Source organism: Hevea brasiliensis, chromosome 18 (assembly GCF_030052815.1).
Source record: "Hevea brasiliensis isolate MT/VB/25A 57/8 chromosome 18, ASM3005281v1, whole genome shotgun sequence".
Lineage (NCBI taxonomy): Eukaryota > Viridiplantae > Streptophyta > Magnoliopsida > Malpighiales > Euphorbiaceae > Hevea > Hevea brasiliensis.
This window is the reverse complement of record NC_079510.1, coordinates 6,777,950-6,922,128: the sequence shown is the minus strand read 5'-3', so window position 1 is coordinate 6,922,128 and position 144,179 is coordinate 6,777,950. Positions and strand designations below refer to the sequence as shown.

The 144,179-nt window shown below is 31.2% G+C and overlaps 6 protein-coding genes and 2 pseudogenes across 14 annotated transcripts; 5 read left to right on the top strand and 3 right to left on the bottom strand.

Moving 5' to 3' along the window:
- Positions 1-9,082: 9,082 nt before the first annotated feature.
- On the top strand, positions 9,083-12,103 carry LOC110640204 (bifunctional pinoresinol-lariciresinol reductase 2). Its single transcript, XM_021791424.2, has 3 exons — positions 9,083-9,491; positions 10,488-10,932; positions 11,790-12,103. The coding sequence occupies exons 1-3, from the start codon at positions 9,162-9,164 to the stop codon at positions 11,951-11,953; spliced, it is 939 nt and encodes a 312-aa protein (XP_021647116.2). The 5' UTR covers positions 9,083-9,161; the 3' UTR covers positions 11,954-12,103.
- Positions 12,104-47,995: 35,892 nt separating this feature from the next.
- LOC110640212 (xanthohumol 4-O-methyltransferase-like) lies at positions 47,996-48,960 on the bottom strand. Its single transcript, XM_021791429.2, has 3 exons — positions 48,935-48,960; positions 48,492-48,615; positions 47,996-48,379 (listed from the first exon to the last, which is right to left on the bottom strand). Exons 1-3 carry the CDS (start codon positions 48,958-48,960, stop codon positions 48,086-48,088), a joined length of 444 nt encoding a protein of 147 aa, XP_021647121.2. The 3' UTR covers positions 47,996-48,085.
- A 7,229-nt stretch (positions 48,961-56,189) lies between these two features.
- LOC110640205 ((R,S)-reticuline 7-O-methyltransferase-like) lies at positions 56,190-57,789 on the bottom strand (annotated as a pseudogene).
- Positions 57,790-79,773: 21,984 nt separating this feature from the next.
- Positions 79,774-80,295, top strand: LOC110640210 (uncharacterized mitochondrial protein AtMg00810-like). Its single transcript, XM_058140486.1, has 2 exons — positions 79,774-80,115; positions 80,251-80,295. The coding sequence occupies exons 1-2, from the start codon at positions 79,774-79,776 to the stop codon at positions 80,293-80,295; spliced, it is 387 nt and encodes a 128-aa protein (XP_057996469.1).
- A 1,009-nt stretch (positions 80,296-81,304) lies between these two features.
- On the top strand, positions 81,305-87,279 carry LOC110640208 (bifunctional pinoresinol-lariciresinol reductase 2-like; annotated as a pseudogene).
- A 3,034-nt stretch (positions 87,280-90,313) lies between these two features.
- Positions 90,314-97,971, top strand: LOC110640214 (protein LPA3). Of its 9 annotated transcripts, none has more exons than XR_009146062.1 (12): positions 90,336-90,422; positions 90,499-90,636; positions 91,404-91,451; positions 91,548-91,587; positions 92,146-92,246; positions 95,066-95,258; positions 95,333-95,431; positions 95,885-96,002; positions 96,661-96,788; positions 97,305-97,340; positions 97,415-97,458; positions 97,658-97,971. XR_009146062.1 is itself a non-coding variant. In XM_058140824.1 (11 exons), the coding sequence occupies exons 1-9, from the start codon at positions 90,354-90,356 to the stop codon at positions 96,779-96,781; spliced, it is 927 nt and encodes a 308-aa protein (XP_057996807.1). In that variant the 5' UTR covers positions 90,336-90,353; the 3' UTR covers positions 96,782-96,788; positions 97,305-97,340; positions 97,415-97,971. The 9 variants fall into 9 exon arrangements, 2 of the variants coding, with proteins under 2 accessions (XP_057996807.1, XP_021647135.2); XR_009146061.1 differs by having other exon boundaries at positions 97,415-97,467; XR_009146066.1 differs by lacking the exon at positions 97,305-97,340.
- A 9,660-nt stretch (positions 97,972-107,631) lies between these two features.
- On the top strand, positions 107,632-109,392 carry LOC110640218 (UDP-glycosyltransferase 73C3). The gene has a single exon (XM_021791447.2). The coding sequence runs from the start codon at positions 107,836-107,838 to the stop codon at positions 109,309-109,311; it is 1,476 nt and encodes a 491-aa protein (XP_021647139.2). The 5' UTR covers positions 107,632-107,835; the 3' UTR covers positions 109,312-109,392.
- A 722-nt stretch (positions 109,393-110,114) lies between these two features.
- Positions 110,115-132,325, bottom strand: LOC110640217 (protein ENHANCED DISEASE RESISTANCE 2). Its single transcript, XM_021791446.2, has 22 exons — positions 131,526-132,325; positions 131,258-131,332; positions 126,338-126,391; positions 125,874-125,939; positions 125,372-125,475; positions 125,040-125,107; positions 124,844-124,960; positions 124,657-124,697; positions 124,457-124,557; positions 121,584-121,679; positions 120,716-120,780; positions 120,564-120,635; positions 120,318-120,473; positions 114,078-114,310; positions 113,945-113,984; positions 113,708-113,862; positions 113,502-113,603; positions 111,910-111,954; positions 111,691-111,831; positions 111,349-111,444; positions 111,151-111,252; positions 110,115-110,630 (listed from the first exon to the last, which is right to left on the bottom strand). The coding sequence occupies exons 1-22, from the start codon at positions 131,661-131,663 to the stop codon at positions 110,523-110,525; spliced, it is 2,175 nt and encodes a 724-aa protein (XP_021647138.2). The 5' UTR covers positions 131,664-132,325; the 3' UTR covers positions 110,115-110,522.
- Positions 132,326-144,179: the final 11,854 nt, after the last annotated feature.

Here is a 144,179-nt window from a genome sequence, read left to right as displayed (position 1 = left end):
CAGCTTCTAAAGCTTTTCTAATTAATTAGAAAATCAAGTTTTGCCTTTTGAGAGATTACAGATGTAAACAGGACAGTAGAAACAATTTTTAGTATTTTTAATTCAAGAGATTGTTGGCAAATCTCTTTGAATTGATGAGAGATGAAGAAGATGAGAGGGAGAGCAAGGCAAGGGTGGCGGCACCTTTGGATGAATGAGCATATTGCATTTTTTTATTTCATCCTTTCCCTTATATAGCTAGGTCACCACTTAAAACCCTTGCCACATGTCACCTTCTGATTGGCTCTAGGTTTAATTGACCCAATCACATTGTGCTAAGTGTCAAACCTATATTTAATCTTGACTTTGATTATCTTACGTGATTAAAAGACATATGGCAAGCTTATATGTAGTGTCATGTGTCACCATCTCATGGTGCCACATGTCACCCTGTGAAATGACCAAAATATCCTTGTGTTTTAATTTTGAGTTCTCAACCCAAAATAATTATTTCTCTTCTTCTAATCAATTTATATCAAATATAAATTAATTAATTAATCTTTATTAATTAATTTCCAATTAATTAAATTCATATTTAAACACTTTAAATATAAATTTAACTTATACTATACATCCAATAACCTAGATTTGGTTTCAAGCCATGCTAGGGACTTTGTAATTTAATTACAAATCAAACCTATTTAATTAATCAATTAAACTCTGTAATTAATTAATTAAATCATATTTAATTTGGTGATTACTTGTGTATATGTGTGACATACTAGGCTCATCACCAATTGGCAATGAGACATGATATCAACTCTTAATATCATTAGAACTCTTTCTTACCATAAATGATTTCTCTAAATCATTTTGTGCACCTCATAGACCATGGTTAACACCTAGCATAGCATGCCATGGCCACCCAATTAGTAATAAAGTTTACCTTAAATGAACCTATAATCATATGTTACCATGCACTAGAATCTCTCTGTTACAAAATTTCAATTCGATATGGAGTCATGGTTTATGTCAAACCCCATTTGCTATGAATATTATGTTCTCTTTTAATTCCAGTTCTTGATTAAAAAGATTTTCTCATCAGAAACTCTTTTTTGATTAAATCTATCTGTCCTAGCCAGGAACTTGAAACATCAAGAACAATTAAATGAACATAGAATTTTATCCCCATTTACTTAGGGTAACAGATTCCATTTTGATCAACACCTACCTCCATATATAACTAGTAGGAGCCAACACATACCCATATACTCATACACAGTACAAGTATGAAAGTAGTATCAAACTCAAATCACTTATATACAAGATAACTGTGCTATCTCAGGTCTAAAGATTATATGCACTGATATGATTTATGATAATACATTGACAAGAGTAAACTCCATGTACTTGTCATAAATGTCACTGGTTCGACCTACTTATCATGTATAAGTGCCTATCATGTTTATTATATGGCATGAGACTCACCATTCCATCTTTTTTACATCTCATATAAATAACTTGGGAACAAACATGATTACAATCTTTCTGGATAAGTCATGTCCTTATTGTGAAATATCCTCGATTGTGAACCTATTTATGATACTTTGTGCGAGAAATACTGTCACTCATATTCTTAACAACTTAAGAATAGAATTTCTAAGAAAATATCAATGGACATTTTCTATCACACATAAATATATTATGTAAACGGAAAAGTGAAAATGCCTTTTATTAATAAAAACATGTACAAGATACATACTAAATGATATGCTCTAGGGCATACTACTAACACTCTGTTCATATCTTTCTCACTTTTGACTTTAAAAGGTGAAGCTATGAGGGTGGCTTTGTGGTGTTCAAACTAGAGCTCTTTAAGGGGTGGATGAACGGACTGAATCCATTCATTCTTTGAGGTTTACCAGGAAGGCATTATTTTCAGAAGCATAAATCTCAAACCAGTCAAAAAAATAAATATGTGTTTGATGCTCATGTATGAATGCATAAAATTTTTCTTGGATCTCTTGTCTTTGATACAAGAAATGTTTAAAAAACCAGAGTTTTTTATATGATTATGGGGAGCATAAAAATCCTTTTGAAGATATGTTTTGTCAACTTGAAATTCTTTTTGAAGAAAATTTATTTCAGAATCTATATTCTCAGTCACAGAGGAGAAAGTTGGAGATATAGGTCTTGGCTGTTCTTCAGGAGTTGAATAAACAGGTTTTGGTATTGCAATAGTGTAGTCAGCTCTTTGTAATGAAGTTATCGGCATGTCAGAAGTTGAATATCTGGGTAAGTTTGGAATTTGGTTAAAATGCTCTTGAGTGGTTGGGAAGTTAACAACAGAAGGTGTTCGAGTAATAGGTAAGTTTATTACAAAGGGTAAGTTTGAAACCCTTCCTTGTTCAATGGTTTCAGAAGATGAGGCAGCATGATAAGAGCGTCTTGAGCTTGTGTATTTTCTAGTAAAAGATAACTTTACTTTTCCATCTGGGCACTGGGCAATTTGTTTAAGCTGTGTGTTTGGGCTTGGAGGGGACATTGTTTTGGGTTTTGAGGCTACTTCTAAGATCCATTTTTCTAGAAGAGATACTTCATTCCATTTAATAGACCTGGGAATGATAGTATTGGCTTTAGTAATTTCAGTTTGGAGGAGGGTTTCTCCTTTTTTGCTGTAAATAAGAGCTTTGGAAGTAGAAAGCAGTCATCATGGCTTTGTAAAAAACTTTATAAATTAAAGCAAGAACGATAAATCCAGGAAGCATTTTATAGTTATGAGTTTTTATTTGCAAAACAAGACTATTAAGCAAATTTTATTATTCAAAGATATAATTAAATTTGGATAGCACTAAAAAGAAATTGGAGCAGTGCATAAACTAGACTCAACAAAACTAAGCAAAGAATCTTGAAAATCATATGATCGTGCATTTCTCAGGATAGTTAAAATTGAAGTGTTCAAACCTTCTTTAGTTAAAGGCTTTATACCTACTTGAACTAATCCTATGTGAACATAATTGTATCCTTTGACTTTATGCTTGTTCAAAGAAGTCTGCGTTAAAAGCTTTATGGTTTCAAAGGGCTTTGACTTTTCAAAATTTTCAATAATTAATTCTTCACTATTTATTATCTTCTCTCGTGTTCTAGAGGTAGAAGAGCTGAAAACAGATTGATTCCTGCAAAATATGTTCATGATTTAAATTCATGAAGCATAGAATTATTAATAATATTAATTGCACATGCAAACAAACAACAGATTACTAATCTAATTTGCGTGTTGGCGTCTATTATTCTAAATAAAGCGTTTAAGATGAGTGAATTAAATAGTACTAGATTTTTAATTTCAACTCTTATTTGAAGCTATTTGAAAAAAATTAGATTAAATATTAATTTTTATGTGTGTGTTTAAGTGGCATAAAAGTATAAGACTTAAATGAAAAAAGTGCAGTACCACAATTTTTTGTTAATTAAAAATGAAGGCATCGTTTAATTCATGGAAACAAAATTTAGAAAATAGAAAATAACTTAATTTTCTTTTTATTGGAAAAATATTTTTTATTGACCCTTTTTTTTTTGAATGCTCTAAATATTAGAAAATAAATAAAAATTAAAAAATATATATTTTCTATGAAACAAATAGAACCTGTATGATAGTATTTTAATCAAAACACTTTAAAGAACTATAAGTTAACTGGATCTTCCACTAAACGAGCATATAGAAACTTCCTAACAATCAAACAAACATTACATATATATCTTAATAATCAACTAAAAGTACTGAAATTAGAAGGAATAGGAATGGGAGAAGCAAACAAAAGGATTTATAGTGGTTCGGTACTCATTGTCTACATCTATTAATTCCTTTAAGTATCCTTTTAAGAGTTTCTCTCCGCTAATCAACTATTTTCAAGTTCAATAGTTGAACCTTTTACATCAACAAGCTTCTCAGTTCTCAATGGTGTTTATCTAACCATTTACAAGTGTTCTTATACTCAGTAATACTTTCTTCAAGCTTCATAAGGTAATTGACAACCTTCCCACCAATTTTAATCTCTTAAACTTTTAATTACAACTAGAAACTTCAATAAAGATAAGAGAAAAGAGTTGCTAAGAAAGCACAGTATGCTTAGATTTTTAACAAAGATGAAAGCTCTCCTTTAAAATCCTTGGCTTTCATGAAGGCAAAATAGGCAAAATAATGTTTATATAGGGTTTTGAAATAGCGTAGCTAACACAAAGATTAGAAGAAACGATCCTTGAAAATTTGTGAAAAATTAGTCACTATTTTATTTTATTTTATTTTTTATGAAGATATTAGTTAATTAAATTTTTTTTTCTGTAATAATTAAAATTAAAATAATGCGACATATACAGATAAACGATTAGTCAATACTAAACCAAATTGAAATTAATAGTTAATATTATAACAATTAAATTGTCTTAAATTTGTTATATATATATATATATATATATATATATATATATATATATATATATATATATATATATATATATATAATGACTTAATAAATAACTCAAATAAACATATACTATATGTAAAATGATTCCATCTAAACTTAAATCAAATTAAAAATAAAAATTCAAATTCAAAATAATCAAAATTTACTTGCCTAGCCTAATCAGGTGTAGCCTGATTGGTATTCATTCACTTTTAAAGTGCAAAGAGTGGGAAGGTCTCAAATTCAAGTTTTTCTAATTATATATTCTAAGATAATTCACATTCACGATGAGAAAGAAAATTACTATATCTTGTTATATAATCCATTGTTATTTAATTTATTGAACCTCATGAATAAAGAGTTTAATAAATAAAATTTTAAAAATAAAGAAATTTAAATAACTTTTTTTTTAATTGAGATTCGAATTTAAAATTTTACAGTCTTGATGATAATTAATTCCCATTAAGCTAAAGTTGATTGATAAATTAAAAATTAACTATAAATAATAAGTGAAAGTACCCTATCAATTTTTTTAATATAAAATATACATTATAATCAATTGCCAATATACATGGTACTTGACTATATGTATACCTATGTCAAATTACACTTTCAATGGCGTGATAAACACTAGTGGAAGAAACCAAAAGCAATGTAATTGTCTAATGTGGCGGCTGTGAGCTTTTGACGATATATGAAAATCGTTCGTGAAGACGTCCCTTTCACTTGTGCTCAAATAGAAAAATCGTCACCACACTTTTGTCATAGGCGTAGCTTTAAGGTTATTGAATTCACCTTAAAGTTTTGTCAAAAAAATATATTAACATAAAACGTCATTAGGGAAGTTCATTAATTGTTCGCCTGAAAAATACTTAAACCCCACCCCACCCCACACCCCCCCCCCCCCCCCCCAACACACACACATATATATTCTTTAAATAATTAAATTTTAATTTGATGTCAAACTTAAAATCTTACGATGATCAATATTTGTGGTGATGGTGACAATCAAGAAAATTTCAAAAAATCGATAACTTGGACGAAATATCAGCCCCTAAATCAAACAGTATACTTGATGTTCCCATATTCAAATTATATATGTATATATATGCACTCTTTTATTATATTTGCAAAATGATAAATATAATCACTAATTAATAAAATAATATTAAAACTGATACTAGCCTTTCTTAAAAAGTATCACATTTGAGCTTTTTATCAAACCATAAATATTTGATTAACCAAATACATTTTACTCTACTATCTATAATTTTAAATGAAGCCTTATATGCTTTTTAAAGTCTACCAAAATTGTAAAATTTTGCGAATTCTGTAATTTTTTATGATAAAAATAATTTTTTATTAAATAAAATTAAAAATACATAGAATTAATCATTTTCAATAAATTTTATTTTTTAGTTCATTTAACACTAAAAATGGATTAGCAATCGATCAAAATAGTTGATAATTTATTAAAAGCGGTTACCAATCAATTTAACAACCATTTTAATCGTAGCAATATGGCTAGTAATTAAATTAATTAACAATCAACTAATAATAGCAACCAAAAATTGCTATAAGTAGCAATCGAAAACTGAATCAATTGATAAAATAATCAAATTTAAAAAAATTATTAAAAAGTAAAAAAAAATCAATGTTTTTAGTGTGGCAATTTTGCAACCGCTTTGAAAATCAATTGCTAATTACAATCGATTTAGCAACTAATTTATCGGTTGCTAATTTAAAAAAAAAAATTTAAATAACAAATAAAAATGCTCATAAATAAATTATTCTAAAAATTATTAAAATAATAATAATTTATTAATGAAAATTAGTACAAAATTAATAAAAATATAATTATAAGATGGATTAGTAAAAAATTGATATATATATATATATATATATATATATATATATATATATATATATTATAAAAAAATTAAGAAAAAATTAATTAGTACTAAAAGTTAGTACTATAAATAATTTACTAATAAAAAATATATTAAAAAAATAAATTATAATAAAAAATAAATTAAATAAAAAAGATAAAAAAGAAAAAGAAGATGAAGAAGAAATTAGATGAGAAAGAAAAAGATGATAAAAAAATGATTAGAAATGAAAAGATGATAAAAAAAATAAATAAGAAATAGAAAAAGATGATGAATAAAATGAACGAAAAGGGAAAAAAAGAGAAAAAAAAATGAATAGTGAGGAAAAAAAAATAGTTTATATAAATAAATTAACAACCGATTGTCAGCTACTAATTTTTTAAAAAATTAACAGAAATCTTTGGAAAAAAAATTTTACAATAAATTTACAATCGTTTACAAAAATTGATCTTCTATCAGTTATCGTTAGCAATTGATTTTTACATTTAACTTAAATTTTAGAGCCAATTAAAATAACTCTTTAATTTAATAATTAATTTAGTAATTAATTATAAATCGATTGCAAATAGCAACTAATTCTTTAATTGACTGTTAAATTTTTAAAAAATTAATTATTTTATTAAAAAAATAAAAATTACAAATAGATTATAAAATCGGTTATTAATAGCAACTAATTTCAATCGATTGTAAAACTGATAGTTTTTTTTTTTTAGTGTAGAATGTTAACTTATTAGATTGACTTTATTTTTTATTAATTTTTTTAGAAAAATTGAGTTAAATATTTTAGGTCATATATCAATACAATTTTTTTATGAAACTTATATATAATGTTTACAAGGAAATGCACAGGATGTTAGGTTTCTTTTTTATTTTTTCTTTCTTTTTCACATTCTTTAATTAATTGTATCAATCCTTGAATTTTATTTATATTATTTGATGATATATTTTAATCCTAGGCATAGCAATGATTTGTGCACAAGACATTAGTACATTGCTTAAGAGTAATCTAACTATCGTTATATATATATATATATATATATATATTGTTATGTGGCTCAAGCAACCAATTAAAAAATTCATGAAGTATATAAATTATTAATAATATTAATTGCCCATAACAGATGGTGGGTTTTTGGTGTCTGCTATTCTAAAGAAAGTGTTTAAGAGGAGTGAATTAAATAATAATAGATTTTAAATTTCTACTCTTATTTGAAGCTCTTTGAAAAATTTAGATTAAATATTTTTATGTGTGTTTAAATGGCGAAAAGTATAATATATCCTTTTGACAAAAAAAGCGCAGAATCACTTTAAGACTATATTTTTTTTATGTTAATTAAAAATTAAGGCTATATGTGGTTTTTGAAAAATTATTTGTCTATGAAAATAATATTTTATTATTTAATTGTAATATTAAATTAATAGTATATGTTTATATTATATAAGTATTTTTATATTTTAATAAGATTATCGAAGTTTATAAAATGAAAAATGATTTTTTTTTAAATAACTTAATTTTTTTTTAATTAGAAAAATATTTTCTGTTAATCTATTTTTTTAGTACTCCAAACGCTAAAAAATATAAAAATATATTTTTTAAAAAAATATATTTTTTTAAAAAAAATATTTTTTATAAAACAAACACTAGAAAATATTTCAACCGCTTAACAAGCATATAGAAACTTCCTAACAATCAAGCAAACGTTGCTTATATATATCATAATAGTCAATTTAATGTGCTGAAATTAGAAGGAATGGAGATGGGGAAGCAAACAAAAGGATTTATGTTGGTTGGATGCTCATTATCTATATCTATTAATTTCTTAAAGTATCCCTTTTAGAGTTTCCCTCCACTAATCAACTCTTTTCAAGTGCAATAGTTAAACCTTTTACATCAACAAGCTTCTTAGTGGTATTTATCCAACCATTCACCAATTTTCCTGTACTCTGTATTACTTTCTTCAAGTTTCATAAGGTGCTTGAAAACTTTTCACATGCTTTAATTTTAGTGCTTGCGAATTAAAATGCAAGTTTCTTTTTTAATATCTCTCAAATTTTCAATTAAAATTAAAAACTTTAATAAAGACGAGAAAAAGATTTTCCAAGGAAGCACAGTACTTCGGTTATAATAAAGATGAAAGCTCTCAAATGTGTATAGAAAATCCTTGGTTTTCATGAAGTAAAACCAAATTAAAATAATGCGACATGTACAAATAAGCGATTATTCAATACTAATCCAAATTAAAATTAATAGTTAATATTATGACCAACTAAGAAATTCTACTACTCTGTGCATAACATATATTATTAATTAATGCAAATAATTTTGAAAATTAAAATATTGAAAAAAAAATTCAAATATATCAGTGATGCAATATCAGAAACTATAATGACAATTATATGGTGGGATACAATAAAAATTTGGATTTTTTTTTTATCTAAATCCATTCTGTCATGAACTTAAAATTATAATGAAACTCATCTATTAAATATATGGATTCCATTTATATATGTGTCTTGAATATAAGAGGAATCAGATCCAGGCAAGAACTTTCCAGAAAATTTTAATATCATAAGAGAGTTGTTGAATAGTTACAACTCATTTATACATATGTAGAAGTGAAGCATATAAGGAAGTAAAGCAATGCTTTGTTTGAATCCAAAGCAAAATCAAACCTAATTCAACACCTAAAAAAGAACAAAGAAAGGGTAAAAAAAACTATATAAAGCCACAATAGTTGGTGAAGTGAAGATATCTTCAAATCTCTAGCACAAGAGTGAGGGAGAGAAAGAGAGAGAGAGAGAGAGAGAGAGAGAGAGAGAGAGAGAGAGAGAGATGGAGAAAAGCAAGATTTTGATCGTAGGAGGAACTGGTTACCTGGGAAAGAGATTGGTGAAGGCAAGTTTAGCATTAGGCCATGAAACATACATTCTCCAAAGGGAAGAGATTGGTGTTGACATTGAGAAGGTACAAATGTTATTGTCATTTAAAGAACAGGGAGCTCATCTTGTGCAAGGTTCTTTTGATGATCAACAAAGCCTTGTAGAAGCTGTGAAATTAGTTGATGTTGTTATTTGTGCAATTTCTGGTGTTCATATTAGAAGCCACCAAATCCTCCTCCAACTCAGGCTTGTTGATGCTATCAAACAAGCTCCAAACGTTAAGGTATATATATTATTTAACTCATGACTCTGCAGAAAATTATATATATATATATATATATATATATATATATATATATATAAATTTCCAAACTCAGGAATGCTTTTCAATCTTGAATGATGCCTAAATTGATTGGGTGGCTAGATCTGAGGAAAATGATGGTGGTTGATTGAGTTTTTGTTATTTGAATTTGAGTGCATTGATTTGATAGAGTTAGGTACCCTGATTTCCTTACCTAATTAAAAAAAAAAATCAAAGTGTACAGATTTATAAAACGAATAATTAATATATTATTTAGAATTATAATAAATCATATTATATATATGTATATATATTATTTAGAAAAATTTTATTTCCCATTATAAAAGGCAATTTTATTACAGAAATAATTATAAAAGAAAACTTAACAAGACTAGCCCAAGTTTGATTGATCTATCCGTCATATCCATTATTTTTTTTTTATTATTATATCTGTTAATTTTTTATGTTATTATTAATAAATATAACTTATTCAATTTAATAATATATAATTAAAAGCTTAATGTATTATAATGTGAAAATGAAAAGATATATTAACTAATATATTTAATTATTTTTTATATATATTAATTTAAAAATTATATATTTGTTAATTTAAAAATAATAATTGAATGGTGTAGTACATTAAAAAAATAAAATTATCACGTAATTATTCATTAAATTAAAATATTTAATGTAACTTTTTATATATATATATATATATATATATATATATTTATTTATTTATTTATTTATTTATTGTGTTACTAAAATTCGCCACCTGAATTGAATTAAATTCTTATACAATTATATAACTTTGAGCTTAATTTATATTTTTTAAAATTAATTTTTTTGAAATTAAGAAAATTGATTTCTTTATCCATTATATTTTTAAATATGAGAATTAAAAAAAAATCATTTAACTTGATTTTTTTATAAATTTTTAGTTTTCAAACGCGCTAATACTACAACAAATGACAGAGATTTGTGCCGTCAGAATTCGGAACAGATCCAGCAAGAATGGAGAAAGCAATGGAACCTGGAAGAATCACATTTGATGACAAAATGGTGGTGAGAAATGCAATTGAAGAAGCTGGAATTCAATTCACTTACATTTCTGCCAATTGTTTTGCTGGGTATTTTCTTGGAGGACTCTGTCAACCTGGTCACATCATTCCTTCAAGAGATCATGTCTCCTTGCTTGGACATGCCAATCAGAAAGCAATCTATGTTGATGAAGATGATATTTCTATCTACACTATTAAAACCATAGACGACCCTCGTACCCTCAATAAGACAGTTTATATTAGACCTCCCAAGAATATTTTGTCTCAGAGAGAAGTGGTTGAAATTTGGGAGAATTTGATTGGCAAACAACTTCACAAGTCCACCATTTCCAAGGAAGAGTTCCTACATTTTATTAAAGGTAATAATTTATTATTTAAATTTTTCTTTTGAGAAAAATTTATCTAAACTTTGATCACCATAAACTCATGACATGAATGTATAACAAAAATTTTGCTCTAATTTAATTTAATTTATAGTTAATTTCTTTAGATTAATCAATATATGGGTTATAAGATTTCAAACCAAAATGTTAATTTTTTTTAAATTAATTCTTATTAATTTATTTATCCGTTAAATTACAGGTTAATAATATGATATTAAAATCAATATACAACTCATAAGTCATTTGAATAATAAATATTAAAATTTTTTTATAAATATTAATTTTATTAATTTATTTTTATATTAAAATTAGAATTTGAGCTTAACTTTAAGCAAATGAATCATTTGGTTGACCCTGAATGAAATCTCAATTTTCAAAATATCTTTAATTTGAGTCATTATATTTCATATTAGTTAAAATAAATCGTGGGTCCGTTTGAGTCGGAGCTTGTTCGAATGGATCAAAATTTGCCACATATATACTTTAATTATATTTTTTAAAATTAAAAGTAATTGAGACTCATGTAGTATTTATTTGGCATTTAAATTTTTTAGCAAAAAAAAAAAAACCTCATTTTAGATGCTAAAAAAATTAATTTAAAAAAAATTAATTTGTTGTTTTAGTATTTTTACGATTAAAATTTATTAAATTTAATTTTAAATTTTTTTTAATACCCTCTAAATAATATATTTAAAAAAATATTTTTCTCAATAATAATTCAAATAATAATACCAAACAGCTCCGTAATTTTTGGCTAAAGACACTAATTATAAACTCAAGAAATGCAATTTTAACTTTCATTCTTTTTTTTTTCTCAATGTCCATGAAAAAAGAGCAAGATTATGCAGAGCAAGTTGGATTAGCACATTACTACCATGTTTGTTACGAGGGATGTCTTGCAAACTTTGAGACAGGTGAACAAGCAGAGGAAGCTACTCAGCTTTACCCAGAAGTCAACTACACCACTGTGGAACGGTACTTGAGACGCTATTTATAACTGTAAAATAGCAAAATTATAAATTGAATTGGCACGATCTCTGCAAATGTAGCCTAAATGTTTTTTCTGACACGTGTGTAATAATGTTGTGAAAATAAATGGTTTGCGTTTTGCTGCCGGTATATACTTACAAGCCTTTTAAGTTTCCAACTCTTGTGCTTGAAATTCTTAAGGAAACGAGTTGGGTTTAACTCAATTCAACTCAATTCAATTAGCATCACTCCTACCTTTTCTCTAATACTCTCGTTATGGATTTTATCTAGTCTAGTATGGCCATACATCCACCTTAACATTCTCATATCTGCAACTCTTATCTTAGACACATACGACTCCTTCAGTGCCCAACACTCACTACCATATAACATAGCCGGTCGTATGGCTGTACGGTAAAATTTTCCTTTCAATTTATTGGGAATCTTGCGATCACATAAAACTCTCGTGGCACGTCTCCACTTCAACCATCCGACTTTAATCCTATGACTAACATCCTCCTCACATCCCCCATCTATTTGAAGGACTGAGCCAAGATATTTAAAGTGATTACTTTGAAACAATACAACTCCGTCCAAACTAACTCCTTCCGTATCACCAATTTGGCCTTCACTGAACTTGCAATGCATGTATTTTGTCTTCTTCTACTTAACTTAAAGCCCTTTCACTCTAGAGTACTTCTCCAAAGCTCTAGCTTTCTTTTGATTCATTCTCGCGTCTCATCTATCAAAATAATATTATCCGCAAATATCATGCACCAAAGAATACTTTCTTGTATATGTTTCGTCAGATTAATGTGGGAATTAACACACCCCGCACAGAATTAAATACCTAAAAAGTGAAATACTTGTATATGGAGGCCTAAGATACCATCTTAACAAAATGAACCGGACTTAATTCACCTCCAAAAGATAGTTCAAAGGGAGAGGAGTGCCTAAGGCCTACCCCTATCCCAAACCAATGTGAAAAGTTAACAGAAATATTATTATGAGACTGGTGCTTTATTAGCTCTGGTGTTGTTTTATGTCTGAAAGATATTTAATTTATAGTTTATACATTGCATTTATATGTTCCAATATGTAAATTTCACATTAAATTTTGAATAAGATATTATTATGTATTGTTTGTGAAAAGTAAAGACATATTATGAACTTCGATGTCTTAAATATATTTAAATCCTGGTGTCGATCTAGCCCGAAATTAGATTGTGATATTGCATATCACTAATAACTTTTTCCATGGCAAAATTAAATGAAAAATTTTGAAATTTATTTTTCTTTTAAAGAATTTTTAATTGTTAATATCTATCATTTTACCTATGCTTATCATTATAATAAATGTCCATAACAATTACAACTCTATATACATAAACAACTATTCAATGGCAAACACATTTATTCTTTGATCAAACCATGTATTATCACTTATTGTATATCTAAAACAAATTCAAGCCAAGGAACTACGGTTTAGCTATCACTCATATAGCTTGTAATTTATAATATTTATAAAAATGCAAATAACAAAGGATATATATATATATATATATATAGACACGGCGTGTAGAGTAGAAAATGATCAATACATAATCAAACCCTTAAAAATAAGCAAAATCCAATCCATGACCTTAAGATAAACAATATTCAATCCATAATATTCAATCCATAATCTAAGGATAATGCTGTACATCACAAAAGCGTGTAAACTTAAAAAAATAAAGTAAACACATAAAATACCAATATTTTCGTGGTTCACCCTTTCTACATAGGGTTACATTCATGAGCATGCTATCTTTCACTATCAATAAATTAATCAATCATTACAAGTTTAAACTATACTATCCATCATCTTAATTACACTCAAGAGAACCCTCACAGTAAACTGCTTATAATAAATACATTAGTTAGTCCCTCTCATTCTCCTCTTACATAACCCAATATATTTATTACTTTAACTATATTATAAATCACAAAGGGTATCTTCAACTACAATAAGCAACAATCCCTTCCTCTTGGATGATAAACCCAATATATTTACTACATCCAAGAGAACGCTCACAGTAGACTACTTATAATAAATATATTAGTTGGTCCATCTCATTCTCTTCTAGATATAACTCAATATATTTACTACTTTAATTACATTACAAGCCATAAATGGTGCCTTCAACTACAATAAACAATAATCCATTCCTCTTAGATTATGCCCTTTCTCTACTTTAGGTTGAAACCTCTTTCCCTCCATGGGATAGCGCTGGATAATAGTCTCTTCCTCTTAGACTTTGTCCTTCTCCACCTCAAGCCGAAATCTATTTCCCTTAATGAGACTACAATGGATAGGAGTCTTTCATTAATAGGCAAAGTCACTCCTCGACAATTGATAAAGCCACTCTTCTTAATGGGCAAAAGCCCCTCTCTGCAATGGGCAAAGTCTCTTATTCCTTAAAAGCCACTCCTTAGCAGTGGGCAAAATTGAATAACCTTTTTCATCATACTCCTATTTATAATGTTAATCGCTTCAATCCTAATTTAAATAGAAATCTCAATCAATTTAGGAATAATACGAAACTAGGAATTCTACCCTATATATAAAAATATTACTCTATCCTATTGAAAAATATATTTCCCACTCAATTTAGAAAAAGGGTTTCCAAATCACACAAAAATTTTAAGTCACAAATCTAACAATTTCCACCTTGACACAAAATCAATCAACTATTGCATGCCTAAAATTTATTGGATGTATTCAATCATCAAATCTCTATGCTTGAGTTTGAATCCTTCGATTCTTTATTTTGGGTGTAACTTGCTTCTTTCTTCAAAAAAAAATCTCATGTAATCAATTTTCTTAATTTTGCATCAAGAGCTCCCAGGAGAGGCTTTAATAAGTCAACATCAGTTAGTGGGCTTGGATGTCAAGTTTAGAAACAATTCAAGTAAGGTTAGAAGAAATAGTGTAGCTCGAACAAAGTGGTGGGAGTTCAAAGGAGTAAAGCAAGTGAAGTTCAAAAATGAGTTTCTCGAGTCTGAAGCATGAAAGCTGGATACGGAGGCCAATGATATGTGAATACATATGGCATCAAAGATTAGAGAAGTAGCTAGAAAAGTACTCAGAGAGTCTAAAGGACATGGACCACCCTCAAAAGAGAGATGGTGGTGGAATGAGGAAGTACAAAAGGCAGTGAAGAGAAAAAAGGAATGGTATAAGAAATTATCTAAATGTGATAATAATGAGGCATATGAACAGTACAAGATAGCAAAGAAATAGGCAAAAAAGGCAGTTAGTCAAGCAAGAGCACAGGCCTCTGAAAAGTTATATGAGAAACTTGGAACTAAAGAAGGGGAGAAAGATATTTATAGATTAGCAAGGAGGAGAGAAAGGAAATGTCAAGATCTCAATCAAGTTAGGTGCATTAAGGATAAAGAAGGAAAAGTGTTGGTAAAAGATGAGGACATTAAAGAAAGATGGAGAAATTATTTTAATGATCTCTTTAATAATAGTCAAAATGGTAATAGCGTGAATATAGACTATAAAACAATAGAAAAGAATGTGAATTATACTAGAAGGATTAGATCTTTAAAAGTAAAGGAAGCACTTAAGAGAATGAAAATGGGTAAAGCCTGTGGACCCGATGGAATACCAATTGAAGTGTGGAAGTGTATGGGAGATATGGAAGTGGCATAGTTAACTAAATTATTTAATAAGATTCTAAACTCAAAGAAAATGCCTGATGAATGGAGGAGGAGTATTTTAGTACTTATTTTTAAAAATAAGAGAGACATACAAAGTTGCTCAAACTATAGGGAATTAAACTCATGAGCCATACTATGAAGTTGCAGGAGAGAGTTGTGGAGCATCGACTATGTCATGATACTTCTATCTCTCTCAATCAATTTGGCTTCATGCCTGGTCGTTCAACTATGGAAGCGATCTTTCTCATTAGAAGCTTGATGGAGAAATATAGAGATGTGAAGAAAGATCTACACATGTTTTTTATTGATTTGGAGAAGGCTTATGATAGTGTTCCAAGAGATGTCTTATGGAGTGTGTTAGAATAAAAGAGGGTATTTATTAGATACATACAAGTGTTGAAAGATATGTATGAAGGAGCAACTACTATTGTACGCACAGTGGGAGGGGACACAAGAGATTTTTCGATCTCAATTGGATTACACCAAGGATTAGCTATAAGCCCTTACCTTTTTACATTAGTTTTAGATGAATTGATGAAACATATACAAGAGAGTATTCCTTAGTGCATGATGTTTGCGGATGATATTGTTCTGATAGATGAGACGCGAAAAGAAGTCAATAGAAAGCTAGAGCTTTGGAGAAGTACTCTACAGTCAAAGGGTTTTAAGTTAAGTAGAACGAAGATAGAATACATGCATTGCAAGTTCAGTGAAGGCTAAACTGGTGATAGGGAAGGAGTTAGTTTGGATAGAGTAGTATTGTCCCAAAGTAATCAATTTAAATATCTCGGCTTAGTCCTTCAAGTAGATGGGGGATGTGAGGAGGATATTAGTTATAGGATTAAAGCCGAGTGATTGAAGTGGAGACGTGCCACGGGAGTTTTATGTGATTGCAAGCTTTCCATAAGTTAAAAGGAAAATTTTACCGTACAGCCATACGACTGGCTATGTTATATGGTAGTGAGTGTTGGGCACTGAAGGAGTCGTATGCGTCTAAGATAAGAGTTGCGGAGATGAGAATATTAAGATAGATGAGTTGTCATACTAGACTAGATAAAGTCCGTAATGAGAGTATTAGAGAAAAGGTAGGAGTGGTGCCAATTGAGGATAAGTTGAGAGAAGGGAGATTAAGGTAGTTTGGTCATGTGAAGCGTAGATATACGGAGGCTCCAGTTAGACAAATAGAGCACATTAGGTTAGATGATAGAAAGAAAAAAAGGGGTAGACCTAAATTGACTTGGAGGAGACTAGTACAACATGACCTAGAAGCATTATACATTTCTGAGGATTTAACCCAAAATTATTTAGAGTGGAGAAAGCGAATCTATATAGCTGACCCTAAATTTTTGGGATAAAGGCTTAATTGAGTTGAGTTGAGTTACATCAAGAGCTCCACCTCATTTCAACTTTCTGCTACCTTAAGCTTGCATCTTCCATGTTTTATTTGTGACTTCTACATTTCACAATAGTTTCACCTTTAACCAAACTCACCAAGATCGTCTCCAAGCTCTAATACCAATTGTTATGCACTATGGAAGCATGTCAATTACTAAAAAATAAAACAAACACACAAAATACTAATATTTATGTGGTTCCACTACAACAATATAGGTCTATGCCGACGGAATTTTCCCGACACAAAATATAAGCGTGGGCAAATTATGTGAACATAAAATATTCTCCACGAAATTTATAAGCATTTGAAAATTTTAATCAATAGACCCACGCTTATAAATTTGTGTTGCTATATGTTAATGATAATAGTAATTTACCGAAGTTTTTTTTAATCATCCTTAAAACGTGTCTTTATAGAAAAATATTTTAACTAAAAAAATAATGTGGAATAAACAAAAAGGGTAGTCTGACTTAGGCAAAAGTTTCACAGAAATAACCCAAAATTTTTTCATGCTTAATTAGTCTTTTTTAGAACCCAAAATTATCTAATCCCAAATTTCTCCTCTCAAAGATTTTGTCCAACTTGCGCCCCTGTCTCTAGCATCACTGTCGTTCCGGCTCCCTCCACCATCACTGTTGTTGAGTCACTACTTTCCTTTGCCACTTCAAATGCCACTCTCATACTTTTGGTAAGGTAGCCATGTTTTCCATCTTTGATTTACTTTGGCTTTTCAATTAAATTTAGGATTTCGATTAAAAACTAGAGACTCGAGTAAATGAATAAATTAGTTGTAGCATTTGAAAGGAGTGAATACATAGTACCCAACAACTACAAAAGGTTTACCCAACAACTACAAAAGGTTTTGTTTCTTCATGATAAGGGTTGTTTGTGGCAAGACCACCTTTTAATTCATATGAATGACTTTTGATTAAGTGGTCTGATCTTGAAAGAGGTCCTAACCCTAATTTCATAACCATTTTCATTTTTCCTGGAATTGAAGAAAAGGGAAGAGATCCCACAACCCTAATTTCATAAACCATTTTTGTTGGCCTATAAATTTTTATTTCCCTTGTTTTGTTATGAGCTTACCAAACAGTATACAAGCTAAATGTGGCAAAAGCTAGAAATAACTTGGCCATAGTTGGAAGACGATCATGTCGGTTTGGTCCAAGGCCTAAATAACTTGGCCGTAACTAACAAACAATATATAATCTGAAAACTAATGCATAATTAAGCTACTCAATTAATTCCCTAAATTTGCTGATGCTGAAGGGATCACTAGCCATATCTTTTAATGGGAACAAATAACCAGCTGCATATTATTTTTAATTTGGTGAGAAAATATAAGGGCTTGATAAGTTTGAATTTTATGAGTTTTTTTTTTTTTGGAAAATTAGAACTTGAACTCAGGATGCTTTAAATTTTCGTTTGTAAGAAAATCAAATGCGTTGATAAGTTTGAGTTTTATGACTTTTCTTGTTTTTATTTCTAGATTAAGGAAATTGGATTAATTTCTACGAGTTGGTGGTGGGTTCAAGAAAGTGATTGAAATTTGAATTTTTTAACTTGTATTTATATGATGTCTATTTTCGTCGTAAACTAGTGAAAATTGATCTTTTATGTGAGTTGTTTTGATTGTTCTACGTAGGATCAAAATAGGTGACATTACCCATTGAATTTGAAAACATTAAAAAGTCATGGAGATTTCATCACAGGACTTTGTTTCTAATGATGGACAGAGTCTAGCAATAGGTATTAGGCTTACTATTTATTTTTCAAAGCAAACTTTGGGTTTATTTCATTTTTAATTTGATAACAAAGTTATTTGAAGAGAGGTGCGATTGGATATTTGAATTAACATTAAAGGATATGAATGTATACTTTAAAAATCTAAACCATACAATCTAATATTTTTTTTGCGTCTATTTGATATATCTGTGTAGATGTTGGGAAAAAGATTTTATTCGAGGAAAACTCTGAGTCATGAACCCATAATGATTGTATTAATATTAAAGTGAACCCATAATGATTGTATAACAACATGACCTCTTAATGAATTATCTATCATTGAGAAAAGAAATATTAACTACAAAATGGTTCAAAGTTAGGAACAAGTTTAATTTTCCCTTTGAAAAGCCCAACGTGGATTTTAGATTTGGTTGATTTTGGAACCGAGTTGTTTGTTGTTAATTTTGGCAACCGATTCAATGAGTATTTTAGTAATCAGTTTGATGGTTGTTAATTTTTTTAAAAAATTCAATGGAAATTTTTAGATGAAAAATTTTACGATCGATTCGTAATCGGTTACAAAATTGATTGTTAATATATTAACCAATTTCAAATGGCTGTAAAAATTAGTTGTTATTAGTAATCAATTTGCAAATTGATTGCAAATCAAAACAAAAAATTAGACGAAAATTTTTAGGGGAAAATTTTACAACTGATTGCAAAATCGGTTGCTAATAGCAATTGATTTTATTCGTTTGCAAAAATGGGTTATTATTAGCAAACGATTTACAAATTGATTGCAAATAAAAAAAATTAGGGGAAATTTTTGAAAAGAAAATTTAGCAACTGATTATCAGTTGCTATTGGTAACTAATTCAGATTGGTTGCAAAAGTCGGTTGTTAATGGCAACCAATTTACCAATTGACTACTAAATTTATAACCTTTTTTAAAGACTTCAAATTTGCAACCAATTATTTATAGCAACTGATTTTAGCAAACGGCTTAAATTAGTTCCTAATTATATATTAATTTTAAAATTGATTGCTAATCATATATTTAAGATTTCTAATATTAATTAGCAATCGATTTAGCAATTAATTATAAATCGATTGTTAAATTTTAAAAATTAATTATTTTATTAAAAAAATTCTAAATCACAAATCAGTTGCTAATAACAACTTACTTCAGTTAGTTGTAAAATTAATTTTTTTAAGTATTTATAATTCATATAAAATATTCATATTATGAAACAATAGTCAAAATTTGAAAATAACATATAAATTTAATTTTTTTTAAAAAAAATATTTGACCTTTTAAGATTATAGCAGAAACACTACAACAAAAGAAGGGAGCTATTAGGACATTTTTTCAATAAACATCAGAATATCATAAATATTCTCAATACTAATTAAAAAGTATCAATTATTTATGACGTCAATAAAAAAGTGTCATCCTATTAAAAAAATTTCTGAACATTAATAACAAAGTGTTGATATATTATAAATATTATCAATATTAATGTAAAATGGCAACATATTAAAGATTTTTTTGACATTAATAAATAAGCATCAATTTTTTGAAAATATTTTCGACTTTAAATCATCAATTATTAGATAAATGACAAGTTGCGTGGCTTTCAAGAGCATTGATTACGAATTTAATTTGCATGTAACTTTGGAAATTATGATGCATTTCCAGACTAAGCGTTGAGGAATGTTAATGGTATTGGAGCTTGTTTGGGACCTAAATTTTCATACCATTGATGTTGAGATAATTCATAATATAGCAATTTGCACATCTATCCGGCATAAGGGTGAAACAGATTTGAGTTATTATAATGATTTTAGTATATGATGAATGATTTTTCTTAATAAATTTCTAGCAATTTTTAGGTGAATATTTATTAATTGTACGTGTTTAATCACATATGAAAGTTTTTAGACGGTAATTGGTTAGAAAAAATTTTCTAAAAATATATTAATTATAATTTAGTCACTTTAATGGCACTACTAGAAATTTTAAAAATAGTTACGAAAATTACCGACCACAGAATTTCATTAATAATTTACTAACAATTTACCGGTATTTTACAGATGAAAAAGAGAAATAAAATTTAAACCAATTTGTATCGATGAAATTACTGACTGATTACCAATGAACCCTTTACCGACAATGTAATTTTGTAGGTAAAAGTGGTGCCGAATATTGTGGCAAAATTAGCGACCAAATAAAAAAAATACCGATGAAATTTTTCATTGGTAATTACCGACTAACTCATATTTAGTCGGTAATATTAAAAAGAAAATTAAAAAAATTAAAAAAACTTAAAAAATTTTACCTGCGAAAAGTTTTTATCGGTAAGTAACAACAAAATCGTTTTTCGTAAGTAATATTAAGAAAAAATAAAAAATAAAATTTTAAAATAAATACCTGCAAAAATATTTTATTGGTAATTACCAACGAACCATATTCAGTTGGTAATATTAAGCAGAAAATAGAAAAGAAGAATTTTAAAAAGTTTAAAAAAGTTTGCCTATGAAAAGTTTCCGTTGGTAATTACCAACGAAATCACTTTTCGTAAGTAATATTAAGAAAAAAATAAAAAATAAAATTTTAAAATAAATACCTATGAAAATTTTTTATCGGTAATTACCAACGAATCATATTTAGTCAGTAATACTAAGCAGAAAATAGAAAAGAAAATTTTTGAAAAGCTTAAAAAATTTTACCTACTAAAAGTTTTCGTCGGTGCTTACCAACGAAATCGCTTTCTGTATGTAATATTAAGAAGAAAATAAAAAATAAAATTTTAAAATAAATACCTACGAAAATTTTCCGTCTGTAATTACAAATGAACCGTATTTAGTCATTAATACTAAAAAGAAAGTAAAAAAAAAAATTTTAAAAACTTAAAAAATTTTACCTATGAAAAGTTTTCGTTGGTAATTACCAATGAAATCGCTAGAAGAAAATAAAAAATAAAATTTTTAAATAAATACTCACAAAAATTTTAGTAAGTCAGTAATTACCAACGAACCATATTTAGTTGGTAATACTAAGAAGAAAATAGAAAAGAAAAATTTTAAAAAGCTTAAAAAATTTTACCTACAAAAATTTTCGTTGGTAATTACCAACTTTTCGTAGGTAATATTAAGAAGAAAATAAAAAATAAAATTTTAAAATAAATACCTATGAAAATTTTTCATATGTAATTACCAACGAACCATATTTAGTGGTTAATAATAAGAAGAAAATAGAAAAAAAACTTTAAAAAGCTTAAAAAATTTTACATATGAAAAGTTTTCATTGGTAATTACCAATGAAATCGCTAGAAGAAAATAAAAAATAAAATTTTAAAATAAATACTCACAAAAATTTTAGTAAGTCGGTAATTACCAAAGAACCATATTTAGTCAGTAATACTAAGAAGAAAATAGAAAAGAAAAATTTTAAAAAGCTTAAAAAATTTTACCTACAAAAATTTTCGTTGATAATTACCAACGAAATAGCTTTTCGTATGTAATATTAAGAAGAAAATAAAATATAAAATTTTAAAATAAATACCTATGAAAATTTTTCGTCAGTAATTACTAACGAACCATATTTAGTCATTAATACTAAGAAAAAAATAGAAAAAAAATTTTAAAAGGCTTAAAAAATTTTACCTATGAAAAGTTTTCGCTGTAATTATCAATGAAATCGCTAGAAGAAAATAAAAAATAAAATTTTAAAATAAATACTCATGAAAATTTTAGTAAGTCGGTAATTATCAACGAACCATATTTAGTCGATAATACTAAGAACAAAATAGAAAAGAAAAATTTTAAAAAGCTTAAAAAATTTTACCTACAAAAATTTTCGTTGGTAATTACAAACGAAATAGCTTTTAGTAGGTAATATTAAGAAGAAAATAAAAAATAAAATTTTAAAATAAATACCTATGAAAATTTTTCATCAGTAATTACCAACGAATCATATTTAGTTAGTAATTTGTCTGTAAATCACAAAAAATGTGAAATTCCCATATCGTTTGTGAAGAGATAGAAGGAGAGAAAGTTTCTCTATAAAAGTAAAGTCACTCCCCAACATAGGGCAATTGTGGCATTGCCACTATGTGGGGCCTACTTTGGGCCTACTAGTAATTTTTTTTGAAGTCAATTAAATCTAAAAAAATTAAAATTAATTTTACATTTAAATTAAAATAATTAATATTTAATATTTAATTTAAAAATAATAAAAAATCTTAAAAATTAAAAATTAAATTAAATTTAAAAGTTAATTTAAATTAAAAATTAAATTAAAAAGTAAAAAATTAAATTAAAAAATATTGAATAAAAATTAGCTACGAAAAGTTATCATTGGTAAGTATCTATGGAAATTTGTTATCGTAGATAATTACCAATGAAGAATATTGTCGATAAATAGTCAGTAATTTATACGAATAAAATCTCCCACAAAATTACCTACAAAAAAAATTCTAATTTACCTATGAAATAATTCATCGGTAAATTTAGCAACAATATTTTTTTATTGATAAAAATTACCTATGCTAGTATTTGTGGACGAAAAAATTTTATCAGTAATTCGTCGATAATTATTGATTATCAACGAAATATATGCATTTTTTTATCGATAATTTTCATAGCTATTTTTTTAATTTCTTGTGGTGTGGGTTGTGGTCCTAGCCAAAATAATTGATGAAATAAGCTTAATCTTCATATCAAAACATAATAATTTAAATTTCATGTGAACTCACTAAATTGTTTATTAAGCATCACATTAAAGCAATGCTCCTTTTATTTCACGAAATATATTTTTTTTTAAAAATATTTTTTTGAAGTAAATAGAGTCTAAAATATAAAAATATTTATAATATATAACATGAATACATATTATTAGTTTAATATTGTAATCAAATTACAAAAAAAAAAAAATTATAAAAAATATTTTCTTATTTTTCATGAAAAATATTTTATATATAAATTCTTTTTTATGAAACAAACAAGAGTCTAAATAATTTAATTATATTATAACGGTAAATTATTTGTTTATGATCTTTAAGTTGAACTCTCATTCAATGGGAATTTAATTATATATCAGCATCTTAAAGTTGCCCACCTACCTTCTCATATAAGTTTAATGCCTAGTTCCTCAACTAATTTATATAGAGTGTATACTATTTCTCTATGTAACGCCAGACTCCAACCACTTGAGAAATTGTCCGCTTTGGCCCATCTTATTCTGAGCCTCACAGTTTTGTCTAATAGGTAGAATGGAGAACTTCTCACGAGGTCACCCATCCTAGGATTTCTCTCAAGTGAGCACGCTTAATCCCAGAGTTCTTCAAATTCTCCAGGCCATTCTATCAAAAGGCGCTTCTAGTGATTAGTTTCACTCATTTCAATGTATGATTCGATTCATTCTTGGCCTCCCATTTGGTCAAGGTGTCAAGCGAGGCCCCGCCTCTACCTGCAGATTATTTTCCCTTGCCGCACGGAATGTTACAAGCCTACCAGCTTCCTCCTAATTCGTCTCCGAACCATACATCTACTAGAGGAGGTCCAGCTCTGATACTATCTGTAACACCCGACTCCAGCTACTAGAGGAATTGTCTGCTTTGGCCCATCTCATTCTGAACCTCACGGTTTTGTCCCATAGTGGAATGGAGAACTTCCCAGGAGGTCACCCATCCTATAATTTCTCTAAAGCGAGCACGCTTAATCCTGGAGTTATTCCAACTCTCCAAGCCATTCCACAAAAAGGCGCTTCTAATGATTAGTTTCCCCCATTTCAATGTATAATTTGGTTCATTCTTGCCCACCATTTGGTCAAGGTCTCAAGTGAGGCCCTGCCTCCAACCGCATATTATTTCCCTTGCCGCATGTGATGTTACACTCTAAGTATATGAAAATGTAAAAATATAGATAAGGTTGTACTTTCATTTGAGACTAAATAAGTTTAAAATTAAGTTTTTGTCAAATAAGGATATAATTTTTTAATTAAGGTTAAATAAATTTTTTATAAAAAAAATTATTTTTCTATTTTATTTAATAATTATATTTTTATGCAGAAATCATTTCTCAACTATATTTTTATATAGGTATAGAATTTCAAAGATAAATAATAAATATGATTATAAATACAAGTAAAGTTGATTGAAAAAATAAGTTACAGTATCAAAATTATGGTTATAGCTTTGTAAAATTTATTAAATTAATAGAAATAATGATATACATATATTATATATTTGTATAATAGTTTAACTTTTATGCAATTTTTATATTTTATATAATAAATTTATGTAAAGCGGCAACAATTTTTATAAAAATTTTTTTACAAAAAATATATCATATTAATAGAAAATTATTTTTAATACCTTGCAAAAATATAAAGATATAGCATTTTTGAAAATAATATAATAAAATATTATTTTAATTAATAATAATGTTATACATTTTTATTATTATTAAATTTAAATAATTCCATTCATTGTTATTATTTTAAAATAATTTTTTCTTATATGATAAAATATCAAAATTTTATAATGTTTAAATTATTTTTGTGAAAAAAGTAATCATCATATTTTAAACAAAGTAATCATAGAAATTATAATCAATTTAAATAAGATATTTTAATTAACTATACCATAAATTAATTAAAAAATTATTATCATAATAGGTGAAAATTTATTAAATTAAATTAAAAAAAGAAATAAATTTAAATAAAAATTAATTTAATAATAATAATAATTATTATTATTATTTAAATAATAATTAAAATTTTAAATTATATATTAACTCATATAGCATGGGCATTTTGCTAGTTATATTATAAAGATAAATTATTTATATATAATCTTTAGGATGAACTCTCATTCAATGAGAATTTAATTACATATCAGCGTCTTAAAGTTGCCCACCTACTGTCTCATATAAGTTTAATGCCTATTTCCTCAACTAATTTATATAGAGTATATATTATTTCTCTAAGCATATGTAACTGTAAAAAAAATCAGATAAGCCTGTACTTTCATTTGAGACTACACATCAAATAAGGATATAATTTTTTTAATTAAAGTTAAATAAAATTTTTTATGAAAAAACTATTTTTTTATTTTTTAATAATAAAATATTAAAAATAATAATTTTAATACTAAATAATTTTTGTTCATATGTTTTCAATTTCTTTTTTTTTTAATTTTATTGTCATTAAAATAATAAATAATTTTTAATATTTAAAATTAGGAAAAGTTAATATTTTATTATTAGAAAAATAATATTTTATTAGGTGATTACTTATTTGATTTTAATTACAAAGTGTATAGACTTATTTAGTCATCAACTAAAAGTATAAGGGTTTTTTATTTTTTATTTTTTTCATATATAGCCCAATCAACTTCTTGTGTAAAAATCTACATCACGGCGAAGACAATTATAGTTCTGTGTAGGGTAGATTGTGGAAGAAGATATTACATTAGAGGTGTGCAAATGGTCGGTTCGGTTTCGAACCGAACGAACTGATAAAACCGAAAATTAAAAATTAAAAATTTTAAAAACCGAATCGAACCGATTGAGAAGAGAAAATCGAACCGAATCGAATCGATAAATTTTAGTTCGATTCGGTTTTAAACCGATCAAATCGAAATTTATAAAATTTCATACTTTTAACATTAAATCTAAATAATAACACATAAAAACAAAAAAAATTAGAAATCAAAACTCAAAAATCTAAAGGTTCGGTTAGGTTTTTGTTGATTTCGGTTCGGTTCGATTCAATTTGATTCGATTTTTTTTATTTCCTATATATATTTAATAATTTCGGTTCGGTTCGATTTTTTTGATTTTTTTATGAAAATAACCGAACAGAACCGATTAACTGAAATTATCAAAATTATAAATCGAACCGAACCGATTAAATTTTAAAACCGAACCGATTGAACCGAATTAGTCGGTTCGATTTGATTTTTCGGTTTAAACCGAAAACTGCTCTCCCCTAATTACCATATGGCATTCTCAAAGCAAATTTTTCTTTGGAAAATGCTTTCTCAATTTTCTTTTTAAATATTAAATGATGTTAGGATTGAAATGTTTGAGATTGATTAATTAATTCAGTTTCAGAAATATACTAAAATACTAAATTATCAATTTTGTTAATTAAATCTTTAAATGAATGATAATTTATTTAATAATCAATATTTGAAATAAAACCCCAAAAAAATGAGAACAATACAAAATTAGAGAAGCTAATTTACGTAACAAAATTAGCTAAAAAAATAAATAAATTGACACAATTAATTTAGATTTTCAAAATTTAAATTTTAATAACTCCGAAAACTATATTCATTTAAAATAAATTTTGAGTATATTTCTTCATAGCTATTATTTTTATAAATTTTAAGTGTATAAATATTCTAATTTATTACTATAATTAATAGAGTTATGGTCTGTTTTTGTTGCTTTTGTTGATGAAATATTTTATTTTTTAGAAATTTAAATTTAACGATCGATTCGTAATCGGTTACAAAATTGATTGTTAATATATTAACCAATTTCAAATGGCTGTAAAAATTAGTTGTTATTAGTAATCAATTTGCAAATTGATTGCAAATCAAAACAAAAAATTAGACGAAAATTTTTAGGGGAAAATTTTACAACTGATTGCAAAATCGGTTGCTAATAGCAATTGATTTTATTCGTTTGCAAAAATGGGTTATTATTAGCAAACGATTTACAAATTGATTGCAAATAAAAAAAATTAGGGGAAATTTTTGAAAAGAAAATTTAGCAACTGATTATCAGTTGCTATTGGTAACTAATTCAGATTGGTTGCAAAAGTCGGTTGTTAATGGCAACCAATTTACCAATTGACTACTAAATTTATAACCTTTTTTAAAGACTTCAAATTTGCAACCAATTATTTATAGCAACTGATTTTAGCAAACGGCTTAAATTAGTTCCTAATTATATATTAATTTTAAAATTGATTGCTAATCATATATTTAAGATTTCTAATATTAATTAGCAATCGATTTAGCAATTAATTATAAATCGATTGTTAAATTTTAAAAATTAATTATTTTATTAAAAAAATTCTAAATCACAAATCAGTTGCTAATAACAACTTACTTGATTAGTTGTAAAATTAATTTTTTTAAGTATTTATAATTCATATAAAATATTCATATTATGAAACAATAGTCAAAATTTGAAAATAACATATAAATTTAATTTTTTTTAAAAAAAATATTTGACCTTTTAAGATTATAGCAGAAACACTACAACAAAAGAAGGGAGCTATTAGGACATTTTTTCAATAAACATCAGAATATCATAAATATTCTCAATACTAATTAAAAAGTATCAATTATTTATGACGTCAATAAAAAAGTGTCATCCTATTAAAAAAATTTCTGAACATTAATAACAAAGTGTTGATATATTATAAATATTATCAATATTAATGTAAAATGGCAACATATTAAAGATTTTTTTGACATTAATAAATAAGCATCAATTTTTTGAAAATATTTTCGACTTTAAATCATCAATTAATAGATAAATGACAAGTTGCGTGGCTTTCAAGAGCATTGATTACGAATTTAATTTGCATGTAACTTTGGAAATTATGATGCGTTTCCAGACTAAGCGTTGAGGAATGTTAATGGTATTGGAGCTTGTTTGGGACCTAAATTTTCATACCATTGATGTTGAGATAATTCATAATATAGCAATTTGCACATCTATCCGGCATAAGGGTGAAACAGATTTGAGTTATTATAATGATTTTAGTATATGATGAATGATTTTTCTTAATAAATTTCTAGCAATTTTTAGGTGAATATTTATTAATTGTACGTGTTTAATCACATATGAAAGTTTTTAGATGGTAATTAGTTAGAGAAAATTTTCTAAAAATATATTAATTATAATTTAGTCACTTTAATGGCACTACTAGAAATTTTAAAAATAGTTACGAAAATTATCGACCACAAAATTTCATTGTTAATTTACCAACGATTTACCAATATTTTACAGACGAAAAAAGATAAATAAAATTTAAACCAATTTGTATCGATGAAATTACCGACTGATTACCAATGAACCCTTTACCGACTACGTAATTTCGTAGGTAAAAGTGGTGCCTAATATTGCGGCAAAATTAGCAACCAAATAAAAAAAATACCAACGAAATTTTTCGTTGGTAATTACCGACTAACTCATATTTAGTCGGTAATATTAAAAAGAAAATTAAAAAAATTAAAAAAGCTTAAAAAAATTTACCTATGAAAAGTTTTCATCAGTAATTAACAACAAAATCGCTTTTCGTAGGTAATATTAAGAAAAAAAATAAAAAATAAAATTTTAAAATAAATACCTACGAAAATTTTTCATCGGTAATTACCAACGAACCATATTCAGTTGGTAATACTAAGCAAAAAATAGAAAAGAAGAATTTTAAAAAGTTTAAAAAAGTTTACCTACGAAAAGTTTCCATTGGTAATTACCAATGAAATCGCTTTTCGTAATTAATATTAAGAAAAAAATAAAAAATAAAATTTTAAAATAAATACCTATAAAAATTTTTCATCGATAATTATCAATAAATCATATTTAGTCAGTAATACTAAGTAGAAAATAGAAAAGAAATATTTTGAAAAGCTTAAAAAATTTTACCAACAAAATCGCTTTTCATAGGTAATATTAAGAAGAAAATAAAAAATAAAATTTTAAAATAAATACCTACGAAAATTTTTCGTCTGTAATTACTAACGAACCATATTTAGTTGTTAATACTAAGAAGAAAATAGAAAAAAAAATTTAAAAAGCTTAAAAAATTTTACCTATGAAAAGTTTTCGTTGGTAATTACCAATGAAATCACTAGAAGAAAATAAAAAATAAAATTTTAAAATAAATACTCACGAAAATTTTAGTAAGTCGGTAATTACCAATGAACTATATTTAGTCGATAATACTAAGAAGAAAATAGAAAAGAAAAATTTTAAAAAGCTTAAAAAATTTTACCTACAAAAATTTTTGTTGGTAATTATCAACGAAATAGCTTTTCATAGGTAATATTAAGAAGAAAATAAAAAATAAAATTTTAAAATAAATATCTACAAAAAATTTTCGTCTGTAATTACCAACGAACCATATTTAGTTGGTAATTTGTCGTAAATCACAAAAAGTGTGAAATTCCCATATCGTTTGTGAAGAGATAAAAGGAGAGAAAGTTTCTCTATAAAAGTAAAGCCACTCCCCAACATAGGGCAATTGTGGTATAGCCACTATGTGGGATCTACTTTGAGCCCCACTAGTCATTTTTTTTGAAGTCAATTAAATCTAAAAAAATTAAAATTAATTTTACATTTAAATTAAAATAATTAATATTTAATATTTAATTTAAAAATAATAAAAAATATTAGAAATTAAATTTAAATTAAATTAAAATTAAAATTTAATTTAATTTTAAATTAAATAAAATTGAAAAATTAAACTAAATTTAAAAATTAAATTAAATTTAAAAGTTAATTTAAATTAAAAATTAAATTAAAAAAATAAATTAAATTAAAAAGTAAAAAATTAAATTAAAAAATATTGAATAAAAATTAGCTACAAAATATTATCATTGGTAAGTACCTATGAAAATTTGTTGTCGTAGATAATTACCAATGAAAAATATGGGCAATAAATAGTCAGTAATTTATAAGAATAAAATCTCCCACAAAATTACTTACAAAAAAAATTCTAATTTACCTATAAAATAATTCATCGGTAAATTTAGCAACAATATTTTTTTCATTGATAAAAATTACCTATGCTAGTACTTGTGAATAAAAAAATTTTATCAGTAATTCGTCAATAATTATTGATTACTGTAACACCCCAAAATTTTTTTTATTTATGAGTATTTTTGGTATTTTAATTTTATTTAAATTTTAGGAATTTTTTTGAGATTTTTCGGATTTTAAAAATCGGGTTCGATTTTCCGAAAATATAAACTTTGAGGATTTTTAAAAATTAATTTAAAGACCACGTGGCAAAACTAAAAATATATTTGGAGTCTACGTATTTTTCTGAGTTTTATGAAATTTTTTCGGAATTTTTGGACCTCGTTTTCGGTCCCGAGGCAGAGTAAAAATTCAAAATTTTGTATCCTGAATCGAACCGGCCGAATCGAACCGGACCGGATCGGACCGGTCGAATCGGACCGGCCCTTTTCCTTCTTCCTTTTCTTCTCCCGCGCGCGATGGCTCTCTCCCTTCTCTCCCTCGTTTCTCTCTCCGCTTCTAGCCGCGCCACCAGCCCGGCCCAAGACGAGCTCGCCGCCAGCCAATGGCCGCCCGAACGGCCGAAAAAACGCGCGTGAAAACGCCCCTGCGCGCGCGCGCGCCGCTCCAGCTTCCCCGGCCAAATCCGGCCGATCCGGCCACCGATTGGACCGGGTCTTGTGTCCAAAATCATCTACTCGGCGAGAGCTTTCCATAGACACCAAGAACGCCGAAATCCATTGAGCGGATTGTCCGATTTTTGCTCGGGAAGATTTTAGCCCATTTCGACTTTTGGGCTAGATTTCTCGAAAACCGTGAATCCCACGAGAAAACCGAGGCCACCAGCACGCTCCATTCGTCGAGAGCTTCGCAACGACATAAATTTCGAATTTTTCCGACACCGTTTTTCGGTGGGTCCCACGGAGAGACGCAGTAATTTTTCGAGCATTTAATGAGCTTAGAAAATACTTAAAAATTTATGTACTAACCCTCGTGTTATGGGCTTCGTGTAGGTAGCATCGATTCGCGGAAATTCGACGCTGACCTGCGCAAATTTCGGCCGCATGCACTGCACGGAAAAGTCTCGAAGTGGACCGAGGTTTTGGCTAGCCCCATTGTCGACGTCGAGCGCTCTCAAGTCGGAATCGGCAAAGGTAAACCCGAACCTTACTTTTTCGTAATGTTCTAGTGCTTAAATAGGATTAAAAAACAATAAAATATTCGTGGTAGCTTAGAAAATTACGATTCTTTTTGCAATAGCTTAGTAATATTGCTAAGGACCGCGGGGCAAAGTTTTATAATTTTTAGAGCTTGTTTGGGCAGTTTTTGCAAAAATGATCAGTAATAAGGACTAAATTGAAATTTTGAGTATTGTGATGGATGATTGATTTGATGGGCCCAGGAGGGGCTGTGTGATATGATTGAACTGTTGATATATGGATTGTGAATATAGAAGTGCGTTTTTTAGCCCTTTTGCAGGTTGGGTAGGTCCTAGGTATAGGGGAGACTCTGCCGGATTTTCGGCACGACTTAGGACGTACTTGATCTTTTTCTTTGTTTGTATTGAGTCAAATTTATTAAATAGATGTAATGTAATTGTCGGGTGGCCAGGAATGACCTTCTTCCTCCGCCCGGCCGCCACGATGTCGTCAAGTTTGTGAGTAAAATATTAATTTTAATTGTAATTTCGATATTATTATATGTTCAGTATGCCCATGCATCACTTATATGCATATATTTATGTAGTTAAACTCTAGGCACGAATTATGTTGCATTCATAACTGTTAATGTGCCATGAGTGTTATTGTGGTAATTTGGAGCAGTGTGCGTGCATTGGCGTGCGTGTGATGTGGTGTGGACTATGGATAGGACGGGGTAGTCACAGCTTGAGTTCTTCGCTGGGACCCGTTCCTTCGAGGGGTAGTCACGGCTTGAGTTCTTCGCTGGGACCCTCGATTTGGTTTATTAAGCGAAAGTCCGGCTTGAGTTCTTCGCTGGCACCAGGTTGGATTTAAGAGAGCTGTATAGGGGATCAGCTCCCAATATATTATGATTGATGCTACAGGGTGTGTGAGTGCTCCAAATTACCTTTTTGATGCTATGATGTGAATATGATGTTGATGTTGCATTTCACTCTACAGGGTGCATTAGTTACAGATAGTTATAGAGATTATGGTTAAAATTGATATTTTACTCTCTGAGTCGAACGCTCACTCCTGTTCAAAAATTTTTTACAGGCCACAGGAGGATATTTTGTTCTGGGTTAACCTGCTTTTCTACCTCGCAGGTTATTTATCAATATTTGTGTAATTTTAATTACTCCTAGAATTTCCGCATGTGTTAGCAGTAATTATTTGAAATTGGTCTGTAATATTATATTCATGTTGGACCTGTAAACTTAATATTTTAAGTCTGTTTTGATGGATTGGATGAGGGAGCTGAGCTCCCATTTGTTATTATGTTGATGAGTATGTGGAGGGTGAGCTGAGCTCCCCAATGGATTGTTTATTGTGTTTACAGGTCGGGTGAGTCGAAAACTCCCCGTTGGTAAGTCCATTTTATGGCCGGACTTTGTCCGTTTGTTTTCTTGAAATTGGGCCCAAATGGGCCTTAGAATTGGGTAAATGAACAGTTAGGCTTACTACGGGCCTCGGGGGCTTTAGGCTGGCCCAGGTCCTAGTGCCGGTCCGGCCCATGGGTTGGGTCGTGACAATTACCAACGAAATATAGGCATTTTTTTATCGATAATTTTCATAGCTATTTTTTTAATTTCTTGTGGTGTGGGTTGTGGTCCTAGCCAAAATAATTGATGAAATAAGCTTAATCTTCATATCAAAACATAATAATTTAAATTTCATGTGAACTCACTAAATTGTTTATTAAGAATCACATTAAAGCAATGCTCCGTTTATTTCACAAAATATATTTTTTTAAAAAAATATTTTTTTAAAGTAAATAGAGTCTAAAATATAAAAATATTTATAATATATAACATGAATACATATTATTAGTTTAATATTGTAATCAAATTACAAAAAATATTTTTATAAAAAATATTTTCTTATTTTTCATGAAAAATATTTTATATATAAATTCTTTTTTATGAAACAAACAAGAGTCTAAATAATTTAATTATATTATAATGGTAAATTATTTGTATATGATCTTTGAGATGAACTCTCATTCAATGGGAATTTAATTATATATCAGCATCTTAAAGTTGCCCACCTACCTTCTCATATAAGTTTAATGCCTAGTTCCTCAACTAATTTATATAAAGTGTATACTATTTCTCTATGTAACGCCAGACTCCAACCACTTGAGGAATTATCCGCTTTGGCCCATCTCATTTTGAGCCTCACAGTTTTGTCCCATAGGTAGAATAGAGAACTTCTCAGGAGGTCACTCATCTTAGGATTTCTCTCAAGCGAGCACGCTTAACCCTAAAGTTCTTCAAACTCTCCAGGCCATTCTACCAAAAGGCGCTTCTAGTTATTAGTTTCACTCATTTCAATGTATGATTCGGTTTATTCTTGGCCCCCCATTTGGTCAAGGTCTCAAGCGAGGCCCCGCCTCTACCCGCAGATTATTTTCCCTTGCCGCACGGAATGTTACAAGCCTACCAGCTTCCTCCTGATTCGTCCCCGAACCATACATCTACTAGAGGGGGTCTAGCTCTAATACCATCTGTAATGCCCAACTCCAGCCACTAGAGGAATTGTCTGCTTTGGCCCATCCCATTCTGAGCCTCACGGTTTTGTCCCATAGGTGGAATGGAGAACTTCCCAGGAGTCACCCATCCTATGATTTCTCTCAAGCGAGCACGCTTAATCCCGGAGTTCTTCAAACTCTCCAAGCTATTCCACAAAAAGGCGCCTCTAATGATTAATTTCCCCCATTTCAATATATGATTCGGTTCATTCTTGCCCACCATTTGGTCAAGGTCTCAAGTGAGGCCTTGCCTCCAGCCGCAGATTATTTCTCCTTGCCGTACAGGATATTACACTCTAAGTATATGAAACTGTAAAAATATAGATAAGGTTGTACTTTCATTTGAGACTAAATAAGTTTAAAATTAAGTTTTTGTCAAATAAGGATATAATTTTTTAATTAAGGTTAAATAAATTTTTTATAAAAAAAATTATTTTTCTATTTTATTTAATAATTATATTTTTATGCAGAAATCATTTCTCAACTATATTTTTATATAGGTATAGAATTTCAAAGATAAATAATAAATATGATTATAAATACAAATAAAGTTGATTGAAAAAATAAGTTACAGTATCAAAATTATGGGTATAGCTTTGTAAAATTTATTAAATTAATAGAAATAATGATATACATATATTATATATTTGTATAATAGTTTAACTTTTATGCAATTTTTATATTTTATATAATAAATTTATGTAAAGCGGTAACAATTTTTATAAAAAAATTTTTACAAAAAATATATCATATTAATAGAAAATTAGTTTTAATACCTTGCAAAAATATAAAGATATAGCATTTTTGAAAATAATATAATAAAATATTATTTTAATTAATAATAATGTTATACATTTTTATTATTATTAAATTTAAATAATTCCATTCATTGTTATTATTTTAAAATAATTTTTCTTATATGATAAAATATCAAAATTTTATAATGTTTAAATTATTTTTGTGAAAAAAGTAATCATCATATTTTAAACAAAGTAATCATAGAAATTATAATTAATTTATATATATAAAGAATTAAATAAGATATTTTAATTAATTATACCATAAATTAATTAAAAAATTATTATCATAATAGGTGAAAATTTATTAAATTAAATTAAAAAAAGAAATAAATTTAAATAAAAATTAATTTAATAATAATTATTATTATTATTATTTAAATAATAATTAAAATTTTAAATTATATATTAACTCATAGGCATTTTGCTAGTTATATTATAAAGATAAATTATTTGTATATAATCTTTAAGATGAACTCTCATTCAATGAGAATTTAATTATATATCAGCGTCTTAAAGTTGCCCACCTACCTTCTCATATAAGTTTAATGCCTATTTCCTCAACTAATTTATATAGAGTATATATTATTTCTCTAAGCATATGTAACTGTAAAAAAAAATCAGATAAGCCTGTACTTTCATTTGAGACTACACATCAAATAAGGATATAATTTTTTAATTAAAGTTAAATAAATTTTTTTTATGAAAAAACTATTTTTTCATTTTTTAATAATAAAATATTAAAAATAATAATCTTCATACTAAAAAATTTTTGTTCATATGTTTTCAATTTCTTTTTTTTTTAATTTTATTGTAATTAAAATAATAAATAATTTTTAATATTTAAAATTAGGAAAAGTTAATATTTTATTATTAGAAAAATAATATTTTATTAGGTGATGACTTATTTGATTTTAATTACAAAATGTATAGACTTATTTAGTCATCAACTAAAAGTATAGGGTTTTATTTTTTTATTTTTTGTTTTTTATTTTTTTCATATATAGCCCAATCAACTTCTTGTGTAAAAATCTACATCACGCCGAAGACAATTATAGTTCTGTGTAGGGGGTGAGCAATCGGTTCAAACCGAACCGAACCGAACCGAATTAAATTATAAAAACTAAACCGTCAATTTTAGAAACAGAACCAAACCGAAATTGGTGAAAAATCGAATCAAACCGAACCGTTTTATTCGGTTCGGTTTGATTTTTGATTGATTTTTTAATTTAGACTTGATTTTCAAGTTATTTGGTCTAATTTTAACTTTGGTTTGAACCTAATAACCATTAGTCAATGAAATTAAACAATTAATATATATATAATTAAATATAATTAATAAATTTTCCATAAAAATAAATTAATTCAAAAATCGATTCAGTTCGATTTGACTATATAAATCACCATTCGGTTCGGTTCGGTTTAACCGATTTTTTTCTCTTTAAAACCGAATCGAACCAAAATAACCGAAATTTTTATAAATTAAAATCGAACCGAACCGATTAAATTTTAAAACCGAACCGATTGAACCAAATTAACTCGGTTCGGTTCGATTTTTTTGTTTGAACCGAATTCTGCTCAGCCCTCGTTCTATGTAGGGTAGATTGTGGAAGAAGATACTACCATATGGCATTCTCAAAGAAAATTTTTCTTTGGAAAATGCTTTCTTAATTTTCTTTTTAAATATTAAATGACGTTAGGATTGAAATGTTTGAGATTGATTAATTAATTCAGTTTCAGAAAACACACTAAAATACTAAATTATCAATTTTGTTAATTAAATCTTTAAATGAATGATAATTTATTTAATAATCAATATTTGAAATAAAACCCCAAAAAAATGATAACAATACAAAATTAGAGAAGCTAATTTACGTGTAATACCCCAAATTTTTAAATTTATTATTTTATGAGTAATATTAATATTTTTATTTTTATTTAAATTTTAGGAAATTATTTGAAATTTTTCCGATTTTTAAAATCAGGTTTGATTTCCTGAAAATATAAAACTTTGATATTTTTTAAAAATTAATTTAAAGACCACGTGGTAAAACTAAAAATATATTTGGAGTCTATGAATTTTTCTGAGTTTTCTAGAATTTTTTCAGAATTTTTGGGCAACGTTTTCGGTCCCAAGGCAGGGTAAAAATTTAAAATTTTATATCTTGAATCGGACTGGCCGAATCGAACCAGACCAGATCGGACCGATCAAATTGGACTGGCCCTTTTCTTTTTCTTCTTTCTTCTCCCTCGCGCACTCGACCTCTCCTCCTTTCCTTCCCGTTTTCTCCCTCCTCCCTCAGCCCCAGGCCGCGCCGCCGCCACTCAGCCTTCCCCACCTCGCCGGTGCACCGCCCCACCACCTCCCCACGGCCGGCCGACACTCCAGGCAGTCGGAAAAAGCATGCGAAGACCACCAGACGCGCGCGCACTTTTTTTGGCTTCCCGGTTGAAATCCGGTCGATCCGGCCTCCAATTGGGCCAGGTCTTATGTCAAACACCATCTATACCTCGAGAGCTTTCTATAGACACCAAGAACACCAAAACCCATAGAGTGATTTGTCTAATTTTTGTCCGAAAAGTTTTAGCCCATTTTGACTTTTGGGCTAGATTTCTCACAAATCGTGAACCCCACGAGGAAACCGAGAGTACCAGAGCGCTCCACTCGTCGAGAGCTTCGCGGCAATATAAATTTTAAAATTTTCTGACATCATTTTTCGGTGGGTCCCATGAAACTTCGCAGTATTTTTTCGAGTATTAAATGAGCTTAGAAAGTTCCGTAAAAATTTTATACTAATCCCGTTTTGTGGGCTTCGTGTAGGTACCTTCAATTCGCAGAAATTCAAAAGTTGTCCGGGTCTATGAATTTCCGGTTAGACAGACCGGCTACCAAAAAAGTCTTAGAATTGGATCGAGATTTTGGCTACCCCACCATTGTCAAATGCCCCGAGCGCATTCCTGAGATCGGAATCAGCATAGGTAAACCCGAACCTTGCTTTTTCGTAATTTTCTAGTGCTTAAATGGAATTAAAAATCCATAAAATATTCATGTTAGCTCAGAAAATTATGATTCTTTTTGCATTAGCTTAGTAATATTGCTAAGGACCGCAGGGCAAAGTTTTAGAATTTTTAGAGTTTATTTGGATAGTTTGTGCAAAAAGGGTCAATTATAAGGACTAAACTGTAATTTTACATTTTGTGATTGATGACGGTTTCGATGGGCCCAGGAGGGGCTGTGTGATATGATTGAGTTATGGGTGTATGGTTGGTAGATACAGAAGTGTGTTTTAAACCCATTTGCAGGTTGGGTAGGTCCTAGGTTTAGGAGAGACTCTGTCGGATTTTCGGCATGACTTAGGACGTATTTGGTCTTTTTCTTAGTTTGTATTGAGTCAAATTTATTAAATGATTATAATAAAATTGTCAGGTGAGCCAGGATAGCCTTCTTCCTCCGCCCAGCCACCACAGTGACTGCTGTCAAGTCTGTGAGTAAAATATTAATTTTATTTATAATTTCGATATTATTATATGTTCAAGCATGCCCATGCATCACTTATATGTAAATATCTATGTAGTTAAACTCTAGGCACATTTTATGTTGCATTCATAACTGTTAAGTGCCATGAATGTTGTTGTGGTAATTTGGAGCAGTATGCGTGTGTTGGCGTGCGTGTGGTGTGGTGTTGGATATGAACAGGATGGGTAGACACGGCTTGAGATCTTCGCTGGGACCCGGTCCTTTGGGGTAGACACGGCTTGAGTTCTTTGCTGGGACTCCGATTTAATTTATTAAGTAGAAGTCCGAGCTTGAGTTCTTCGCTGGCACAGTTTGGATTAAGAGAGCTATATAGGGGATCAGCTCCCATATATGTATTGTTTGACATTATCGGGTGTGTGAGTGCTCCAAATTACCTTTTTGCTGTTATGATGTGAAAATATTACTGATGTTGCATTTCACTCTACAGGGTGCATTAGCTTTAGATAGTTATAGAAATTATGGTTAAAATTGATATTTTACTCTCTGAGTCGAACGCTCACTCCTGTTCATTATTTTTCAGGCTACAGGAAGATTTTTGTTATAGTTAACCTGCTTTTCTCCTTCGCAGGTTGTTTATTAATGTTTGTGTAATTCTATTAACTCCTAGAATTTCCGCATGTATTAGAAATATTTATTTGTTTTGGGGACTATAGTATAATTGTCATGTTGGGCCTGTAAACTTATTATTATATGTATGTTTGTTGGACTAGATGAAGGAGCTGAGCTCCCATTTATTTTTATGACATTTGAGTAAGTAGAGGGTGAGCTGAGCTCCCCAATTGATTATATATTGTGTTTACAGGTCTGGTGAGTCAAAAACTCCCCGTTGAAATGTCCACTTTATGGCCAGACTTTGGCCGGTTGAATTATTGAAATTGGGCCCAAATGGGCCTTAGAGTTGGGTTAAGGAATAGTTAGGCTTACTACGGGCCTCGGAGACTTACTACGGGCCTCGGGGGCTTTAGTCCGGCCCAGGTCCTAGTGCCGGTCCGGCCCATAGGTTGGGTCATGACATTACGTAACAAAATTAGCTAAAAAAATAAATAAATTGACACAATTAATTTAGATTTTCAAAATTTTAATTTTAATAACTCCGAAATATATATTCATTTAAAATAAAATTTGAGTATATTTCTTCATAGCTATTATTTTTATAAATTTTAAGTGAATAAATATTGTAATTCATTATTATAATTAATAGAGTTATGGTCTGTTTTTGTTACTTTTGTTGTTGAAATATTTTATTTTTAGAAATTTAAATTTAAATTTTTTTTTTTACTAGAAAAGAGATTCATGAAGATACAGAGTACATCCTATCGGTAACCAATAGATTAGCTAACTGGGCAAGAGGATTCGAAAGCCAACTCAAAGGTAAAGAGCCAATCCTCACTTTGCCAGCAACCCAGTGGACATATCCATTAGCTGTTCTAAGGAAGAACTTGACGGACGCAAATGAAAGACTTTTAATATCATGAAATATTGTCTCTATCTCTCAAGGAATAGGATGTAAAGGAAAAGTTAGACAAGCTGTCAACTGGAGACAATCTGATTCAAAAGAAATATGATATATCTAATCAAACAATTGAAATTAAAATAAAGTACTAGATATTCATTTGAAATAAGAAAAATCCTATAAGAATGATGAGAAATTATTTAAAACCAAAATAGAATCTTTATTAAAAGAGGAAACGGTGCAATAATTAACAAGGAACTGACAATAAAAAGGGATAGAGACAGAACTATTCATTGCATACGGCCACTAACTGAGCTGAGGAGACTTGTCTTTGTCGGCAGACCTTTACCTTGTGCAAGTGCATCTAAGAATTGGCCACACCCATAGTAATCTGCGGTTCCAATATTTGTCAAAGTGTTAATACTTATGGACAATTATGTTTATGTTTATGTTATGAATCTTTGCTCATTAGATTGCACATCAATTAAAAAGTTTTATCATAATTATTTAACCTTATAAGAATTTAAAGAAAAACAAAGAGAAATATAAAATAAAAACTCAAATCAAAATATATTTTACTATTAAAATTAAAATTTAAAACCTCACGATTCTAAAAATATATTAATTATAATTTAGTCACTTTAATGGCACTACTAGAAATTTTAAAAATAGTTACGAAAATTACCGACCACAGAATTTCATTAATAATTTACTAACAATTTACCGGTATTTTCTGGATGAAAAGAGAAATAAAATTTAAACCAATTTGTATCGATGAAATTACTGACTGATTACCAATGAACCCTTTACCGACAATGTAATTTTGTAGGTAAAAGTGGTGCCGAATATTGTGGCAAAATTAGCGACCAAATAAAAAAAAATACCGATGAAATTTTTCATTGGTAATTACCGACTAACTCATATTTAGTCGGTAATATTAAAAAGAAAATTAAAAAAATTAAAAAAACTTAAAAAATTTTACCTGCGAAAAGTTTTTATCGGTAAGTAACAACAAAATCGTTTTTCGTAAGTAATATTAAGAAAAAATAAAAAATAAAATTTTAAAATAAATACCTGCAAAAATATTTTATTGGTAATTACCAACGAACCATATTCAGTTGGTAATATTAAGCAGAAAATAGAAAAGAAGAATTTTAAAAAGTTTAAAAAAGTTTGCCTATGAAAAGTTTCCGTTGGTAATTACCAACGAAATCACTTTTCGTAAGTAATATTAAGAAAAAAATAAAAAATAAAATTTTAAAATAAATACCTATGAAAATTTTTTATCGGTAATTACCAACGAATCATATTTAGTCAGTAATATTAAGCAGAAAATAGAAAAGAAAATTTTTGAAAAGCTTAAAAAATTTTACCTACTAAAAGTTTTCGTCGGTGCTTACCAACGAAATCGCTTTCTGTATGTAATATTAAGAAGAAAATAAAAAATAAAATTTTAAAATAAATACCTACGAAAATTTTCCGTCTGTAATTACAAATGAACCGTATTTAGTCATTAATACTAAAAAGAAAGTAAAAAAAAAAATTTAAAAACTTAAAAAATTTTACCTATGAAAAGTTTTCGTTGGTAATTACCAATGAAATCGCTAGAAGAAAATAAAAAATAAAATTTTTAAATAAATACTCACAAAAATTTTAGTAAGTCGGTAATTACCAACGAACCATATTTAGTTGGTAATACTAAGAAGAAAATAGAAAAGAAAAATTTTAAAAAGCTTAAAAAATTTTACCTACAAAAATTTTCGTTGGTAATTACCAACTTTTCGTAGGTAATATTAAGAAGAAAATAAAAAATAAAATTTTAAAATAAATACCTATGAAAATTTTTCATATGTAATTACCAACGAACCATATTTAGTGGTTAATAATAAGAAGAAAATAGAAAAAAAACTTTAAAAAGCTTAAAAAATTTTACATATGAAAAGTTTTCATTGGTAATTACCAATGAAATCGCTAGAAGAAAATAAAAAATAAAATTTTAAAATAAATACTCACAAAAATTTTAGTAAGTCGGTAATTACCAAAGAACCATATTTAGTCAGTAATACTAAGAAGAAAATAGAAAAGAAAAATTTTAAAAAGCTTAAAAAATTTTACCTACAAAAATTTTCGTTGATAATTACCAACGAAATAGCTTTTCGTATGTAATATTAAGAAGAAAATAAAATATAAAATTTTAAAATAAATACCTATGAAAATTTTTCGTCAGTAATTACTAACGAACCATATTTAGTCATTAATACTAAGAAAAAAATAGAAAAAAAATTTTAAAAGGCTTAAAAAATTTTACCTATGAAAAGTTTTCGCTGTAATTATCAATGAAATCGCTAGAAGAAAATAAAAAATAAAATTTTAAAATAAATACTCATGAAAATTTTAGTAAGTCGGTAATTATCAACGAACCATATTTAGTCGATAATACTAAGAACAAAATAGAAAAGAAAAATTTTAAAAAGCTTAAAAAATTTTACCTTGTAAAATTTTCGTTGGTAATTACAAACGAAATAGCTTTTAGTAGGTAATATTAAGAAGAAAATAAAAAATAAAATTTTAAAATAAATACCTATGAAAATTTTTCATCAGTAATTACCAACGAATCATATTTAGTTAGTAATTTGTCTGTAAATCACAAAAAAATGTGAAATTCCCATATCGTTTGTGAAGAGATAGAAGGAGAGAAAGTTTCTCTATAAAAGTAAAGTCACTCCCCAACATAGGGCAATTGTGGCATTGCCACTATGTGGGGCCTACTTTGGGCCTACTAGTAATTTTTTTTTAAGTCAATTAAATCTAAAAAAATTAAAATTAATTTTACATTTAAATTAAAATAATTAATATTTAATAATTAATTTAAAAATAATAAAAAATCTTAAAAATTAAAAATTAAATTAAATTTAAAAGTTAATTTAAATTAAAAATTAAATTAAAAAGTAAAAAATTAAATTAAAAAATATTGAATAAAAATTAGCTACGAAAAGTTATCATTGGTAAGTATCTATGGAAATTTGTTATCGTAGATAATTACCAATGAAGAATATTGTCGATAAATAGTCAGTAATTTATACGAATAAAATCTCCCACAAAATTACCTACAAAAAAAATTCTAATTTACCTATGAAATAATTCATCGGTAAATTTAGCAACAATATTTTTTTATTGATAAAAATTACCTATGCTAGTATTTGTGGACGAAAAAATTTTATCGATGAATTAAATCGATAATTATTGATTATCAACGAAATATATGCATTTTTTTATTGATAATTTTCATAGCTATTTTTTTAATTTCTTGTGGTGCGGGTTGTGGTCCTAGCCAAAATAATTGATGAAATAAGCTTAATCTTCATATCAAAACATAATAATTTAAATTTCATGTGAACTCACTAAATTGTTTATTAAGCATCACATTAAAGCAATGCTCCTTTTATTTCACGAAATATATTTTTTTTAAAAAATATTTTTTTGAAGTAAATAGAGTCTAAAATATAAAAATATTTATAATATATAACATGAATACATATTATTAGTTTAATATTGTAATCAAATTACAAAAAAAAAAAATTTATAAAAAATATTTTCTTATTTTTCATGAAAAATATTTTATATATAAATTCTTTTTTATGAAACAAACAAGAGTCTAAATAATTTAATTATATTATAACGGTAAATTATTTGTTTATGATCTTTAAGTTGAACTCTCATTCAATGGGAATTTAATTATATATCAGCATCTTAAAGTTGCCCACCTACCTTCTCATATAAGTTTAATGCCTAGTTCCTCAACTAATTTATATAGAGTGTATACTATTTCTCTATGTAACGCCAGACTCCAACCACTTGAGAAATTGTCCGCTTTGGCCCATCTTATTCTGAGCCTCACAGTTTTGTCTAATAGGTAGAATGGAGAACTTCTCACGAGGTCACCCATCCTAGGACTTCTCTCAAGTGAGCACGCTTAATCCCAGAGTTCTTCAAATTCTCCAGGCCATTCTATCAAAAGGCGTTCTAGTGATTAGTTTCACTCATTTCAATGTATGATTCGAATCATTCTTGGCCTCCCATTTGGTCAAGGTGTCAAGCGAGGCCCCGCCTCTACCTGCAGATTATTTTCCCTTGCCGCACGGAATGTTACAAGCCTACCAGCTTCCTCCTAATTCGTCTCCGAACCATACATCTACTAGAGGAGGTCCAGCTCTGATACTATCTGTAACACCCGACTCCAGCTACTAGAGGAATTGTCTGCTTTGGCCCATCTCATTCTGAACCTCACGGTTTTGTCCCATAGTGGAATGGAGAACTTCCCAGGAGGTCACCCATCCTATAATTTCTCTAAAGCGAGCACGCTTAATCCTGGAGTTATTCCAACTCTCCAAGCCATTCCACAAAAAGGCGCTTCTAATGATTAGTTTCCCCCATTTCAATGTATAATTTGGTTCATTCTTGCCCACCATTTGGTCAAGGTCTCAAGTGAGGCCCTGCCTCCAACCGCATATTATTTCCCCTTGCCGTACAGGATGTTACACTCTAAGTATATGAAAATGTAAAAATATAGATAAGGTTGTACTTTCATTTGAGACTAAATAAGTTTAAAATTAAGTTTTTGTCAAATAAGGATATAATTTTTTAATTAAGGTTAAATAAATTTTTTATAAAAAAAATTATTTTTCTATTTTATTTAATAATTATATTTTTATGCAGAAATCATTTCTCAACTATATTTTTATATAGGTATAGAATTTCAAAGATAAATAATAAATATGATTATAAATACAAGTAAAGTTGATTGAAAAAATAAGTTACAGTATCAAAATTATGGTTATAGCTTTGTAAAATTTATTAAATTAATAGAAATAATGATATACATATATTATATATTTGTATAATAGTTTAACTTTTATGCAATTTTTATATTTTATATAATAAATTTATGTAAAGCGGCAACAATTTTTATAAAAATTTTTTTACAAAAAATATATCATATTAATAGAAAATTATTTTTAATACCTTGCAAAAATATAAAGATATAGCATTTTTGAAAATAATATAATAAAATATTATTTTAATTAATAATAATGTTATACATTTTTATTATTATTAAATTTAAATAATTCCATTCATTGTTATTATTTTAAAATAATTTTTTCTTATATGATAAAATATCAAAATTTTATAATGTTTAAATTATTTTTGTGAAAAAAGTAATCATCATATTTTAAACAAAGTAATCATAGAAATTATAATCAATTTAAATAAGATATTTTAATTAACTATACCATAAATTAATTAAAAAATTATTATCATAATAGGTGAAAATTTATTAAATTAAATTAAAAAAAGAAATAAATTTAAATAAAAATTAATTTAATAATAATAATAATTATTATTATTATTTAAATAATAATTAAAATTTTAAATTATATATTAACTCATATAGCATGGGCATTTTGCTAGTTATATTATAAAGATAAATTATTTATATATAATCTTTAGGATGAACTCTCATTCAATGAGAATTTAATTACATATCAGCGTCTTAAAGTTGCCCACCTACTGTCTCATATAAGTTTAATGCCTATTTCCTCAACTAATTTATATAGAGTATATATTATTTCTCTAAGCATATGTAACTGTAAAAAAAATCAGATAAGCCTGTACTTTCATTTGAGACTACACATCAAATAAGGATATAATTTTTTTAATTAAAGTTAAATAAAATTTTTTATGAAAAAACTATTTTTTTATTTTTTAATAATAAAATATTAAAAATAATAATTTTAATACTAAATAATTTTTGTTCATATGTTTTCAATTTCTTTTTTTTTTAATTTTATTGTCATTAAAATAATAAATAATTTTTAATATTTAAAATTAGGAAAAGTTAATATTTTATTATTAGAAAAATAATATTTTATTAGGTGATTACTTATTTGATTTTAATTACAAAGTGTATAGACTTATTTAGTCATCAACTAAAAGTATAAGGGTTTTTTATTTTTTATTTTTTTCATATATAGCCCAATCAACTTCTTGTGTAAAAATCTACATCACGGCGAAGACAATTATAGTTCTGTGTAGGGTAGATTGTGGAAGAAGATATTACATTAGAGGTGTGCAAATGGTCGGTTCGGTTTCGAACCGAACGAACTGATAAAACCGAAAATTAAAAATTAAAAATTTTAAAAACCGAATCGAACCGATTGAGAAGAGAAAATCGAACCGAATCGAATCGATAAATTTTAGTTCGATTCGGTTTTAAACCGATCAAATCGAAATTTATAAAATTTCATACTTTTAACATTAAATCTAAATAATAACACATAAAAACAAAAAAAATTAGAAATCAAAACTCAAAAATCTAAAGGTTCGGTTAGGTTTTTGTTGATTTCGGTTCGGTTCGATTCGGTTCGATTCAATTTGATTCGATTTTTTTTATTTCCTATATATATTTAATAATTTCGGTTCGGTTCGATTTTTTTGATTTTTTTATGAAAATAACCGAACAGAACCGATTAACTGAAATTATCAAAATTATAAATCGAACCGAACCGATTAAATTTTAAAACCGAACCGATTGAACCGAATTAGTCGGTTCGATTTGATTTTTCGGTTTAAACCGAAAACTGCTCTCCCCTAATTACCATATGGCATTCTCAAAGCAAATTTTTCTTTGGAAAATGCTTTCTCAATTTTCTTTTTAAATATTAAATGATGTTAGGATTGAAATGTTTGAGATTGATTAATTAATTCAGTTTCAGAAATATACTAAAATACTAAATTATCAATTTTGTTAATTAAATCTTTAAATGAATGATAATTTATTTAATAATCAATATTTGAAATAAAACCCCAAAAAAATGAGAACAATACAAAATTAGAGAAGCTAATTTACGTAACAAAATTAGCTAAAAAAATAAATAAATTGACACAATTAATTTAGATTTTCAAAATTTAAATTTTAATAACTCCGAAAACTATATTCATTTAAAATAAATTTTGAGTATATTTCTTCATAGCTATTATTTTTATAAATTTTAAGTGTATAAATATTCTAATTTATTACTATAATTAATAGAGTTATGGTCTGTTTTTGTTGCTTTTGTTGATGAAATATTTTATTTTTTAGAAATTTAAATTTAAAATTTTTTTTTACTATTTTTTTTTTACTAGAAAAGAGATATTCACGAAGATACAGAGTACATCCTATCAGTAACCAATAGATTAGCTAACTGGGCAAGAGGATTCGAAAGCCAACTCAAAGGTAAAGAGCCAATCCTCACTTTGCCAGCAACCCAGTGGACACATCCATTAGCTGTTCTAAGGAAGAACTTGACGGACGCAAATAAAAGACTTTTAATATCATGAACTATTGTCTCTATCTCTCAAGGGATTGGATGTAAAGCAAAAGTTAGACAAGCTGTCAACTGGAGACAATCTGATTCAAAAGAAATATGATATATCTAATTAAACAATTGAAATTAAAATAAAGTACTAGATATTCATTTGAAATAAGAAAAATCCAATAAGAATGATGAGAAATTATTTAAAACCAAAATAGAATCTTTATTAAAAGAGGAAACGGTGCAATAATTAACAAGGAACTGACAATAAAAAGGGATAGAGACAGAACTATTCATTGCATACGGCCACTAACTGAGCTGAGGAGACTTGTCTTTGTCGGCAGACCTTTACCTTTGTGCAAGTGCATCTAAGAATTGGCCACACCCATAGTAATCTGCGGTTCCAATATTTGTCAAAGTGTTAATACTTATGGACAATTATGTTTATGTTTATGTTATGAATCTTTGCTCATTAGATTGCACATCAATTAAAAAGTTTTATCATAATTATTTAACCTTATAAGAATTTAAAGAAAAACAAAGAGAAATATAAAATAAAAACTCAATCAAAATATATTTTACTATTAAAATTAAAATTTAAAACCTTACGATTCTAAAGACGTCAATCTCATCGAAAACATGCAATGTTAATATGCTATTATTTCCAGGGACACAACCCAAGGAGGAAAATAGCTAGCGTGCACGTTAGGGATAAGCCTCAGTGATTGATGGCATTGCTGGAATGGTGATAATCTTGTGGCTGGCAAAGCCCCCTTCCTCCAACACTATTTTCCATTCTGCTTCACTCCTTTCCTTTCCTTGGACATGAACCATCATTGCCAGATCACATATCAATCGCATATAGTCAAACCATTCATTTCCTTGTGAATTTAAGGCTGCATCCACCATTATAAGCTTTCCAGTTTTCTTCGGCAATGCTTTTCGACAATTTTTCAAGATTTTGATGCAATATTCGTCATTCCAATCATGCAATATCCACTACATTATTTCAAGGACAACAATATTAATTTTAATATATACTGATTCAACTAGAATATTACTCGTTTAAATGGCACGGGAAATTACTGGTAGTATGTTAAGTCTTCGTTACCTTCAAGAGAAAGGCATCAGCTGGAGGAATGCTTGCAAACATATCGCCAACTACATGTGTGACGCCCTCGCACTCTGGTGCCATAGCCAACACATGTGCTAGATCGAAGTTGATATAAAAAATTCTTAATAGATCATAATAATTATAAACATAATGTAAATAATATAAAATTTAACCATCACCCTAATAATGGTTCTTGAATAAATAAATTCTCATTCATTTAGAAAGCATACCTGATTCAAAATAAATAAATTCAACTATCACATTCAACTCTTTTCTTGCTCCTCATCCCATTCAAAATTCTCCTTCTTCAAACATTCAATAATAGGTGCAGCGATGCTACCAAAATGCTTAATAAACCTCCTATAAAAGGTTGCAAGACCATGAAAACTCCTCACTTCACTCACCATTTTAGGGGTAGGCCACTCTCTAATAGCTCTTACCTTCTCTCCATCCACTTTAATCCCATCCTTACTCACCACAAATCCCAAAAATAACAAGCTACTAGTCATGAAAATACACTTCTTCAAATTAGCGTATAGTTTGTTTTTCCTTAACACCTTAAGTACCTCTCTAATATACCACATATGCTCATCAAGTGTCACGACCCAGGGATGGGGTTGGGACGTGCTTGTTCAACCAGCTACGCACTGGGGTGGAAACTTCGTGTCCCACATCAGAAACGGAAAGAAAAGATTTGAGCCATATATGTGGGAGCCTTCCTCACCTGGTCAGCGCGCTTTTGGGAATGAAACCTCCCAAGGGACAAATCCGTGAGGCCCATGGGCCAAAGCGGACAATACTAACTGGAGAAGGATGCACCAGGCGAGGATTTGGTATCAAAGCTGGACTCCCTCTAGTACGGTGTGTGGTGCGAGGATGCACCAGGCGGAAGCTGGTGGGCTTGTCACGACCCAGGGATGGGGTTGGGACGTGCTTGTTCAACCAGCTACGCACTGGGGTGGAAAATTTGTCATGACCCAAAATGGGGTTGGGACGTGCTTGTTCAACCAGCTACGCACTGGGGTGGAAACTTCGTGTCCCACATCGAAAACGGGAAGAAAAGATTTGGGCCATATATGTGGGAGCCTTCCTCACCTGGTCAGCGCATTTTTGGGAATGAAACCTCCCAAGGGACAAATCCGTGAGGCCCATAGGCCAAAGCGAACAATACTAACTGGAGAAGGATCGGGTTGTTACAATTTGATATCAAAGCTGGACTCCCTCTAGTACGGTGTGTGGTGCGAGGACGCACCAAGCGAAAGCTGGTGGGCTTGTCACGACCCAGGAATGGGGTTGGGATGTGCTTGTTCAACCAGCTACGCACTGGGGTGGAAACTTCGTGTCCCACATCGGAAATGGGAAGAAAAGATTTGGGCCATATATGTGGGAGCATTTCTCACCTGGTCAGCGCGCTTTTGGGAATGAAACCTCCCAAGGGACAAATCCGTGAGGCCCATGGGCCAAAGCGAACAATACTAACTGGAGAAGGATCGGGCTGTTACAATTAATTGTAACACCCTAGGAAAATCCCACATCAGCAAAACACAGAAGAGATGCTGGGTTTATAAGGAGTTCCTAACTCCTAGTGACGCATTTTAAAACCGTGAGGGCTTCAGCCCAGAGCGGACAATATCACTAGTGGGTCGGGCCATTACATTTGTGGTATCAAAGCTGCTCCGCGTGCAACCTTGGGCGATGGTGGGGCAAACCTCAGCGAGGACGCTGAGTCCCATAAGGGGGGTGGATTGTAACACCCTAGGCAAATCCCACATCGGCAAAACACGGGAGAGATGCTGGGTTTATAAGTTAGTGGTTCCTAACTCCTAGTGACGCGTTTTAAAACCGTGAGGGCTTCAGCCCAGAGCGGACAATATCACTAGTGGGCCGGGCCATTACATTTGAACTTTGTCACGACCCAAAATTCTGAACCGTGACTGGCGCATAATTTAAGTATTCTTAAATCATGCAAGCCTTATCAGAGTATCTTGAACGAATATATTGTCAATTACTAATCCCAAAAATAGACAAAATCCAAATAAACAAAATGCTGAATAAATATCATAAATATCCCATAGGTAAACTGCGGAGTCTCTACAGATTTCAAATAAAAACTTAAACTGTTCAACAAACTAAACCAATTATTAGCCCGAGAAAACATGAATTCGGGCATACCATGAGAACAAATCAAAGTTGTCCCTCTCCAGAAAATGGACTGAATATTTGGATCACCAGAATTCTACCGATCCAAAACAGATAATGCATGAGAAAATGTGGTTTGAGCTAGATGCTCAGTGAATGATAATTATAGCACACAACGGAATAGGAACAGGCAGACGCTTGATTAATTTCACAATAAATTTTCTATTCAATAAAATTATGCTCATGCTGTCAAAATCATTAATAAAATAATTTCATAAAACATATATATATAATAAATTCATTCAATAAAAATTTTATGGTACAGTGCACCAGGGTGATGATACCCCACATCACCAAAGGCCAGATGGTAAGCGCGCTACCAGATATTAGATACCTTCCTCCTCCTTCACAGATATCAATGCATATGATACTAATGCAAACCATAAACTGCAATGATGCATGACTCGACAATGCAATCTAATACCGTGATAGTCCACACGGCAGGGCCAGATAACAGAAACAGATACTGGGCACAGGTACCAATTCAAAATAGAAAATCAATTTGTACAAATCAATCAAATTCAATAAAAAATTTCAGATAGCAAATAATAACTGATAGTGCAATTTCAATAGTGTATTTCAATAGTTTCAGAGAGTCAATAAAATCAAATCAATCTCATATCAATTCAGTAACACATCAGTAAATTTTATAGTCAAATATCAATCAATATAAATATATTAAAGGCCTGTTCCCGGAATCCTAATGGGTCTAATGTAGAGATAGTTACCAAAATCAATTATTTAATCAAAATCAAAATAAAATTCAATAGTAAAATAAAACTCTAGAAAATCACATATAAAATATTTGTTAAAATATTGATTCAAAATTTCATTTAATAACAAACTTAATGCTAAGAAATTTTAAAAGGGACTAAAACGGTGCCATGTACTATAATTACCACTCACCTGGAACCTCCAAGACAATAGTTATTTTCAATGGAAGGGAGACAATTTCAATTGACTGATTGAATATTCAAATCTCCTACACACCCAAAATATTAAAAAAAATATCAAAAAATAATAAAATAAAATAACATATATATATATATATATATATATATATATATATATATATATATATATATACACATGGGACGGGACGGGAGGATTTGCGGTGGATGAACATGGGACTTGCGGATTTGCAGGACGGGACGGGAGGATTTGCGGTGGATGAACATGAGACTTGCGGATTTGCAGGGGGCAGTTATACTTTTATATATATATATATATATAATAATTAATTATTGTCCAACAGTAATTATAATCAACCCAATTCAATACTAATGATCAAAGAAAAAAAAATAGAAAAAAATAAATAATTTTCTAGGGTAGTTGTAACAAATCAATGAAAGAAAATAAAATCAAATTCACCTATTATTGAATAAAGAATGAGAATTTTTACCTTGAAAACAGAATCGAATGTGATGAATAGAGAAGTAAAAATTTAGGGATTCTCTGTTGAGAGTATTTGATAGAAAAATGAGGTGACAAACAAGTTTTGAGAGCAAAGTTTAGCAGAAGAGATGATTAGGGTATATATATATTTCAAGAGTTCTATTAGGTGTAGAATGGAAATACAGTTATTATTGAACTGGGTTATTCAGATTGCAGATATATATTTAATTTCAAAAATAATATATATATCTAAAAATAAATAAGCAGACCATCCAATAAAATATATATATTTTTTATAAATATATTAAATTATTATTAGCTAATTAAAATAAAATAATAATAAATAATAAATATATATATATATATGGGTTCCCACATCAAGGGACTTAGTAAAGATAAGAATATCATCAAAATACACTACTACAAATTTACCAATGAAAGTTCCAAGTACCTGGTTCATTAGCCTCATGAATGTGCTTGGTGCATTGGTTAGCCTAAGGGGCATGACTAACCATTCATACAATCAGTCCCTTGTCTTGAACGTCGTCTTCCACTCGTCTCCAGGATGAATTCTGATTTGATAATAACCACTCCTTAGATCAATCTTGGTGAAGATGACTGATCCCTCCAATTGATCAAGCATGTCTTCCAACCGAGGGATTGGGAATTTGTATTCAATAGTAATTTTGTTAATAGCTTGGCTGTTAATGCACATCCTCTAACTCCCATCCTTCTTTAGTGTTAGTAATGCCAGCACTGCACAAGGACTCATGCTAGCTTGGATGTGTCCCTTTTGCAATAGCTCCTCTACCTTCTCCCTTTGGATCTCACTTTCTTTAGGACTTAATCTGTAATGAGGTAGATTTGGTAAGCTTGCACCAGGCACCAAATTAGTATGGTGTTGTATATCCCTTATGGGTGGCAACTCATTGTGTAATTCATCAAGAATCACATTATGAAATTCCTCCAATAGGCTTTTCACCTCCACTGGCTATTGCCTTGGCTCCTCCTCTTTCTTTACTTCCTCGCCCTTTATCGCCAAAAGATGCATCTGTTTAGTCTCCTTGCACTCGTCTGCAAATTTAAAAGGCTTATTGTTAATTGAGAGAAAATCCCTTTCCTCCACTTTAGAAGATTTGGTAGGTTTCTTTTCTCCAATTGGTACAAGAGAGTAAATTTTCCCTTCCCTCTCCAGCTGGTATGTATTTTTCTGACCAGAGTGCTTTACATCAACATCAAACTGCCAAGGTCTTCATAACAAAATATGGCAAGCATCCATGTCAACAATATCACAATAAGTTTCATTAATATACTTACTAATAGAGAAAGGAACTTTGTAGTGCTCATTCACTTGAATTCCTCCAACTTTCTTGATCCATCCTATAGTGCAAGGATGTTGATGTGCCTCGAGTGTCAAAGAGAGTTTTTGGATAGCTCTTCAACTGATGATGATCTCTTGACTCCCACCATCAATGATCAAATCAAAAATTTTCCTATTCACTGTGCATCTGGTGCAAAGGAGTTTGTGTCTTTATGTATTGTCTTCTACTTTAGATGAAAGCGCCAATTTTCTCACCACATAAACTCCTTTCTCTTGCTTATATTCTTTCTCAATATCATCCCCATCAGGTTCACAAAATTCTTCTTCCTCATCTTCAAGCTCCCTTTCCACTATATTAACTAATTTCCTCTTAGGACATTCATTGGAGCGATTCCCAATCTTATTGCACCTATAGCACTTAATAGCAGCAGGTTATGCATAAGGATCAAAAGCTTTAGATACATTAGAATTGGTATCTTTGCCACGTGTAACTATTGATACTTTGTTGTTACTCTTCTCTACATTGGTGCCACATGAACTAGAGGCTCCCTATGTTGTTTTCCCTTTCTCCTTTTTAGTTGCAAATTTATTATCTCCATACCTTCTAAAAGGCTCTTGCTTTATCATCATCTCAACTTTCAAGGCCAAGTTTCTAGCCTCTTGAACACTAATCACAATCTGGATGTCAATTTTATCACGTATTGAAGGCTTTAAACCCCTCAAATACCTTACAGCTTGTTGACTATCACTCTTAGCTAAGTGATTCCTTACTGCTAACCTCGAAAATTCTGCAGTATACTCATTGACACTGCAGGTTCCTTATGAGCAATTTTGGTAAGATTCAAAGAGGTATTGCTCATAATCAGGAGGTAGGAACCTTCCCCTCAACAATTGTTGCATTCTCCTCCATGAAGTGATTGGATTGCACCCTTCTCATTGTCTAGTTTCCTTCAATCAATCCCACCATATGGAAACTCTACTCTTCAGTCGATAGGCCACTAGTTTGACCTTTGGTTCCTCCGAAATTTTAGCATATTCGGAGAAATGATCTACTTCAGTTAACCAATCAAGAAAACCTTCAATATCAAGATCTCCATTAAAGGTAAGGATATCCATATTTAATTTGAACTCATTATCACTCCTATAGTTTTGTTAGAGATTTCAACCAGCTCTCCTTTGTCCTTGTCGTGCACCATACCCCAAGTCCATCTCCTCATCATTGCTTGTATCATCATCCATCATGGCTCTTCTCCTTGAATTGACAAGATCAAGATCAAATTCAGCTCTACCAGGGTTAGCTCTATTGGCTTGAATAGATTCTTGATATTTATTTTCACAAACATTCACCCTAGTGCGCAATTGCGCTTGGATCTCTTGTAATTGTCGCATAATTTCTGTTATAGAGTTTATCTGCTCTTCAATGCTCTCCAAACAACTGGTAACCTTGATCACCATCACAATGTTGATTGCCACCACCATCAACAATATTGGCCATAATAATGAGAGTAAAATCTCTGCTCTAATACCACATGACGCAGCATGTAGTATATAAAAATTGTCACAAGAACAAATCTCCAAAGAACAATAAAGTTTTAATCCAAAACTTTAAAAATAAAGAGATAAAAATAAGCAAAGAAGTTTTATTGAAAATTGAAAAAATAAACAAAATTATAAAATCTAAATATAATAAGGGGGTATTTATAAAGTTTAATAGTTCTAAATTAATTAGAATAAGATAACTCTTATTTAAAAATTTTAGATAAACATAAATATACGGGTCTCGGGTTCGAGTCTCGCCCCTGCGTAAAAAACAGCTCTGCGCTAAGAGTGGGCCTGGCAAATCCAGAGTCTGCGCAAGTGGAGTCGTGGTGGGCTTGGGCCCTGGCCGTGTGCGGCCCATGGAGACTGAGAACTTATGAGGAATTTGGTGCGCTACCCGGACAGGATATCCTTTTCGGGCTAAGTGGTATCAGAGCCTCGTAACGTTCCGGGGGTCTCGGGTTCGAGTCTCGCCCCTGCGTAAAAAACAGCTCTGCGCTAAGAGTGGGCCTGGCAAATCCAGAGTCTGCGCAAGTGGAGTCGTAGTGAGCTTGGGCCCTGGCCGTGTGCGGCCCATGGAGACTGAGAACTTATGAGGAATTTGGTGCGCTACCCGGACAGGATATCCTTTTCGGGCTAAGAAAAAATTTAAATAGAATAAAAAAATAATTAATTTTAATTAAAATTAAATAATTAATAAATATTTTTATTAAAATAAAATTAAATTAAACATCTATAATGCTCTGCATCAATCTTTATTAAAAGAGGAAACGATGCAATAATTAATAGAGAACTGACAATGAAAAGGACTAGAGACAGAACTATTAATTGCATAGGACTGCTAGCAGAGCCGAGAAGACTTGTCTTCATCGCCAGACCTTTGCCTTGTGCAGGTGCATCTAAGAATTGGCTACGCTCACAGTAACTTGCGGTTCCGATATGCTTCAAAGTGTTAATATGTTACGTACAATAATGTTTATGTTATGAATCTTTACTCGTTTGATTGCACATCAATTAAAGAGTTCTACTATAATTATTCAATCTTATAAGAATTTTTAAAAAATAAGATAAATATAAATTAGAAACTCAATCAAAATATATTTTATTATTAAATTTAAAATTTAAAACCTTATAATTTTAAAGACGATCAATCTCATCGAAAACATACAATATTAATATGCTATGTTGCTTTCCAAGTATCTTAAAGAAGTTTTCTATCATTTCAAATAGCTGTAAAAAAATGTGTTTGTTTATTATGAACAATTATGCTTATGTTATGAATCGTTATTTATTTAAAATCTTAAGAGACGATCCTAATGAGCTAAAGCTCATTCATGGAAAACATACAATATTAATATGCTATTATTTCCAGGAACACAACTCAAGGAGGAAACTAGCTAGCGTGCATGTTAGGGATAAGCCTCAATGATTGATGCCATTGCTGGAATGTTGATATTCTTGTAGCTGGCAAAACCCCCTTCCTCCAACAATATTTTCCATTCTGCTTCACTCCTTTCCTTTCCTTGGACATGAACCGTTATTGCCAGATCAAATATCAATCGCATATAGTCAAACAATTCATTTCCGTGTGAATTTAAAACTGCATCCACGATTATAAGCTTTCCAGTTTTCTTCGGCAATGCTTCTCGACAATTTTTCATGAATTTGATGCAATCTTCGTCATTCCAATCATGCAATATCCACTACATTGTTTCAAGAACAACAATATTAATTGTAATATATACTAATTCAACTAGAATATTACTCGTTTAAATGGTACGGGAAATTACTGGTAGTATGTTAAGTCTTCGTTACCTTCAGGAGAATGGCATCAGCCGGAGGAATGCTTGTAAACATATCGCCGACTACATGTGTGACGCCCTCATACTCTGGTGCCATAGCCAACACATGTGCTAGATCGAAGTTGATTCCTTTTATATGGGGATGTGCCTTCACAATCTCACCAACCATGGCACCAGTCCCGCCCCCAACATCCACAAGCGATCCTAATCCATTGAACCCATCTTTATAGCTGGTCTTCACTGCTTCCACCATGATCTTTGATGCCCCTTCCATAGCCTCGTTAAATAAGGTGTTGAATTCAGGATTTGTTGATGCAAAATCAAATAACTCTAAACCATGACACTTAGCAAACCCACTACCACCTTCCTTCACGATATCACTAAGGTGATGCCAATTTGATAGCATCCATGTATGGTTCTGCATCAGCAAGCAGGGTACAATACTCGTCTTCGAATCACGGATTAGAAATTTGGAGCGGTTGGTGAGGCCTTAGAGTAGTAGCAGCAGCTTTGTGCTCCCCTTCTGGGCTTGCAGAATTATTTGAAGCGAAGATTCCTTTGTGAACTAACAGTGTCATGACCCGTGAGAGGCGATCAGTGTCCAGGGAAGGATGGTTGATGCTTTTAGCAATGGAAGACAAGGAGAGAGGACACCCATGAGAGTTTATTATATCAGGAATGCCTAGCTCAACTACACACTTGAGTGCCATGCCGCTCACGAAGCCAAAAATGCAATCCCATATTGCAGCTTGACCTCTGAGCATTCCCTCTGGATCTTCTGCTTCTTGCCTTTCCATTTCTCTCTTCCTTAATCTCGAACCTGAGAAGATTGAGATGGTATGAGAATGGTGATCAGTAGCAGTTACTAAATTGGGAGAAAATTAGCTCTCATTTCATTGAATTGAAGTATGCAAATGTTCATTGAAGCAGGTCCCATGTATTATTATGGGAGAGAGAGAGTACAGCAACACTCAATAATCTCTTATTTACTTACGAGATCGAAACAGCAGCCAAGGCTTCCTAGGTAAGGTAGATGAGCCATGCGAGTTATTCTCTCTTATTTTCCTCTTTATTGATAGTTCAAAAGGCTCAAAAAAGCAGATATAAATTAAGTCATTAATATCATTATTAGAGTATTTTGTTGTAGTGATACTAATGATATTATATTATTATAGTTTTGTGGAGTAAAAAATTTTAGTAATACAAATTATAAAATTTTATTAATAATATAATTGTCGTCCCTACTTAATTGGGGGTTCAAGAATACTGAATCGGACAACTTTCAGTTTTTCGACTCTTATCTCGACTTAATAAACTTTTCCTAAGACTAGTTTGAGATGCATGTTTTATTTACTTGTTGTAGATACCTATAATTTATATTTTTTTATATAACTTTTTATTACTTTTTTATATAATAATAATAATAATAATAATAATAATAATATATTATTATTATTATTATTATTATATAACATAATGTAATATAATATAATAATTTTTCGTTTTTCATAACTTATATTTTTTACATTCATTCTATCATTTTTTATATTTAAGTTAATAAAAATAAAATTATATTAATAAAAACAATAAATTATTGTAAGTGAATATGATAAGAGGTAGATTTTATTAGGAAAATTTATTATTATAATATAATTGTACAATGGTAAGTATTTTATAAATATATAAATTTAATTATTTATTATTTTATTAATTTATATATTTTCATGCTAAATTTTTTCAATAATGAAATGTTGAATTTATCAAAGACTAATTAGTTTTTAAGTATTTTATAATTTTTATAAAATATATATATATAATAAATGTGAAAATTTTAAATTTTTTTCAATGCTATTTAATAACAATGAAATAAATTCAATTTGGTGTAATTTTATATAATATTATTCTTTTTTTAATTTTAATTATTTTCGATTCGATCTTTTAATTTTATTTAATAGAATTAAGCATGCAAACCTATATTATGCAAACCTATATTTAATAGAATTAAACATAAGTAGAAGTGAAGCATAAAAAGAATTAAAGCAAAGTTTTGTTTGTATGTTGAAATTCCTTGGGTTTTCATTAAGTAAAAATAGATAATAATGTAGGATTTTGAAATAGTCGTTGGACAAAAAGATAAGAAGAAACGACCCTTTAAAAATAAGAAAAACTAGTCACTATTCTCAAAGTTGTTGGATCATGAATTGGCTAGCTATTTTTTAAAATTAGTTAATTAAATTTGTTTCTCTACAATAATTAAAATTAAAATAATTAAACATGTACAAATAAGTGATTACCAAATACTAAACCAGAATTAATAGTTAATTTTATAACCAACTAAGAAATTCTACTACTCCTCGCATAATAATTAAAATAATTTTGAAAAATAAATTTTTAAATAAAAAACAAATATTTCACCAACAAGTGTTGGGTGTAGTGGTTAGGGGTGTGCAAACGGTCGATTCGGTTCCGAGCTGAATTGAACCGAAAAAATCGAAAACCAAAAATAAAAAATTTTAAAAACCGAACCAAACCGATTAATAAGAGAAAATCAAACCGAACTAAATCGATAAATATCGGTTCAATTCGGTTTTAAACCAATCAAACTGAATTTTATAAAATTTCATATTTTCAACATTAAATCTAAATAACAAAAACATAAAAACAAAATAAATTAGAAATCAAAACTCAAAAATCTTAAGGTTCGGTTCGGTTCGGTTTTCTTTGATTTTCCTTGATATATATATATATATATATATATATATATATATATATTAATAATTTCGGCTCGGTTCAGTTTTTTTATTTTTTGTGAAAATAACCAAACCGAACTGATTAACCGAAATTTTCAAAAATTATAAATCGAACCAAACCGAAATTATTTTAAAACCAAACCGATTGAATTAAATTGACTCGGTTCGGTTCAGTTTTTCAGTTTAAACCGAATTCTGCTCTCTCCTAGTAGTAGTAAGACTTGTAAAGGATCACATATTTGTTATATATTTGGTAATTATTGATTTTGTTGTTATACTCAATATTTTCCAGATCATGTAAATATTTTTCAGCTCATGATTAGCTAGAGCTATTGTAACAGTAGCTCTCATTCCTCTTGTATAAATATTTTTGGCTATCAGCCTATCAATATATATATACAATTTCCTCTAAGTTTCTATATGATATCAGAGCCATTTTCAGCAAAATGACAGCATCTTCTCCTTCCACAAACCCTTCAACCACCTCTCACCATACCTTTTCCATCAAACTTACCAACAAAAATTACTTAGCATGGAAAACTCAATTCTTACCACTCCTTAATTATCAAAATCTAACTAGTTTCGTTGATGGATCGAACCCTCCTCCACCAAAATTCAAAACCAATCCCAATAAACCTGATGAAACCATTCCCAACCCCAAATACCAAACTTGGCTTGTGAAGGATCAAATGCTTCTTTGTTGGCTTCTCTCTTCTCTATCCGAGGAGGTCTTTCCTTATGTCATTGGCATGACATCTTCTTATGAAGTTTGGTCTCCCTAGCCAATAGCTTTGGCTCTATTTCACACAATAGGCAACTACAACTCCATATGAAATTACAAGAACTAAAGAAAAATGATATGTCAGTTTCTCAATACCTTCAACGAGCTAAATCTCTATCTGATGAATTAGCTTCTGCTGGTCATACCATGACCAATGCTGAGTTCAATGCCATTTGTATCATAACATAGGAAGTGAATATCATAGCATCATCACTGCTCTCAATTTAAGGCCAGAACCTGCATCGTATAATGAACTTCATAGTCATTCGCTTGCTCATGAAATTCTCTTTAAGAGTTTCTCTGAACCTCCTGTGGCAAACTTCACCCAAAAGACTAAACTCACTAATCCATCTTCTACAACCACTATCGCACAGCAAAACTCCAATTCCAATCACCCACCTCGCCTCAACCGTGGCCCTTACCAAATCTGTAAATTAAAAAATCATACAGCTGATCATTGTCATCCCCGCTATGTACCCTGTAGCAATAACTATGGAGCTCAAGCTAATCTCGTGTAAGTATAACACCCCCATACTAAGTAGTCTATACATTCTACTATTTCGGTGACTAATGTCTGTCCGGACAGTTAGGATGTTTAGAACTATATATATATCATTTAGAAAAGTCACAAATAAAAATTAATAGAAATCACATGAAGGTGAAATGAAAATATGAAAAACAAAGCATAATCAGTTAAATGAGCCAAGGTTCAGACAATGGGTGACCGAATCGGGAAGCAACTGCGAGCTCAGTTGCTACCATAAATTTGTGTAGGACCCTATGACACCCTAGGCCAAGGCTTCCTAGGTAAGGTAGATGAGCCATGCGAGTTATTCTCTCTTATTTTCCTCTTTATTGATAGTTCAAAAGGCTCAAAAAAGCAGATATAAATTAAGTCATTAATATCATTATTAGAGTATTTTGTTGTAGTGATACTAATGATATTATATTATTATAGTTTTGTGGAGTAAAAAATTTTAGTAATAAATTTATACAAATTATAAAATTTTATTAATAATATAATTGTCGTCCCTACTTAATTGGGGGTTCAAGAATACTGAATCGGACAACTTTCAGTTTTTCGACTCTTATCTCGACTTAATAAACTTTTCCTAAGACTAGTTTGAGATGCATGTTTTATTTACTTGTTGTAGATACCTATAATTTATATTTTTTTATATAACTTTTTATTACTTTTTTATATAATAATAATAATAATAATAATAATAATAATAATAATAATATATTATTATATAACATAATGTAATATAATATAATAATTTTTCGTTTTTCATAACTTATATTTTTTACATTCATTCTATCATTTTTTATATTTAAGTTAATAAAAATAAAATTATATTAATAAAACAATAAATTATTGTAAGTGAATATGATAAGAGGTAGATTTTATTAGGAAAATTTATTATTATAATATAATTGTACAATGGTAAATATTTTATAAATATATAAATTTAATTATTTATTATTTTATTAATTTATATATTTTCATGCTAAATTTTTTCAATAATGAAATGTTGAATTTATCAAAGACTAATTAGTTTTTAAGTATTTTATAATTTTTATAAAATATATATATATATATATATATATATATATATATATATATATATATATATATATAATAAATGTGAAAATTTTAAATTTTTTTCAATGCTATTTAATAACAATGAAATAAATTCAATTTGGTGTAATTTTATATAATATTATTCTTTTTTTAATTTTAATTATTTTCGATTCCATCTTTTAATTTTATTTAATAGAATTAAGCATGCAAACCTATATTATGCAAACCTATATTTAATAGAATTAAACATAAGTAGAAGTGAAGCATAAAAAGAATTAAAGCAAAGTTTTGTTTGTATGTTGAAATTCCTTGGGTTTTCATTAAGTAAAAATAGATAATAATGTAGGATTTTGAAATAGTCGTTGGACAAAAAGATCAGAAGAAACGACCCTTTAAAAATAAGAAAACTAGTCACTATTCTCAAAGTTGTTGGATCATGAATTGGCTAGCTATTTTTTAAAATTAGTTAATTAAATTTGTTTCTCTACAATAATTAAAATTAAAATAATTAAACATGTACAAATAAGTGATTACCAAATACTAAACCAGAATTAATAGTTAATTTTATAACCAACTAAGAAATTCTACTACTCTTCGCATAATAATTAAAATAATTTTGAAAAATAAATTTTTAAATAAAAAACAAATATTTCACAAACAAGTGTTGGGTGTAGTGGTTAGGGGTGTGCAAACGGTCGATTCGATTCCGAACTGAATTGAACTGAAAAAATCGAAAACCAAAAATAAAAAATTTTAAAAACCGAACCAAACCGATTAATAAGAGAAAATCAAACCGAACCAAATCGATAAATATCGGTTCAATTCGGTTTTAAACCAATCAAACCGAATTTTATAAAATTTCATATTTTCAACATTAAATCTAAATAACAAAAACATAAAAACAAAATAAATTAGAAATCAAAACTCAAAAATCTTAAGGTTCGGTTCGGTTTGGTTTTCTTTGATTTTCCTTGATATATATATATATATATATATATAATTTCGGCTCAGTTCAGTTTTTTTATTTTTTGTGAAAATAACCAAACCGAACTGATTAACCGAAATTTTCAAAAATTATAAATCGAACCAAACCGAAATTATTTTAAAACCAAACTGATTGAACCGAATTGACTCGGTTCGGTTCAGTTTTTCAGTTTAAACCGAATTCTGCTCTCCCCTAGTAGTAGTAAGACCTGTAAAGGATCACATATTTGTTATATATTTGGTAATTATTGATTTTGTTGTTATACTCAATATTTTCCAGATCATGTAAATATTTTTCAGCTCATGATTAGCTAGAGCTATTGTAACAGTAGCTCTCATTCCTCTTGTATAAATATTTTTGGCTATCAGCCTATCAATATATATATACAATTTCCTCTAAATTTCTATATGATATCAGAGCCATTTTCAGCAAAATGACAACATCTTCTCCTTCCACAAACCCTTCAACCACCTCTCACATACCTTTTCCATCAAACTTACCAACAAAAATTACTTAGCATGGAAAACTCAATTCTTACCACTCCTTAATTATCAAAATCTAACTAGTTTCGTTGATGGATCAAACCCTCCTCCACCAAAATTCAAAACCGATCCCAATAAACCTGATGAAACCATTCCCAACCCCAAATACCAAACTTGGCTTGTGAAGGATCAAATGCTTCTTTGTTGGCTTCTCTCTTCTCTATCCGAGGAGGTCTTTCCTTATGTCATTGGCATGACATCTTCTTATGAAGTTTGGTCTCCCTAGCCAATAGCTTTGGCTCTATTTCACACAATAGGCAACTACAACTCCATATGAAATTACAAGAACTAAAGAAAAATGATATGTCAGTTTCTCAATACCTTCAACGAGCTAAATCTCTATCTGATGAATTAGCTTATGCTGGTCATACCATGACCGATGCTGAGTTCAATGCCATTGTGTATCATAACATAGGAAGTGAATATCATAGCATCATCACTGCTCTCAATTTAAGGCCAGAACCTGCATCGTATAATGAACTTCATAGTCATTTGCTTGCTCATGAAATTCTCTTTAAGAGTTTCTCTGAACCTCCTGTGGCAAACTTCACCCAAAAGACTAAACTCACTAATCCATCTTCTACAACCACTATCGCACGGCAAAACTCCAATTCCAATCACCCACCTCGCCGCAACCGTGGCCCTTACCAAATCTGTAAATTAAAAAAATCATACAGCTAATCGTTGTCATCGATGCTATGTACCCTGTAGCAATAACTATGGAGCTCAAGCTAATCTCGTGTAAGTATAACACCCCCATACTAAGTAGTCTATACATTCTACTATTCCGGTGATTAATGTCTGTCTGGGCAGTTAGGATGTTTAGAACTATATATATATCATTTAGAAAAGTCACAAATAAAAATTAATAGAAATCACATGAAGGTGAAATGAAAATATGAAAAACAAAGCATAATCAGTTAAATGAGCCAAGGTTCAGACAATGGGTGACCGAACCAGGAAGCAACTGCGAGCTCAGTTGCTACCATAAATTTGTGTAGGACCCTATGACACCCTAGGCCAAGGGATAATTGCAAAACTAATGGTGATGTGAAAACCATAGAAAAGAATAGAGAACAAGTTATGTCATGACCCAACCTATAGGCCGGACTGATACTAAGACCTGGGCTGGCATAAAGCCCCCGAGGCCCATAGTAAGCCTTACTGTTCTCAAACCCATGACCAGGCCTACAATTTAGGCCCAATATGCATGTAAAATAAATTAAATTAAACTATTATAATTTTATTTCGAGCCAATTTAACCAGTAATTATCAGAAACTAAAATTAGGGGAGTCCAGCTCAACCCTGTTATATCATTTACAAACTATTTAAAACTCATACAAAATTTTCATTTGTTAATACAAAAACTTAAATTCATGCAGTCCCTGATAGGATTAATGCTATTACTAGTATATGCGGAGTTCTAAATTACAAATTTAGATAATAATAATACAGTTAAATATTTTTTTCATAACCTGCGAGGAAAGGAACAGGTTATTCTAAAAAAAAGTCTCCTTCTGTAGCCTGAAAAAATATGGTGAACAGGAGTGAGCATTCGACTCAGAGAGTAAAATACTAATTTTAACCACCATTTCTATAGCTAACTAAAGTTAATGCATCCTAAGGAATAGAATGCAACATCATCATAATTTTCATATAAACCACATCATAGTAGTAAAAAGGCAATTTGGAGCACTCACCCACCCAATACTGTTCAAACAGTACATATATGGGAGCTGATCCCCTATACAGCTCTCTTAATCCAACCTCTGCCAGCGAGTGTCTCTCTAGCCGGACTTTCGCTTAATAAACCAAATGCGGGGTCCCAGCGAGTGTCTCTCAAGCCGTGTCTACCTGTCCTATCCATATCCAATAACATACCACACGCACGCCAACGCATGCACACTACTCCAAATTACCACAAACAATATCGATGGCGATTCATCAATTAAGAATGCAATATAAAACGTGCCTAGTGTTTAACTACATAGATACTTATTTACAAGTGATGCATGGGCATGCTTGAACATATAATAATATCGAAATTATAATTAAAATTAATATTTTACTCACAGTACACCGATAACTATTGTGGCTGCTAGATGGTGAAAAATAGTTGACCTCAATCACCTAAATAATTATATTATAAATTTATTAGTATTAAGTCAAAATAAAACTCTAAAAAGACAATAAACAACCTAATTCATGCCGAAAATCCAGCAGAGTTTCCCTTATACCTAGGACTTACCCAACCTGCACAAAGATTCAAATAACACTTTTAAATTCTTAATTTCCACAATCACATCTCATCAACATCATATGGCCCCTCCTGGGCCCTCCAAATCAGACAATAGTCATAAACTTGAAAAATTACATTTTAGTCCCTATAATTGATATTTCATAAAAATTTACTCTGACAAGCTCTAAAAATTATAAAATTTTGCCCCGCGGTCCTTAGCAATATTATAGAGCTAACGCAAAAGGAATTACAATTTTCTAATCACCCATGAATATTCTATGAATTTTATTCTAACCCAATACAAGGCAAAAATTGAGCAATGTAGAGTTCGGGTTTATCTATGCCCAATATGACACCTGAAACGTGTCCAAAACGTTTGAAAATGCTAGGATTGACTATAATATCAACCACATTCTGAGACAGGCTGCCAGGCAGTCGGATCTGGCTGAAAATGCGGTCCCGATGTCAGTGAGCTATCATCGATCCGATTGTACCTAAATTAAGTCCAAATTTTGTTAATAATTATTATAAAATTATTTTTAAATTTTTGGAATTGAAAAAGTTCAAAAATCTCACCAAGCGATCTGGACCGTCCGATTATCGCCTTTTTCAAACGGTGTCCGATCGAAGAGGGACTAGTCCTATCTCGAAGATTTCATCACCCTGAGTCCATCGGTGGTCTCAGATTTCTGATCCAATGGTTGGATCGCCAGAAAAGTGGCCAGAAACTGGCAAAACCCATTTCATTTTCTCTCAACTTTTCCTTACCGGATCTGCTCTCTTCGGCCACCATTGGAGGCAAGGTTGGTCGGGTTTTGAAGCTTGCTGTGCCAGGAGTTGAATGGGCCCTGCCTTGTCGGAAACAACTGCCGGATGACGTTGGGGAGAAGCTTGGAAGTCGTGGCCTCGCACAAGCTCCCACCTCTCTCTTCCTCCTTTCTCGCGGTGGTGGAAGGCTATGCCGGTGTTCATAACAAATGGGGAAGGGTTGGTCGGTGCTATAGCAGCTAAGGGAGGCAGTTGGAACCTTGGCCAGTGATAGTTGACGTGAGTGGTGGCCAAAAATGAAGGAAAAAGGGAGGGATAAAGAGGGAGTTTGGGAGAGAGAGAAGGAGAGCTGGGGGAGGGGGGGGTCCTGCGCAGCGTTTTTGGGTCTTTTTTATTTTTTTAACTTCTAATTATACTATTAGTCCTTCAACTTCTTAGAGGTTTATAATTAGGTCCAAAATTATTTTATTATGTTAAAGTTTAATAAAACTCTAGTAATGATAAAAATAAATATAATCTAGAAAAATTTAATTATTTTATTCTCATTTAATAAATTAACTTTAATAAAATTATTTATTATTAATTTATTTATTATTATTATCTTCCTTTATTTTAAAATCAATTCAAATAAATCCTATAATATTAATAACATAATATTTCCTTTTCATTTTATTTATAATTTAAAAATTTTGGGTTGTTACATTCTTTCCCCTTAAGAAAAATTCGTCCTCGAATTTTCGAATAAATAAGGGATAAGAAAAAGAAGATTATTAGAACAAGTACAATCATTACTCCTCCAGCTATGCGGAGATTGGTAAAACATTTATTCTTCAAACTCTTCATATATTATAGATGACATTCTACTGCTCTCTGATTCTACTATAGTGTCCTAACTGTCATCATCTCTTCCTAGAGATGCTCTTATCTCTTCGCTATTCATTGACCATTTTTCTGATATCTCAAGTATTCATTATACCTCTCTGTACTTGACTTGATGTCTCATAACTTCAATTAACCTTGGCGCTTACCCCTCAACCTTCTGCTTTCCGGGGACACAACTTATGTTTCTTATCCTACAATATTCTATAAGATATTTTCTGTAGCACCTATAATAGGCATCTTTATTCTAAATCTTTACTTGTCCTTTGACCTTAATGGTTAGTACCAATGCATCTTCTCACTTTCATGATACTTCAAATTTCTAATCTATTTATGTCATTACTAAAGTACTTAGACTAAACTCTGTCCATCTTATGTAACTAGTCAGGTAGAGTTCCCTCCAAAGGCCAAGTGTATCATTTATCAACATTATAAAGTGAACTGGGTCTCTCCTTCTAGGTGACAAAAGTGTTTATGTTCCCTGACAACCTAATTAGTGCAACTTTATCGTTTCCCACTCCTTCTCTGGAATGGAAATATCTAGACTTATTCCTAAAGCTTCTTAGTATGTGGCCTACTTTTGACACATTGGCACTTAGATTGAGGCTCCACTACTCCTTTAGTCTATCATCTCATGATAATTTGTTTCAAACATCTCTTAGTGTATTCCTAGCATACCTATTCCTTTTTATCCTCATCATTATAACTAGCTCTACCGAGCTTTCTTCCTATCCTTTGGATCTTATCCACTTCCTTCTCCTATTTCTGCTATTGTTGATATCTTTTCAACCTGCTGTACTTATTTCTTAATCTTAGTCCTGTCTCACCCTTACACCTTTTCCTTCAAAGATGTCTATCCCATCATCAACTTTAACTTTCTTTTTATTTCTTAGTCTTATCTTGATTACTAGTTCCATTACTTCAAGAATTTTAGCCTTACGATTGACTCCTACCAGCATATTCTTCACATTATGTAACACTTGGAATTAGCCATAGAAAATTGAATTAGCCATAGAAAATTCTTTTTGTATCCCCTTTTCAAACTTTAACTATCAGAACATTATCATTCCCTACCAGCCTTAGTAGGAAATTGCTCATCCTGGATGGATAGGAGCCCCATAAACTATAAGTTCCATCTAAACTAACACGGCTGTGGGAAATGTGTGCCATGCCTTAATTCCAAATAAGATACTTCACGTGTTCATTCTCCTTAATATAATCACATATACTGCCCATAGCTTTCCAAACTTCAGCCTCAACTTTTGGCCAACAAGAATGGGAGAAGGGGCTTACCCAAAATCATAGGAGTGGTAGCCCAACGGCTGACAAGCAAGAAAGGGCACTCCCTTTAGCAACAATTTCGTTCATTGTAACTCATTAGCAAATAGCACTTCCTCCAGCTTATAGTTCAAAAGGGTTGTAAGCCCTGCTAACTAGCTCGATTTAACTCTTGTCACCTCTCTGATCATTCTTTCATACTTAACATTAGGTACACCATTATCGTCATTTTCGCCTCAAAAGATTGGATATGTACTAATGCCCATCAAATTTTCTATTAATTGGGTCACTTTGAAACGATCTCTCTTCTTAACATAATCTCCTAGAATCGAAACACGAGCTAATTTGGAAAAAAGGAGAAATATTCTCCCACCATTTATGGTATACCATTGTTTGATAAACAAGATTTAGCTCATACCCTTTAACCCTCCTTTTTGTTTCATTATTTCTTTGTAATTATTGTGCTTTATTACAAGATATTAGTTGTATCTACCATTTGTTATACTGTTGTCCTGCCTGACATATCATCTTAAAATTTACTATTTCCTTTTTACTCCTTATACTTGGTTATATTCTAGAAGATAAAAGCACTCATAGATTCTTTCAGATCTACTCCAATCTTACCAACAATCACTCCTCTAATCCATGTACTTCTCAATATCTTATAATTATACCTATACCTATCTTGTCCTATTCTGACCTTTACTAGCGTTCTGCTACATATTATCATACTATTATTTATTTATTTATTTATTATTACTCTTTTTTTATCCTATCAATCACACTGAAAATATCTGTCTAACTCTAATTTTAGACTTTAGGTCTCACCACTCTAAATTTTAACATCAAGCCTCTGTGACATTATCCCTCATCTTGCATATTTAAATCCCTTATATTGACTTTTATCCAACCTACTCCTATTGATCTTGCTTCTTTATCTGACAATACAATTCAAGTTACCACAGCAGGCTCAACAACTAATACCTACTTTAGTCGCACACCTCACCTAATTTCCATTATATTATCAACAACTAAAAGGGTTCTTATGTCATTGCCCCATTATCCTACCTTGGGGGTATGTAGGAGGGGGGGCGTGAGGCGAAATATCATCAATTAGAATTATATAAAATGCACCAAGTAATGCTCAGGAAAGATGGTGGAGTCACAATGGTCTCACTTAAGTACTACCTCCTTAGACAGTATTTCCTAGACATGCACTTCATACAATCCTAATAGAATCAAACCACTGGTAAGTACCGTCTTCCCATAACACTACCACGGTACTAAGGATTTATGCCACGAAGGCATAGATAGACAGGAGTGACCACTCGGGTAATAACCGGGACATATTCAGTGTTTCTTCCGAGGGTCATTGATGGCAACTTACTCCTTGCAGAGTTTCCACAACCGTCATTAGCATAGCCCAATGTCTAGGTTCAGGATAGTGGGTACATAAGGGGAAGGTATTAGGCACCCCTTACGCCTAGTCTAACCTCGTTAATTCGAGTTCCAGTCCTCTACTAATATTTCTAAAAGTCTTGTTTATCATTCCTTTATTAAACTTTATCCTAAAAAATACAATTCTAATCCTACACACTCAAGTAATTCACAAAAGGGTTGTTGTTTACACACAATTTTTATGCACAAGTAATTCCTATCTATGGGGTTGCTAATTATTTAAATGATATTTACCAGATGACTAAAATTAATTTATTATTGAGAATTTAATTTACAAATAAATTCAATTTCAAATAATCCTACATTTCTATTTAACCTAATTAATTAATTTTCACAAAGTTACCCTAAGGATAATTGAACTAAGTTAATTATGTACATGTGTAATTTATTCTAATATCACATAAGGCCTAAACAATCACAACCTAATAAAGATTTCCATCATGCAAATTTATTTTACAATTACCAAGTGTTAAATTAAATTTATTTTACATGCCAATGTTAGTTTAATTTACAAACACGATTAATTTTAATTTACAAGGTATTTATTTAAATTAATTACATACAAAAGTCAGTTAAATTGAAAACAAAGTTAATTTTAATTTACCAAATAAAAGTTATATTATTACTACAATTTCATGTCAATGGTTATTCGAGAAGTCTAGAGCTACTTACCTGTTGGTAAATGCAGTTGCCATTAGGGCAAGCTACCCTTAAAAAACGGTCTTCTCTTCTAGTACGGCAATGATATCCCTGGCTTACTCCCGTTTAGCTCCATATAAGCTCCACGCAAATGCCCTCTTTGGTACTTAATTTAGGGCTACTTACCAATTTTGTTTGTAATAAAAAATAAAGAAACTAAAGAAAATAAAAGAAATAAATAAAATATTAATAACAATTTACATTGGATTCTAACTCTAGTCTCCTAAAGGGTTAAGATTCCTAATTAGTTACAACTACCTAGTGGTCTAAGTCTTCGAACATGATCCAAACACTTCATAACACTTCTTGAATTAAAAGAACACAGAAAAATAGATCAAATATCAATTAAAACCTAAGAAAATACAAGAACATGCATAAATATACAATTTCTAAAAGATTAATAGTAGCAAGAAATCTAATTTTTTAAAAATAGTTAGACATGCCTAAAAATCATAAAAAAATTACAAAAGATAGCTCAAATATCATACAAGATCATAAAATTTATAAATCAAACAAAAGCCCTAGCCGAATGGTCTACATAAATCATAACTTTTCTAAGTAACAAAATCGCACTACTTTTTTGTAAAATTCATAACTCATTAATCACAGTAGATATGAATGCAAAACCAATTGAAAAAGATTCATAAGATTCTGAAGTTAATTTTAGACACTAGATTTACACAAAAATATTAATGAACAAGGGAGATATGGGCTCCACAAGTCGGATATCCTGCAAATCAGATTTTACAGGAACCCTAAATTCAAACAGCCATAACATACAAAATATTAAAGCTTTTTTAGTGATTCTTGAGCCTAAAATTAATGAAATTTCATGTAGAATATGAATATAATTTTTAAAAATTTTTTATAGATTCAGAAAATAAAGAAAAATAATAAAAATATGAGAGACAGAAACTAAATATGTGCAGAGTTGTGTATCCCCTCAAATTAAACATGATTACATGATCTATATGAACATATAAAATAAATTGAAGACAAAGAGCATAGAATTAAAATATTGTGTGGCATAGATCTTGAAAAGAAAATAATAAAAACTGACCTTCCAGAAATCTTGTATGAAAATCTTTTTGAAGAAAAGAAAAATAAGGAAGAACTCAAAGAGTCTTGAATATCTCTAAATTTCCTATAGCTCTGAGTTTTCTCTTCCTCTTTCCTCCCATCCCCCCTTTCTTCCCTTCTCTAGTAGGGTATTTATAGGGTTTTGGGAGAGAGTTGTGATAGGGTTTGGAGTTTTAGGGTGATAAAGTTTAGATGACTTAAACAACTACGATTGCAGAATAAGAATAAGACTGGGATATGGGTGAGGTGTTTCAACCAATAGGAAGACAGGAAAAAATGGAAGGCACCAATAGGGAGTGAGGAAGAGGTGTGGTAGGATTTGGAGTCCTAGTATGATAAAGTTTAGATAACTTAAATGACTAGGATTGATGAATTTGGATGAGACTGGAATATGGGTGAGGTGTTCCAACCAATAGAAAGAGAGGGAAAGGGGGTGACACCAATAGGGAGTGAGGAAGAGAGTGGGGCCAACGAGGAGAGAGATATTTTGTTATTTTAATTTTCAGAAAATAATTAAATGGGTCCCATTTAAAATTCCTAACTAGGCTTTCTTAGGCCCATGGAGCCCAATTAAACTTAGATCCATTTAAGAACTACCCATATTAAATTTAAACAAAATAAAATTTTATTTAAATTTAATTAAATTAATTTCCCCAAAACTTTATTATTATTATTATTATTATTATTATTATTATTATTATTATTATTATTATTATTATTATTATTATTATTATTATTATTATTATTATTATTTCAAGATCATGCCATGGAATTAATAATTCAGCTCCATGCCTCCAATTACATCTTACAGTCATATAATTTTTCATCATCGGATTTCCCACAGCCTCAATGCACATACTTATCACAAAATAAGGGTCTACAGGGTAGAAAATAGATAAGGTCTAATCCTGATCCTATAACTCTAAGCTCTAGGTTCAGGCTCCTAACACTACATCAATTATGACCTGCTCTAAGTTCTGTACTTCTGGGTTCCATAACTTGATAATGTCCTTCCTAATGCCATCCTTTTCTACGCTCTCTATCCTTACTTTTTTGTTTATCTCGTATACCCTTCCTAGAACCACATTCACCTCCTTGGTATCTTGGCTTTATTCATCCTAATCTTATCCTAATATGTTTTTCCAGTTTATTCTTCAGCCAACTCTTTTTATCCTATCCAAATCCGAACTTTCACTCTTCCATTCTTTAGCTCTATCTTTTTTTTTTCTTTTTAACCTGATTGTCATATCAGAAACTTATACCTTTCCACTATCCCTACCACGTCATATATACCTCAATGTTACTCAGAATTGATCCTCTAACTACCCTAGCTAGACTTCTACTGGCATTCAAGCTATCTCTTCTACTGCATTTGAACCACACTCCATATATATATATATATATATATATATATATATATATATATATATATATATATATATACATATTCTATGATTTATCGATGCTAACTTTTGTCCTTTTTCTTTTACTTTATTTGGAGTATACTTTTGTCTTAAGCATTAAGAAGCTAAGGATGAACTTAGGGAATAGCAATTATACTTCTCCTATGTGATCTCTGTTCTTACCCTTTTCAACTACATACTACCCCCTACTACTTTAGGGAGGGAATCTGTAGCAACTCTAATTTCTCATATCCATTTAATTAGCTGAAACTTAAAATACTAGGTATCCAAACCCGTCATTCAATTTAAAGGCTTACATACATCTTGATCTTATATCTTATGATTTCTATATGAAACTTGTACCCTCTCTAGAATACCTGAGCTAACAACTCTCTATCTCACGCAACAGTCCCATCTGGGACATTATTCTATAAGTCATCATTATCAGTAATAACTTTCTATCCCTTCTGAAAAGATAGGACTATACCCTAACTTACTGCAACAAAAGTACTACATCTACCACCTTGCCAAAACCATGTCAAATTAATGACTCTCTTATCATATCATAGCTCCGTAAATCATCAATTCATAGTTCTGACCTTCTCTAGGTAGTAGGGTTGTACTTTACATCTTGCTGATACACACAAGGTATACTATTCTCGCTAAGCTCTAGGCAAAACGTCTATCGTACTGCAAAAACCATTAAAAAATTCCATACCGAAGACCACATGGTCTCACTCAATAGATGTCACCTTTACTTTGCAACTAATCCGCAACCTCTGATCTGATAGCAACTCTTGATGTAACTCTAGCTCATGCTAAGGTAACTGAGTCACTGACTCTAGTTACCACCCAACTGTGACCTTTTGATATTCTTGCTCTAGATCCCTAACTAGGAGTTCCCAACTCCTCTGCAGATATAGAACTCTGTTCTGGCATAACTGTACCAAAATAGAGGCCATCTGTAAACACCCTCATTATGAAGTACCACAGGGATGCACGTAGCTCTATACAATAATCTTATATCGTTACTATAATTTGCAGCATACAGAGCGGACATTGAGAATATTGTATAGTTACTACGATACATCCTGATAGACTAAGTCTCCCAATCTCTTATCTCTCTTGAATCTACTGATATCATAAACTTACTCTGACTGGGTCATCCACTGACACCTGCTAGCAGTGGTATCCTCACCCTTATCTAGGGTAACTGTACCATCAAAACTCACCTTTCTATACTCGTGCCTAGCACCAGTAGGCACAACACTTAGACCCATACTGATAGGAACATAGCATTTCTTGAAGTATATATTTCCATGATAGACCTAAACACATATGTTAAATCTATTTCACATCTCTATGTACTCTACAAAAATCAAGATACTAACTAAAGCACTCTTATATTACCCAGGGTATAACGCAAAAGCTAGAAACAAGGAGTTACAGAAAAAAAATGAAATAGAATCCTATACTCCGCATGTGAACTCCTAATTGGACTCTTCTTAAAGCTTTAGACATGTACTTCCCATGAATCTAGAGCCTAAGCTCTGATACCAACTTTGTCACGACCCAACCTATGGGCCGGACCGGCACTAGGACCTAGGCCGGCATAAAGCCCCCGAGGCCCATAGTAAGCCTTACTGTTCTCAAACCCATGACCAAGCCCACAATTTAGGCCTAATATGCATATAAAATAATTTAAATTAAACTATTATAATTTTATTTCGAGTCAACTTAACCCAGTAATTATCAGAAACTAAAATTAGGAGAGCCCAGCTCAATCCTGTTACATCATTTACAAACTATTTAAAACTCATACAAATTTTTCATTTATTAATACAAAAACTTAAATTCATGAAATCCCTGACAGGATTAATGCTACTACTAGTACATACGGAGTTCTAAATTACAAATTTTGATAATAATAATACAGTTAAATAATTTTTTCATAACCTGTGAGGAAAGAAACAGGTTATTTTGGAAAAAGTCTCCTCCTATAGCCTGGAAAAATATGGTGAACAGGAGTGAGCGTTCGACTCAGAGAGTAAAATATTAATTTTAACCACAATTTCTATAGCTAACTAAAGTTAATGCATCCTAAAGAATGGAATGCAACATCATCATAATTTTCATACAAACCACATCATAGCAGTAAAAAGGCAATTTGGAGCACTCACCCACCCAACACTGTTCAAACAGTACATATATGGGAACTGATCCCCTATACATCTCTCTTAATCTAACCTCTGCCAGCGAGTGTCTCTTAAGCCAGACTTTTGCTTAATAAACCAAATGCGAGGTCTCAGCGAGTGTCTTTCAAGCCGTGTCTACCCCGACTTATCCATAAAGGACCAAGTCCCAGCGAGTGTCTCTCAAGCCGTGTCTATCCTTCCTGTCCATATCCAATACCATACCACACGCACACCAACGCACACACACTGCTCCAAATTACCACAAACAATATCCATGGAGATTCATCAATTAAGAATGCAATATAAAACGTGCCTAGTGTTTAACTACATAGATACATATTTATAAGTGATGCAAGGGCATGCTTGAATATATAATAATATCAAAATTATAATTAAAATTAATATTTTACTCACAGTACACCGAGGACTATTGTGGTTGTTGGATGGAGGAAAATAGTTGACCTCGATCACCTAAATAATTATATCATAAATTTATTAGTACTAAGTCAAAATAAAACTATAAAGAGACAACAGACAACCTAATTCATGCCGGAAATCCGGCAGAGTTTCCCTTATACCTAGGACCTACCCAACCTGCACAAAGATTCAAATAACACTTCTAAATTCTCAATTTCTACAATCACATCTCATTAACATCATATGGCCCCTCCTAGGCCCTCCAAATTAGACAATAGTCATAAACTTTAAAAATTACATTTTAGTCCCTATAATTGATATTTCATAAAAATTCACTCCGAAAAGCTCTAAAAATTTTAAAATTTTGCCCCATGGTCATTACCAATATTATAGAGCTAAAGTAAAAGGAATTACAATTTTCTAATTACCCATGAATATTTTATGAATTTTATTCTAACCCAGTACAAGGCAAAAATTGAGCAATGTAGAGTTTGGGTTTACCTATGCCAAATCTGACACCTGAAACGTGTCCAGAATGTCTGAAAATGCTAGGATTGACTATAATATCGACCACATTCTGAGACAGGCTGCCGGGCAGCCAGATCTGGTTGAAAATGCGATCCCGACACCAGTGAGCTATCCTCTATCCGATTGCACCTAAATTAAGTCCAAATTTTGTTAATAATTATTATAAAATTATTTTTAAATTTTCAAAATCGAAAAAGTATGAAAATCTCATCAAGCGATCTGGACTGTCCGATTATCGCCTTTTTCAAACAGTGTCCGATCAGAGCAGGACCAGTCCTATCTCAAAGATTTCATCACCCTGAGTCCATCGGTGGTCTCGGATTTTTGATCCAATGGTTGGATCTCCAGAAAAGTTGCCAGAAACCGATGAAACCCATTCATTTTTTCTCAACTTTTCCTCGCCGAATCTCCTCTCTCCAGCCATCATTGGAGGTAAGGCTAGTGGGGTTTTGAAGCTTGCTGTGCCAGGAGTTGAATGGGCCCTGTCTTGTCGGAAATAACCGTTGGACGACGTCGGGGCGAAGCTCCCACCTCTTTCTTCCTCCTTTCTCGGCGTGGTGGAAGGCTATGTCGGTATTCATAACAGATGGGGAAGGATCGGTCGATGCTGGAGCGGCTGAGGGAGGCAATTGGATCCTTGGCTGGTGATGGTTGACATGAGTGGTGGCTGGAAATGAAGGAAAAAGGGAGGGAGAAAGAGGGAGTCGGGGAGAGAGAGAGAGAAGGAGAGCTGGGGGGAGGTCCCGCATGTTGTTGTGGGTCTTTTTTTTTTACTTCTAATTATACTATTAGTCCCTCAACTTCTTAGAGGTTTACAATTAGGTCCAAAATTATTTTATTATGTTAAAGTTTAATAAAACTCTAGTAATGATAAAAATAAATATAATCTAGTAAAATTTAATTATTTTATTCTCATTTAATAAATTAACTTTAATAAAATTATTTATTATTAATTTATTTATTATTATTATCTTCCTTTATTTTAAAATCAATTCAAATAAATCCTATAATATTAATAACATAATATTTCCTTTTCATTTTATTTATAATTTAAAAATTTTGGGTTGTTACAAGTTCAAATAATTGAATCAGAGTTCAGGAAGTAACCTAGTACTATTAGAAAAATTGATCAGACTCGATAAGGGGTATTTTGGTCAATTCACTCTTAGGATGACTTTTGACCTAAATATCCATTAAAATGTAGGAAATTAAAATTATGAAAAAGAATTAAAAACATAAAGAAGTGTATGGAAGAAAAGAAAAAGGAAATAGAAATTCAAATTTTTAAGGGAATTATGACATAAGTGTGAGGTAAGCATGACCTAATTAATTTATAATTTTAATTTATGAAAATTTAAGGATAAATATATATACATAAAGACAAAATTAAAAAGAAAAAAATTCACTTTCTTCCTCCCATGTCCAGCCGTCCCTCTCTCTCTCACCATTTCTCTCAAAATCCTATATTGATGCATAATTGAATCTCATAAAATCCTAAATTTTCTTCGTAATTCTCATAATTCCCAACACCAATTCTTCAAATTAGACCTTGGTTAAGAATTTAGAAGTAAAGAAAGGAAGAAAAAGTGAAGAGATTGAAGTTAGGAAAAGCTTCATCAAAGGTAAGTTGTCTTTCTAACATAACTAAGTATATATGCATGAAATTAAGCTTAGATGTGGGAATTGAACTTAAGGAAACATAAAAATTATGCATGTATGAAGGGATAAAAATTCAGTGAGCTATAGGTATGCTAAGGTTTGATGGTGTTTGTTTGAATTGAACATGAGTTTGAGCTTGTTTGGAGTAGTAGACATGATTGAGATGTTGAGAATTGCATGAATTGTGAAATTTGGGAGAACTAGGGTTTATGGTGGCTTGGGTTTTGGAAGAAATTATGGATTTTTGAAAATTATTGACCAATTATTGTTTGTGATGCTTAATTATGGTCATTTAGTATGCTTAGAATTGAGAATTGATGAATGGACTTGAGGAAATTGAGGATTGTTGAATTGTTGAATTCTGGACCAATAAGTCCAGCATGGGTAAATGGCCATAAGTAGAGTTGTGTTGCTCCAATAAGTGTGAGGCCAATTGGAGATGAAATTAGGGTCATAATGCCACATTTTTCATGTAGAAACATTGCCCAAAAACTGACCATAAGTTAGTCTAAAATTGGCTAGAATCTGGGTGACCTAATACTGGACCTGGAAAAAAAATGACCAAATAAATAGTACATATTCAAATGGCCATAACTCACTCTAGGAAGGTCAGAATGACCTGATTCTTGAACCATTGGAAAGGTTAGATATAGGAGCACATTTTTCATGATGATCATGAACCCAAATTCTGACTCTAACCAAATCAAATTGCTAGAAAAGTTAGGTCAATCAATCTACCAGAACCAGACTTGACCCAGAAATTCTGGACTTAGACCTATTAGACCAATTTTGGCAAAAATGTCATAGCTTGATCCAAAAAATTGTAAATACAGTGAAACCAAAGCCAAAATTTCTATAAGACCTAGAACTACAACTTTGATGTTTTGACTAGAACCCAAAACCAAATGCAACTTAGAGAAATTTCTAGCACAAGTTAGGGATTCCAATTCTGAAAATTCCTACACCTGGTCAGATTGACCACTTGATACCCGAATGGTAAATTGACTATAACTAGAGCGAAAAAAACTCCAAATAGAGTGATTCAAATTGGGAAATAAAACTAAGACATAGAGGCACAATTTTCATGAAGAACACTTCATCAAATTTATGATAAAAACTAAGTTGAAATTGAGTTCCAAAGACAGGGTATAAATATGTCCAGAATCCAAACCTTTAGAAATTGCTTAACTGATTTAGGTATTCATTAGGCATTTAATTAATTAACAATTAGTGGTAATTGAATTAAGTATTAAGACATCTCCATTGTGTATTTTCAGTGGAGAAAGATATATCAAAGGACAAGAAGAGGTTGAATTAAGCAAGAAGAGAATAAGAGGTTTGTGCACAACTACTACTACTTTTTTTTTTTCAAATTGATTTAGTTTGGCAAATTGTGATTTATATTGATGTGTTAATTTTTTTTTTTTTTTTAAGTTATGCACCACTGAGTTTTTGGCTCAGCGATAGCTTGTTTATACTGTCGTAGGTAAGGAGATAGATAAAGCAGCAAGTGAGCTACTTATAGCGCTACTGAAGCATTGTTTTATATTTGTTACTGGGTATATTGATCATACCCTTTGTAAATTTTCTTTTGATGTATATGCACATGTATGTATGTATGTATGTAAAGGACTTGAGCAGTTGTATAAAGTGTTGAAATTTTATTTTTGGTTTATGTAAATTTTATAATGTAAACTTATTTATTCTGATTAATGCAATATTTAAGCTTCTTCTAAAATTTTCAATTAATGAATTGCTTCTCGCTTGATTGAGTTGATGAGATTGGACGGTGTTGGTTCTTCCACTACTGCAATTCAACAATTTATTCAAGCATTGCATCGACAATTTCCAATTAAGGATCTCGGTCTCCTCTCTTATTTTCTCAGAATAGAAGTTCTTCACTCTCCTAAAGGAATTCTTTTAAGCCAGCAAAAGTACATTTCTAATTTGCTTGAACAAACTGGCATGACGGATGCAAAGGACTGTAGTACTCCCATTGCTGTCAAACCAATCTTGAATAAAATCGATGGTACTCTTCTTGAAGATGGCACTCAATTTTGGCAAACAGTTAGTACTCTTCAATATGCAACCATGACCCGTCCAGACATTTCTTTTGCAGTAAATAAATTACGTCAATACATGCATGCCCCAACTGATATTCATTAGAAAGCTGTAAAAAAACTTCTTCGTTATCTTGCTTCCACCAGCCCTCATGGTATTTTTCTTACTTCTGATTCAAATTGTTAACTTCAGTGTTTTACTGATAGTGATTGGAGCAGGTGCAATGATGATCGATGATCTACGAGTGGTTATGTTGTGTATTTAGGTTCTAATCTTGTGTCTGGGGTTGCTAAGAAATAGCCTACGATTGCTCGTTCATCCATAGAGAGTGAGTATAAATCCATTGCTAATGGTACTGCAGAGGTTATATGGCTTTAATCAATACTCAGAGAACTTGGAATCTCAACTTCTCATCCACTTATCCTTTGGTGTGACAATATGGGAGCAATTTATCTTTCTTCCAATCCCCTTTTTCATGCTCAAACAAAACATATCGAGCTTGATTACCATTTTGTTCGTGAGAGAGTTGCTATGGATCAATTGCAAATCAAGTTCATTTCCACTGCTGATCAAATTGGAGATATTTTTACCAAGCCTCTGCCTACTGATAGGTTCTTGTTCTTTCGCAGCAAGCTTCGCCTCCTTCCACGATCGGCATTGGCTTGTGGGGGCGTGTAGAGGATCACGTATTTGTTATATGTTTGGTAATTATTGATTATGTTGTTATGCTCAATATTTTCTAGATCATGTAAATATTTTCCAGCTCATGATTAGCTAGAGTTGTTGTTGTAGCTCTCATTCCTCTTGTATAAATATTTTTGGCTATCAGCCTATCAATATATATACAATTTTCTCTAAGTTTCTACAAGACCTACTACGCTCCTAAGGAAATAACTTAGCTTCAATCCTTAGAGGATGCAGGCAGCCATAAATCCCAAAAAGTTTAGTCTTCTATGATCATAAAACGGACCTAAAATATACTCATGTAAAAATAATATATATATATATATATATATATATATATATATATATATATATATAAAAGAAACTACAATGACAATTATATGATGGGTTTGATTTCTGGAAAAAAAAAATGTTTAGACCCAAAGGAACAAATTGAAATCAAACCTAATTAAAAAAAAAAAAACTATGTAAAGCCACAAAAGTTGGTGAAATGAAGATATCTTCAAATCTCCATAGAGAGAGAGAGAGAGAGAGAGAGAGAGAGAGAGAGAGAGAGAGAGAGATGGAGAGAAGCAAGGTTTTGATAGTAGGAGGAACTGGGTACCTGTTGGTGAAGGTAAGTTTAGCCTTAGGGCATGAAACATACATTGTCCAAAGGCACGAGATTTGTGTGGAGATTGAGAAAGTGCAAATATTATTGTCATTTAAGGAACAAGGAGCTCATCTGGTGCAATGTTGTTTATCAAGATTACCAAAGCCTTGTAGAAGCTGTAAAATTAGTTGATGTTGTTATTTGTGCAATTTATGGTGGTCATATTATTAGGAGCCACCAAATCCTTCTCCAACTCAAGCTTGTTAATGCTATCAAACAAGCTCCAAATGTTAAGGTATATATGTGTTTTTCTCTTCCTACCTTTGAAATTATTTAACTCACTCTTCAGAAAATTATAACAAAAATATATCCATTTTATGCATATATGTAATCACTTTGTGGTTAGATAATGGTTGATTGAGTTGTTTTTTATCTTAATTCGAGTACATTAATTCTACAGAGTCAAGTTCGAGTCTTCGATCTCTTAATCTCTTTTCCAGTGACAATATATATATATATATATATATATATATATATATATATATATATATATATATATATATCAATTAGGTGTAAATATTTACTAAATTAATTATAACACCCTCACCCGTCTATAGTGTAGCTGAGCAAAGAATGCACATTCGGTGCCGGAGCACCCTATCTTATGCTGTCCTGTTTACTGTTAATTTTAAAACTTTATTTGTTGAAAAATGGTTTAGGCACTAACGTTATTTATTAAAGTCTGACTAATGTGGTAAATACCATATGGTCTCAATAATCATAATCACAGTCTCAATAATCATAATCACAGTCTCATTCATAATCACACTCAGCTCTTATATCGAAATTCTTAATTTCATCAATATACATAATTTGCAACTAATTGCATAAAATCACAGTCTATATGTTATATAGTTTAATTAAATCACAGACTTAATTAATGCAATTTCTTAGTTTGAATTACAATATAAGAAATAATTAAAATATACAAAATACGTTATATGCTTAATGTGAGCCCTATCTACATGCATTGCTAAGAATGTGACAACCTTGAACTCTTCTGACACTTCTACAGATCTGGACTCCAAAAATCTCAGTCAATTGTCTACTGGTTTTACCTTCAATACCTGCGCGAGGAAACAATTCCATCGTGCTAAGTATTTCTGCTTAGTGGTGCAATAATATAATAATAAAATAATATATACAAATAAAGAAAGAAATAGATCATAATTCGAATACTCATGAATCAATTTTATTTGGTATGGTATTTCTAGTATTAACTATCTTACATACTAGTTTGTTCCTCTTTGGAAGTGCTAAGTTTATAACCTTTTAGTTAATAATACCCAGTATATAAATTATTCTAACTGTATTGTATTTTAAGTCTCTAGGGTTCTGCAAATTGTATTTTTGTTATGTTTCTATTGCTAATCTCTTTTACTCATTTCATTTAATACTTAATTTAATTGTAGTGAAATTTTATTATACTTAACTTAACTTAACTGCCTAAATGAAATAATGTTTTAATTGACTGCTTATGTAGCCTATACACTGACCAGACTGGATAAACGGATAAAATAGTACTGGGTACCTAGCACCTCGGGCCATCACACCATTGGTCACAAAATATCTCCCAGTGTACAAACTATGGATGAAATAGCACTGGGTACCTAGTACCTCGGGCTGTCACACCATCGATCACAAAGTATCTCCCAGTGTGCAAACAGTGGGGCTAAGAAGCCATATAATCAATCAAGCAATAAGCCAAGTATAATAACACAATCCATATAGCCATAGGTTATTAAAATCATAGTGCGGCATAATAAGCCATAAAACACAATATGGCACTATGCCATTTACAATACAGCTGTTAGAACCCTATTGGCATGGCAACTTATTCAAACTAGTCAACTAGGCAAACTAGAGCATATTATAAGATTACATATTTAATTCTTTATTTTTAGAGTTTATATGTCATTATGCCTTTCACTGGTCAACGAACATGTTGACCTTTTTATACATCATGGATAAGTTGATTCTAGTATCAACATGTCACAATTTGCATTTCAATATGATGCCAATATAGTACATTGTACATTTCTCACAAGTTGGCATTTATTGCCAATTTATTTCAAGGCCTTATTGTATAGTATTATCAATTTTTTAGTTTTGGTATGTTAGACTGATCTAGCTAAATGTCCTTTTTTCCTTGATTTTTAGATTCTGGTCAAAGAAGCAAATTTATAGTTCTATGTCTTATTGAACCTTTGGCACTGATTTCAGGTCATTCTGAGTTGTATAGACCAAGATATGATCAATTTACTAAAGCTGGACAGATTGCATTTTTAATACAAAGTTAGGTCATTTTTAGGTCAAACTCAATTCTAGCAGATTTGGTACCCTAACTTAGGCAAGCAAATTGACTTGGTTCTAGTTATTTTTGGGCTTTGGTGTCTTCATGTTATAGCTCTATGTCTAAGCTTTCCATTGATATAAATTTCAGGTCATTTGGACTTGTTTACAGTGAGTTATGGCTAAATGAGTGGCTACTGTTCATATGGTCAAATTCTGGGTTGCAATGGTTCTGGACAGTTTTGATACCTCAAGTTGTGCAAGTAATTTGACTCAGTTAATGGCATTTTTGGGTTCTATGATCTTCACCAAAGTTGTAGCCCTATGTCTAAGCTTTCCATCGGTATAAATTTTAGGTCATTTAGACATGTTTTGAGTGAGTTATGGTCAATTGAATGGCTACTGTTCATATGGTCAGATTTTAGGTTTTACACACTACCAAATCCGGATTAGGTCAAATAGATGGTCACTTTCTGGACAGAATTTTGGCAACATTTCCCCATGAAAGTTAGCCTATTTTATATCTAGTTTTACCTTCAATTAGCCTCATACCAATTGGGGTCACAAATTTGCACTTATGGCTCAATTTAGCTACTGCCAACAACAAACACAACCTGCACAAGAAAATACACTTCCAATTGATATTCCTCTTCCTCCCAAAACTAAAATTCGCATACATAGCACTTCTATTGGCATCATTCACATCTTAATTTGGTCAAGTGTCCAGCAACAACTCAATTCATTAAATCAAATGTCCAATAACAATTCAATTCAACTAAATATTCAGCATCACTCAATTCAGTTAAATCAATGTCCAACAACAATTCAATTCTCCAAACCCTAATTCAATTTATCCAAACCAATAATGTACATTCTATTAATCATTAATCAACATCAATATATATGAAATTAAGGCTTTTTTAAGTACATCAAGGCTGCCAATTTGTACATATGTTCCCACTTCCATATTCATTTCACCACCTTACTTCAAATATCCAATTCAAGCATGCATATGACAATTAAACTCTAGTACCTATAAGCCCTCTAATCAACCTCTCAATTCACCATATATGTGAAGAAATAAATCATAACCCCATGGAAATGAAGGTTGCCACATTTAAGCTCAATTGTCCAAAGTCTTTAACACTTATTCAAACCCCTAATTCAATTATCATTTCAAACATAGACATGCCCATAAACTCTAATTCATTTATTTACTTAAATCAACATGTCTACCCATCAATTACAAGTAGAATTAATCAACTTCCCATGGACTTCCATGGCTGCCGAATTTGGATCCCCACAAATGCTCATCTATTTTTTTCAATTTCTCCACAATTCAACTCATCACAACATCAACTCAAAGTTTAGTTAAGCAAGAGAGGAAAAATAAGCACTAACCTTATTTTGAGCTTTATAAAACCTCACCCAAAGTTCTTCTTTTTGCTGCCTTTGTGTTGCCCATGATGTATAGAGCAACTTTAATGAAGGAAATTATTAAAATCTAGACTTGAAGATGGGTAGATAAAGGCTTACATGAAACGGCCATGGGATGATAGCTTGGAAGAACATTCGGCCATGGGAGAGAAGCTTGATGAAAATGATGAAGTGAGTGGGACAATTCTGCTCCTTAGGTGTCCTTATGTGTCTTTATATAGTGTCACTTAATGTCCACTAACTTAGATTAAATATTTTAATAATCCAAAGTTTCATAATTCAATTTAATCCTCCCATATTTTCCCTAATTTTCATTACATATTTAATTTTCTTTTTCATGGGGTTCCCAAAATTTAATACTACTTATTTTTAATGGACATTTAGGTCAAAAGCCAACTCTAGGTGTCAAATGACCAAAATGCCCATCTTCAAGTTGTATTTCTGATTTTTCGGTACTACCGATTTTTGTTGGTTTCTTGATTTTTCATTTTTCTTTGTACTAAATGATTAATTTTTCTTTGACATTTCCAATATCAATTACACCTCAGTAGACCTTTAATTTCATCCCGAAAATATTTTTTAGGATTCCCCGTGGTTCAGGGCTAGTTAACGGTCATCGCCGTAACTTCCTGATGCGATCACCCATCGCTATGGTTTCTAGCTCGTTTAACCAAATTGTATTTTATTTCTTTTATTTTCTCTTAATTTTTCTTGTATTTTCTTACTATGTATTCCATCATTTTATATCTCCTCACTATCCTTTAAGTGTAGTTCCAGATATCCTAACTGTCCAGATAAACATTAGTCGTCAGAACACTAGAACGTACAGACTACCGATGGTGAGGGTGTTACATTAATCATTAATATATTATTTAAAATTGTAATGAATCATATTTATTAATTTTTATTTATAAAATATATAAATTAAATTATATATTTAAAAATTTTCTCCATTTGATTACAAAGTTCTATACCACACAAATAGCCATATTTATTTTATTAATATACTAATTTGAATTATTTTTATTTTATAATTTATAATTAATATTTTTTTTAATAATGGACATTACAATCAATGATTAAAATTATATATCTTATGTTTTTTACTTTCATTTTGTAAATAAAATGAACTTAATTTGGCATACAACATATAACAGCAATGGAATGAAATGTTCATTATTTATTTATATATTAAAAAGGATATATATTTCATTAAATAAATTCTATTTCTTTTAAAATTAATTCTTTTTCTGAATTAAAATAATTAAATTATTTTGCCTATTATATTTTGAATGGTTTAAAACTCAATTGCACTCATGTACTTATTAGAAAAGTTCAATTTTACTCATTTTCAACTTTTTATCTAATTTAACTTAAAATTTTTAATATAAACTTAATTTTAGCCCAAAAATTAAAAAAAAAAATTAATCTTTTTTATTTTTAGGTTTAAATAAAGAAATCAAGAAATTTAGCCTCAAAATTAAAAAAATGAAACTGCTTATTTTTTTATTTAAATTAAGAAATTTAGCTTATAAATTTTAATTTTTAGGTTAAATTGAGTTAAATTGAAACTTTAACTAATTTAGAAAAAAAAGTTAAAAATTGGTTAAATTAATACAGTTAAATTGAACATTTTTCCTATTTTAATTGAATTCTTCAAATTTCTAGCTTTCACGTATGCTGATAATGAAACACATGGCAGAGATTTGTGCCTTCAGAATTCGGAATATATCCGACAAGAATGGAAAAAGCAAAGGAACCTGGAAGAATCATATGTGATGACAAATTTGTGGTGAGAAAGGCAATTGAAGAAGCTGGAATTCCATTCACTTAACATTTCTGCTAATTGTTTTGCTGAATATTTTCTAGGAGGACTCTGTCAACCTTGTCCCGTAATTCCTTCTAGGGATCATGTCTCCTGTCTTGGAGATGTCAATCAAAAAGCAATCTATGTTGATGAAGATGATACTTCTATCTACACTATTAAAACCATCGATGACCCTTGTGCCCTCAATAAGAATGTTTATATTAGACCTCCCAAAAATATTTTGTCTCAGACAGAAGTTGAAATTTGGGAGGATGTGATCGGCAAACATCTTCACAAATCCTCCATTTCCAAGGAAGAGTTCCTGCATTTCATCAAAGGTAATAATTAATTACTTCAATTTCACTCACTACTCTTAAACTAGCATATATTATAAACTTTAAATATAAATACGTGAGTCTCACCTATTAATATATACGTTTTACCATGTATACACGAGGAAATTTCTTATCTAGATCAGGTGTATATGAATCTAAGATACAGTCACGTGAAACCCATGTATTTAATAAATAGGTGTCACTATACATCTTATGTCTTAAATTTATTACAGACCAGTCTAAGAAAAAAAAAATCAGTATGAATAGAGCCATGTATTGGATAATGGGATCAATTGACCCACTCAATTTTTTTTAAATAAAATTTTTAGATATATTATTATACAAAATTATTTATATAACTCATTAAAATAATTTTCGACCCTATAAAATATTTTAAATATTATTATATTTAATAAATTTAAATACGTTGAACACTTCACTTTGAATATTTATTATTTTAATATTTTAAAATAAATAATAAATCTAAAAATTTTAAAATTTATTGACTAAGACATAATTTTTCCTTTCTAACTCTTTATTTTTTATTTTTTATTTTTTTCTCTTCTCATATAATATTTACAGAATTACAATTTTTTTCCCTCTCTCATTCCTTTATTTTTTTTATTATTTTCTTTCATTAGCTAACATTGACTTTGCCTTTTTTTTTATATCAACAAAACTAGTGGATAAATTTAATTTTATAAGGTAAATTTTACTTTTTATTTTATAGTTCAAATTTATTATTCTATTGAAAGGATATTTTGTAAAGGCACAATTACAAAATTAAATGATTTTTTCATTATATATATTGAAAAAGATTTTTTTAAGATAAAAAAAGATCTTTTTGATAACATTAATAAAATCATGCAGTATTTTCAAAAGGTACAAACTCATCGAGTATAATTATAAATTTAATATTATAATAAAAACTAATTATTCTATAAAATTATTTTATTTTTCGACTCTATTATTGTTATATATTAAAATTAGGATTTAATAATCAGCTTAACTTTGAATTGAATCATATGAATCATTTGATTAACCCTCAATTAAAATCTCAAAATTTAATAATAAATTTTATATATATATATATATATATATATATATAAACTGTATTCATAAATGTCTCCTAAATAATTTTCGACGCGTGCAACAATATTGTGAAAATAAGTGGCTTGTGCTTTGCCGCCGCTGTATGCTCACGGGCCTTGTATATTGTCAACTCTTGTGTTTTAAATATTGGTACGAGAATTGTGCTTTACCACCTATTTTCTTTGCCATATTTAAATCTTTTATGATAATTAAAAAATAATTAAATAAATTTATTTTTATAAAAAATATTAAAAATTGATTAAATTTTCTTTATTTCACTTTGAAAATTGTATAAATATTTATGATAGCATTTAATAAAAATAAAGAGCAAAAGTAGAAAAATAATAATGAATAATCTATTTTTTTAAATATAATAAATAATTTTAAATAAAAAAATTTAAATACAAAAAATAAAATTGGCTAGAGTAATATAATGTTGTTAAATGCTGAAAAGATATTTAGTTTGTACTAGCATTATTAGCACGTGCATTGCATGTGTGTAAGTAAATCTATATAATTTGTCAATATAATTATTTTTATTTTTTATATAATATTTATAATCTAATTATATATATGACTCATAAAATGATAAAAAAAATTAAGTAAAAAATTCAAACTAATATTATTAATAAAATTATTAATAATTTTGATAATATAAATAAATTTTTTATTTTTCACTTATTAATTTCTTATTTTAATTAATTACTTCTTATAAAATTTTATATTAATACGAAGTTAATTATAAGTGTGATTAAGAATTTTAAATTTATATGAATTATAAAATTAAATATTTTAAATTTATATGAATATTAAAATTAATTTAAATAATAAAAATATAATTATAATTAATTTAAAAAATGAATGACATTTTTGACAAAGCTAATGTCTTTTCCTACTCACATTTATATATAGTATAGATTGTATAAATCTATACTTATTCACACTTTAGTCTCAACAAACATAAATTTGAGTGGTTTCTATAATTTTAAAATCTATTAATTTTTTATTAAGATTTAATATTTTATTAATTTAATTTTCTATTAGCAAAAAAAAACCAAAATTAAATATCAAAATCGCCCATACTAATGTCTTTCCTCCTCTTTCATTCCTGTCCCATTTATTTTTTTTTTCAATATAATTAATTTAGTTAAAAATAGTAAAAAAAATATTTTATTATTTGAAAAAAAAATTATTTATATTTTTTAAAATATAAGTATTTATTTTTTAATATTATTAAAGATAAATTTTATATTTTTAAAAATTTTATTTATTTACAAAAATAAGGAAAAAAGAGAATGCATTTAAAAATAAATCAAAATTGGAAATTTAATTTTTTAATTTAAAAAAAAATTAAAAATAAAAAAGGATAATTGAATGCGTAGGAAGACAAATGGAAGATGGATAAAGAGATTTTTTATTTTTCAAAAATAAAATAAAAAAATATTTATTTTTTTATTAAAAATTATTTTTTAATTTATTTATTTTAATAAAATTAATTATTTTATATTTTTATTTTAAAAAATATATTAATTAATTATGCATTTTTTTTATTTATTATTGAATTCCTCTTATCATTTAATTTAAAAAATATAATTATATGGTCAAATTTTTTTTAAACATTAATTTATTTACTCTCATAATGATAAATTTTTTCTCATTTAAATATATTAATTAAAAAAAACTTAATTTAAATTGAATAAAAGAAATTAATTAATAAATGAAAAAAATATAAAAATAATTAATATATTTTTAAAAATGAAAGATTAAATATTTAATTTTATTAAAATAAAGATATTAAATAATAATTTCTTAAAAAAATTTTAAGAAGTTAATATTTTTTATAATTTTTAATTATTAAAAAATAAATTAATTTTTATTTATTTAAAGTATGAAATTATTTTTAAATTTAAAAAAAAAAAAAAAAAAAAAAAAAAAAAAAAACACTTCTTCAGCTGACAAAAATGGCTATCATGTTTCTTTGTGAGTGGTTCAAAACATGGCATTATCCAACAGCACAGTCGCCTCCTCTGCTCCGCTGGCAATCCCTTCCCTCCCAAATTCAAAGGTAAAGCTGAATTATCAATTACTCTGTTTTTCAATCTTCCTTTATACACTCAATTGCTTCTTTTTTTCTTTTAAAGAATATTGAAAGAATTGATTCACTACTCGGACCTTCAAGAGCTCCCAAATTCATCGCTCGCTCTATTTCAAGAAATGGCTCTTCCTTTCTTCAATCTGATTTGCCATTTCCCCGTGATTATGATGAGCTTCTTCAACAAGTAAAGCTTTTACATTCCATATGTTTTCTTCTTTGCACTCGTTCTTATTAATTTTTTCAAGTACATAATATGTCATTTCGTCTGCAATTGTTGTTGAAAAATTAAAATGTTAGGCTTTTCATGAGGCTGTGCTTTAATATTTACTGCTTACAAACTCTAAAATTCAATGGGTACAGGATTGCTGTTGAAACTAAGCTTAGAAAATTATTTTAAAATTGTAAGTGGGTATTATAAATTATTAAATATGTTAGTTATAGGGTATTTAAAATTATTTTTAAAATAAATTTGATATGTTTTTGTCATTATTATTAAATATGCTAGTTATAGTGTATTCAAAATAGTTTTCAAAACACCAAGTGATTGGTTATCTCCAGCGGACTTTACTGCAAGGTCGAGGGTTTGAATCCTGGAGCCCTCGCTTTACCTGAATACCACTCTCGGCCGAGCGTGGGAATACTTTTGTACTTAAATCAAAAAAATTGTTTTCAAAATAATTTTGATATGTTTTAGTCATAATAACTAAACCGATATTTCAAGTTCTTTGAAAAATACTTTCTTTTTTTTTTACTTCCTATCCCAATTCCAAATGCAACATATGTATGTTTGCAGGAAATTCTTGCATGAACCCAGTTCACCATGTAGAATATGGATTAACTGCTTACAGAATGTCGCTTATTAAACCTTCCATAACAGTTTTCTATTTCCCTGAATTTTGTGCTTATTACAGTTGAAAAACTGTTTATTTTCAGCTTTGTTACTGTTAACAGGCCAAAAAAGCAACTGAATTGGCTTTGGTGGATGGCAAAAAGTTAATGGTTAGTACTCTCCAATTTAAATATTGAGAATTAGATTTTAATGTGCAGAACTTTAGGATTACTAACAAGTCTCTGACTGAAAAATGTCTATTACAGGAGATTGAATTCCCAACATCTGGACTTGAATCTGTTCCAGGTTCTCTTCACTTGCCTTTTGATAATCTTTATATATGTTTATTGAACAGATTTATGAATGGAGAAAGAAACTGGTAGAAGAAGAGATATTGTTCTCCATTATATTAGAATCCCAGTCGCTAAAGGACTGCTATATACACGTGAAGAGAACAAAAATTAACTACCTGAGAGCTAAGCATAACCAATTAACTTGCAGTTCTCCTAACTTTCTGACAATTGAAGCTGCAGCTGATCAAATACTGAGCTCAGCTGCCAAGCAACTAAAACTACTTCTAACTAATAACTTATAATATTTTTGCAACTATGATACAAATTATTATTGTATCTTAACTGGAAATTTGGAAATGAGAGGGAAGAGAAAACTTTTGAAAGGAAGAGGGAGAAAAGAGTACTTAAGAATGAATAAGTAACTGAAACCTTTTATTCTTGACTAATATTCTCAGTTATACCAACAGCTACTATAGGCTACAGTTCTTGCTTACATCAGCTATTTAACGGCTAAAAATTATGACAATATAACCGTCACATTTCTTCCATATATCATATTGCTTCTTATCAGGTGATGCTGAAGGGGGCATAGAAATGACTGCGAGCATGCAGCTGATTCGTGAATTTTGTGACTGCTTCGTAAGTCCTGAGAAAGCTACAAGAACCAGAATAGTAAGTACTTAATTGTTATTTGGTTTTATTCTGGTTATTGTTTGATTTATAAGAATAAGATTTCTATGTTGCTTAGAGGGAGGGTTTGTTATGGATCCTTTCTTACAAATAAATGACAAACATAACATAGAGATTTCACATAGCCTAATTTTGCTGCTTTTCACAATGCAAAAATCTAGGACTGTTCCAAAGTGCTTATATTTTACATTTTAACAAAACAAAAGAGGAATGAAGTAAAGACCTATGGTTGGTAGAAGGATTTCAAAGCTTTACGGGAACAGATTGATGCTATGTTGTTTAGATACAGTGGCTGGAAGTTGAGTGGAACTGTAAGATGAAACTGAGGCATGACTTGTTGGCTAGACTGCTGGAAGTTTTGAAGAAAAGATGGAAACCATATATTTCACACCTAGAATTACTCAGGCTACATGAGCATCACCTACTTACAAAAGGTTAAGGATGCATGATGTAGAACCAGGAAGAACAGAAAGCAATGAGAAACCAATTCTCAAAATTAATAGGAAACAAATTCTCAACTTTTATTTCTCTGAGCAATAGTCAATAATCATAAAAGTCTGTAAATAAAATAGAGAAACTAAGCCCTATGTATAGAGTTCTGAAATCCCAATTGCATTAGGATTTTAGAAAGATTAGCACTACCTTGTAGAAAATTTTCTTACTTTTCAGAAATATTTTGAAGAAAATAGATAGTTGTTAAATAACATGCTTACGTGTTCAAATAGGTTTTCCAAATTAAGATACTCTTTGGAAAGCTGTTTAGTAGTAGATTTCTTTTGTGAAACAGCCAGTTCATGAAAAGTTCTTTACTTTCCTTTGAATCTATTAATTACGTGTATTGATGGACATCAAAGTACCAAATTTTCTGTAGGTATGATCTATGAATATGAATGGCTTTTTTTCCTAGTACATCTGTCTGCACATTGTACTTCTTTCCACATACTTCAGCTCTTCTCTTTTGTTACATAAATATTATAACTACCAATGGTTATAGCTTTGCAGTTTTCAGTTCACACGAATCTCAACTGATCTTTTATAACCTGTTTTCAACGAGTCCAATTTTTTCCCATTTTTCTTGTTTCATATTTTAAATTTTATATTGTGAACTACACTTTGTAAAATGGGATTTTACTAATGATATCTTCTTATTTGTGTAATTCAATATTATGTTTTATAATTTTTGTTATCTAAATGATTCCTTTTTTAGATTATTTTGTGAGTATTTTGTTAGAGTCTATTTGGTATTATTGTTGAAACTGCTGTTGAGAAAAACACTCTTTAAAATTTATAAGTTAGAGAGCATTAAAAAATTTGATTTAAAATTAAATTTGATAAGTTTTAGTTGTCAGAACACTAAATTAGTAAAACAACTTTTTTAAATTATTTTTTTTAACAGCATCTAAAATAGTGCTTTTTCCCTAAAAAGCAGTTTTAGCCTTGAAACCTCAATACCAAATAGGCACTTAATTTATTTATATGATGCAAATAAAATAAACTTTTTTCTATTGGCTCCAGTTCAAATAGCTATTTGGATTTTGTGATGTTATGGTTGATTATTTTACAGTTAAATATATAATATATTATAAGCTATCATAAGTTTAGAGGTGCATTTGAGATGGGGTAAATATATCCAGTATAGACTATAGATAAGGCATATGCATCAGTGCAAAAGATTAAGCATGTCCAAGTTGGAGTGATGTGAGTGAGTGAGAGATCCAGAATAACATATGCAAAGTGTTTAGAAAAAATTTAGCACCACCAACCCTTTCTACAGTTGTTGTCCTAAATTGAACATAGTGGGGGAATATTTCAATGTAGTGTCTTCAACTAGATTAGGATTAGAGTTTTGTTGAGTTGAGTAAAAGAGCAGCACAACTTATAAAGGATGTGCCTAGTACACAAAGCTTGCCACTTTGGAAGTGCTGGAAGAGGGATGAGCAACCTTTCCATTGCAACAAGGCTTGTGCTCACAATAATGAAATACAGCACCTAATGTTACAAATTGGTGAAACTAAATTATTAATAGTGCCTTAAAAAGTTTGAGTATCTATGGAGTATTCAATATTTATGAGATTTTATACTATGTTTATCCTCTCCTTTTATGTGTGTGGGTGCTTGTTAACTGGATGAAGGAAAATAAAGATGCCTTACCATGGCCCACACACGGCAAGAATTGTTGCAGTGATGAGTAAACTAGTCTTTTGCTTCCTAACATTGATACACTTTTACCACAAATGGAATACCTAGGTTAAAGATTTTTCAAGATGTATTTCACAGTAAATACATCCTATGCTTGTAGATTTGTAATCATGTTTGCTTATCTTTATTGTGCAAAGCTATAAATTGAGTTTAAACATAAAGAATAAATGTTCAAGTATTTGTTGATGCTATTATTAGAGTGCGATAGCAGCCGTGGATCTCAACTAGCTTCGGTCAGTTCATGACGTTTTGCGATAGCTGTAATCTGAGTTCAGATTATTATGGGTAGCAGTTATATTTTTTTTTCCCACAATTCACAGTCTGGTTATGTAATTCCAACATGGATGTTTGCCAGGGGTGGTCAAATGCTCTATAAAATCTAGTTATCTGTGAGGTTTTATTGTGTAAAGTTTCACTTACTCTATGAAAGCTCACACTCCATGAAAGCTCACCTGCATTATTGTCATCTGTCTGGGATGCTGCTTTCTTTTCTTCTGTTTCTGAGTTCAACTCATGGAAATCTTGTTCATCCATCTTTTGTGGGATTTTTGTTTCCCATTCCAAAGGGTTTAATTATGAACCTGTTCATCAATTTGCTCCAGTTTTTCCCAGAGGCAAATGAAGTTAAATTTGCAAGAAAATCAGCCTTTGAAGGATCTTCCCTTAAGTTGGACTATTTGACAAAGCCATCATTTTTTGAGGATTTTGGTTTTGTTGAGAAAGTCAAAATGACAGATCGTGTGAAGCCGGAAGACGAATTGTTCCTGGTCGCCTATCCTTATTTTAATGTTAATGGTAGCCTCAAACTTATCATCTTGAGGACTTAAACTCCATTGGATTCATACTTTTGCTATTCATTTGTAATTCAGAAATGCTTGTGGTGGAAGAGCTTTATAGAGAATTTGTTGCAAACACAACACGAAAACTAATTATATTCAATGGAGAACTTGATCGTATAAGATCTGGCTGTATCCTTCAGCAATATTAATTTGTTGATTTAAACAATTTAACTTCTAGTTTGGATTTTTGGATTTTCAATGCCATGCTATTTGTTCCACTATTTGCTGTGGTCTTTCATCCCTCTTCATATAAAGAAGCATAGTATTAAATGTAGAATATGAGATTCTTTTATGCCTCTTTTTTTTTTTTTTTCAATTTTTACTAATTATTTCTCTATTTAATTTAACTTTATATTCCTTTTGTAAGGAATTCTGCTCATGATTGTTCAATGAGAATTTACCAAGAATACAAGAAAATAGAATAATAGATGAAGAATCTTGTATGAGTTTTTCATTGCAGCTTTCACAATATGGATTTGTATTTCATTTTTTTTTTTTTGTTTTTTCCCAAAAAAAGATTTCTATTGGGACAAGTCAAGTTTTATGTTTACTTAGACTAAAGTTTTCCTTGAAGGAATTAAGATTATCCATCCTTTTTCTATCCTAAGCTGGCCTCTCTTTCCAAGACCCTTTTCCCAATGATGGAGACTGTGTATTACATTCACAATTTTAAAGGACGCAATGGAGGAACTCTTTTCAGGTATGCTGGCTAATTGCTAAGTGAAATTCTGCAGTTGTAGCTAAAGTAGATTTTTTTTTTTTTTTTTATAATGCCTAATTACACCAAAATTCCAAACCTTTGCATGAATTTGGGATTTAATCCAAACCTTTTAACTTTTGCAAGTTAGACCAAATTGACAAAGTTGGTTCAATTTTATCCAACTGACCAAATTGGTCAAACTTGAAATTAAAAAAGAAAAGAAATTAATATGTTATAATTAAAAGATTTTTTTTCTTTTTATATTCTTTTTTCTTTTCTTTTCTTTTCTCTCTCCCCTTTCTCTTTTCTATTCAATTTTCCTTTTTCTTTAATCGTGAAAATCATGTTTTTAATTTTTTAATGGATAAAATATTATTTTAGTTTCAATTTTGACCAATGTAGTGAGTTTGTTAAAAAAAATTGCAACCAATTTCAAAAATCGGCCCTATATTGCCAAAATTAGAAGATTTGGATTATATAGCAAATTGATGCAAAGATTTGGCTTTTTGGTGTAATTAGGCCTTTTTTAAATCTCTCTTAACATTTAATATTGCCTTCAACAAATGGCTGTTTGTTCTAATGGAAGAGTCAATATGTTCATTTTTAATTTCCATATTAAAATCTCTTTTTTTTTCCTTGCTTTTACCTTGGGATTCAGGTGTTATCCAGGTCCATGGAAAGTCCTAAGAAAAGTAAAGAACACCCACATTTGTTTGCATCAGCAGGAAGTTATGCCATCACTTAAGGAAGTTGCCTTGGATATTCTCCCATCAGCTTGAGAATTTGGTACTTAACAGATCTGTAAATATATCTCATTTGTTATACTATGGTTTAATGATATCCATTGTTTTTAGTATTTTTAACCCATCTTTATTTAAGATTTTATCTCAAGAATATAAATATATGATATTGTTATGATATATAGTATAGGAAAAATTACTATTTAATTCTTATATTTTAACGAAATTAACTACTTAAACCCTCTATTTCTTAGTTAGTGAACTATTTAGTCCCTCCCGTTATTTTTAAACCAAAATTTTTTTCCCAACTCAACTTTTCATTCTTTGTAATTTGAATAATACAATCCTTGTCTAAAACTATTCTCTCTCCTTTGACTAACTTGAATAATAGAAAAGTTAACGAGAGTGATTAAAAAGTTTACGGACTAAAAATAGAAGGACTAAATAGTGTCTTTTTTAAAATTGAGAGAAAAAGTAATTAGCTTTGTTAAAATGTAGGGACTAGATAGTAATTTTCCCTATAACATATTCATTTATTTCTGTTAAACGTGGATTTCATCAGCTTCTCCAAGAAATGAACGTCCTCAGAATTGGAAAGGTATGATTGTAGAACAGTATCTTTGATCATATTGGATTGGGGCCTTGGCATAATTCTGAGTGTCATTTTCCCAGGTCTATGATCTCATACGGTGAAGCAATCCATTGGCATCTTAAAAGTATGAATGGTAAATTCTAAATTTAAAATCCTGTTGGATCACTTTAGGCTTTACCATTCAAACATGTTGCTTAATGTGTAGAGTACAATAGTCTGGAATAAGCTTTAAGGCACATTAAGATTTAGGGGGAATTTTGCTTTATGGCATTTTCTCTCTGGTGGTTGCTTTTGTTACTGAAATCATGCAGTTATCTTTGCAGAATATTACAAACAAACCAGGTTATTTCTTCCTTTGTTGGTGGTAAGATGCTTCTTTTGACGTCATTTACCTGGATTGTGACTGCACTTGTTAGTTTTCCATTGAATTCATGGAAATTGATTCTCCTCAGTGATATTTTGGAACATACTTCATTATATGAGTTATGAGAAGAGTCATGGAAAAGTCTCTAGTGTATGATTGTGTCATAAACTATTAGAAATAATTATTTAGTTCCTTTATTTTAACAAAATATACTACTTGGTTCTTCTGTTTTGAAAAATACGTTAGTTATTGCTTAAATTTTTATTCCATTTACTTTTTAGTCCTTCCGGTCATTTTAAACGTTAGTTTGAATTTCATTTAATGCCTATAATTTGAAAAATACAACTATATAGCCCCTCTATTTTCTAAGTTTTAAAATATTAATCTCATAACAGTAATTTCTCTTTACTTTGAATACATTAACTAACAGAAAACATAACTTAAATCGGACAAAGGGACTAAAGAATAGAAGGAATAAAAATATATAGGCTAAATAATGTAATTTTAAAATAGAAGGGTGAAGTAGTTAATTTCATTAAAATAAATGAATTAAATAGTAATATTTTCTAAAATATTATATCAAGTATTGATAAAATGTTAATGCATGGGTCTGCAATTACTATTCAAAATCCTTTTAAGTTCTACAAGTAGAAAGTTTCTTGTATGCTTTTGAAAGTAAAAACAAATAATTCAATTTTATATCCAGATCTCACCAATTAATTTGTTCTACCTCCTAAGCTGCATCATCATGGCTCCAAGCAAAATTGGCTGAAATCCAAGATATCTTTATGCCATGCCATGGCCTAATTTCTCTTGGTGAATTGAAAAGTTATTGGATGTTGCTAATATGCATTAAGCAAGATTTTAAAATCCAAATGTTATTTTCAGCTAACACTTCCTCATTGTATGCTTTGGATAATAGGATTGATGCCTACCTAGATCTTCAACCCTATGCATAACGTTACAATCCCTTTTTTGAGGAAATGATTTATGCCACACTTTGTTTTAGGATAGCAATGGATATGGTACTAACCAAAATCATTTTATTTATTTCAAATTCAATTAAAATTCATTCTAAATTATTTGAATCTATTTTAAACCTTATTATTATTATTTGAATAAAAACCGACCCGATTTAAGTTTATATATTTTAATTAATAATTTATATTTTAAAAATATTATAATTCTATAAAATATTTAAACTGTATTTATTTAAATATATTTTATTAAAAAAATATTTTATATTTAATTAATTATTTATATAAACAGATTTAAATAATAAGTATTTAATATATAAAACTCAAACTCAACATAAATATTATTTACTAAATCTGAACTCGCCGATTATACACTACCCAAACATATCTTAAAAAGAATCGTTTGAATTAGATATCAAAAAATTCAACCTATTACTATTCCTACTCTATTTAGTAAGGTAAATATAAAACATCCAAGTTGTTAAAAATTCATATATAAAAAAATCTTACCTATATTTGATTTAATATAAATTTAAGATACATATATATTGATCTCATTTATTTTACATGTAAACCTCATATATTCAGTGACAAAAACTTTTGAAAGGTAGATATACCTTTGGGGAGCATTGAGCTATAAGTTGACCGACCTTGGAATGGCAACTAGGTCGGTACATTTTTAAAACATTAATGGGTGTAAACTTCTAAAATTTTTGTATTCTACTTTTACCTTCATTAGCTTTCATTTACATTATAAAACAATTCACAATTAATAAGTTAATCTTCAATTAATAAATTTTAACTCGATAGTACTAAAGTCAAATATTTCTGCCTTTATATGAGAGCAATTATAGGAATCAAATGTCTTCACATACCCATTGAGCATTTATTTATATAAGCACTATGATCATTGTTAAAATCTTTTACCCTTCTTTCGGATTGAGAAAAATAGTGAGAAGAAAAAAGAAAAGAAATTTGATTTTTTTTTTTAATTTTCTTGTTTTAATATTAAATAAATGAGAGAAATGAGGAAAAAATGAGAAGTTATATATCTTAATTCCTTGAATTTAACTAAAAATATTTCTCTTCAAATTGATGGAAAATGAGAGAGAGAGAGAGAAACGGGTATTATTTGTATTAAAATACTTAAATGCCCTAAATTTTCTAAAAACCTCTTTCTTAGCTTGTGAAGGTATAATAATTATTTCTTATCTTTTTTTTTAAGAGAGAAATTATATTTCTCTCTTATTCTAATAATCTATTTAAATAATACGAGACAAATTAAATTTCTATTCTTCTTTTCTCTTCATTCCTCACTTTAATTTCTCTTGATTTTCACTATACAATTAAGCATCCAAATCCAAATAAAGGGTTAATGAAAGATCACCCTTTAGTAGCTTCTTACTTATAGGGTGACTTTTAATTTTAAGAATATGTTTGATAGAAGGTTAAAAAATTAAGAATTAAATGTTATTTCTATAAGTTTTAACCTTTAAATAGAATAATTATTAATTTACCCTTTCTAAAATTATCATTTAATATCTTAAAATGACATAAATATTAATAAAATAAAAAATTAATTTAACTTCTTTAAATATCTAAATAATATAATACATGATTACAAGTTACAATACAAAGATAATAATTACACCTCCCCTAATTGTAATACCCTAAATTTTTAAATAATTATTTTATATATAAATTATAATATTTTATTTTATTAAATATTATGAAAATTAAATTGAAATTTTCTAGATTTTTAAAATCAGATTTGATTTTCTTGAGACAATAAATTTCATCGATTTTTAAAAATTAATTTAAAGACCATGTGGTAAAATTAAAAATATATTTGAACTGCACAAATTTCTCTGAGTTTTTGGTAATTTTTTTGAAATTTTTAAACCTCATTTTGGGTCCCAGAGCAGAGTAAAAATTTGATTTTGAGTATCCTAGATCGAACTAGCAGAATTGAATCGGATTTAATCGGACCGATTGAATCAAATTGGTCCACTTCTTCTTTTTCTTCCCCTCCCTTGCGCGTTTCAGCTGCCCCTCTTCTCCTCTCATTTTCTCTCTCCTCTCCCCTCCCCACCGTCGGCCACCACCTCCCCTCCCTTCCCAGTCGCCGATGCCTCACCTAGAAGCCTTCCCGCCACTGGCCGCTGCCTGGATCACCGAAAAAACATGCCTAAACCTCCCTTCAAGCTCAGCACGATGCTTCATCTTTCTGACCAAAATTCGGCCATCAATTGAACCGAGTCCAGTTCTAATCACCTTCTACACTTTGAGAGCTTTCCAAAGACACCAAGAACACGAATTTTCGTTGAGCGGTTTGTCCAAATTGAGCTCGGAAAGTTTTAGCCCATTTCAAAATTTGGGCTAAATTTCTTCCAAACCAGGAATTCCAGGGAGATTCTGAGAGTACCAGCATGCTCTACTAGACGAGAGCTTCACAGTGATATAAATTTCAAAATTTTCAAACATCAAAAATTTGATGGGTCTCACAAACTTCGCAGTATCTTTTCGTGCCTTTAATGACCTTATTTAATTAAATAAAAAATATATTTTAACTCCTGGTATTGTGGGCTTCGCATAGGTACTTTAGTTTTGCGAAAATTTCACCAGCGCATAGATATGCATTTTTGAACTGGATAGGAGGGCTACCGGAATTATCTCGGAAGTAGGCCAATATTACAGTCCTCGCCACCATTTTCAGACGCTCCAGACATATTCGAAAGATAAAAATTGGCATAGGTAAATCCGAACTCTAAATTTTCTTATTTACCTAGTACCAGGTATAGAATAAAAATTTACAAAATATTCATGGGTGGCTAGAAAATTATAACTCCTTTTGCAATAGCCTTATAGAATTGTTAATAATAACGGGGCAAAATTTTAGAATTTTTAGAGCTAATTTGAATGATTTTTGTAAAATGTTAGTTTTAAGGACTATAACTAAATTTTCTGAAAATGTGAGCTTTGCCTGGTTTGAAGGGCCCAGAAGGGGCCATGTGATGTTGTTGAGATATGGGTTTGAGACTTGTGATTTGAGAAGTGTGATTTGAACTACTTTCCAAGTTGGGTAGGTCCTAGATACATAGGAAAAATTCTGTCGAATTTTCGACATAAATTAGGACATCTTTTGTCTCTTTAAAGTCTTGTTTTAAAGTTAGTACTGATAAATTTATAATATAATTGTCTATGTGATCAGAGCTAGCCATTCTCCTCCACTCAGCCACCGCAGTAGCTTCTGATTAATCTGTGAGTAGATATTAATTTTATTTACAATTTCAATAGTATTATATATTCAAGGTATGACCATGCATTCACTTATATATATATATATATATATATATATATATATATATATATATATATATTGGGCACAACTTGTGTTGCATTATTGTTTGATGAAATTGATGTGGGTGTCATCTTAGGGTAATTTGGAGCTGTGTGCATGCGTTGGCGTACGTGTGGTGTGGTCCTGGATATGGGTAGGACGGTCAGATCGGTTGGAACTAGTCTCGCTAGGGCTCGATCCTTTTTGTGATAAGTTGGGGTAAGTACAGCTTTGAGTTGATCTCGCTGACCCCCGCAAAGTCCAACTCGAGTTGATCTCGCTGGCAGACATTGGATTAAAAGAGTTGTATAAGGGATCAGCTCCCATATAGATATGTATATTGATGTGACAGATGGGTGTGTGAGTACTCCAAATTATTCTTTATACGAATACTGTTTGAATTTGTTTGGATGTGTTGGCATATGTTGCATTTCATCTTTAGGGATGCATTATCCCTAGATAGTTATAGAAATTGTATTTAAAATCAATTTCTTACTCTATGAGTCAAACACTCACTCATGTTCACCTTATTTTTCTAGGTTACAGGAGAACCTCTTTCTTGTGATTAACATGTTTCCTTCCTCACAGGTCTCTTAGCAGTAATATCAAAATTTCATAGTATTAATTTAAAATCTAGAACTCCATATGTGCTAGAAGTAGTTTATTTGGCTTGGGATTGTAATAGTTTATTTATTTTGAAATTGTAAACCTATTATTTACTATGTGTGGATATATGGGATGGGTATTTATCTTGGATGAGAGAGTTGAGCTCCCATTTAATTAATTACTATGTTGATGATTGTGGGAGTGAGCTGAGCTCCCCAAATTGATATATTTTGTTATTACAGGTCAAGTGAACTAAAAACTTCTCATTTGATAGTTCGATTTATGGTCGGATTCTGTTCATTTGTCTTCTTAAAATTGGACTACAGTAATGGACCTTAGGTTTGGACTTAAAATAGTTAGACTTACTATGAATTTTGGTGGCATTATGCAAACTTAAGTCCTAATACTGGTTCAACCCATAATTTGGGTCATGACACTAATTCTATTAGAATTTGAAATCACAACCTTTTAAGATAATAATATTCCTACTTTGTAGTTTTCTGAGAGAATCTACTAGAAAAATTATAGGGTATACAACTATATGCATATGATGTGGTGTACCAAACCAATAAAATAAGGACAAGTTGATCGCTAACTCATTCATATTGTCATTTAAAATCAGTTTTATTCTGACATTACATTTTTTTTTAATTTTACTTAATGACTTATGTTGATATGTTTTAATTTTATTGATTTAGAGTACCACATGTCATATATTAAGTATCAAAATCTTTTTCAATCTACTTGTTTTTGTGTTCTCATAATTTTAAATTTTAAATTTTAATTAATGTAATTCAATTAAATTTGAAATCAAACTAATTAATTCCAAAATAGAAAGAGAAACACATTTAGATTTATCTCTCTTTAAGCTATCTAAGGTTATTTTATATTTAATTATCCATTAATAGCAATTTAGGTCTAATTTTAAAGAAAATTATTTAATTAATAAAATTAAATTTAAAGGAATTTTTTCAATTTTCAAATTAAAAAGTATGGCTATGAAAAGTTAAAATTCTTATGAGAATTTCAATAATTATTAAATTAAATATTTACATTTAGATTTGTATTTATTATATTCATTTTAATTAATTTTATGTAAATTTTAATATAAATATTTAATTTAAAAGATTATTAATTTTATTCCCATTTAAATTCGATTTAATATTATATATAAGCAATTAAAAATAAAAAGAGTAACAGTTCTCAAAAAAAAAAAAAATAAAAAGAGTAACAATAATTTATCAATCAGCTAGCTTCCATTGATGAACTTTTAAACATATATACTCAACTTAACTCAATTAAGCTTTTATTTCAAAAATTTATTGGGGTCAGCTATATGGATTCTCTTTCTCCACTCTAAACGATTTTGGGTAAAATCCTTAGAAATATGTAATGCTTCTAGGTCATATTGTACTACTCTCCTTCAAGTCAATTTAGGTATATCCCTTCTTTTTTTTTTATCCTCTAACCCAATGTGCTCTACTTGTCTAACTGGAGCCTCCGTATGTCTACGCTTCATATGACCAAACCACCTCAATCTATCTTTTCTCAACTTATCCTCAATTGGCATCACTCCTACCTTTTTTCTAATACTTTCATTACGGATTTTATCTAGTCTAGTATGACCACTCATCCACCTTAATATTCTCATCTCCGCAACTCTTATCTTAGACACATATGACTTTTTCATTGCTCAACACTCACTACCATATAACATGGTCGGTCGTATAACTGTACAGTAAAATTTTTCTTTCAACTTATTAGGAATCTTACAATCACATAAAACTCTCGTGGCACATCTCCACTTCTATCATCCGGCTTTAATCCTATAACTAACATCCTCCTCACATCCCCCATCTACTTGAAGGATTGAGCCGAGATATTTAAAGTAATTACTTTGGGGCAATGCTACTCCATTCAAATTAACTCATTCTCTATCACCAGTTCGGCCTTCACTGAACTTGCAATGCATGTATTCTGTCTTTGTTCTGCTTAACTTAAAGCCCTTTGACTCGAAAGTACTTCTCTAAAGCTTTAACTTTCCATTGACTCCTTCTCGTGTCTCATCTATCAGAACTATATCATCTGCAAACATTATACACCAAGGGATACTCTCTTGTATATGTTTCGTCAATTCATTTAGAACTAATGTGAAAAGGTAAGGACTTACAACTGAACCTTAGTGTAATCCAACTGAGATAGGAAAATCTCTTGTGTCATCTCCAACTATGCGCACACTAGTAGTTGCTCCTTCATACATATCTTTCAACACTTATATGTACCTAATAGATAACCTCTTTTATTCTAACACTCTCCATAAGACAGCTCTTGGAACACTATCATAAGCCTTCTCTAAATTGATAAAAACCATGTGTAGATCTTTCTTCACATCTCTATATTTCTTCATCAAGTTTCTAATGAGAAAGATCACGTCCATAGTTGAACGACCAGGCATGAAGCCAAATTGATTGGGAGAGATAGAAGTGTCATAACGTAGTCGATGTTCCACAACTCTCTCCCACAACTTCATAGTATGGCTCACGAGTTTAATTCCCTTATAGTTTGAGCAACTCTGTATGTCTCCCTTATTTTTCAAAATAGGTACTAAAATACTCCTCTTCCATACATTAGGCATTTTCTTTGAGTTTAGAATCTTATTAAACAATTTAGTTAACCATGCCACTCCCATATCTCCCAAACACTTCCACACTTCAATTGGTATTCCATCGGGTCTACAGGCTTTACCCACTTTCATTCTCTTAAGTGCTTCATTTACTTCTGAAAATCTAATCCTTCTAGTGTAATTCACATTCTTTTCTATTGCTTTGTAGTCTATATTCATGCTATTACTATTTTGACTATTATTAAAGAGATCATCAAAATAATTTCTCCATCTTTTTTAATGTCCTCATCTTTCACCATTACTTTTTCTTCTTTATCCTTAATGCACCTAATTTTATTGAGATCTTGACATTTCTTTTCTCTCCTCCTTGCTAATCTATAAATATCTCTTTTCCCTTCTTTAGTTTCAAGTCTCACATATAACTTTTCAAAAGCCTGCACTCTTGCTTGACTAACTGCCTTTTTTGCCTATTTCTTTGCTATCTTGTACTGTTCATATGCCTCATTACTATCACACTTAGGTAATTTCTTATACCATTCCCTCTTTCTTTTCACTGCCTTTTATACTTTTTCATTCCACTACCATCTCTCTTTTGAGGGTGGTCCATGTCCTCTAGACTCTTCAAATACTTTTCTAGCCACTTCTCTAATCTTTTAATGTCATTTGTATCCACATACCATTGGCCTCCACATCCAGCTTTCATGCTTCGAACTCGAGAAGCTCATTTTTGAACTTCACTTGCTTTACTCCTTTGAACTCCTACCACTTTGGTCGAGCTATAATATTTCTTCTAGCCTTACTTGAATTATTCCTAAACTTGACATCCAAGACCACTAACCATTGTTGACTTGTTAAAACCTCTCCCGGAATGACCTTGCAATCATTGCATAGAGCTCTATTTGTCTTCCTGGTTAAGAGGAAGTCAATTTAGCTTCTATGTTGCCCACTTTTGAAAGTCACTAAATGTGACTCCATTTTTATAAAGTAGATATTTGCTAGTATTAGGTCGTACGCTATAGCAAAATTCAGGATGCTTTTCCCCTCCTCATTTTGGCTACCAAGACCAAAACCTCCATGAACATTCTCATAACCTTGCCTATCACTTCCTACATGTCCATTCAAATATCCACCGATGAAAACATTCTCTTCATTCGGTATGTTTTGCATTAGATCATCCATATCTTTCCAAAACCTTTGTTTACTCTCACTATCTAATCCTATCTATAGGGCATAAGCACTAACTATATTTACTGTTTCTCCTTCTAGTACTATCTTTACTAGTATAATTCTATCTCTTACTCTTTTCACATCTATTACGGCATCTTTCAATGTCCTGTCTATGATTATGCTCACTTCGTTTTTGTTCCTCTCCTTTCCGGTAAATCACAGTTTGTATCCTGAATTACCCACTTCCTTACTTTTCTCTCCTATTCATTTATTCTCTTGAATGTAGGCTATATTCACCCTTCTCCTCTCCAAAGTATCCACAAACTTCATTAATTTTTCTGTAAGTGATCCAACATTTCAAGTACCAACCCTGATTCTTCTTCTATCATATTTCTTCCTAATTAATCTCCTTCTGTAATATCATCTATTGTTCTCTATGCATATCTTATGTTCTGTTACACTATTTGTTCTACTTTTTGTCCTATGAACTAACTTCTTTACCCACACTCGTCTATGATGTGGAAACCCTTACTCAATTAACACCACATCCGGTGGTGCGTGTCGCTTTCGCCTATGTAGTTGTGCTTGGCCAGTCCCAAGCTTGCGGTAAGTGACAACCAATGTAAAAATTTCGTCACAGCTTATGACATAGACTCTTATGATATAAACTTTCAAATATATATATTAAAAATATATATAAAAAAAACTAGCTTTCATTGACGTCGATGCCCACTTCTTGGTTCGCAATTCCAACCTCATTGATAACGCAAGCTTACACTCCAAAATCCATATCGAAATCTCTTACTGTTTCCACCAAACCATCAAACCCAGTTCCGATTTCCCACCAGTAAATCAAAACTCCTTTTCCTTTTTCTTTCCTACAATTAAGCACTTTCTCCCATCTTCTTCTAATTTCTCAAGAAACACACTTTCAAACATGTCTGCTGAAGTTCTTCTTCTCCCTGCTTTTGGAGGGGCCATCTCTTTCCTTGCATAGAGCTATGTAAGCTCATAGCTACTCACAACTACAAAACTATTTAAACTATTTTTTTTTATTTTTATTTAATTAAAAATAAAAAGAGTAACAATAATTTATCAATCAGCTAGCTTCCATTGACGATCTTTCGCATATATATATATATATATATATATATATATATATATATATATATATATATATATATAAAACTAGCTTTCATTGACGTCGATACCCACGTCCTGGTTCAGAATTCCAACCTCATTGATAACGACAAGCTTACACTCCAAAATACATATCGAAATCTCTTACTTTTTCCACCAAACTATCAAACCCACTTCCGATTTCCCACCAGTAAATCAAAACTCCTTTTCCTTTTTCTTTCCTATAATTAAGCACTTTCTTCCATCTTCTTCTACGTTCTCAAGAAACAAACACACTTTCAAACATGTCTGCTGAAGTTCTTGTTGTCCCTGCTTTTGGACAGGGCCATCTCTTTCCTTGCATCGAGCTATGTAAGCTCATAGCTACTCACAGCTACAAAACTACCCTTGTCATTTTCTCTTCTCTCTCCTCTTCCGTCCCCTCCGCTTTCCGGGAAAACCCACTTCTCCACATCCTTGAAATTCCATCTCCGTCTGGATCCGTTCCGATTCCCATGCATGCTGATAGCCGGAAACAGATGCATTTATGCCTTGAAAACCTCCTCTCTAATCGCTCCCAGAATCCAAAACTACCCATTTGTGCCATTGTTGATGTGCTCGTTGTGATGAGTTGGTCGGCTGATATTTTCAAGAAATTTCATGTTCCAACGATTGGGTTCTTCACCTCCGGCGCCTGTTCCGCCGCAATGGAGTATGCTGCATGGAAGGGACACCTGCAGATACAGCATATAAAACCTGGAGAGATCCGTTTTCTTCCAGGGTTACCCGAAGGAATGGGTCTAACCGTCTCGGATCTCAAACGCCGGCCTCATGGCCATGGGCCTCCTCCACCTGGACTTGTAGGTCCACTAGGTGGGCCATCCCAATCGAAGCCGAAGATAATGGGCCCACCGGCGCCTGGAGAGCAACCACCGTGGGTTGATGACGCAGAAGATTCCATCGCTTGGATGATAAACACGTGTGATGATCTGGAGCGTCCATTTATTGATTACCTGGCCGATAAAGTTAAAAAGCCTATTTGGGGCGTGGGCCCGCTTTTCGCAGAGGAATATTGGAAATCAGCTGGCGCACTTGTTCATGATAGCAAAATGAGAACCATTCGACTGGCTAATATTACAGAGGAGAGCGTGATCCGATGGCTAGATTCAAAGGCACGTGGCTCAGTATTATACGTCTCATTTGGCAGTTCAGTGGACATCACTAAAGAAGAGTATCCACAGTTGGCTGACGCATTAGAAGCCTCGACCCATCCATTTATATGGGTGCTCCGACCAGATGCGGGTCGGGCGGGTCCTCCACGTGGACAGTCTGATTCAAATAATCCAGAAGAAGGATATTACCCACATGGGTTGAGCGAGAAAGTGGGTGAAAGGGGATTGATAATATGTGGATGGGCACCACAATTGTTGATACTGAGTCATCCATCAACAGGTGGATTTTTATCACACTGCGGATGGAATTCAACGATGGAGGGGCTAGGAAGAGGGGTCCCATTTTTAACATGGCCCTTAAGGGGTGACCAATACTATGATGCCAAGTTGATAGTGAGTCATCTTAAGGTGGGATACAGTGTATGTGACGATTGCTTGGAGAAGGTAAAGAAGGATGATATAATGAAGGGAATAGATAAGGTAATGGGAGACAGTGAAATGAAGAAAAGAGCAAAGGAAATTGGAGCTAAATTTGATAAAGGATTTCCAGCAACTTCATTAGCTGCTTTGGATGCATTTAGTGATTTTATTAAGCAAACTGTTGCTTAAAACACAGTCGTTTTATTTTATATGCTCATTTCCTTTTATTTTCTTTTATTTTTCTATAATAAAAAGTTATTTATGCCTCTATTTGAACTTCAAATTTAGATTTACATGTCAAACGTAATATTTAACTCTTGATTTTTTAAATGGTAAGAGATTTTGTTTTTTTTTATTATTTTTTTATTTTCTTTGGACTGATTCCTTATGTTGAAGTTATGTCTGATTTATAACACAGAAAGATGATGAGGTTCGTTTTACAGCATATCATGTTTTGATGATTATTAGATCGAACTTGTAAAAATAACATACAATCAAACAATGACAAAGTTATCACTAGTGAACTGTGTTTTCTAGTGTTCGGTTAATGGTTTCATTCTAAGAAAAAAGGAAGGAGTCAGAAGATTCTGCTTGAAATAAGACAGATTTAATACAAACTCTAAAAATAAAGAGTTGTACAATCCAACCAATTGAGAGAAAATCAATAAATCTCTTTTTGAAAGCAATATCATTAAGAACTTGTGACTATTACATGGGAACAGGTGCATCCTTAAAATAATTTTTCCCTTCCAAGAAACTTCCCTTATTATCGGGTATAATGATGCTCGTTGCATTTTTGTTTCCCTATAATTGAAACCAAAGGAGGTCATAAGCGTTCATACCATAAAATCGACTTTCGACGGAATGAAAGACATAGCAGAATCATAACCATAGAATACGATCAAAGGATCAAACAACCATACTAGAGAATAAAACCTATGAAAGCGCACCCATAATTTAAGGAACTAAACAAAGGATTAAACACTCAAATGGGACAGTTAATAAAATAAGCATATATAAACATCAATATTATGCCATTTACATTTGATGATGAACGAGCTCATTCTTCATAGCTATGCTTTTCTACAGTCTCAATAACACTTCTGAGACCTATTTAGCTCAATCTGAGCCCCTGACAAGTAGCATAAGGGTTTCGTTACCGTCTACCAAAAAAAAAAAGTACCACAAAGTCTACGCTTTATTCCAATGCTAAAGGTTACTATTGGAATGGCTAATAGTAAAGAACCACAAATTTCCTTCCACTAACTTTTATGCAAAATTTCATTCAGAAATCGGAACCATTCCACTAAATGATACAAAGCAATGAAATTGAGAATGAAATACATTCATAGCTAAACAAATGCTGTGTAAAATCATTAGAGTTCAATAGTTGGTGTCAGTCATGACGGATCTTGATCCAGTTTTGGTACTATAGCTGATGAGAGCTCTATGTGTGAAACACGAACTGCACCGATCAACCGCTCTGGCAATTCATCTGTGGTATTTGCCTGAAAGGAGACAAGACAAGAAAAATTAAAGGAGGAGAGTCATAATACTTGATACTTCAAAAATCAAAATCAACTAGCCTCGTAAGAAATGTCAGTGCAACAGTATACACGTGTTGAAACACAATAGGATATGATGCAAGTTCAATAGACATCCAAAGTTCTTCCTTTCATTTTTAACTTGCTTCAGCTAAAATCAAAAACATTTTTAATAGTTTTCTCAGTCGGTTTCAGTTTCAAACATGTTTTCGAGCACTACACAACCAGATGCATTTGTTATTGCTATAATAAGGTTGGATGATTCCTCAAGCCAGCAATACCCTTAAATTGAGCAGGATTTATTTGACGCTTTCGCTCTTATTGGTACTGCACACCAACATAATTACATGGTTTAGTCCATCTTAAATCCCCCAGCATGCTCAACATCGTGCAAGTGTTTCTGATAATTTCAGTGGGTAGCTTCTCTGGTCAAATATCTCACTAACTCAACTCTGTATGATCTCACAAACTAAAAAGTGCACACCTGTACAAGGAAAGCCATATCAACCACCAATGTCGTAATTACTCCAATTACAATCCCCAGAACTCCATTAGCAACAGTTGAAGAACCAATATCAACATCAACCTACAAATCGTATAAACCATGTTAAACCATACTAACACTACCAAGGCAAACATGTCTCCAGTTAATATCAAGTACTATAATCTAGACAGTCATTACTTCTAAATATGTGGGACCACGGATATAGTTGCAATCGACTGCTTTTCCCAATAAACAAGGAGTGCTTCCAACACTCTGGCGCACAATCCATGAGCCCTGCATGATTAAAGAAATGCAACAACTTAAGACATTTTGGCACTATGGTAAAATCAGAAACCATAATTTTTGGGTAGTTTTCTGGCATGGAGTCCATATATCAGTCTATTCAAATAACAAACTACAGTACACCAATCTGTGAATGCATAAAAAATTTAATAGCTTACAATTGATTTAACATATCCTACAATCCTGATTCCCTTACAAAAGCATTATTTAGTGCATGAGTAGACCAAAAACAAATACCTTGGGAACTGATGGAATAAGTTTAAGCCTGCTATTGCGGAATTCATCATCACCATCAACAAACCGTTGCAAGAGAGAACCAGGTATTAATTCCTTTGTCACAAAGTAAAATACCATACTATAATGTGTTGAACCAGGTACCTGCAAAGAGTGGCAAAGTTACTTTAGTCCAACATCCAGATGCAGTAGATCCAAGCCTCTTAAATGAAATAAACTCACTTGCAGATTAAAAACCAGAGAGAAAAGCCCTTTCTCCGAAGCAACCTACAGCCATTTATAAAAAAAAGTTCATGAGCATTCACAACATATTATTCAATAAACAAAATCAATCTTCATAATCAGGGAAACAGTTGACCAAGTTGCCAAGATGCAGGCAGGTCAATAAATTGAATTACAGGTAAAGATCCATGAAGAAAGTTCTGAATCAACTATATACAACGTCCTAACTCCATCATGGAACGAGTTATTGAACAAGGTTTGTAGCAGGCAAAACATAATCCATTCCTGCTGCCACAAGCAGCCCACAAGTGCAGAAATCCACATCAGATAATTCTAAATAACTACTGCAAATCCTTCAAAATATAATAAGATTTAGCCCAAGTAACCTAAAAAAAAAACCCACTAGCGTTTGCTTTCAATTTTGCCAACAGTATCCCCTAATTTTGAGGTGTTGTTGGTAGTGGGACGAATTACAGTCATCCTTTATATGAGGTTCTATTTGGACATTTACTACGATAACGTGGTCATGTCATGGTGTGCTGATATGTTCTATGACTAGCATTCCCCCCAAAAAAAGACATGTTACGTCAACTTATCAGCATTTGTAGTACTTTAGTTTTATTTTCTTTTCTTCAATTTTCTGATAATCACTGACCTGAAGTCTATTCTAGGAATCAACAAAGGTATTAAATAATGTAATCTGAAATAGACAGAATTGGTTTCCAATTCCATTAATTTTTTTAAACCAATAGCAAAATGACTAAAATCAACAACAAAGCAAGCATTGAACTTGATAGATTATAATATTATAGATCTAATAAATTGAAATAAAAAAAAGTCAAAGAAATAATTAATCAAAAGAAGTTAGTAAAGAATATATTTTTATATGAATGGATTATAGTAATAAATCATTAAAAATGATGTAATGAAGTAAGAGATGGTTTAAATAAAAGATTAAAAATATATATTGTCAGAAATTTGTATTAAAAATTTTCAAATAAATTTTATGTTTGCATATATATTGCGTGAGAGTTATGAGACAAACTTAAATTGAAGTGAAAGCCACTATGTATTTGGTTTAAAAAGTCAAAAGCCCTAAATTGAAGAGAAAACCACTATGTATTTGGTTTATAAATTAGGTCTTCAGAAAGTTAAACATAGTTCAAAAAAAATTTCCTTTTTTGTCCCTCTTTCTTCTCCTCTCTATCTTGTACTGTCTCCAACCCAATTCATCAAGAAGAAGAAGCAGCTTTAGTTTTTTTGGAAACATTAGGCTAAAAATTTATGATTTTACAAAGAGGGTTAGGACTTTAAAAGCAAGTAACTTTTAATATATGCCTTCCAAAAGACAAACAAAACAAAGACAATGCTCTGAAAAAACAAATAAAATAAAATACTGTTTTAGAAATGTTGAATTGAGGGTCCAAAGATAACAGCATTCTAAATCTACCAGTTGTCTGTCTCTGAATCACAAGGGGGGAAAGTTAAAACTAAAATAAAAATAATAATAAGAAATAAATAAACAACTTTATGAGTACATAACTAGCCTCTGCAAATTAAAAAAAAAGGCGGGGAGGTACAAAACTCCTTACTTGTGCAGAACAACCTTGACGCCTAGCAACGTGGTCCATTCTTTTTGTGTCTTTGAACCAATCAACAGCAACGAGATCCATTAAATGTTTTCCAGCGGGGATCTTCAGATGCATATTACATAAAATGCAACAAGAGTAAGCTTGACAAAGTCAACGATTCAAATTGCACTACTTAAAAGGAAACAGGAACAAAACAATCAGAGAACCTTTGTTTTGTCATAACAAAAATGCTTGCTACGAACTCGGAAGTTGTTCCCATCAGAAATTCGCCAGCAGTCACGGGCCTTATCACGGTCATCACGACGTAAATTACCAGAGAAACAGGTTAAGTCAATTTGTTCCACTGGTTCTTCTTCAAAGGCTGCATGGCAAAACAATTGTGCTCACATACCTAAGGCAATCCCATTAAACTAGGAATACATCCAAAATAGGGAGAGACTCACCTGCTCTCTTCACATCATTCTCATGCTTAGTTCGATATGTCTAGAAAATGAAAATAAAAATAAAAATAAAATGAGAACAATGTATGTTTAGAACAATTATGCAGATGCACAAGATCATGATTATAAACCATACTTCTTGTTCTTCCTCAGCAATTTGGAATTCATCCTCCTCATCAGAGTATTCATCCATAATGGAGTTTCTGCTTGCAGCATTCATTTGATCAAGAGAAGGCGCAGGATGAACAGAGGACTCTTGCTGCTTTAGATTTCTCTTTGAAGAAACAGAAGCTGAGGCCATGTTGACCATAACTGGAATTCTAGGAGGAGCACCTCTTTCATCCGTTTGGGCAAACCATTCACGCAGTCCTGTCATAACAATAAGCAGAAAGATTAAATAAAAAATCAGATAAATTGACTAAAAGCATGCAATTTGTAGAAAGAGATGATTCTCCTTAATTTCAATTAATCTGTACATGGGTATATATATACAATCGATTCCTATAATTGTGTTCTACTAATTAGGAAGAAATCCTAAATAGAAAAACAGAATACAGAATATACAAAGAAATAATATAGTAATTGACTTTCCATAACAATCCCCCTCAAGTTGGAGCATAGATGTTAATCATGCCCAACTTGTTACAAATGTAGTCAATCCTAGCTCCATTCAGAGCTTTTGTGAAAATTCTCCTAACAACTCTCCAATTTTAATGTGTCCTATTGAGATGATCTGTTGTTGATTATTTTCACGAACAAAGTGACAATCGATCTCAATATGTTTGGTCCGCTCATGAAACACCGGATTAGAAGTAATATGGAGAGCAGCTTGATTATCACACCACAATTTCGCAGGCAGGGAGGTTTTAAAACCTATCTCATCTAGTAATTAAAGTATCCACATTATCTCACATATTGATTGTGCCATGGTTTTGTATTCCTATTCAACACTAGATCAAGAAACTACACTATGCTTCTTGCTTCTCCAAGACACCAAATTTCCTCCAACAAAAAAGCAATATTTGTCAACCTTAGATCCAGCCCAGTCGACATCTAAAAAACATTCACCATTCAAATGCCTATGATTACCATATAACAAACCTCTTCCCGGAGCGCCCTTCAGATAACACAAGATTTGTACCAAGGCTTCCCAATGAGCAACAGTTGGGAAAGACATAAACTGACTTACCACACTAACGGCTTAAGTAATGTCAAGACGAATGACTGTAATAAGGCAATTCAATTTTCCTACCAATCTCTTGTATCTCTCTGGATCTTCAAACAACTCACTATCCCCTGCTAACAGTTGTAAATTTGGAGTTATTAGTGCACTGCAAGGCTTAGCACCTAATTTTCCTGTCTCTGTCAAAAGATCGAGGACATATTTTCTTTGAGACAAGAAAATACCCTTCTTACTTCTCATAAATTCAATACCCAAGAAATACTTTAACAATCCCAAATCTTTGGTCTGAAACTGGGTTTGGAGGAAGGTTTTAAGAGATGAAATACCCGCAGAGTCGCTCACAGTTATGACAATATCATCAACATAGACTACCGGGAGAATTAGACCAGCCTCAGATTGCATATAAAATACTGAGTGATCACACTTACTCTTTTGCATACCAAATTCCAGTATTGCTTCACTGAATCTCCCAAACCAGGCCCTAGGACTTTGTTTCAAACCATAAAGAGACTTCCGAAACCTACAAACTTTACCCAACTCCCCCTGAGCAACAAACCCAGGTGGTTGCTCCATATACACCTCCTCCTGAAGATCACCATTAAGGAAATCATTCTTGATATCCAATTGGTGCAGGAGCTAATCATATGTAGCTACTAAAAAGATAAACAAGCGAACAGAAGTAAATTCAGCTACAGGAGAAAAAGTGTCAGAATAATCAACCCCATATGCCTCAGCATATCCTTTTGCCACAAGGCATTCTTTTAACTTAGCCACAGAACCATCAGGATTTACCTTTACTGTAAATACCCATTTGCAACCAATAGCTATCTTACCAGTGGACAAAGGCAACAGTTCTCATATACCATTAACATCTAAAACCTCCATTTCCTCTTTCATAGCAGCACACCAGCCAGGATGAGACAGTGTCTCACCAACAGTATTAAGGATAGGAACAGAGTCTAAAGAAGTAACAAAACACTTACCACAAGAAGACAATTGATCATAATAAACAAAAGAAGAGACAGGGTAAGTGCATGAACGCTTACCTTTACGAAGCAATGGGTAAGTCTAGGTCAGAATCATGATCAGTATGAGCTACAGGATCTCCCAACAAAATAGCTGGTTGAGGATCTGAGTCAGGAATCTCCAATCTCTTGGAATAAACATGAACAACGGGAGATTGAGTAGGCCTAGAGACAAAAGGAACAGGCTGTGGGAGAGGACTAAACATTGGTTGGACAGTATATATTAAGAGATCATCCTCCTCCTCCCCCTAACTATCATACACAGATGATTGAGGAAAGAATGGAGTGGACTCAAAAAATGTGACATCTGCAGAAACTAGATAACGATTAAGAGTAGGAGAGAAACAGCGGTACCCTTTTTGGAGCCAGGAGTACCCAAGGAAAACATATTTGAGAGACTTTGGATCCAATTTAGTAACCTGTGGACGAGCATCACGCACAAAACAAGTACAACAAAAAATACCGAGTTCAACAGGGAACAAAAATTTTGTAGGACATTAAGGACAAAAGACGGCATACGATTGATTAAAAAACATGCCTTAGAAACTGCATCCACCCAAAAGTGTTTAGAAACTTTCATATGAAAAAGAAGAGCACGAGTTACCTCAAGAAAATGCCGATTTTTTCTTTTGGGCACGCTATTTTGGATAGGGTATCAACACAGAAAGACTGATGAAGAATGTCATTTTGTGTCATATAAGACTGAAATTGTGCTGAAAGATATTCTTTAGCATTGTCACTTCTTAATATGCGCACAGAAATGCTAAATTGAGTTTTGATTTCATTACAAAAGATAAAAAACAACTCAGAAAGATTCTTCATTAAATATAACCATGTAACACGAGAGTAATCATCAACAAAAGTAACAAAATAACGAAATCCAGTTTTAGAAGTAATAGAACAAGGACCCCAAACATCAGAATAAACTAACTCAAAAAAGGATGAAGTCTGTTTATTGACTCTAAATACAGAAGGCAAACGATGATGTTTTGCAAACTGACACGACTCACATTCTAGTACTGATAAAGACTGAAACTGAGGACACAACTTCTTCATGGTAAACAAAGAAGGATGGCTCAATCTACAATGAGCTACAAGAGGTGTTAAGGTACTGGAGCAAATAAGCGACCACAGTACATGATTTTCCGGTGTAGAGACCACCTGACTCGCGTCCTCTACCAATAATCTGCTTTGTCATAAGATCCTAAAACAAACACTGATCAGGAAAAAAGGAAACAGAACAATTTAAAGTACGAGTAAGTTTACTAACAGAAAGTAGATTAAAAGAGAATTTTAGTAGACACAAAACAGATGACAAAGAAATTAACGAAGTCGGGTTCACAATTCCAGAACCTATGACACAAGGAGTAGAATCATCAGCTAAAATAATAGTAGAGGAAGTGAGATTAGACTGAAAAGCAAATAGAAGACTAGAATTACTTGTCATGTAATCTGTCACACCAGAATCAATAACCCATTTAGATGAGGAAGACACAAGGCATGTAGTAGATTTACCCATTTGATAGGCTTTAGAGATGCCTGACTGGGAAAACTGTACAAAATCCTCTGCAGATACCAAAATAGTTTTCTCAGAAGAAGATACTGTAGAATCCTCTGCTACCATATTTGCCATCTGTGATCGCTGATTTTTCCTCTGAAGATGCGGACAATTATATTTTATATGACCAGGCTCATGGCAATAATAACCAACTCCTCTTGAGTCCTTATTAGAACTAACCTCCCCATTACGTTGATTACCTCTGTCGCCTATAATTCCTCCTCTACTTCCTCTTCTATTACCCTGTTGTTCATTTGGATTACGGCTAATAAGAGCACTACTAGCAGGCTGTGAAGATTGAGTACTCTCTATACGAAGGACCCGTGTGAACGTTTCATGCAAAGAGGAAATCTCAAAACTAGAGAAAATCTGAGATTTAGCAGTCTCATACTCTGAAGGAAGGCCTGCAAGAAAACTCATAACAGCCAGTTGCTCCAGTTGGGCCTGCTGAGCTTTCACATCAGGACTAAAAGGCAACAAAACATTAAGCTCCTCATATACCCGTTTAAAATCCATAAAATAAGCTGTGAGATACATATCCTCTTTCTCAGCACGGTAGAATGCCTTACAAACATCATAAATACAAGAGATATTCCCTTTACCAGAATACAGAAAATTTAAGTAATCCATCAATTCCTTAATAAATTCACAGTGATTAATTAAACTAATTACCTCACTATGAATCGAGTTCCAAAGCTACAAAAACAACCGAGCATCCTCCCTTAGACAAGTTTGCCGTGTATCATCAGTAGATGGGTCTTTAGTATGGTGATCATCCTTATCAATGCTACGCAAATAGACCCTAACAGTCTTACTCCACTCCAGGTAATTCGAACCATTAAGTTTGTATTCCGTGATCTTAGTCATCACCGGAATCACATCAGAAATAACATTCTTATTGTCTACTATTTGTTGAGATAAAGAAAACTGACCGAAACGCTAATCCAAAGTGCTTACAGCCGCAAAATAACCCAAAATCACAAATCAAGCAAATACCGAAATAGGATCTGAGAGTCAAACCTCAGAAGTCCTTTAATTGTGTAATGGATCAGGCAACAGCAAACAGTAGTGTACTTGAGGGGGTTGAGGCGACGCCGGTGATGCTGATCAGAGTCGAAACAGCCTGCGGACGCGCCTCCATGCGCCGGCGAGTGAAGAAACGGCGGGAACCTGAGTTGGGCGCGTGAGCCTCACGCGCTTGGATTCCAGCAGCCGGATCAGAGGGGACGGTCAGTCGGCGGCCAAGGTCTCTCCTGAGCTGGGTGGTGAGAACAAATAGTCACCCTAGATAGATGACCTAGGGTAACAGTGGGTTTCAGTCCAGAAATAGTCGGGAAAGAAATTCAAGATTTAGATTCCTTAATGAACCTGCTCTGATACCATATAGAAGAGATGATTCTCCTTAATTTCAATTAATCTGTACATGGGTATATATATACAATTGATTCCTATAATTGTGTTCTACTAATTAGGAAGAAATCCTAAATAGAAATACAGAATACAGAATATACAAAGAAATAATATAGTGATTGACTTTTCATAACACAATTAAAAGATTTTTTTTTGTTTTTAAAAGGCTCATGTCCCCCATCTGCTGACTGTCATTTTGTCATCAACAGTACTGCTTGATCAAGACTGAAAAAATCTATTGCAAAGCAGCAAAATCCCACTGAATATCACATTGATTAACAATACAATTAATCAAAGAAACTAGAGAAAAATAAATTACTGTATGCAGTCAAGGTGACAGCAGAATTCTTTGGTAAAGTAACACCAGATATGAAACATTTCCTCATTAAATTTCTCTTCGCATATTGACTACTAATACCATTTATTACATAATATAAACCGACAATAAAATAAAACACTTTCTACCCCTTAACCCTCAGCAGAGCTTCCCAAGCAATATTTTCATTTTGGTAAGCAAAAGTGATGAGGGAATTTAAATTTATTGACGTCAATTAGGTGATGTGGGTTAGTAAATTGAAAATTTATGAGAGACGACGTAATAAGGTCAGGCATACTTAGGAAAGGGCTGCTGCAAACAGCTGCAAATTGGGAAGTTGGTTAGATTGCTAGAGAAGCCAGAAAGTTTTCTTAAATAATGAGTTAGTCTAAACAAGATAACATCATGCATTCCTAGAAGTAACTCCTATTTTTATTCTGATTAAGAAGAATGAGACAATCCTTGTACCATTTAAGAAAGGCAGCCTATGAATGAAATTATGAGAATTATTTTTTTACCAAAAGGCTTGAGTCCTTGCAACTCAAAGATCCAGGGTTCTCTCTAATGAGTTCTAACTTATTTCACCATAGGTCAAAAAAAATAAAATAAAATAAAAGAGCAAAAGCCCTCGATTCTTTATTTGATCCAAGAGTCATAGACCCATAACTCAATCTCAGATTCGAGATCGTATGCTTAGGACACCAAAAAGTAGGAGTGAAAAAACTGCAACAGCACCAACCCTGATGCCTAACCTTCCTAACAAAAAGCAGGGCTAAGCATATGAGAAAGACAAGATACATAATATACAAACTTTTAGCAAGGTCACATCAATCCCCAACTAAGTCTGAGATTTTAGTAAATAAATTCACAGAAAAACAACTAACCAGCAACACTATTTAACATCTGAAGAAGACAATGCTGCTGAAATGATGAAATATAACCCACACCCCATCCTTTTAGATCAATCTGCATAAGATGCTGCACCTGTGTTCTTGGTCTTCCATTCCGAGGTTTTAGAGGAGAAATGTTGAACCCTCCACCTTGAGAAATCAGAATACAGCAGAAATTAAATATCTGATGTTTATCCTACAATTCAACCCACATATGAAACAAGAAAATGTAAAACTTACTCTCAACATGAGCCCGCACATAACCTGGTTGTGGACCACAGTTCTCATGCTCTCTAGAACGAAATAGCACAACTGCACAATAGCAAGAAAATTTCTGAAGCTTACACTAAGAAGACGAAAATCTAACAAGAAGTGTTTGCAAAACAATCTACCATAACTGCCATCATCATTTCGCCGCCAATAGCGCACATAGCAAAGGTCACGGGGCCACACAAACCTGCAACCAGTGATATATAAGTAATGAAGATAATAAATAACAACAACAACAACAACAACAACAAATTTATAAAAAATATAATAACAACCTCTCTTAAATAACTTTCTAGATCCATTTCTTTATCTGCCTTCTCATGAACAAAGATCTAAAGGACAATCATTTACAATCGAGTGAGCCTTTCTTCAACTACAATTCTCTCAGAGTTCTTACTCAACTGCACTTGTGTCTATCTAGTTTTATTTGTAATTAACTTCATTCGAATTGAGTTTATTATTCTGTTTGCATGTGCTTTCTTACAGGAGATAAATGATTATTCATTCAATTTTTATGTTATTAGCTTAATTGTACATTTGGAATACTCGAATACAAACATCCATTTTTTTTAATGTAATAATTTAGCCTGTAAATTTTTCTAATATATACTCCTTTGTCAATTTGTATAAACTTGCTCAGTTTGTGTACGTCTAAATCTGTTACTTCTTGTTGTTATGTTATTTTACTTAAGAAATTGACATGTCAGTTCACTTTATTGTTCTCATGTCCCGCACCCATATCCATGTTTCCACTTCCCAGATTAGAGAATCTCCAATTGTAGTAACACCTGTTGCACAATTATTCTAGATCTAGAAAAATCCATAGACAAATTGGAGGTAAAGAATGTAAGAGGTGTAATTTTAACTATATGATCATATATAAAGAACTACAAGCAAAAATGAGACCAATAACATCCCACGATCAACAAAATTCATCAGATCCAGAGAAAACAACAGGCAAAAAGATGTATTTATTTGATAAAGTATTACATTGAAAACCAGTCAAGCTGAAGTCTATGATATAGGATTGCTGTATGCCCATCTACCTCCTCAACTAAACTACCATATTGGAAACTGCTGTCCCACCTGCACAAGGCATGAAAATATCATCACATGAATTCAGAAGTATGCAAATCATAAAGGACTAAATGTAAGAAAACCACAGACAAAAACTCAATTAATTTTCAAATATTATTGGAGAGTTGTTCATGAGAAATTCATTAGGCTAAACCATTATTTAGATAATTCCAGGAAATGTTGTATAGATGTGGAATTCAAGACCATATTTAAAAGGTCTAATGGGAAAAAAAAAAAAAAAAAAAGCTTTTTAATTGCCAAGGTTGTTGCAATTCTATCTAATTTTGCAATATGGCCACCAATAATGATCCAATCTTACCTGCTACCCAACATCTCTGAAATTTCATTTTGATACCTGTGGGGCATCAATGGCGACACGATTTTAAAGAATCTGCTTGGAAAACAATTACATAGAATTGCAAACAACTTTGCAATTTTTGAATAAAATTAAAATTCTTCTGTATCCCTATGTCGACATATAGGGGGTGCAGATGAAGAGAACTCCCTCCTCTCTCTCTCTCTCTCTCTCTCTCTGACAACCAAAAGATTTGCAAATGCCAGAAGACAAGGGATCTAAAAACCTTAACAATGACCTACCATAGACCATATTTAAAAGGTCTAATACAACTCAACTCAACTCAACTAAGCCTTTATCCCAAAAATTTGGGGTCGGCTATATGGATTCGCTTTTTCCACTCTAAACAATTTTGGGTTAAATCCTCAGAAATGTGTAATGCTTCTAAGTCATGTTGTACTACTCTCCTCCAAGTCAATTTAGGTCTACCCCTTTTTTTCTTTCTATCCTCTAACCTAATGTGCTCTACTTGTCTAACTGGAGCCTCCGTATGTCTACGCTTCACATGACCAAACCACCTTAATCTCCCTTCTCTCAACTTATCTTCAATTGGCACCACTCCTACCTTTTCTCTAATACTTTCATTACGGACTTTATCTAGTCTAGTATGGCCACTCATCCACCTTAACATTCTCATCTCTGCAACTCTTATCTTAGATGCATACGACTCTTTCAGTGCCCAACACTCACTACCATATAACATAGCCGGTCGTATGGCTGTACGGTAAAATTTTCCTTTTAATTTATTGGGAATCTTACGATCACATAAAACTCCCGTGGCACGTCTCCACTTTAACCATCCGGCTTTAATCCTATGACTAACATCCTCCTCACATCCCCCATCTACTTGAAGGACTGAGCCTAGATATTTAAAGTGATTACTTTGGGACAGTACCACTCCATTCAAACTAACTCCTTCCCTATCACCAGTTTGATTAAAAGGTCTAATGGGGAAAAAAAAAAAAAAAAACGCCAAACTTTTTCGTGGTTTTCAATTTTGATAATTTATCCAAATTGCCAAGGTTGTTGCAATTCTATTTAATTTTTGCCAATCAAATTTTCAACTCCATTTTCCCATTTATCTATGGCCACCAATAATGATCCAATCTTACCACTGCTACCAACATCTCTGAAATTTCATTTTGATACCTGTGGGGCATCAATGGCGACACGATTTGGTGGTGGTAAGAAGAGAGAGTGGGCGAACCAATCAACAAAACCACCTGATTTGGCCGAATGGTTAAGAATTTGATGCACCATGGATATTAAAATGAAACTTGAAAGGTAGTAGTAGTTAGTTGGGTTGGATCAACATAGGTGGCTGTGAATCAGTCGGAAAACAGAGTTAAAGAATCTGCTTGGAAAACAATTACATAGAATTGCAACAACCTTTGGCAATTTGGATAAAATTGCCAAAATTAAAAATTCTAGATAAAATTGAAGAAACAAAAAAAAGGTTTGGATTTTTTTTAGTCTTTAATCCTATTCAAAACATTGCATTGCTTCTGTATCCCTAATGTCAACATATAGGGGTGCAGATGAAGAAGACTCCCTCCATCTCTCTCTCTCTCTCTCTCTCTCTCTCTCTCTCTCACACACACACACACACACACAAAGAAAGCTCTTAAATAATTCCAATTTATTGAATTTTATCTGTGTCACGTGCAATTCAGTGACACGAGGCATAAGAATAACATGTGCTATCAGTGACAACCAAAAGATTTGGCAAATGCCAGAAGACAAGGATCTGGTAACCTTAACAATGACCTTACCATCCCTATCCAAAAAGCCAAAAGAGGGGAAATTTTGAGATTAAATAGGAAAATCTTTGTGCCAGTAATAATGTCCGACACTGTAGCATGATCAAACAAATAAACATACTATGAGGATGCCAAAATGGAAAACTAATAGTGGATGCACTGGTCAAACAGCTAATAATCCAAAACACATTAAAATAAAGCAATAAAGACAAGTAGGGTTAGATAATTAACAAAAATCTGAGCCTCCCAGCAGGACTTTCTCAAACTAGTTTACATAAAATACAGGGATTTCAACTATTGGCTATCTACTCAGACCACAGCATTGATAACCGGTGCTTCAAGAAATATTACATAAAACATTTGAAAAAAATTAGGCAATGTATCATTTCATGCCTCAAATTAAGGTTTTCATATCTGTTTGACTTCCATTTTCGCATATTTAACTCTGTATAAGTTATTTCGTTATGATTCGAAGCCACGAGCTTTAAAAATAATGAAGATATGCAATTATAGTTCCCAAATCACGTCAAGAGCAAAAAGCCTTGAGATGCAAACCTGAAACATTCATGCATGCATACAAGTGTGAATGCACAACAATTTTCATTGCATGCAATGGGAATTTTAAGTGAATCAACGCTGTTAAATCTTCAGTTGAAAAAGGAAACACCTACTCAAACCGTGTTCCATCCATGCTCATTACAAGTTCAAATATTTCTTCACAGGTAGCCTCAACAACACCCACAGCCTTCATTGCTCTGCTACAGCTCCTTGGCTGCAGCAAAAAGACACAAATGATGACATAACTAATAACATTTAATGCATAGCAAGATCAAGTAATTTAAATGAAACAAAAATGTAAATAGATCCATACAAGGTAATCAACTTCAAGAAGCTCTTCAAAAATGCGGAGTCCTGCCATATACAGACAAAAGAAAATGAAAAGTTGAAAACGGTGATTCATATGTGCCACTACAACATAACCAGTTGTTATTCATATATGCCACTATAACATAACCTGTGATTAATAAAAATGCAACAAGTTATGGAAAATATGTCACCATTTTGGCACTGTAGTAGACGCCAATGCTTTCTAGAAAATGCTTGATTGTTGGCATTCTGACTTGATAATTTTGATTCAAAATCTTGTGTCCAGTCCAATACAGAGTCAGGAAGACCTGCCAGTCACAAAGATAATGAGACATAACAACAAAAACTGTGCCAAATTAACATCAATAAGAGAATTTCAATGAGTACCATTTCCAATTGTTGTTCTCCTCAACAAATTGGGCTTAGCATCATCTTCATCCTCCTGCGCACTGAACCTGAATAATTTAGAAATTAGGTGTGCATATAGGAAGTTCATCTAAGACTTGCAATTCCACAATTGATGGCATGATAAAAAAATTCTAGCACCGAAAGTGGGTCAAACTACTAGATAAAACAACCGACAATTAGCCGAATAGCAACATATTGAAAGAATAAAATACAATGCATATTGAAACCTCACAGAGATGAAGAATTAGTTTGCTAGTATCAACCGATGATGACAACAAAAGCAAAGAACTAATATAAAGCAGGGCACTCACTGACTTTCATGGTCTGATGAGGAAGCAGTTCTGCCATTATCCATCCCAGATTTATATTCAAATGAGACATATTTGTTACCATTTGAAACTTGGGACTCCTGATGCTGCAAATATTACCAGACAATAAGTCCTATTTGCATCAGATCACATACCACAAGAACCATTTAGATTTAGTCACCAATTAAAGGGAAGTATGTATAGACAAAGATAAACATTCAACAAAGAGTAAATTTACTCTCTCTCTCTCTCTCTCTCACGAAAATTCAATCAATAGGGAAAAAGAAATGGAGTACCAAAGACCAGGAAAAGGTTCCCCTTTGAGGGCAGAAAAAGAGTCAGGCCAGTAAATCAAACTATGCAAATGATCATGATAGGATCAACAGCTTGCTAAGGAAAATCTAGAACACAATGAACACCAGTGCTTTAAACTCATGGAGAAAAGAAAAGGGGGATAAAGAGGAAGAAGTGAAACATGTTAAGTTACATTCTGAGTAACACAAACCTGATCAATTACAAACTCAATTTTTTCCTTCCACATTAGTGCTTCCTGGATGTTAAATGCTGCCATCTGCAATAAAAAATAAAAAAAAATTAAAAAAAAAAAGCTCAAAAGAATTATTTTTCTCCCAAAAAAAAAAAACTTCTTCATTATCATTGGTAAGGCAGTATGGCACAAGAGACATTATGACAACTAGAATAAGATAAAACCTTCTGCTGCAAATATCATTGCTTAACTTATGAAGCAACTTAAACAAAAAAAATGAAAAAGTAATATTATTGAACACAAACACCACATCCTTAATGGGAATTCTCAAGAAACAAACACATCTGCCAAACTATAAGGAAAGGACAAAAAAAGGACAAAAGAAAAAAAATAGGAAGAGATGGAGAGAGAGAGAGAGAGAGAGAGAGAGAGAGAGTAACTTGAGTCACCATTCCAGAAAATAAAAAGCAAAGACCACTCACCGTGATTCTATGATACTTTTCTTTCTTGTTGTAAACAGACAAAACATAAACCATCTGCAAGAGCCAAAAACAACACATAAGCTAACATGATATTTGAATATTTCAGATTATTGCATTATCACATCCAATCATTAGTGAAATAAAATTATAACTTATCAAGATGAAATCATTGCTAGAATCTCACAAAAGAAGTTAGATCTCAATGGAAAAGTAGACATTAAACAGAGAGTGGAGAGAGAGAGAGGGAGAGAGAGAGAGAGAGAGAGAGAGAGAGGATTAGTCATGAGACACAGCCAACAGATGGTCAGCAGCAAACTGGCGATGGCATCACAAACTGAAAAACAAACCCATACAATTACCAAAACCTCCTAACATACATTTCCATCAAAAACTTTCATTTCATAAATTGTGATGTTTGGGATAGTTTTCCTGCATCTCCAATATGCAGCATTGATATCTACACTAACTGAGACGAGATTAGCACATGAATAAGCCAATTACTCCTAATGTACACAGTTGACAAAATACAACAATAGTCAACAACAAGAAGCATACTCCACTTCTAGCACTGAAGTATATCTGTTATGGATGCTTTCATAGGGAAGAGCTACAAGAGGCATGAAGACCGCAACTAGAAGGATTTCCAATTGGCAGAATTTTGGTTATTTACTGTTTTAATTATTATTTCCTTTCTAGTTATAAATCTTGTTGGATTAGAACTTCTATCACTAGTAGGATTTCAATAACTATTATATAAACCCCTGTTACAAAAGAGGTCACCTGAATTACTAAAATTATCAATTAAATTATTCCCAACTACAAGAGGTTTGAGACTCTCTCCTTTTAATGAGTCAAGGTTGAAGGGCTCCCTTGAACGAGCTCTTATCAACAATCACCATAGACTCCTCATGTCGCAGCAGGATTCCAAACAAGGGGAAGACCTTGACTATGGAAGGAGGTTTCCCAGCCAATCGTCCTATGATGCGATCCTTGACCTGAGAACTTAAAAAATTGGTATCAGAGCCAGACATCATTGGCAATTCAAAGTTCAAACCTCGTTGAAGAATTATTGGCTCTCTTCAAGGAGGCACAAGCAGTGACCGATGCAAGAGTGGCTCAAGCCGAGTTGAGAATGGAGGCCCAAGTAACTCAATCAGAGTACATATTGGAAGTTCAATCACATAATTTATCTAGACAACTTCAAGAACTCCTTAGCAGGAAATAACCGAAAGAAAGAGTAGGAACTAGCAGCAACAGCCATGTCAATTTGGGCAATAGAATCAAAGAAAGAATAGATGCTCGACCTGAGGCAAGAATGGTACAAGGTATGCAAAGCTGGATTTTCTAACATTCGACGGGTCAAAGGACCCACTAAGCTGGTTACATAAACGTGAACAATTTTTCTCAAACCAACGGACACCTAATACGAATAAGGTAAGTCTGGCAGCCTTCCACATGCTTGGCAAGGCACAACTCTAGTTCTAGAGATTGGAGAAAGAGGAACCAGAGCTGACTTGGGATGTATTCAAGGACTATTGCAAAGTCTTGTTAAAGGCAAGAAAATGCGCCAGGCGAAGCGAGGTGGGGTGAGCCCCTAGCGCCTCGCCTCAGCCAAAAATAAGCGAGCGCCCAAGACTTGTAAGGCGAGAGGAACTGGGGCATTGAGGCGACACCTTTACAAACTAACATACACTTTCTCCTTTTCTTTTTTTAACAGCATAAAAGTAGAACTAAAAAAACCCTAAGCTAGCTTCACTTTACACCATCAATAAAGAAGAGAACACCAAACAGAGCAAAGAAACACAACAGACCAAGTATTTTCTTCCTTCCTTTCTCTCTCTTTCTCTCATCTTCACCTTCTTTCCTCTCTCTCCTCTACTTTTCTTCTATAATTCTTCTCTTTTTACCTGCGCAACCTACCAGCAGGTCCAGCACCTACAATCCAAGGTTTTTTTTTCTTTTTAATATTTTTTGTTATTTCCTCCCCTACTTTTCTTCTATAGGTCTATTGTTAGATTTATAACTCAAAATCCTAATGGGATTTGGAGAAACCTTTTTTCTAATTTGAGTAGGAGAAATATTCCTCAATAGGATAGAGAAATATTTTCTACATAGAGGAAAACTCTTATTTTAGTATTATTCCTAAATTGAGTGAAACTCCTAATTAGATTTGAATTGAGGGGATTAACAGTATAAATAGGAGTATTGTGAAAATATTATTTGACTTTACCCACGAAAAGTGACTTGGACTATGAAGAGTGGCTTGGCCCATTCAAGAGAGTGGATTTTAACTCATAGAGTGAGGCTGTTGCCCAATGCAGAGAAGGACTTTGCCAATTACTAAGGATTTGACTTTACCAATTACTGAGGATTTGGCTTCGCCCATTGATGAGTGGCCCTTGTCCATTGCAGTCCTATAAAGGGAAAGAGACTTAGGCCTAAGATGGAGAAAAGGCATAATACAAGAGAAATGGATTACAGGCCATGGCAGTTGAAGACACTCTTTGTAGTGTAGCAGTTGTAGTAGTAAATATATTATATTATGTTTAAAAGAGACTGAGAAAACTAACTAATGTATTTACGATAAACAGCTTGTAGTAGTGATCTTTTAGGTGTAATTGGATTGATAGGTAGTATAATTTGAGCTTGTGATAAATGATTTATTATTTATTAATAGTAAAAGATGGCATGCTCGTGGATGTAATCCTATGTAGAAAGCGTAAACCATATAAATACTGATATTTTATTATTTATTTTGTTTTTTTGTAGTTTAGACACTGCCTCAGTACACAACATCCATCTTCACTCCAGCAATTCCAACCTTTTTTTTTCTTTTTATTTTTTTTTTTGTTAAATTTGTTAATTGGGTAGTCTAATATGCTTTTTTATTAAATGAGTATTATTGTGAGATGCTTTTTATTGAATGAGTATTGTGATTTGTTATATGTTTTTATTAAAAGGGTATTGTTGCACTATAATGTAGTGTAATTGCGCAAATTATCAAAAAAATCAATTGTTTAATACTTCAATTTCTCATATGCTTGAATTGGGACAACATTGATAGTTATTGTTGCTGTTACATAAAATTCTTCTATATGTCTTGAATTAGGACAGCCTTGATAGTTGTTTATATGTCTCATTGAAATCAACTATGACATGAATTCTTCTATATGTTGCCCAATTTTATATGCCAAAACCATTAATTTATCATTCATAATTCAGCCATTGAAATTCTAGTGATGGATATTGTTTTGTTAGATGGTTTTTTTAATTTATATAGATGGCTTCAAAAAGGCTTTCACCTAAGGCAATAGGGTACCCTTCACCTTAATAACACTGGTTCAGTCTACCACTCAGGTACCATGCTTATCATACAGATTGCAACTCTAGTTCTACAGACTGGAGGAGGGGTAGCCAAGTAGAACATCGATAACGGTACCATGCTTATCACCATATCATTCTTATGTATCCAAGATCTTCCTTTTACTTCTTCCCAAAATAATATCCAGAGTCCAGTTAACTCAAAATAACGACGACACTAAATACAATAACTCCTAAGTGACTAAAAATGGAGCAAACAAGCAATACAGTAGTAGATGATCCACTATTTGCCTATTTGGTCACCAAATGTAGAAGTGCAATAGTATTCCCCAATGACTTTCTTCCATTCAATCAATTTTCCAAAGTGAGGATCTTAAGGCTATGACCAAGCAAAGAATCAAATAACACCATTCACCCCACAGGATTTGGTTGGTGGTAAAGATGGAAGCACTTTCCTAAGTCATTTATTTCAATTTCTGACTTTATTCACTCCATAGGCTTGGGAGTGATATGGAGCCAAGAATTGCTAAATAAACATGAGACTAAGATTACCCATCATATAGCTATTAGAAGATCTGAAAACAAATTACTCAATGTTTTATTATGGTAGATAAGTCACAATCTATTAAGCATGAATAACTATATTAAAGGAGCACATTTAAGTTAAGTTCAAAGCATAAATGAGCGCCACTCAATGCTTCGGTTGATAAAACTTAAAAAGAAAAAAATACATGCTAACATATCAATTCTTGTATATGCAGCATACTTTGAATTCCTCCCACAATTTACAATACAAACCCCGCAAAATATCTTTAAAAACTCTAATATTAATTAAAACTAGCTTTGCCCAATCATGATCCACTCTTTCTCAAAGTTTAGTTAAATTAATAATTGCATTCAAAAATAATAAAATATGGGAAGGTGCACCAACAAATAGTTTATAGTGATTTTTTTAACTTGCCAGATTTTTTTATATGATAGAAAACAAACTTCAAGATAAAACAACGTAATCAAAGAATGCCAATGTCTCATTCAAGTGCACTAGGAAGTAAAACAACAAACTATTCAAATGACTGTTTTCCTTGCTTCAATCATCTTCCCACAAAAGGCCAATCAAACGAGATTGATCCTATATCCATTTTCCCCGGCCAGCGTTTTCAGGAACAACTAAAGTTGAGAAATCATCAACCCCACGTATATAGTCTGAGCTACTTCACCAGGGAAGGGCATTGATAAACCACTAAAACAAAGTGAATTAAACAAAATTGCCCATACATATACACGGTAAAATCTTCCAACTAGTAAAAAGGCGCCAATAATTCTCTAAACAGGAAGACCATTTTTCACAAAAATTTAAAGCAAACAATGCGCCAGTAATTCTTTGGATTCAGAAATAAGAAAACAACATGGCAGCAGCAGCAGCAAAAACCAATGAGCTTTACATGAATTGTGTGAAAACCATCAGATCTAGTTTAACTCAAACTAATACCACTGACATGCTTCACATCACAATTATTGGAATGACTAACCATTTACTTGAGTTCCATATTCCTTTGAAGTCCATGTGAATAAACAAACAGACAAATAAAGGATACTCACATGTCCATGGTGAGTCTTCAAGCCTCGATCCTCCACCCTACAATTGCCATCAATCAACATGGTCTTGATTGGAACCTAATTCAACATAAACACAACATTTCAACTGTCAACATTTCCCGGTTCCTATAGTACTAGATTGGAAAATTTAAAAAAAAAAAAAATCACAGCTCTACATTGCATAAAACTGAAAAAAAAAAAAAGGGCAGATCCTCACCATTTAGATTCCATAAAAAATCATAATTTTCTCACCAAAATCAGAGAAAATTACCTGATTATCTTGCGGTTTCTTCTTGTAGTAAGCAAGAAGTCTAGACTCCAGCACGAAATACCTCATATGAATGAACGATCGCCCGATCTTCCTCCTTCCATACCTCACCATCCACCCTTCGTATATCACCTTCGACATTTTTGTTCCCTCGAAATCGAATTCAAGAAGCCAAACAGAAATTTAAAAAAAAAAAAAATTCAATCTCGCAGAGGTGGAAGCTCAGATAAGAGTCTTTGCTTCCTGCGAGATCAGCGTAAACCTAAGTGACTTGATCGCTCATCGCTAGAATTGAAATCCGCGTAAAAGAGAATCCATGATTTGAATTCCTATTTCTTTGATAAAATACATTTAATTCTCAACCCCCGTTTCCACATCGCGATGATTCCAAACACGGAAATTTGACTTTATACCAAGAAAATAAAAAGGAAAAAAATAAAAGATAGAAAGAGAATTCAAAAAATAATTAATTAATTAAAAAATAAAATTACTATGGGAGAAGAGAATTTCAAAGAGAGTCAAACAGAGAAGATTTTGGAGACGGCTACTGCGACTGCGTGGGCGAGTGGGTGCCAAAATTTGCCGGGATCGGGGAAAGAAGAGAGAAAAACGACGACGTATTAAGCGAAAAGTTGTGACAGAATGATCTGATTAACCGACGGCGGGATTTCGAGGCTAGATTCTGAATGACGGATGAAGAGATCCCACATAAGGGAAAAGCAGAGCAAAAAGTTGCCACGTGGAGGATTTTAATTGATAATAGTTTTATATGGTGTCTTAGCGCCGTGGTGGTTTTAAAAATTTTTGAAAAGGAGGTGGCTCTAGCCTCGCGATTGCTTCGTGGGGCGGATGTGGGAAATGACCTTTATAGCAGTCGTTTTTCATGTACATTTCAACCGCTATCCTGAAATAATATAATTATAAGTTACAATTTTTTAATTTTAAAATATAATATAAATTTTATTAAATTTTATATAGTGAAATTTTTTTCATTTTTACTTATAAATTTTTCAGTTAAAAATTAATTAAATAGCTCCTGCGTAATGCTTATTTAATATTTTTCTCTCCTCATTTTTATAAAATATGAAATTATTCTCTCTATATGTAAAAAATTATTTTATCTGCAGAGATAAAAATGATTCAATTTATACATAGCTTGAGAGGAAAAAAAAATTACTAACAAAACTCAATGCTAAAACTTTCCAAATCAGCATTTAACTGAAAAACCAGTAATTGAAAGTTAGAGGAATTTTACTGTACAAAATTTAAAAGCTGATAGAGTTTTATGTTATATTTTTAAGTTGAGAGACTATAATGTTACAACTAAATAAGTTCAAGAACGGTTGTCAGAATTTATTCATCGTTTTCTGTAAATTTCAAATGAAATAAAATAAAATAAAATAAATTAAATTATTTTTATATGTAATTAATATAAATTAATTAATAATAAATAATTTAATAATAAAATTATATTTAATTATTATTAAATAAATTAGCAATTTATTTAGTCCAATTATGTCACGACCCAACCTATGGGCCGGACCGACACTAAAACCTAAACCAGTCTAAAGCCCCTGAGGCCTGTAGTAAGCGTAACTATTCCTCAACCCAATTCTAAGGCCATTTGGGCCCAATTTCAAGAATTCAACCGGACAGAGTCCGATCATAAAATAGACCATTCAACGAGGAATTTTTGACTTGTCGGACCTGTAAACACAATATATAATAAATTGGGGAGTTCTGCTCACCCTCCACATACTCATAATATCATAAAATCCAATGAGAGCTCAGCTCCCTCATCCAATCCAGTCATGCGTGCAAGTAATATACTTACAAATTCAACACAATATTATATTTCAGACTCAAATTAATTAAAATACTCCTAACACATGCAGAGTCTAAAATTTAACTCAATTGTACAAAATATATTAGATACTACTAATTGACCTGCGAAGAAGAAGAGTAGGTTAGTCACAACAAGTAATTCTCCTGTAGCCTTGGAAAATAAATGAACAGGAGTGAGCGTTCGACTCAGAGAGTAAACTACTAATTTTAACCACAATTTCTATAGCTATCTAAAGCTAATGCATCCTAAGGAATAGAATACAACATCATCATAGATTTCATACAAATCACATCATAATAGTAAAAAGGCAATTTGGAGTACTCACACATCCAACACTATTTAAACAGTACATATATGGGAACTGATCTTTTATATAGCTCTCTTAATCCAACCTCTGTCAGCGAGTGTCTCTCAAGCCGTGCCTACCCTGACTTATCCATAAAGGATCGGGTCTCAGTGAGTGTCTCTCAAGCCATATCTACCGTCCTGTCCATATTCAATATCATACCACACGCATAACAATGCACGCAAACTGATCCAAATTATCACAAATAAAATCCATGGCACTTCATCAATTATGAATGTAATATAAAACGTGCCTAGTATTTAACTACATAGATACATATTTATAAGTGATGCATGGATATGCTTGAATATATAATAATATCGAAATTGTAATTAAAATTAATATTTTATTCACAGACTTAAACCGAGGTCATTGTGGTAGCTTGATTGAGGAGGAAGACTGTCCCGGCTCATCTGACAAATTTCATTGCACTTATTTAATATATTTGACTCAATACAAGCCTGGAAAAGACCAAAGACACCCTAAGTCGTGCTGAAAATCCAACAAAGTCTTTCCTATACCTAGGACCAACCCAACCTGCAAAAGCGTTCAAAATGCATTTCTATATCCACAGGTCACACATCCACAACTCAATCACATCACATGGCCCCTCCTGGGCCCACCCAGACAATCAACAACCATAATTTGAAAAATTATAATTTAGTCCTTATAATTATCCTTTTTGCAAAAACTACCCATTTGAGCTCCAAAAGTTCTAAAACTTTGCTCCGCAGTCCTTAGCAATATTATTAAGCTAATGCAAAAAAGAATTATATTTTTCTAACCTACCACAAATATTTTATAGATTTTTAATCGAAATTAGGCACTAGATAATTAAGAAAAAGTAGGGTTCGGGTTTACCTATACCAATTTCGACCATGGAGATGCGTTCGGGACTTCCAAAAACGATGGGGTAGCCTATACTCTCAGCTCGGTTCTGAAGCTTTTCAGGTAGTCTGTTTGCTGGGCTCGAAATTGCAGACCAGAGCAACTGTCGAATTTTTGCGAATTAAATGTATCTACACGAACCCATAACATGGGGGTTAGTATATAATTTTTACGAAATTTTCTAAACTCATTTAATGCTGGAAAAAATATTGCGAAGTCTCACGAGACCCACCGAAAAACGGTGTCGGAAAAATTTGAAATGGATATTGCCGCGAAGCTCTCGACGAGTGAAGCACTCAGGAACTCTCGAATTTTTTGTGGGGTTTATGATTTTCGAGAAATCTAGCCCGAAAGTCAAAATGGGCTAAAATTTCTCATGCAAAAATTAGACAAATCGCTCGATGGATTTTTGTGTTCTTGATGTCTATAGAAAGCTCTCAAAGTGCAGATATGTTTTGGGACAAGGCCCGGTCCGATTGGTGGCCAAATCGGCCGAATTTTAGCCGGGAAGGTGAAAAGTCGTGCGATTCGTGGGGGAGGTTTTGGGGAGGTTTTCCAGCCGCCTAGAGCGTCGATCGGCAGTGGGGAGGGGTGCTGGAGGTGCGCCGGCGAGCTAGGGAGGCTGGGGCCGCGGTGGGGCTACTAGAGGAGAAGAGAGAAAAGTGAAAACGAGAGAGAGAGGGAGAGTATCGGGGGCGCGCGAAAGAGGAAGGAGAAAAGGAAAATGGGTCGGTCCAATTCGACCGGTTTGATCAGGTCTGGTTCAATTCAAGATACCTAAAATTGAATTTTTACTTTGCCCTGGGACAAAAAATGAGGCCTAAAAATTTCGAAAAAAATTTATAGAGTCTAAATATATTTTTAGTTTTGCCACGTGGTCTTTAAATAAATTTTTAAAAATCATCAAAGTTTTATATTTTCGGAAAATCGAACCCGATTTCAAAAATTTGAAAAATTTCAAATAATTTTACAAAATTTAAATAAAATAAAATATTAATATCTACCCATAAAATAATTAATTTAAAAATTAGGGGTGTTACAAATTAATTTGATACTAACATCTTTAGTTGTGAGGAAATAATGTTGCTCATGATCAGGTATGCACCATATAGTAGTTAGTTCTAATGCTGTATGGTGTGAAGGTGTTTGAAGCTCCATTGGCTAGCAATCATGGAGGTGGGCATTGTTTTGGGCCCCTTTGCCTAGCCATTTCCCGATTTATCCAGCGTGGTCTTAGTCCTTAGCTGCTCTCTGGTTTTGTTGCTTTTCTCTTGATTTCCGCATGGGTTTGATAATATTGAGCAGGGGAAGATTTGTGTTGGTTGGTTGGCATTAAAAACTTGATCTAGTTTTGATGTTCTTCCCCTGCATACATATATTGCAGATTCCTTATTTCAAAGCTGGTGAAAATTGAAGGCTTGTGAAATGGTGAAGATTGAAGAGGAGTCACCATAGGTGGCTGAAGTATATGGTTTTCGGGTCATGCCCAATAGTCTAGGGTTTTTTTTTCTTCTGGAAGTGGATCTACTATATGGGCTTAGGTTGGTAATAGCAGCTTTGTTTGTTTTAGTAGACTTGGACCATATATTCTATATTTCATCAATGAAATAAGGTGTTCATAAAAATTATTTTATCTGAACTTAAATCAAACTGATCTTAAATTTGATTAGAATTTATTCTCAATCATTCAAATTTATTTTCAACATGATTATTATTACTTAAAAAAATACTCAATCTCGTTTAATTTTATCTATTTTAATTAATAGTTTATATAAAAATTATTTTTTATTAATAATTTATATTTTAAAATTTAATAATTTCATAAAATATATAAATTCTATTTTATTTAAAATAAAATATATAAAATTTATAAATACTATTATAAAAAATATATATTATATTTAATTAAATATTTATATAAATAAATTTAAGTAATTAATCCAATATAAAAACTTTAAATTTATTATGAATATTATTTTTTAAATTTAAATTTATCATAAATTTGATTATATACCATCTAATTTATCCTAATAAAATTCAATCGAATGAGTATCCGAAAAAATCGAATCTGTTGTGATCCTAATTTTCACCATTAAATGTCTTGGATATCCGTTTCCCCATTGAAATGGGTAAAAGGAAAAGGTGTAAAAGACTACTAACATAATAAGCCCATGGTGTACACCCATGATCCCAATTCCACTACAAATTAAAGAGATACGTGTGAGGCATTTGAGCATCTCAGAACTTGCTTTCCCACTTCACCCATTCCAAATCACATTTAAAGACTTCAACTGTTTGGACTGTATAGTTTCTCAGTTCCTTGTTTCGCAATTTCACTTTTACATTTTCAGTCTTGATGCTCTTCTGCCTTTTCAATAATGGCGTTAATGATAAAGTGAGCTAACTTTAACCCAACTTTTTTATTGTAAATTAAAGAAATATTTTATCATGAAATTTGGCTCTAATGAATTGAAAAAAACAATAATAATAATCTTATCAACATGCTTAATCAACATGCCACGTCAGCTAATTTGAGTCACATTAGCTACAAATTAATTTATTGCTAAATTTAAAAATAATGTTAAAATTTATGGATTAAATTGATAAGATTAAAAAATTTTAGTTAAAATTAAAATATACAAAAAGATTTTTATTTTTTAAGTCAATTGACCATTAAGAAAATGTAATTAAAACAATAATTTTGTTGTTTAATAAAAATACCTTTGTTTAGTTTTTCCTAATAATTTTTTTAATTAGTTTATTAATATATTTATTAAAATTTATTAAATATGCTCATTTATTACTTAGTTTGCGTCGACAATTATTAATATTACACATTAAATATGCAGTGAATTTTAATAAATGTAAAATTATTAAATATTCTTTTTATCTACTTTTATCTCTTTTTTAAGATTTTTACATAGTAATTAAAAAAATAATTAAATCATTTAAATTATAATAAAATTCTCCTTAATTTGATTAAATTTTTTTTGAGCACACCTAATTGAACGAGAAAGTGATGAGATGAGATAGGGTGGAATATCATATTCCAAAGAAGCTTTAAAACTTTTGTAAGCTTTAAAGATAATCAAAATTTTATAGACCGATGGCTGAATTAAATGGATGATCAATTATTTAATAAATTTTCAATTATATTAAAAAGACGTTGTTGATATATTATAATAAAGCGGTCATATAATACTATAAAAAAAAATAAAATTTCGTAAAAAATAATTGTAAATATTTAATATTATGGGAAGAATTTGTTATTTTATGAAATTAATTTTCTTTAATTTTTATTTTTCTGTTTTGTTATATAAAAAAATATATATATATTATTATTTTTTCCCATTAAATAATTTATTAATTTATAACTCAAATTTTTTCTAGCTACGCTGCTCGTATGTTGCCCATTTTCAAACTACTCCATGGCCTATGTGTGGAAAATATATATGTTATACGCATTGATAACACACTAGCTTAGCTAGGACCCATATTTCATTAGTTGATGCCTTAACAATTTTTACCAACGTGAATCTTGGACCACATTAATTTATTAATTAGCATTCAATAAATAACAAGGTGGAAATTTTGAACTAACCATTGTGGCTATTTAGTTGGTATAGTTATTAGCTATTGTACTATTCAAAAACATTTAAGATTCAAACTAAAACTATCTTTGTTTTGAGGAAAAATATTTTTTTGTATTTTTAGTATTTAGGGTATCTAGAAAAATTAATTAAAAAATATTTTTTTAATTAAAGAAAAAATTAAACTATTTTTATTTTTTAGATTTTGACAAATTTATTGAAATATGAAAATATTTATGCATTAGATAATTATACATATTATTAATTGAACATTATAATCAAATAATGAAAAACATTTTCCTAAAAATTGATTTTTATGAAAAATATTTTTCATATATAAATTATTTTCTTAGAAAATGATTTCTATGAAAAATATTTTTCATATACAAATTATTTTTTACAAACAAAAGAAGCCTAACATATATATAATAGAGAGATATAAAAGTATTATTGAAACCCTCGTTTATAAGTTTAAACTTTTAAGTTAAATAATTTCTTAATAGAATCTCTCAGATCAAAAGGTCTAGAGTTTAAATCTAGCTATCCCTATTTATTATTTGAATATTTCAGCATAAGGTAAAATAGGTCTATACTTGTTCACGCTTCAATCCTAATGGGTCCTCACGTGTGAAGTGTGATAGAAAGATATAAAACTATTCATGGAGTTTTCTTCTACAAGTATAAACTTTTAAATTGAGTGGTCTTGATAATATATACACATTTTTAAAGGCTAAACAGCAATACAATTTTTAGTAAATAATTTAATGTCGAATATCCGATTGAAAATGCATGAGATTAATTGTAACATCTCGAATTTTTTTAATAATTATTTATTTATAAATTTTAATATTTTAATATATTAAATATTGTGGTATCTAATTTGAATTATTTTGGATTTTTAAAATTGGATTTTTATTTTTCAAGATAATTAATTTTAATGATTTTTAAAAATTAATTTAAAGACCACGTGACAAGTTTAAAAATATATTTGGACTCCATAAATTTTTTTGAGTTTTCAATAATTTTTTCAGAATTTTTGGGGCCCATTTTGGGTCCCAGGGCAGAGCAAAAAATAAAGTTTCAAGTGTCCTGAATCGAATCAGACCAAATCAAACTGATCGAATAGGATTGACCCATTTCTTTTTCCCCTCCCCTTCCTCGCGCGCTTTGCATTCCCTCCCTGTTCTCTTCTTTTTCTCTCTCCTCCCTCACTCTCACCACCGACCACCCCTCCCCCCTCCTTCCTCTCTTGTTGGAGCCCCACCAGCAACCCTCCCTCGCCGTTGCCGCTACTCCATCTGGCCAGAATCGCGCCCTAAAGTTCCTTCCCCTTCAACACACCATTTTGACTTCCATTGCTAATTCCGGCCACCAATCGAATCAGGTCTTATCCCCATCATGTTCTACTCCTTAAGAGCTTTTCATAGATAACAATTTTATCAATTTTCATCAAGCAATTTGTGCGAATCGAGTCCATAAAGTTTTAGCCTTTTTCAATTTTTAGGCTAGATTTCTCCCAAATCATGAACCCCACTGAAATTTCGAGACCACCAGCATGCTCCGCTCATCGAGAGCTTCGCAATAACATCAGTTAGAATTTTTTTGACACTGAAAATACGATGGGTCTCACAAACTTTCCAATGACTTTTCGAGTCCTTAATGGGTCATTTTAATTAAATAAAAATTATATTCTAACTCTTGGAATTGTGAGCTTTGCGTAGGTATTTTCATTTTGAGGAAATTCCATCTGCAATTGGGACTGCATTTCGAGCCAGACACACGAGTTGCCAGACCCACTTCAAAAGTAGGTTAATATTACAAATGCTTCCTATCATTTTTAGATGCCCTGGACGTGTTTCAGGTATCAAAATTGGCATAGGTAAACCCGAATTTCAAATACCCCATTTTACCTAGGTCTAGTTTAAAATAAAATTCATAAAATATTCGTGGGTAGCTAGAAAATTATGATTCCAATTGTATTAGTATAATAGTATTATTAAGGACTACGAGGCATGGTTATAGAATTTTTGGGGATAACTTGGATAGTTTTTGCAAAATGTTAGTTTTAAACTTAATAGCTGAATATTATAAATATGTGAGACTTGATTGTTTTGGCAGGCCCAGGAGGGGCATTATATTGTTGTTGTGTTGTGAGCCTAAGGCCTTTAGATTAGGAAGTGTTATTTGAGCTGTTTTGCAGGTTAGGTACATCCTAGGTGCAGGAAAAACTCTGTCAGATTTTTTGCATAAAATTTAGGTGTCTTTAACTCTTTAGGTTCTTGTTTTGTTTTAATATTGATAAATTCATGAATATAATTGTTTAGGTGATCCAAGTTAATATTTATCCTCTTCTCAACTGCTTTAGTGATCTTCGGTTAATCTGTGAATTGATATTGATTTTATTTATAATTTCAATATTAATAATTTATATTCAAGGCATGCTCATGCATTCACAAATATGTATGTATATATTTAGTTAAATGCTAGGCACGCTCTCTTGTTGCATTTTTTATTAAACTTGTTTGTGAATGTCACTTTAAGGTAATTTAGAGCTATGTGCATGTGTTAGTATATGTATGGTATGGATGTGAATTACAATTTTGTAATACTTTCATTTATATATGTTATGTTAATGTTATTTTATTCCTAAACATGTTTTATGAATTATTTAATAGATTCAATTTTCAATCTAAATGATTAGTTTTTAAGATTAATATTAAATCAAGTAACAAAGTATATTATTATTATTATTATTATTATTATTATTATTATTATTATTAGAAGATAATGATCAATATTATTTATTGTTTGTTTTATTATTTAAGTATATATTATTGCATTTTGGGACCCAATTGAAAAGATTTTAAGGAATTATTTGAAAAGTTTTAGTAGGTAATTAAAAGTAAAAAAAAAAACATTTTTTTTAAAAATGCAACAGACCCCCTCTTTCTCTCTTTTCCCTGTGTCCACAACTCCCCCACCCCCTTCTTTCCTTTCTTTCCCGAAGACCAGTTAGGGCCAATGCCGGCTAGTTACCCCCACCTACCTAGCACCCATTGAAGATCATGGGGGAACTAGAACGACAGCGAATGGCTGCGATATGGGCCTAACGCAGGCACGAAGTAGCATTTTTCTAGGCATGATTTCAGAGGTTTCTGGTGATGGATGGAGGCGATTTGGGTGGCATTGGAATCCTTGTGAGAAAGCTTTCTTTTGGGACCAACCTCGCATAAGATGGTGGCTAGATGAAGGAGTTGTGGAAGAGAGAAGTTTTGGGTTTTTCAATCTTTTCGGTTAGATCTTAGCCAACCAGTGATTGGAATGGAAGATCGGGCCCAATAATTTTCATCTACTCTTTGCAAGCTTCGATTTGATACCAACCATGCCTCAATCAGAGATCGAATGGAAAAGATACTTATCGGATGACCTAAACTTAATCGGCCAATATTGGGCGATTGGAGTGGAATTTTGATGAACCGTTTGTGGATTATCACCAGCTACTCATGGGAATTCTGGATATGAACTCATATCGACGATAACTCACTGGTGCCCATGAGCAAGTTTCTGGCCTAATTCAAACGCCTGGCGGTTCGTCCTAGAACATAGTCAATATTACAATCGATCCTAGCATTTTCAGATGTTCCGAATGCATTTCAGGTAGCAGAATTTGCAAAGGTAATCCCAAACTCATGTTACATGATTTTTGCCTAGGATTAAGCTAACTTATTAATTTGTAAAATATTCCTGGCATGTTGAAAATAATTGAAATAAACTGTATGGACTATAAGATAATATTAAGGACCCCCAGGAATACTTTTGGAATTTCTAGAAGGTATTTAATAATTAATTGGACAATAGTAGAATATAGGAACCCAAATTGGATATGGAGAATTGGACCTAGATTAGGTTTCTTGTAGGCCTCGCAAGGGCGTTGTTTTTGCTATTGTGGGCCTAAGGCCCTAAGTATTGCTTTTTGATAAGTTTTACTTGCAAGGATTAGATCTAGTTATAGGAGAGACTCTGCCAAAATTTTGACAAAACCTTAGGAATTATTCTTGCTTTTTAATTAAATTAATTAGTTAATTTTGTTAGTAAATTTAAAGAGGTAATTATGTCTGTGTAGGTCATCAGTGCTGGCTATCCTTTTTTCTCTCCCTTTTTTCTCTCCAGCCTGATCAGCTACAATCAGGTCAATCAGTCTGTAAGTTGGATATTGATTATATCTTGTAATTTCAATATTATTTATATATTTTTGGCATGCTCATGCATTTTATAACTATATTTTCATGCTAGTTAAATAAATTATGAGTACTCTGTTGCATATATATTTGTTGATATGTACTTGTGTTTGCTACCTTGGAGATAATTTAAAGTTGTTATATATATATATATATAATGGATATGGATTGGATAGGTAGTTGCAGTTTGAGTTAGTCTCGCTAGAACCCGATTCTTATAGATATGAAAAGTCGGAATGAGGCACGATTTTGAGTTGATCTCTATCACGATCCAAATTATGGGCCAGACCAATACTAGGACTTGGGTCAGCATAAGGCCCCCAAAGCCTGTAGTAAGCCTAACTGATTTTAGCCCAAACATAAAGCCCATATCTAGAGCCCATTTTCAAGAAATTAATCGGACAAAGTCCGGCAGCGACTATCCAACGAGGAGTTTTAGCTTACTTGACCTGTGATCACAAAATATATATATTTGAGGAGCTCTGCTCACACTCACAATCCTCAATATAACAATTAGTGGTAAGCATTCGGTTCAAACCAAACTGAATCGAATTAATCATAAAAACCAAATTACAAATTTTAAAAACCAAATTGAAGCAAAATAGATGAAAAATTGAATCGTTCTATTTCGATTTGATTCGATTCAAATCAATCGATTTTGATTTTTGATTGATTTTTTAATTTAGACTTGATTTTCAAGTTATTTGGTCTAATTTTGATATTGATTTGAACCTAATAACTATTAATCAATGAAATTAAATAATTTATATATATATATATATATATATATATATAATTCATAAATTCTCTATAAAAATAAATCAATTCAAAAATCAATAAAACTATTTAGTTCGATTCGGTTTAACTGATTTTTTCTCTTTAAAATCAAACTGAACCGAAATAACCAAAATTTTTATAATACAAAACCAAACCGAACCGAATTATTTTAAAAACCGAAACGAATTACCGAATTAAGGCTATTTGGTTCGGTTTATTCGGTTTGAACAGAATAATGCTCACCCCTAATAACAATTATATCATATGGGAGCTCAACTCCCTCATCCAAGGTATATATCCATCCTTTTCAACCACACATGTATAAATACAGGTTTACAATTTCAAAACAAAGAATCTTTTACAGTTCCACGTGAAATATAATATTCCTAATACATGCAGAGTCTAGATTTTTAATCAATACTATGAAATACTGATATTTGCTGCTAGTAGACCTGCGAGAAAGGAAGCAGGTTAATCACAAAGAGAGAGAACCTCCTGTAACCTGAAAAAAAAAAGGGTAAACAAAAGTGAGCATTCGACTCATAGAGTATGATGTTGATTTTAAATACAATTTCTATAACTATCTTGGCTAATGCATCTTAAGAATGAAATACAGCATATACCAATACATTTAACCAAGTTCAAATTATATTCACACAAAGAATAATTTGGAGCACTCACACACCTTTGTGTCATATATATATATATATTTGAGCTGATCCCCTATACAGCTTTCTTAATCTATTACTTGCTAGTGGGATCAACTCAAGCCAGACTTTCTCTTAATAATCAAAATGCGGGGGTCAGTGAGATTAACTTAAAGCCATACTCACCCTGACTTATCATAAAAAGGACTAGGCCCCAAGTGAGATTAGCTCAAGCCGATTTGCCTGTCTTACCCATATCCAGTATCACACCTCACGCATGCCGATACACGCACATAGCTCCAAATTATCCTAAGGCGATACCCAC

What these genes read in the sequence shown, in the direction of transcription:
- LOC110640218 (XM_021791447.2), top strand. Translation starts at nt 107,836, where the DNA reads ATGTCTGCTGAAGTTCTTGTTGTCCCTGCTTTTGGACAGGGCCATCTC.
- LOC110640217 (XM_021791446.2), bottom strand. Translation starts at nt 131,663, where the DNA reads ATGTCGAAGGTGATATACGAAGGGTGGATGGTGAGGTATGGAAGGAGG. An exon ending in AAATGATGATGGCAGTTATG is followed by an intron (nt 120,636 to 120,715) that starts GTAGATTGTTTT and finishes GCTATTGTGCAG; the next exon opens with TTGTGCTATTTCGTTCTAGA. An exon ending in GAATGATGTGAAGAGAGCAG is followed by an intron (nt 113,863 to 113,944) that starts GTGAGTCTCTCC and finishes TTTGCCATGCAG; the next exon opens with CCTTTGAAGAAGAACCAGTG.
- LOC110640210 (XM_058140486.1), top strand. Translation starts at nt 79,774, where the DNA reads ATGAGATTGGACGGTGTTGGTTCTTCCACTACTGCAATTCAACAATTT. An exon ending in GTCCAGACATTTCTTTTGCA is followed by an intron (nt 80,116 to 80,250) that starts GTAAATAAATTA and finishes TGTTAACTTCAG; the next exon opens with TGTTTTACTGATAGTGATTG.
- LOC110640214 (XM_058140824.1), top strand. Translation starts at nt 90,354, where the DNA reads ATGGCATTATCCAACAGCACAGTCGCCTCCTCTGCTCCGCTGGCAATC. An exon ending in ATGATGAGCTTCTTCAACAA is followed by an intron (nt 90,637 to 91,403) that starts GTAAAGCTTTTA and finishes TACTGTTAACAG; the next exon opens with GCCAAAAAAGCAACTGAATT. An exon ending in TGGACTTGAATCTGTTCCAG is followed by an intron (nt 91,588 to 92,145) that starts GTTCTCTTCACT and finishes GCTTCTTATCAG; the next exon opens with GTGATGCTGAAGGGGGCATA.
- LOC110640204 (XM_021791424.2), top strand. Translation starts at nt 9,162, where the DNA reads ATGGAGAAAAGCAAGATTTTGATCGTAGGAGGAACTGGTTACCTGGGA. An exon ending in AACAAGCTCCAAACGTTAAG is followed by an intron (nt 9,492 to 10,487) that starts GTATATATATTA and finishes AACAAATGACAG; the next exon opens with AGATTTGTGCCGTCAGAATT. An exon ending in GTTCCTACATTTTATTAAAG is followed by an intron (nt 10,933 to 11,789) that starts GTAATAATTTAT and finishes CCATGAAAAAAG; the next exon opens with AGCAAGATTATGCAGAGCAA.
- LOC110640212 (XM_021791429.2), bottom strand. Translation starts at nt 48,960, where the DNA reads ATGGGATTAAAGTGGATGGAGAGAAG. An exon ending in TTAAAGTGGATGGAGAGAAG is followed by an intron (nt 48,616 to 48,934) that starts GTAAGAGCTATT and finishes TGATCTATTAAG; the next exon opens with AATTTTTTATATCAACTTCG. An exon ending in CTGATGCCTTTCTCTTGAAG is followed by an intron (nt 48,380 to 48,491) that starts GTAACGAAGACT and finishes GAAATAATGTAG; the next exon opens with TGGATATTGCATGATTGGAA.